The sequence below is a fragment of the Phaethon aethereus genome (genome assembly GCF_964289735.1).
Source record: "Phaethon aethereus genome assembly, chromosome: 13".
Taxonomy (NCBI): domain Eukaryota; kingdom Metazoa; phylum Chordata; class Aves; order Phaethontiformes; family Phaethontidae; genus Phaethon; species Phaethon aethereus.
This window is the reverse complement of record NC_138589.1, coordinates 6,989,963-7,134,141: the sequence shown is the minus strand read 5'-3', so window position 1 is coordinate 7,134,141 and position 144,179 is coordinate 6,989,963. Positions and strand designations below refer to the sequence as shown.

At 41.1% G+C, this 144,179-nt stretch overlaps 1 protein-coding gene across 1 annotated transcript; it reads left to right on the top strand.

Moving 5' to 3' along the window:
• The first annotated feature begins 33,327 nt into the window (after positions 1–33,327).
• NKD1 (NKD inhibitor of WNT signaling pathway 1) lies at positions 33,328–141,759 on the top strand. The gene is made up of 10 exons (XM_082005568.1): positions 33,328–34,309; positions 34,464–34,496; positions 34,716–34,873; positions 102,703–102,760; positions 121,548–121,654; positions 124,282–124,377; positions 132,996–133,143; positions 134,196–134,280; positions 138,924–139,054; positions 139,800–141,759. The coding sequence occupies exons 1-10, from the start codon at positions 34,285–34,287 to the stop codon at positions 140,372–140,374; spliced, it is 1,416 nt and encodes a 471-aa protein (XP_081861694.1). The 5' UTR covers positions 33,328–34,284; the 3' UTR covers positions 140,375–141,759.
• Positions 141,760–144,179: the final 2,420 nt, after the last annotated feature.

The window sequence follows — 144,179 nt, the reverse complement described above, 5'->3', positions numbered from 1 at the left end:
GCACCTGTGCAGATATTATAGAGGTTAAAAACATATCAAAGAGTTTCATCTGTGCAGGGCCTTCTGGGACGTGCGAAATGGATTCAGAAGTTGGAGGAGGAGCAGCACGCCTGGCATCATGTGCTGTGTTACTGTTGGTCCTTGTTTCCTGTTAATTGTGATACTGCCAGAGAAAGACTTTTTTCCCAGTCTCATATAAATTAAAAAAAAAAAAAAAGCCTCAGCCTGCAGGCATGGATCTGAATCTGGTGCCTTTTTCTGTAGAGATGCAGTCATCTGGTTTTAGTGCTCAACAACTAATAGCTGGCATATGGACAGGGCGCAGCGTTCTGTGCAGCTCCCCCGGCTTCTCATAATCAGCAGTTGAGATGCATTATTTCAGCAGGTGTGCTAATATCTGTGACCATGGCTGCTTCGCTCTGAGAAACAGAAGATGTGTGGCTGTGGCCTCTCACATAAAAATGTTAATAAAATTATTATTGCACAGAACAGGTTACATTCCCATTCTGCAAAATGGCCAGTGTCATTGGGGAAGAACATGGGGTAAGACCTGCTGTTTTATAGCGCTGTAAAGCTAACTGAAGAATGATAAAATGAATGAAAAAACCCCCGAATTATTTAAGTACTACACATGTATATACTCTTAAGGACATACTTGTCTTCAGGAATGCAGCTGTGTGCTGAATGCATGTGGATTTTTCCTAGGTTTGTACCTCCTATTGTTATCCTATGTGATAAACTTAACATAATTGGTAGAAACCAGACATTAGACATTTTAGTATTGGCCAGGCTTGGTTGGATTTCTCTCACAAAATACATACATAAAGGGAAGCTGATGTACAGCTCCCATCATGTTCCACCTCCACCATTAACAACAAAGTTTGAATAAGATGTGTCAATGTGTCAGTAACAAGCTGTTGGAAGTAAAAGACGGCGGCAGCAGCAGGAGGCTGGTAACGTCCCATAACGTAGCTATTCTGAAAGTGCATCTCTTTAAAGATGTATTTAAATCCCAGAGTAGTTCCTTCCCCTACAAACAAGAAGCTCCAGTAGCACATTTAGTAACATCGCCCTCACCAGCTGCCATATTGTTAATAAGAAAATCAGAAGCAGCAGCATTTATCTTTGTACATCTGTTTCCATGTTCCAAAATTATATATCACATGATATACAGGGAGGCTGAGTTAGTAATGCCTGTAGAAACTTCAATGTTTGTACTTGTATTTATTTAGACAGGCCTACACTTGTTTCACTCTTTGCAATTCACTTCATTCCAAGAGGCAGAGCCGTTCAGTTGTCTAGTTACAGAAGAGTTACAAGTCCATTTTATCACAACGTTGGCATATAACACCCCCAGCTAGGAGCATGGTCACGAGAGCGTTTATTCCCTGGAACGTGAGGACTTTGTATGCGAATACACCTCTGCAGGATGAGCCTATGTTCTTGCACGCTTAATGAGACTTGGGGGGGCTTGAAAGAAAGGAGAGCTATCGCCTAGCCAAGGCTCTCTTCGAATGGAGATACTTTTCTGCAGTGCTGCTTAAACCTGTGCTGTCTGAATTGCTATGGCTATAATGCATGGCTCAGAAAGCAAATAGCTAGGCCCCAGTGTAGCTAAGCCTGGAAAGTGCAACTGAAATCATGGAACACTAAACATTTCTTTCATTACAAATGAATAATCTTGCGCTCAAGGTCAACGTTTTCTGTATATAAATGAATACTGATTAGATGTAGCAACCCTAACAGTGCAGAAACCACAGTTATTGTCTTCATTTTTTTTTCCGCAAGATTAGTGCTGACACGCTATGGTGCACCTTAGAGCACATCCGTGACTTCTTCATGCAGCGCTGAGTGCCTGTGAGTAGCAGAGGCTACTGTGTATGCTTCCTTGCTGCCTGAGAGTAGGAGCTCTGAAAACAAGCTCCAGAAAAAGCATGGGGTGATTGTACAAATCGTCAGATTTGACTATTACTTTTCCTCTGCCTTCTGAGGTTTTTAACTATAAAGGAAATCACCATTGACTAAATATCCTCACCAGGATGCCTCTAGCTTGTGTGATTTCAGCTGGAAAGTTCACCATGGTTGCTGTGTACTCACAGAATTTGAGTCTCCAATGCAGTGTAGATGTTATTGTCTCTAACTCCTCTGTCTTATGAGGCCTTTCACTACCCTAGACATCTTTCCTCACGGTTTGCCTACTCCTCTTTCATGCCTATGTTCTTCTAGGTAATTCTGTTCCCTTTTGCTAAAAAGTTTCTGTGTGACAGGAGGCAGGGCAAACAGTGTTGTAGCTTACAAGGTGGAAGCATGGAGCCATATGGAGTGAAAGCTGAGCTTCAAGCTGCGAAAGATATGATGAAAATTGTGTCTTTATTAGAGGCAGAATATTTTTCATGTGCAAGTGAAGACTATTTATAGCTGAGGGATTTTTGTCCCAAATCTATAGAGGGAAAAATGAGAGGTGACCATATCCTTTGTAAGTGGAGAAGCAGTCATAATGCATTCAAATTAATATCTGTATAGATGAAGAAATTTTTAAGCATCACTGTAGGTCATGGAACTGGAATTGAAATGGTGAAAGATGTTTAAGCTTTTGCAGTTTCTTTAGACCTCAGTGGATATACACTGGTCGTGCTCACAAAGTATTTTCCTCTCTTTTATTATCTAATGAACTCTCCTCTCCCATAGACTGTTACCTAGTTACTGAAAAGGAAAGAAAATAAACTGTTGAATTATATGAATTATAAGACTCTGTGTTAAATCTAGACAATACGTGAGGAGTCTGTGTGCCGTTAGGACTCTGAATAAGCTAAACTGGCATGTGCACTTGGTTTGTCACTGAGTCAGCCCCCCACTTAGAGTATGATTCAAGATGCATCATAGTATACTGTGTTGGAGGCGTTTGTTCAGTCCACACACTGTGAAATTTATTACAGTGTCAACCTCCTTCTCAAAAAGAATTTGTATAAAGGATTTGTATATAATTTTAGTCTCTTGCTAAGGTCACCATTTAAGTCTTTGGAGTGAGGGGAGGTGTTTCAATTAAAAAGCAACTGCACAAAGGTCTTTTTTCTAAAAAAATCAGTATGCTTACTAAAAAAGTCAGTCAGATCAACCAGAAATAAAGTGGAAAAATCTTTCCTGTTCTGAGTGCAACTCAGATTTTGATGTTTGCCTAGTAACAACTCCAGACAACACCTGGTTTTCATTTGCCAGCACCTGGTCAGCAAGATGTAGAAAGCTGTTTCTACCTCTGCCTCTCTCTGTATTGCCCCAAATGTATTTCTTAGTATTCTGAATACAGGCCTATGTGTTAGCCCAACACTGCTTCGTATTAATGCACACAATTGTCATGCTTTAATGTTCTACCTATACTACATGAAGGTATACGGTGTAACACCTTTGTGAAATTCACCCTGAAAGGAAGACATTCCTTGTAGAAGAGATGGAATTTTCAAGACTCCAGGACAGTATATTTCAAAACAACTAAGCTTGCATGGCCTATAGTTTTCTCCTCCATTGGAGCAATACCCTATATGAAGGAATTTGAGAGGGGCCTGTAATATGTCTTCTGCAAAGGGATTTTTTGCAGTTTCTTAATCCGCTGCAGCTCAGAGGGACACCCAGTTAACTACCAGCCATCGGTCTAATCTGCAACATCAGGCACATTAAAAAAGTGCCACCGATGATGGAGCAGACAAGGTGATGGAGCTAGAAATCCCATTTTTGAACAGCTTACTCCATTTGTTAGATTTTTCTTTTTTTTAGTTTAAATATGTTGAAAAGTTTGCCTTCATAAAGCAAGCTGGTACAGTGTAAACACGATCTCCTGGACAAATTAACATTCAGTTATTTTTGTTAGCATTTAGAAAAGGCTGTATACTAGACCCCTTCATCTCTCTTCTTTGGCTTTTATCTTTGGTTGCGAGGATGTGAAATTTCAGGCTCCTCCACAAAGCCAGACAGAAGAGAGAAGAGACTGTCTTTTGGAGAAATTCAGCAAAAAAGAAGAGCTAAAAGAGCTGTATGAAATACTTTTGTCCTTATTTTAATAGTGTTTCTTAATTAATGTACATACATACAGTCATGTACTATCTAGTCATCAACAGCTTGTGAAAAAAATGTGCAGTGATGCATCCTCTAGGCATTTATGTATAAATGAGGTTCATTTCACATTAAGACCTGCCTACTCTTTATCCATTGTTCTTGCCTTTTACAGCAAGCGTGCCACTAGACGTGCTGAGATATGTGAAGAGTATTTGCACTATATTTGAACTCTGACTTGGGTGTTTAGAGACTAACTTAAGCTTTGTTCTTCTCACTTCTTACAGAGCTTAAACTACAGTATGTGATGTTTTAAATATGGTCCCTGAGCCAAGTTGTTTCCTCCCTAGAACATGCGTTAGGCATCAGCTCTCGCCCGTCATTCGCTGGGATTGATAATGTGCCAAGTCTTGAAGTCTTGACTCAGTTCTAACTCTGACAAGACTCCCATGGAAATCAATGGAAGTTTGACCTGATTAAATACTTCTGGATTCCTCTCCAAAACACTTGGCTTATTTATATCAGGCACATTTGGAATATCCAACATTTTAGCCTCTGTAAAGTAGGATTATCAAAATCTTAACTGATGGAGGACATTCTGAAGGCAAAATACTCAGGGGCCTGCTTGCTGGCAGTGGAACGCTGCCTGTGTTTGAAAACCAAACCAAAACAAACCCAAAGACTGCGGGACAGTACATCATCTAAAAAGCACTTAAACTTAGCTGGCAATATCCACATATGGACAACATGAGATGGCAGTGTCTTCTTCCACTGTAAGCTCATCGATCGATGACTTCTGTTATTCAGAATTGCTTTGAAACTAAACAAGAGGCTATGAGACATTATATACAAATTTTTCCTCCTGTTTGTAAAAATTAGAAAAACTAACGGTGCAATAGATTCATACAGAAAGATGTACTGTAGTTTAGTAAACATTTCATTACAATCAATTTCAATGAATACCACAAAATGCTTCAGTCTGAACATAATCATCAGAAATAAACAGAAATTAACTTTAATGATCAGGTTTTAATGTAGAGTATCATCCAACTCTTGTTTTATAAACGTGCTTAGGTTTTCATGAGACTTGGCATGCTTTATGTCATACAATACATGTTGCTCTGAAAACAATATGTGCTTTACATCTGGAAAAAGAAGCCATTTGGGGGGTATAGGAAAAAAGTAATGTCTATACATTCTCCATCATTCTTCCATGGAGTAAATCTAGTTATTTTGAGTCACATGCAGCTTCCATTTCTTGGTGAAAGCAAAGTGAGAGAAACACAGTTTTCAGACAGAGTAAGAAGTAACATCACATGAACGGAAATTAAATGTAATTTTTTAGTTATTCTGCTAAATCTGTGCCACACTGTGGAGCATGAGAATTCCAGTCTGTACTGCTCCGTCCTGGTGGTACAAGTGTCCCAGTCGGGCCCTGCGGTTCCCTAGGATGGTGCACGTCTTTGTGGTGTCTTCATTTGGAGCCAGAGTACATCCTTGTGAGGTATGTGTACTGGTCCCACTGTAGAGTGCACTGTAGAGTCCTGCAGTGTAGATGCAGCTTATTTACAATAGTTCTGACTATGTGAACCAAGATCAGATCGTGATTCTTTCCCTTGCCTGGAAAGATGTGTCAAAAGAGTAGGGCCTTAGCTTTTGGAAAGAAAGCATATCATATTTCTCTCCAAAGTCTTTCTCCAGCTGTCCAGGAACTGCACAGTGAGGTTGTGGGATTATGTCTACACTGTGAGATGAAGAGTTGTTAAAGCCTACTGAACCCTATGACTCATTCTTTCTTTCCCAATGACTATTAGCCCAGCTGCAGTTTTGACTTAGAGCATTCGCATATTCAGGAAGAGTTGGCTTGTGTTATCTCTTGGCAGACTGTTTTGTAGCATGCATGGTTTGCTTGTGCCTGGTCCATCCAGACTTATGAACAATAGCTTGGGCCCATGCTAAAATACCAGCCATTCTTCAGCAACCATAGGCACTGTTTCCTGCTCTGACACCTGCCTTTTATTTTCCTTTCTTTTACCATCAAAGCAAGCTTATGATCTTACAACTGATTCACTATTGCTATGTAACCTGCACAGACATTACTTTCTTCTGTGCCTCCCAAAAGTATAGCGTTTGGGTTGAGACAGGCTCTTAACGTGGGCATGAGGTTTTCACTATGAACTGGGGGCTGGCCAAGCCCTGAAAATGATATAAAAAAGTCAGCAAAGCCCACTTTGTCACACAACGTATGGCCATGGAGTATATGAAGGGTAAGGGCAAAAAAAAGTATTGGGGGGGAATTCTTTAGGATGGGAGCTGCTGAGTTCAAGATGCAACAGGACTAGGCAAGAGCCCGACTTGCTGTCTGCAAAACGTTGTTCCCCATTCCTACAAGAGCAAGTTGGGAGGGAAGCTGCCTCCAGTCACCTCGCAGCTGTGTTCAGAACCAGATTGCACTGCGAGTTTCGAATGCTTCTTGCTTTAGTTCCTGTACGGTCAATTAGCAAGGGGAAGATATATGTCAGAAGGACAGATGCAACAGTAATGACAACTAAATCTAGGGAGTCGTTACCTGGTCAACTGTTCTCCAGACTCTTAACTTTTATGTACAAAGAGAGTAGTCCTGAGGTCTCTCAAAACATGAGCATGATTGCACCATGAAATACAAAGCAAGCTACCTTCTTTGAAGCAGCGTGACATATTTTGAAGTTTTAATTTGAATTTTTTTTCACCAGTTCGTTCATCTTTCTACTTTCCTATGTAATACCCCTGGAAATCCCCCTGCTTCCACAGGACCTATGGATGCTCCTCACAGGCTAGCACCACTCCCTGCTAAAGTAGAAAAAGTTAAAAAGCTTTATGCTACTTCCATTCTCTGAATCTCTTGGAGTGAGTCTGTTTTATCTTCTCCGCCTTTCAGTTTGTATGCTCTTTTGGCAGGAACTGTTGGCCTGATTCTGATCTTATTTGAAGTGTGTAAATCAGAACAAAGCCTGTGCCTTTGAGCGAGATATGGGAGCAAATACCCAGGCACAGTGTATGGCATTATGTACTGCCAAGAATTCCATTCGGATTTGCAGCAAAAGGGAATTCTTAACCAGGTTCAGTTTATAGAAAGGGCAGTTTGCTACTACAAATGGAGTCAAATAACTAGAATGACTCAACACTGAAACAAAAGTCAAGGTAGGGATCACAGTAGTGAGTTTTAAAGGCATTTATTAGAAAGTCTATAGAAAAAGGAGAAAGCGAAAAAGAGTAAGTGTCAATTCAGCACACAGCCATGAATAGTCAATATAGACTGATTTTTTTGCAACTTACTATGCTGGTAAGACACCTGATATTTTGACTGAAATCCGATGATTATTCTTTCACTGGCTATTATGATTGCACTTAAACTCTCAGACAGGGATGGTGGGATGGTGGCATAAGACTGAATGGAGAGCAGCCACGGTAGTTAAAGTCAGCATAAGTAAAAGTATAATTTAAGAAAGAGTGAGTTTCTATTTTAAGGTTCAGTGATCCGGCCAGCAGTGATTTGGGCAGGAACATAGAAGAAAACATTCAGCATTTTAAACTGACTAGTGGTAATATCACAGTATTTAATTTTTAGTTTTGGACTGTTACAGCTATGTTTCTCTTGATAACATCTCTGCAATTTGCCTTTGATCTTAAGAGTGGGCAAGGACTTGTCTTTTAGGGGGAAAAAAATTATTTCTATTTCCAAATTTCTTTCTTTGCATTTTTGCTGTCAATGCTTATGTACATGTATAGATTTACCAGCCAACCTATAATATATTATGGCTGTAAATCCTGGGTGAACTGGCCTATTTTGGAGTGTCTTCACAAGAGAAATTACACCACTAGAATTCTAGTGGAAAAACTTCACTGGGATAGTTCTGATGGTAAACTTTATTACGCAGAGAACTTCTCAAAGGTTGCTAATATTTACCATCTCAACAGTTTCCTTGCACTGGAAAGTTTGAAAACGTCCTCGAGATCCATTGCCACTGAAGTTGCATAAATCAGCTAGCAAAGTCATGTATCTTAGTCTTGCCTGCTTCCAATACAATATTACTAAAACTGGGAGAGCTCAGTTCGTTTCACTTCAAGTGAAGTGAAGCACTTTGTCATAATTTATAATTCAACTACAGCACTTACCACCACAGAATTTTGTGGAAACAAAATAGATTCAAGAAAGGATTAAACCTCTGTCTAATTAAGCACCACTGCTGGGTTGGAGACTCTAACTCAAGGAGTTCCTAAATTTCCACTTGTTGGAACCAGGAAGGGAGATAGAGACACACCTGTGCATGCCTTGTTTCCCTTAACAGCTTTTAGTGCTTAGAAACATGACACTGAATCATTAGCTTGACAAAATGGTGCAGATCCTACAGTTTTAGTACTCATCAGACTCTTCCTGGAAATGCACAGTGAAAGGTTGAGAAGCAGTGGCCACAGGTTGCACCAAGGGAAATTCTGAACAGGTATAAGGGTAAAAAAAATTCACAGCGCTTTGGACTAGATAACCTCCAGAGTCCTTTCCAATGTAGATTATTAAATAATTATGTGATTATCGAATTGGAAGGAACCTGGCAGTATGTCCAAACCACTGCTATTGCAGGAAATATCCCCTTTCTGTGTCTTCAGTCTCTTTCACAAGTTGGTCAAATTCTCTCTTCAGAATAGTTCGTAAGGTCACTGGAAAAGATATATCTAGGGAGCTTTCCAGCTTCAGCTTCTGTGCACTTCTCCTTCCCTCTTCCTGGTTGGGCCCAGTCTTTGTAATTTAAATGGCATCTCATTGTTTTCCTCTTCATATAGGACTAAGGACCAGATACCATCAATCTAGAGCTAGTCCTTTGACCCACACAGCTGGGGATTCCCTGAGTGAGACCTCTCTCTTCCCTCCAGTAACTTAGGAGTAATAACAGATGATGACAATTGCATCAACTGAGAGGTTTCTAACTGCATATATTTGCCAAAATTAGACTTCCGTAAGCCTACCAGAAAGAGATTAGGACCTTTTCATTAGTTTCCTTGCTTTGTCTCTTCATAAGTATTGAAATGAAATTCTTTTTCGATTCATTATGCCTTCTGTTCCCAGAATAGCAAACTGAGGATCCTGTCCTGCCTGCAAATCCCTCCATGACAGCACTCACTCCTCCCTCATTAGACAGCTGGATGAACTGTGCTCTGCTTCGCTGATACAGAAGCCCTAAGCTACTCAAGGTTCTGCAAAATTGCAAACATCAAAACATGTGTTTCTCCACGGCGAAAAAAAAAAATCAAGAAAACAGTAATCTTTTTTCATTCTTCATCTTAAACCTGCACTATGGTTTGCAGAACACAAAATGTTATACAAATGTCATATATATTTCATGGAGTTTCCCATACTTTTCAAGAATAAATTATGTCCATTATTTACCTGAATATTGTTCACCCCTGAAATATTTTACTTTGGAAAAAAAATTTTTTTTAATTGTCATTATTCCAGCATGTGCAGTGTAGGTGTATTATAGAGGTGTTCACTTGAAAGGAATATTTAATTTAAATACAATCTAAATGTTAGAAACGTTTTTCTTTTACCTGGCTCAACACCTTATTGTATTTCACAAAATACAGAAATCCATTCATAGTAGTTTAGTCCATGAAGTTTTTATTTTGAAAGTCTTAGATCTTGCGATTTGTACTTTAAGTCACAAGAACAATACCATCAGTCCTAACTTTTTACATCTGCCCAGTCCTCTTTGTGTTGACTTCTGGCTGATTTAATACTCTTCCAGATGAGCAGTTGATCCCTTTGTCTCGTCTGTCATTTCCCGAGTGAAAAGAAGTGACCCTAATAACGTCCACCCTCCCTGCAGCCCAGCCGTGACCGAGCTCCCTGCCCATCGCATGCAGCACTCCTCTCAGCAATTTGCCTTCACAGGAATTTGTTTCATAACCAAGTTTGTCTGCAAGAGAACAGACTGTGGCTCTCCCCCGCGACTATGGAGCCACTATTTTTGTTTCGATTCGTTGTTTGGCGTTTTTTTTTTTGTCAGTGTTCTACATATTTGGCCTTGTCAACTATGTTTACACTAGAGTAGGAAAAGAGAAACTGGTCAGAAAATGACATGGAGTTGAGCAGTTGCTGAACTGCTGCTTGTATCATTCTTTAACTGGGTTATCAGTTCACATTCAGAGCTGAAACCTGATATTCCTGCATTAGAGGTGCAAGGAAACCTTTTGATTTGAAGTGTATGTTCTCCATATCTAACTATTTCTTTGTGATATTCATCCTGAGATTTCAAGAGGAAGGTTAAATTGCAGACTTATTTTATAGATGGCTTTATGCTTACTATGCTCACTTACCATGTGATGGACCTTTCCTGTAGCAGTGAAGTTCTGAGCTCTTCCACAGCCCAAGGTGTGTACTCCAGTTTTCACTGTTCTGACCTCATTGTCAGAGTGTACTAGCATTCCTGCTGCCTTTGCCTCTTTGAAGTGTAAAAATTGGTAACCCAGAGTGGGCTGCCCAGAGAGTGTGGGACATCAGAAAATGACAAAAATACTGGTCTGAAAATATCATCTTAATGTTGTGTCCTGGTGTTAAAACTCATGTAAGTAGCTGTCACTGTATGCAGACCAGGAGCTAAAGCTGTTTGTGTGCTGTGTAACATAGCAGGGGAGCCTTTTGATTTACTGAGCGGCTTTGTCTAGATCCATAGCTGCTTCTTTGCATGCTTAATATTATCTTTACAGTTCTAAGAACAGATAAGCTGTTCTGACCCTCAAGAGGATCATCAGATAGATCTTCTTAACAGCTATTATATAGATTATTTTTTTAATAGAAAATGCACTCACAATTCTGCATGAACATTGGGATTATTTTCAACATATAAACACCCTCAGAAGAGCCTTCAGAGTGAATAGAGCTATTTTCCCTTCTCATTATCTTTATATCATCAGATAAAATCTGGCAATGAGTTTATCTGCTCTGATCATCCTTTCAACATTGGTTGTTATCCCCCATAGTCACAGGCTGTGATTAGCTGGGTACACTAGAGACTCATCTAGAGTATTAATGCTTTGTGGGTATCTAGGTTTTGCATACTTGCTGGATTGTTTTCAAGCTTGGTAACTGTCCAGCAATGATAACTGGATAATTTGTGGTTTTATGAAAACATTTATATGGTTAATACTTCAGTTAAGTGTGACTAACTTATTTCCAAGCACCCACTTAGTGACCTAATTAAGGAATCAATCCTCTCATAAACTATAGATCTATTTCTGTTGTGAGAAGCATCTGCTATCTGATCATGAGCTGATATTTTCCATTTGTTCAATAGCCCTACTTCTACCTGTGACTCTACTGATAAATAACTGGATTCCAATCAGCATTACTGCTGTGACGCTGCTGACGTGTTTCATCCCATGCATGTTATACCTGAACCCCTTATGGTATCTTCACCCTAATGCATTTTAGGCTCTTAACTGGCTTGGGCAACTTTAACAATCTCTTCCACATAACTTCAGCATTTGTTTAGACTTCCTGAATAAGACTGTAACAGAGTCAATTGAGATTATTTTACAACACAGTTCCTTAGGACAGGCAACTGTTCCTTACCACTTAGTGGTAACTGTAACTTACTCTAACTGGCTTTCTTTTTCTTTCCATCATGCTCTGTGGCAAGATGAGCTCATGCTCTGTATTTCGTTAGCTGAGGCTGTTTGGAATAGTATCTAGGCTTTGTTAGGATTCATAGATGTTAATGCATTTGAGGAATATAGTAAATGTAGGCAGGGCAAGATGGCATTGCGGCAGGAAAATGAACTTTGCATGGAGCACTGTGAGCTGTGTTAAAAGTGTCAGGCTGTAATTATGCTTAGCATATGTGGTTTTTTTCCTGTGATGAACACAGGACCTACAGAATTGGATCTCTGTGAATCACATTGTCATTGCATATGGGTAAAACTTTTGTAAAGACTTTGAAAATAAGAAGGAAATGGAGATGACTTGACTGGAAAGCAGATATTGGGAGGTGTTAGCCCATATGTCACCTGATAAAGGCCCTGTTTTGTAACAACTTTTTGATGTCTGAGTGTGTGAATGCATGTCTCAAAGACGCAGAAGTGTTCAAGTGTCCTAGAAGTGTTTGTTCTATATCTGGGACTAGTGAATCAGGGGCGCTGCCACTCTGTTTTGGAAGTTGGAAGTTCAGAATTGAAATCTGTTTTTCCTTCTCCTTTGTGAAAGGAGACCGTACCTTATTTTTGCTGCAGGTCTATCTTTGTCTAGCAATCACATAACAGGATGAGCAAACAGCTTCAAAAGAGATATAATGAAATATTCATTGTTGGTCATTTAGAAAAATTCATGGTCAGGGTCCTTAGTAAGGCTAAAGACTTTGTCATCTAAACTAACACACAATATAGATGTTTGTCAGCTTGCCAGCTTCAGTGGACTCTAACAGCAACAGCTTTAACCAGAGTGTTTCAGTCTTTTAAAAGGCCCAGCAGTAACTCATGCATAGTTCTAAATTGTGCACCTTTATTCCAGTTTGAAATACCGGGATTTCCTTCTGTGATGGAAAAAGCATTAACCGTGATTATCTGAAGATGAACTGCGTATTGGAGTGGAGTGCTTCATTTACTGGACGATTTCACTGTGGCGTACTGTTCTGATATGGCATCTCTCTTAGGGAAGTATTTTAGCACTCTATAGGCTATTCTTGAATGAACAAATCCATTGTTCCAGTCAATGAAGTGGGAACATTTTCAGTTGTGTAAATTCTGGGTGTACTCATGCTTTTTGATGAGCCAATTCCTTCAGGTATATTTACCCTAGGTATTAACCGGAGTTAACAGAGGCACAAGGAGCCATCTGGTTTTTGTCTTATGTAGTTTTGTTTGGATGACTTTACCTGGTAATTGCTCTGGCTGGGATACATTTGCTGTTAATTTCTCAACCTTGTGATAAGGGACAAAGCATTATTACCATCCCTGTATGTGAGCCTGTTGGTGGTTTAAATCTTTAAAGCTATGGCAGCAATGCATGGTTTGTCTGGATCATAAATTTGATCTCCTGAAAATTCAAGTAGAAATGCCTTACTGATCTAAAAATCTGTTGCCAGGAGGTACAGAACTATGGAACATAAACATTACCTCTATTGAAAGACCACTCTTAGTTCTGTTGCAGGCTCACTCTCCATCAGACTCTGGGTTCAATCTGTAAAAACTTAGAATCACGGGTAGGCTAGAAAAGGAGCAGTCTTTGTGTGTGCATGCATGCATTTGTATGTATATGTGTATGGAAGGGATGAATGAACTCTTGAAACTGTCACATCACAATTTGCTGACCACTAAAAGGGTTTCACTCTCTCCTCCAACCTATGCCTAAGTTTTCACATACTGGTCAACTCACAAATAAGCCTCCTATGCTCTTTGAAGCTCTGTGTATCTGTGATCACCTTGGGGAGTTGGCTGGTTCTTTTTAAGGGCATTTTTTTCATGCTACAGGTTTAACAACTTCATTTTATGTTTCAATTGTTCTCATTTACTCTTTTTTCTACCAATTGAATTGATTCCTTTTGCTAATTGCACAAAAATATCTCAAAATATATCAGATGACTTCTTTCCCGAGATACAGATCAGGCTGTGAATTGTGCTGCCTCAGCTTACAGCCATCAGTTGGCATCTTTTTCAGCTCCAGTTGCCTTCCTGTTCAGTGGGCTGCTGAAAGGGAAAGATTCAAGTTCTATGGGAAAATCTACAGCCTCTTGGAAGGACTTTAGCTTCTTTTTTCTCCCCTGATCTTGATCTGCAAGTCCAGATGCATCTGAGTGTGTATAAACTGGTTCATTGCCTGTTTGTCCTGGAAGAACTTACAGGTACTTGAATGTGCCAAAAATACAAGTTTCCTCACGTCCTTTGCCAGTTCAAATGGGGTGTCTTCCTTCACTCCTGACTTCTACCTCTTAGTCGTGCTGTGGCCAGCTATGCCCTATGCTGGCTGGTTCAAGTGTATCAAGGGCTGGTCCTGGAATGGAATGATTCAGGTTTTTGGAGGGTAAAAAAATTTTGCAACATTGTTAGTGCTAGATCAGACTAACTGACTGCTAAAATAGCTCCTGCCCTTTCCGACCATCTTGTGAGCCATTCATTTGAATTTGACATTGAGCTGAAAAAATGCCAGAGCTTGCACTTTGGTTTAGCAGGAATAGCAACTTGAAATTTCTGTGCTTATACTTCAGATCTCATTTCTAACGCCACTAATCCCTTTTTGACCTAAGAGACTAGCCAATTTTAGCTTGTTTCTGTTGGGAGGAGAAGTTGACTATGGAGTGAAGTATTTCCCTGGGACAATTCTGTCTAGTTACAAAGAATATGCACTAGGGCCTGTTTGCCTGAGCACAGCTGGGATTAACAACAGGACTCAGAGATCCAGGCCTTCGTCCAGCCAGCCCTCTACTCTCAAACTCTTTTTCTTAACTCTTTTCAGATCATGTCATCTCTGTTTGTTTTGGGTTTCTTTTTGCTGCCTTCATTTGTTCCTTCACTGCTTCTTTTACATGCTCGAAGATGCAGCACAAAAATTCAGAACAAACCTCTCTGTCTTTGCTTTTTTTAATTTCAACCCAATTCAATTTCCACCTGCAAGGATCAGCACGTTCCCAAGTTTTTCCAGGGCTTCTTGCTTCCAGCTGTCACTTAATCAAAGGAAAACTAATGGAAATTATCTCACATTCAGTAGAATGACTTGTTTGTCTGGTGCCAACCAGAGTATTTTGAAACAAGATTTCTCCACTGATGTTCACTAGAGCAAACAACTAATCAGTGGAGTCCATATCGGTGGGCATATCCTGGAAGTTGGTGCATGTCTGCAGACACTTATTCATTTAGGAATTAACTGTGATTTTGGTCTTCTTGTGACAAAAGGTATAGATGAATTTATAGAGGTGGAAGTAGAATGAATCCATCACTTCAGTAGAATGGTGCATCGCTTTTGTTCATCTCCCCAAGAAAGGACTTACCTCAGAAATGCACGCCTATGAAACTGGACTGTGGGTGACTTACTCTTGACTGTAAGTTTCTTGGCTATCTTTTAGTGTTTGGGGAAGAAGGTGGAGAAGGATGTTCTTAAAAGAGGATGTTGTGTCAAAGATTATGTCCTACTTTTTTTCATCAGCTGAACTGCAAGTACAAAGTGAGGATGGGCATTGGATTTTCAGCTGTAGTGGATAACCTCTAAAAAGGATAGAAAAGGAAGTTCTGTGACTGTTCAGCCTGCAAGTTCTGGTCATCTCTAGAAAACTTACAAACTAATAAAGATACTTGGTCTGTACTCTATCTGTCTTTAATAATAATTTAAAATAATTTGTGAGTGTTTCATCCCAGAGAAAATAGCAGATTACATAGAAATAGTGGCATCAAGAGCACATGGTAGTATATTAAGAGGTATTTTTAAAGGTTTTGCTGAGAAGGAAAGAATCTGTAGAGGCACAATCAGGAAACTTTCTATAGCAGAATACAACTCCAATGTTTTAATGGTTATGATCATATTTCATTTGACTTCTCAGTGTGAACAGTGCTTGTCTTTTCTCTCAGTGTAGGGCACTTGCTTATTTCCTTGGTCTAGAGCTGGAGCTGGCAGCTATGAAATAACTTCCTTGTGACCGACCAAACATAGACTGTCTTACGTTCAAATATTAAAGTTTTATTTCATCAGTTATAACTGGGTCCATTATAAATGCTCTTCCTGGAAAGCTGATAGGAAGGCCAGAGCCCTCACAGCAATTTGGAAATGTTGAGGCTCTTAGTATACGTTAATTTAAAAAAAGAATACTCTAAAAAGGAGCGTGTTTAGTGAGCAAAAGAGACAATGAAAGGCTTAACTGTAGAGACGATCAGGAAATATATTTTTGATCCTCAAATAAAATCAATGGAAGCTGAAAAGAGAAAGAATTCTCAGGCAAAATTCCACCTTTTCCAGTTTTGTGCTGACATTATTTTATAAGTTCTTGATCTTTCTATACTATGAACAAAAATTTTCCATTAAAATATTTGGGGTTTTGCCCAAAAAAGGTTATTTTTTTCACTAAAAATGTCAAATAACAAATTTCAGCCAGCCTCATTTAGTATTTTACATATGTAGCTGTGGCCTAGGATGGTCACATGTTCAGAATACATGACATTTCTGATGCAACCCTAGCGTTCTCAAGGATGTTAAATTACTCATTAAAAAAAAAAAGGAAAATTAAATCTGTTTTCTCCCAGGTATTTTGTTGCTACTGAAAAATCAAACTGAGAAGGAGCACACACATTACTTGGAAAGGAGGGAATCTTTCAAACTATTTAGGGTTTTGAATAGGTTCGCCATGACATACTAAATAGGTGCTATCTGAACAGTGCTATGAGCAAAGGAACAGTTTTTGATGGTCCCTATGACTATTTATTTTTCTCCTGACTTGTTTGTCACTCACCGCTACTTCCCCTGGAATCGTATGTTCTCAGTAAACATAAAGCCAGTTCTGTTTTGGATAGCAGTATGCTTCTGCCAATCATTGTGTACCAAAAAATGTGTCAAATTGGTTGGAGAAAGCCCTTATTTAAATTTACAATTTGTGGGGCACCTATTAAAAACTCGGTCTGGCCAGTAAGACCAAGGCACACAACTTTAACCAAATGCTGCTTGGGAAGGCCTTTGAATGAGAATATTCAGATTCCAAATCATAATGGGGCTCATTGTCTTTCACCTTGTCAGTAAAGTGATCTGAATCTACATGAGTAAATAAAAAACTACAGGGCAAATATGTTCAAGACTACAATCCTGTCATCTAGAATTTGCATGACATCCAAACATCAGAAGCACCCCGCTCCTCCTGAGAGACAATTCAGACTTTATCACTATTTCAGACCTTTGTGAAAACGACCGTAAGTACATGCATTTGGGTGACAATCAGAAATATGTGAAATGTATTGCACACTTTGAAGTCTGTAGAGTTCAGCCCTGGAAAAAAAAAGTAACGTATAAAGAGTTTATAGAAATGCAGGAGCAAGGGAAGGAATTTGTGCGGAAAGCAAAATCCTCAACTCCATAAATGTCTGACCATTTAAAACTGGGGGAATCGCTGTAAGTGCTTCATACTCCCTAACGCTTCCATTCTCTTATTAGATTATCTCTGAGGCCTTTGTACCCATTGTGGCGAATTGCCAGAAAAAGGCATACTTTAGCTGCTCCTCATTAAGAAAAACATCTGAGGAAAATTTCTGAGAACCAGACTTTCAGCTGTATTTCTTCTACATTTTCATGTTCTTAAAAAAGAATTTTTATTGCCACCAAAAGATCTTCAGCACAAATATCTCCAGGCTTGAAATCAAGAACGGAAAGCATTGTTTACCGATAATTCGTAAAGTTTTGTGTGAATTTTAGAGCACATTTTATGTATAGAGAATGTGCACATCTGCCAGCAGAATAAGGGCTCGTGTCTGAACTGCCAACAGCAATAGACTGCGCATGTATCAGGAGGGGTTTGTCAACTGCTCCCTTCTTTTAATTTGCACGGTTAGTGCTGTGAGGTTTATGCAAGGCAGCTCTCAGGGGAGGGGACTGAAAGTTCTTTGAAGTCCTTTGTGGTGGCTGTCTAATCTGGAGAAGAGGATTACTTTCTTTCTGCCAGAAGCACATGACAGTTTGGTAATTAATGAGCATCATAAAGTTCTCTTTTTCTATTAGATACCCATTAGTAAACCTGGGATGGTTGTCATTTTGGACAAAACCATGCATATCCTCATTTTATCCCAACATCAAAGGGGATCTCCTACTGTCTGATGCTGAATGCTCTAATTGTGTTTGCGTTCGGTGGAGTTGGTGCAGAATGCATCTGAAACAAGTCTTGGCATAAACTGTAGGTCCTGTGATTGGACACACAGCCTGAGCCTTCCCAGGGCTAACAGCTTAAATGAGTGGTGGGTTTCTCTATTATTTTAAACATACTGCTCTCTTCCTGTCCTGTCTGTCTGTTTATGCTATTTGTTTTCCTTTGAGGATACAGGAATTAACATACTTTCCACATCCATATTGTGCTGAAAAAAGGAAAGCACTGTGTTGGGCTATTTCCCTTTCCCCTTTTGATACAGTATTACAAAAAGTCTTTCTTTAGGATTTAAGAGCATTTCAGGTATTAAAGCTCTCTTGGGTTGTCTTTTTCACATTATTCTGAAAGTACAGAATGGTTTCCTGCTTTTTATATTTGGCTCTTTTATACTGAAAGAGTTGAAAAGTCCTAGTATGTGGACCTTTTCTTTCTGAGAAAATGTCACCCTTTCTTCCAAAGGGTCCAGTTTCTGAATGCAGTGTAGTTTCTTCAACTGCATTTAATCTCCTTTAGAAATACGAAGAATGGCTAGGCAGCCTGTTTTATATATTCTGAATTTAAGATTTTTTTTGAAGGTCAGATGCTCATCCTATACTCAAAATCTATGCTGAATACAGCCAGGGAAAGATCTCAAGGATATGCAACGACCTTTTCTATAAGTGAAGTTGTACCAGAAAGCTCCGCTGTAATGAAATGCTATGACTTAGGTCAAGCAGAGACAAAATTAGAAAGGCAAAAGCCCAGCTAGAGCTCAATCTGGCCACAGTCATAAGGATAATAAAAAATGCTTCTACAAATATATTAACAACAAAAAGAGAGGCAAGGAGAATCTCCGTCTCTTACTGGATATGGCAGGAAACATTGTCACCAAGGATGAGGGCAAGGCTGAAGTACTTAATGCCTTCTTCGCCTCAGTCTTTAATAGCCAGTCCAGGTATCCGCAGGGTATTCAGCCCCCCGAACTGGAAGACAGGGATGGAGACCACAATAAACTCTTCATAATCCAGCAGGATACAGTTAAGGACCTGTTAAGCCACCTGGATACCCACAAGTCTATGGGCCCTGATGGGAACCACCCAAGAGTACTGAGAGAGCTGGTGGAGGAGCTTGCCAAGCCACTCTCCATCATTTATCAGCAGTCCTGGTTAACAGGGGAGGTCCCAGACGACTGGAGGCTTGCCAATGTGATGCTCATCTACAAGAAAGGCCGGAAGGAGGATCCCGGGAACTACAGGCCTGTCAGCCTGACCTCTGTGCCAGGGAAGATCATGGAGCGGTTGGTCTTGAGAGTGCTCACAGGGCATCTGCAGGACAACCAAGGGATCAGGCCCAGCCAGCATGGGTTCATGAAAGGCAGGTCCTGCTTGACCAACCTGATCTCCTTCTATGACCAGGTGACCCGCCTAGTGGATGAGGGAAAGACTGTGGACGTTGTCTACCTGGACTTTAGTAAAGCCTTTGACAGCGTCTCCCACAGCATTCTCCTGGAGAAACTGGCAGCTCGTGGCTTGGACGGGTTTACTTGTCGCTGGGTGAGGAACTGGCTGGATGGCCGAGCCCAGAGACTTGTGATGAATGGCGATAAATCTGGCTGGTGGCCGGTCACAAGCGGTGTTCCTCAGGGCTCGGTTCTGGGGCCAGTCTTGTTCAATACCTTTATCGATGACCTGGATGAGGGGATCGAGTGCTCTCTCGGTAAGTTTGCAGATGACACCAAGTTGGGTGAGAGTGTTGATCTGCTGGAGGGTAGGAGAGCTCTGCAGAGGGATCTGGACAGGCTGGATTGATGGGCCGAGGTCAACTGTATGAGTCTGAATAAGGCCAAGTGCCAGGTCCTGCCCTTTGGTCACAATAACCTCACACAACGCTACAGGCTTGGGGAGGAGTGGCTGGAGAGCTGCCTGGCGGAAAAGGACCTGGGAGTGCTGGCTGACAGCCGGCTGAACATGAGCCGGCAGTGTGCCCAGGTGGCCAAGAAGGCCAACAGCATCCTGGCCTGTATCAGAAATAGTGTGGCCAGCAGGAGTAGGGAAGTGATCATGCCCCTGTACTCGGCGCTGGTGAGGCCGCACCTTGAATCCTGTGTTCAGTTTTGGGCCCCTCACTACAAGAAGGATGCTGAGGTGCTGGAGCGTGTCCAGAGAAGGGCAACAAAGCTGGTGAGGGGTCTGGAGCACAAGTCTCATGAGGAGCGGCTGAGGAAACTGGGGTTGTTTAGTCTGGAGAAGAGGAGGCTGAGGGGAGACCTTATCGCTCTCTACAACTACCTGAAAGGGGGTTGTGGCGACGAGGGTGTTGGTTTCTTCTCCCAAGTAACTAGTGAGAGGACGAGAGGAAATGGCCTCAAGTTGCGCCAGGGGAGGTTTAGATTGTGTATTAGGAAAAATTTCTTCACCGAGAGGGTGGTCAAGCATTGGAACAGGCTGCCCAGGGAGGTGGTGGAGTCACCATCCCTGGAAGTATTCAAAAAACGTGTGGATGTGGCACTTCGGGACATGGTTTAGTGGGCATGGTGGTGTTGGGTTAACAATTGGACTTGATGATCTCGAAGGTCCTTTCCAACCTTAGTGATTCTGTGATTCTGTGACTTCAGTGGGACTGTACAGTTGTAAAGCCAAAAGAGGAATATATATACTTACGATTCCTTTTGTTTTGTTTTCCTTGATATTATTTCATCTTTTTAACAGGATTATGTCTGTATTATTTGTAGTATCTGATGGGAACAGAATTCTTGTTCAGGGTTAGTCTGGATGCTGTACATTGTGATTGTTAACTCAGTAGTAGCAAACAAAGTATTATTGACTTTTGCATCTTACGTGGGGAAAAAGTCCTGGTGTTCTAACAAAGCAACTGTAAACAATCTTCAGTATAAAAATACATAAAATAAAGCCAGTTGCCTTTAGCTAGCCAAGAGTTTAGCATAATCGGAGGCACCCTGGAGTATCGGTGGAAAGGAGACTGGCAAAAATAAGATGTTATTCCCTTATAGTAAAACTGGAATAGAGAGATTGAAATGCTTCTGAAGTGAAAGTGTACCTTCTTCACTGAATCACTGGAAAGATGAACTTGCGTAAATAAAGAGTTAGATGAAGCAGAACTGGAATTTTTTTTTTTCAGATGATCTTTTAAGTCTTTAAAATATGATAAAACAATAAATATAATTATGACGTTTGTTATATCTAGGCCCTGGACTTTCAGTCATGATTTTCTGAGTCATCTTTGCCCTTAGGAGATGAAAGGGATGAATAATACCATTGAAGATACAAACCCACTTGTAAATATAATCCCTGTATTCTCTCATGTTTCAAATTGGAACTGGTCAGAAAATTTATTGTGGAACAGCTTTTCATTGCAAAATGTCAATCCATATAAATGTTTCACTTTTCACAATTTTCTATGTATTAAAAATGTTGGAGCAGGGTATTTGAGTAAACTTGAAACAGAAGTTATTAGTATTTTTGGAATAGAACATTCTGACCTTGTGAAGTAGCTTTTCAGCCCATTGTTTAAGATTAAGAAGATAAAATGTGCTTTGTAATAGAAAAAGCCTAAAAATCAGAATTAGCAGTTTCAATCCAAAAAGAACTTTAAAAAAATACGAAAATTTCAAGGGTTTTTCCTCTTTCAGAATGATTAAAAAAGCATTTGTGGAATTTCCTACAAAGCAGAAAATCTACTTTCTACACAGCTCTGATCCTAGCTATAAGGTTGACAAAGGCTTGGACCATTGTAGCAGTTTTAAACTCTTGTATTTGCTTGTAATATTTACTTAAAATGAAAGCAAGGAATCACATCTGGATTCTTTTAATTACTAAAGTGAAAATTAGGATGGCTGGGATATTTTGTGGTCCTTGCAAAATCAGTCTCTCCTGCCAGTTTGTACGCAAAAGACGGTTCCCTGTTTACTTCTGAGATTGGTGTGTTACGTTTCTAACTGACTGTAGACACAAACTCGAGGCGTGTTCTACAGTGTAGCCTCTGGCAACCCGTATCAATGTGGGACTGGGGCTGGGAAAGCCAGAGCCCTCCTGGAGTTGAATCTGGCAAGGGATGTGAGGGCAACAAGAAGGGCTTCTGCAAATGTATCAGCAGGGAAAATGTGTCTGCTGGTGAATGGGGCGGTGGGCCTGGCGACAGGGGACACCGAGAAGGCCAAGGTACTCAGTGCCCTCTTCAGCTCGTCCCTACTGGTAAGACCAAACTTCAGCAATCCCAGGTTCCTGAGTCCAGTGAGAAAGTCTGAAGCAATGAAGACTCACCCTCGGCACATTTAAAGAAACTGGGTGTACACAAGTCCATGGGAGCTGATGGGATGCATTCACAAGACAGCTGGCTGAGAGTATAGTGAGGCCACTTGCCATTATCTTTGAAAGGTCATGACTATTGAGGGAGGTTCCTGAGGACTGGAATAAAGCAAATGTCACTCCTATCTTCAAGGATGGCAAAAAGGAGGATCTGAGAAATTACAGGCCACCTTGATCCCGGGGAAGGTGATGGAGCAAATAATTCTAGATACCATTTCCAAGCATGCTAAGGACAGAAGGTGACTGGGAGTAGTCAGCACTGATATCTGAAAGTGCGAAATCATCCCTGACAAACCTGGTAGCCTTCTACAATGAAAGGTGGGTGTTGCAGTGGCTATTGTTTATCTTGAGTTCAGTAAGAATTTTGATGCTGTCTCTCATAACATCCTTACTGACAAACTGATGAAGTATGAGCAAGATGAGTGAACTGTCAGGTGGACTGAAAACTGGCTGAACTGCTGGGCTCCAAGTCTTGTGATCAGCAGTATGAAATCCAGCTGGAGGCCAGTCACCAGTGGTGTATCCAAGGAGTGAATACAGGAGCCAAATACTGTTTCACATCTTCATTAATGACCAGGATGAGGCTATGTTATCTCTTAGGTTGTTAAACCTGTTTGACCTGATTTAAGACTGATGTATTTAAACTCCTTAACTATTTGCCAGGGTGCCATAATTTAGAGTCTGCATTTCAACTGTGTGAAAAATTAGCTAGTAAAATATGAGACTTTACTGTAAAGAGAATATAGAATTTATAAACAAAAATTACATTATCCATCTCATTGGTTTGTGCTACAGAAAAGAATTTGTGGGGAACCATAGGGTATTCAACAATAATCCAACAGCGGGGAAGAGCTGAAGTATATTCTTTTTCCATAGAGATTTATGCTGATTTGTAGAATTTTAAATCCAGTTTTATTAATGCCTTCCCACTCTCAGTAGGAAATACTCAGAACATATGAGGAAACTGTCTTACGAAACAAAATTTTATTTTAATAATGTGGATATTACTGTACAGCCACTCAGACATAAAGAGAATGAATTGTACCTCATGGGTCTCTTGAAATCAGTATGGAGTCTCCAGACCAGCTCAGTGGCTTAGTTGAACTTGGTGCAGGAATTTTCTTCCTCTCCTCCATGGGAACAATACTAATTAAACTTCTTCAGTTGGTCTCAAACACTCATGCTCCACTTCATTTTTTTTTTTGTGGTAGGTAATTTAAGAATTGCTGTACAGGATGCTGGCCTCTAATGGTGACCAAAAGCAGATGCCTGGGGAAGAATACAATAATAGGGTTAACATATCACGATACTTCCACTCAATCATCTCTTGGTCTCTAATAAGTTGTTACTCAGGGAATTCTTGAGTTTGAGATGGCTTCTATGTATTTAAAAACTGTCAGTGGATTTCCCTTATGTTGGCTTGCCCGATCTTTCCTTGAGCCTCTGTAAGCTAGGGTACTCCCACTGTTTCGTTGGTTAGGAATATCAGAGGACTAGAGATGACATAGCTGTTCTTTCATGTATTTTGTCTGCGGGAAGTTGATGAGAATTGTTGGTCTGGTCACTGGACAGTGCTGTTCCTGTCTGCACAAGAGGGCTGATTAGAGCAGACCCTAAGATCAGAGCAGACAGAAAAGCTTTTATTGATACAGTGGTGCTTACGCTATTGAAACTCTCTGCGGTGGCATTCTTACTCCCTGCAGAAACAGAAAATAAACCTTAAAATGTTCTACAGCAGCCACAAGTACACAGCCAATACAGGAATTGGCTTAACACATATGTAACTTACGCATTGACTATCTTCTGTATGATGACAAAGGTGTGATCTCTCAGGCTTTTATATATGCTTACTTGAGCCTTGTTCCCCTTAGCAGCAATTTGTTCCCTCTGATCTCCAAGATGTTTTGCACTGTGTAGCATGTAGGATTATTATTTCTGTGTTTAAAAAAAAATCATCTTTCCCTTCGAGACCAGAGGGAAAAAGAAGCTTAAGTCTTATGCCACATACAGGGAGTGGAACGCATCTGAACCCAATTTCAGCTGCCTACAATATCTTCACTTGATCTAGTCACCCAGTCTCCCCTTATAGCCAAGGGAGGGAAATGGCCATTTCATATGACCTATTTTAAGTGTCTATATTAAGAAGAAACAAATCATGTCCTAATAGGTACTTTTAGAAAATGATTCATCTCAACTTAATATAGACATATAAAATAGGTCACATGAACCACCTATTTCTCTCTGTTGACTGTAGAGGGAGATGAATTCTACCTAGTACATTTTCATGAATTTGTATTTTTTTAAAATCTAAATTTGATTGAATAAATAAGAGACTGGGCTGTTATTGCATGAAGGCAGTATTAGCCTCAGTGATCCAGCCCGCAGTCCTGTAACTGCCTCAAAATACTGAAGGAGTCCTATAGGGAAAGATCCCTTAAGACATTGCAAGAAACTCCCGCAAGTGAGGGCAGTAGGTAATGCTGTGAGGAAGTGCGGGGTGTGTGGTTAGTGTGCCAGAGGTCCTTCACCTGTCTGACCTTCTGCTGACAAAAGAGAGACAAAAGGGAAAGCCTGCTATCATGTGCCCTGCCTTTGCAGGGTGCTGGCAGAAGTGCTGCCTTGGTTAGGCATGGTCTGGCACTAGTTCAAAACCACCACGGCAAAATTAGTGAATGCCAGGAGAAGAATTGGGGGCTTGTTGGTTTTATGCAAATCCCAGAATTCCTGTAGCTTCCGTCATGTATTTGAAAATATACAATGCAAAAGGACACAGAGTGTGGAGTAGAGCTGCAAAGCGGATCTCCACGGTCTATCTTCACTTCATTCAAACTAGCACAGCCTATCTGAATGCAATAATTACATCGTTACTGCCGTAAGAAAATGTTGCAGAGGTACAGTGAAGAGGCCACATATAAGCACACAGATCAATGTGCAACGTGCTGGGTAGATGCAAGGTCTTGTAACACTGACAATTAAATTAATGGTAAAAGAAAATCAGAGAAGTATAAATTAAATGTTGGAACAGTTTACTCATCTTGTGTCTGTCCATCTGCCGGGACTTCAGCAGTTTCTTGTAGGAGTGAGGAAGATTTTGGTTTTAGGCTCATTTAAGATAGTGTCTTTTATACAGGACCCAGTCTTGTGGTTCCCTTGCATGCATTTTGTAAGAAAAAAACTACGTGAATTTTGAAAACAAAACTGCTTTACACAGCAAAGTTTAGAGAATGCAGGTAAGCAACAAGGGCCATAAATGGGCAAGCTGTTTGGATCAAGCTGTTTGTGCTTGTGCTGGTTGCACCAATATAGCTGCACTGCACCCGTGATTTCTGTTTTACCCACAAGGAATTCAGTGCACGCAGGGCTCAGTCTGTGTCTCATCACCTGGAGAGTGCGTGTGGTGCTGGGCAGTGCTAATGGGCCCTTACTTCTGCTGCGTGCCTCCACCTCCCTAGGTCCATGCCTGAAGTGAATCTTTGACTGATTCAGCAACTGTGGTAAGCTGCACAAATGCTGAGCATTGAGCCAGGATCATGCTTTCTGTGCCCCTTGGAGGAAGTTACAGAGAACCTAGTAGTTAACAGTCTGGATCTTTTCTGTTTAAGTCTTGTGTAATTCATCACCAAGACTGTCTGTAGGCTACAGGCAGCCAAGGCCTGCTCTGTGTCCAGCGGAGCAGAAACACATACTGAAATGGAGAATGGTTGTTGTCTTTGCCACTGCTCCTCACCTCTATCAGTCGCTGTATGCCTGCTGCATCACAAGCTCTGCATCACAAGCTTTGCATCACCATTCCTTAGTGTAAACGGAGTATCTGTGGGGAAAATCAGTAGTAACCAAAGATTCCATGTGTAAGCAACTTAAAAATAGACCTGAAGGTTTACTTTGCCGTATCTTAATGTTCAGAAGGTGGTATTCTTTTATAACCAAGTTTATTTTAGAATGACAAAATACTTGTGGCAAGTTACTGGTGCCAGATTCGTACAATAACGTGGTGGCCCAGGCATATTTTTTAGAGTAAAGTTTTCTTTCCCGGTATGATATGGTTATGAGAGGGGTTGCCCAAACACTTTGGAATTGTTATAATTGACCCAGAGCTTAAAAGATAGTTTTAGTAATATTTTTTATCCTTTTCAGATATCTATTAGTTAAACACTTCTCACGCTTCCTTATTTGTAAGCACAGCACCAACCTTGCTTACTATAGCAACAGAACTTTGACAAACTGTATGCTTATTTTAAAAAAACAAGCAAAACTAACATAGAAGTGTTGTGCTGAACCAACACACATTGAATTCAAGCCTTTAACATTTCATGAGAGTTTTGCAAAAGCTATCATACTGAAAATCAGGCTTGGGTGTCTGTCAGACTCTGTAGTTCAAATCTGCTGGTTCTAGAGATGGGACCTAAATAAGGAAATATAGGTGCAGATCCTGATTCTTACATTCTCTTTCCAAAGTTCACAGCTTTGTCAACATGTGACAGTATAACTAAGCGTATAAGACTTTACCAGGCCATAGTTGTAAATAATAGGATGGTGACCAAGCAACTTTCCTTCTCCTTCCTCCGCTCCTCACTGTGGGTTGCCACTTCGTCAGAAGTGGCTTTATGCTAGCAGTGTCCTTTGTGTGTAAGGTCTGACGGGTCTTATCCTGTTCTCATGCCAGTTATTTTTCCAGATCCTTTTCTTAGAAAGAAAAACAACAGCAAGTTACAAAATGAAAAATGAAAACAAAAATCTAGCTTTTTGTAGTTTAAGAAACTCCAACACCATTGAGCAAGCAGCAATAGAGTGGAGGAGCTCAGATGGCTTGTCTGACAGTAGCCATTTGCTTTAATACATGTTTATTTTGTCCCTGTGCAATGAGTAGCCTCTAGAATGGATATGAAAAGTAATAGGGAATTGTAGGATTTAAGGGTGACCCTCAGTGCCATGCTTTGAACAGACCTATGTTGTCTGTGTTGTCAGCTGTCAGGAATGGGGCTCTCTTCAATCATCACAGCATTTAGCAGAGTTTACAGTCTGCTGTTTACACTACTGGCCAGTACTCTACTCTCCTGAATACAGTTTAACTATTCCACCACCCCTGGGATGAGTATTCTTTTCATTTGGTGGCAGCAGCAGTCCTCACGAGAAAAGCCTTGGAACATTGTTTTTGGACACAAACATACACAAGTTATTAGAACACAAGATCAAAGGAGGTGTCCCACTGTCTTCCTTTCAATGCTCCCATTGTGTTTGTATGCTGAAGCCTGCTAGAGAGTTAGAACCAGAGAAGGGGGAGAAGGGGGGGAACCTTTGTACAAAGGTACTTGTCACTGAGAGAAGCCCATAAAAGATGATGTGAGAAAAGACACCAGGTGGAGTATAAACCACCCTTATTGTTAAGAAATGCAAATAAAAAACCTCTCCTATATTAAACTTTCTTACTTGTCATTTCTTAGATGCTAAAGGAAAGGTTCTGATTATTGAAGTCATGGCACTACTTTCTACTTTGCTTCTTTTCTTTTTATGTGTAGCACACTGTAAGTGATGTTGGCAAAAGTTATTTTTCCTCTTTTTCTTTATATTGTTATAGTTGTTAGCAAATTTCATCTCGGCAAAATATCCACTGGAAAAAAACTCCCTGAAAAATCACACTGTAAAATATCTCAAGAAGTGTCTTTTTTATGAAAGACATCCACAGTGTTTGTGATTTGTAAATAAACTGCAAGTTCATTTTCTTTGAGAAGGAACTGTATTTTCCTTGGGGGAACTTTGACAGAAAAAATCCTGGTAATTCTGTACGATCTTTGAATTCTTTCTGGTGGATCTGCAGTCAGGTTCCTGGCAAGTACATTCTAGATCCAACACCCATTAAAATCTACCGAAAGAGACAGTTGTTTCTAAATTGCTGGGAAAGCCCTGGTCTGGCTCCCTTGGCTATAGAGGAATACATGGTAGCAAGAGTCTCTCACTGTTTTTAGGCATAATCTATGGCTGTTTTCACCTTTTTTAACTTTTCTGATGAGCTGAAGTCTGCATTATTGAGTTGGTTCTGCAAAGTCCTTTGAGAGAAAAGGTGCAGGACAAAACAGGTGACAATTAGCCGTTGATAACAACAAAGGATTTCTAACAGGGAAGTCTTCCAGCTGCACCAAAACTCAGGCCTTCACTGAAGGCAGTGGCTGATGTGGACTCCCAGTGTTATAGATGGCGAGAACAAAGATTAACCTGGCATCAGTCTATATCATCGTCATTGTGGATTTTTCCATTGCAAGACTTTTTAGAATCATTTCCCTGAATACAATGCAAAGATGATGTGATACTACCTGAAAAGGAGTAGTTTAATGGAGGCAGTACAAAGGACACCTAGCTGTCTCCTGGTGGTAGTTTTGGGAAGCAGCTCATCTGCTGAATCAACACTCGTCACCCTGAACCATCACTGCTTAAACCCAACAGCTGTCTGCATGATGGGTTTTCTCAGCTCTGAAGAGAGGCAAAAGAGAAAATACTTCGGTGATGGAAACTATCCACAGAGTCTAGACTAGGACTATGAAGTTTGCCAGGGTTTTCTCCAGCCCACCATCACAGGTTCTCAGAAGTATAGGGATAACCTTGAAGATGGCCTGGGAAAATTTCTCATGGTACCTGAGCATGTGCAGTATCTGGCACGCTTACACAGAAGGGCAGGTGATGTAGCGTATGTGCTCATTTGTGATAGACATCTCTCTGCTGCACAGACACTGTTTGAACTTGCTGATCAGTCCTTCTTCCCCCCTAGGGTCAGGGCAGTTGCTGACATCCTGAAGAAAAAACAAAGAAAACCTGTGAAGCAAGTAGGTTTGGAGTTGAAAGGATGCCACAGTGCAGACTCATGCCAAACCTCTGAGGCAATAAGCCAAGGCTGCAAAGTTGCTAAAGCTAGTAGGTGCTGACATGCCAGATTGCAAAAAATGCCTGAGGGAAAAATGCTGAAAAAACTGCCAAGACCATAGGTACCAAAGACAAAGACTCAAAAGCTGAAACAGTGTCTTGTGACAAGGATCCCATTTGTGTGTCTTGGGAACGAGTGATCAAAGCACTCATATGGTCACCAAAACAAAATTTAAATGTTATTAAAAGGATCAGTCATACCTGCAAGACCAGGACTGTGACCCTAAATGCATCAGCAGGATAATAATTGAAGCAATTGTTGAAGAGGTATCGTTGCTGAAGGCGATTCTTTTTTTAGGGAATCGAAGGGGTTTGATCGGAAAGTAGGTGAAATGGAGGTTGAGTGTGGTTTGTGCCCCTCTGTGATTTTGGGAGGGACAGGGTTCAAAATTTTGTATCAGCTGGATCCCAGAAATCTTCAGAGCTTAGATATATTTCAGATGTCCCTGACAACAGTGCTGAGAGCACCAGAAGCATCTTTAGAAATGTGTAATTATGTGTATTTTTCCTTTCACAACTGAGCAGACTTTTCTTAAAAGTCTTCTGTAGAATATAGACAGATTATTAGAGGGATGGAGCACCTCTCCTATGATGGAAGGCTGAGAGAGTTGGGATTGTTCAGCCTGGAGAAGAGAAGGCTCTGGGGAGACCCTATTGCAGCCTTCCAGTACTTAAAGGGGGCCTGTAAGAAAGATGGGGAAAGACTTTTTCGCAGGACCTGTTATGATAGCACAACGGGTAATGGATTTAGACTAAAGGAGGGCAGATTTAGACTAGATCTAAGGATGAAATCTTTCACAATGAGGGTGGTAAAACCCTGGCACAGGTTGCCCAGAGAGGTGGTAGATGCCCCATCCCTGGAAACGTCCCAGGTCAGGTTGGATGGGGCTCTGAGCAACCTGATCTAGTTGAAGATGTCCCTGCTTATTGCAGGGGGGTTGGACTAGATGACCTTTAAAGGTCCCTTCCAACCCAAAGATTCTATGATTCTGTGATTATTTAATGCAGAGGAAGAGCAGCAAGGTTTGCACGTTACTGCCTCTGTGTGCACGATTTTTGGAGAATCACATGGTTTTTTCCACTTTAAAAAGTACAGTTCAACCCTCACTTCTGCTGGAGGTGGTCTAGCATGACCTGCATGCCACTTCCAGGTGGCATTCCATTGGGAGGCCAATGCCAGACTTCTTTCATCTTCAGCTGGATGGGAACATGGGAGAGGGGAAGAAAAGGAAGGAGATAAAGCTGAAGAACTGGAAAGCAGTGTCCTACCACTTACCCCATCACCCAGACAGGCTAATCAGTGTGATCCTTTCACCTATCGTGTGTATTTGCCCTCCTCCCTCTCTCCTCCCTATAGGAAGCAGCAGCCTGGCAAAGGGGGTGCATCGCTGCTCTCCTGCCTGGGGAAACAAGCAGAGCCTGGCTCTGCAGTGGGTGTCAGTGGATCTGGCATGTGGCTTGTGTGCTGTGCAGGGCTGGACCTTCTTCCCTGGCCGGATGGACTTTCTGAGTGTGTCGGCAAAGCCTGCGTAACAGGGAGGTGAATCCCATCAGCTGTTTATGTTTGCCATGATAGACTACATCTGTAGGGCCATGTCTTATATGATCTCTGACTAAATTTACCAGTCTAAAGCTGGGTACATATTAGTGTGTAGTGCAGTATGTCTACGCTGGCCTCTGAACAACTGTTTTTAGGACACTTGCTTTCATGCAGCCTTATGCCATGTTTAGTTATCTTCTGAGTCTGAACCTTTTCAATGCTGATTTACTTTGCCATCCAGGAGGCTAGCATTTATTTTTGCCTGCTGTTCTGTAGCTGATATGCAAATACAGAATCAAACTAGACATGTGTTGTTTTGGCTGATATCACTGCATAGAAGTCCTCCACCCATTGTCAGAACATCAGAACCACCTTCAGTGGTACACAGAGGGTTCTTCTCAATCTAACTGATGATATAACTCTTGCTATTGCAAGTATTATCATTAATTTTACTATTCTATTGAACACTAAAAATTAATTCCCAGAGTGGTCTTACTCACTTCTGCCTTAGCTAAGACATATTTATTTCCTATCATCAACTGGTTTATATTATATCAAGGTTCAAAAGGGTTTTCCGTCCTCTGAAAAAGTAGAGTGTAGTCAGCATTAATGAAAGGGCAATGAATAATACTCTACGTCATGGCTTTCAAACTTTAAGAATTCCACTGGGGTCACTGGGTTGAATTAGAGACCCTTTAATCATTAGTACAGTTTTATGAATGGTGTACTTTACTCTGATATTTTACTAGACGTCACTACTTAACACACTTCTAGCTCCATGGAAGGAAAAACAAAAGGCTTTGTGTGCCTCAAAGTCCCCCTCACTGCTGAGTCAAATCTTGAGGTCCCTGTTTGGTTGTTATACCATGCTAAATCCTCCTGAAATCAACTGGAATTTGTCTGAGCAAAAACACGCTAAGGATCTCAAGATTTGGCCCTTTAAGAGTACCTAAAACTTTCTCTCTCCCAGGTGGAGGAAGAAATAGCTGCAGCTGTGATTCCTATTCAATTTAATGTAACTAGCTTGTATTTGTGTTACTCCTGTGGCCAAGCATTGCAGTCCTGAATCCCACTGTATGCAGAGTCAGTTACCGACATTGCGGATTCTTTTGTCAGATTTGCTTGCTGTGAAAACCTTGGTTTTGCAGGGTATGTCACTGACTGCAATTAAAAAGGGCTTGCTTTAAACTCTAACAAATGTTGCATATGTGAAAGCAATCCTGCGCAACAGTGAGCATGTTACAAACGCAAGTCCCTTCACAGTCTCCGTAACTGTGACACAAGTGGACCTCTGTAATCCGCTGTGAAAGTGAGGGCTTCTTCCCCCTGTTGTTCGTTCAGACCATGCTGAACTCGTGACATTTCTATGGACTCGTTTTGTTCCCAAGAGCTGAATGATGGGGGCACCACTTCACAAAATAAATTAATAAATCCATACCATTTGGGGGGCACTTCCACTAAGGTGTTCTCTATTTCTCATAAGCAGTGAAGATAAGTGATACCCCAAAAAAGACATTTTCTGATGAAGTTAAAAGGGAGTACTTGAGTATATGCCAAGCTGAGGAGAAAATAAAATTGGTATTACCATCTCAAATTTCTTAACGTGCATCAGAGAGTTTTTACAAGTTTTCACAGTCTAGGTGAGGCTCATGCCCCAAGGAGTCTGCTTCATCTAAATCACTTTCTTCCCTTCTTTCTCCTACCCAAAAACGAGAGGCAATCTTCAAAGGAACAAATATGTCACTTTAAATACACAACATAAGAAATGGGCCAAATAAATTATTAAAATACATAAAAAAGAGATTCAAAAAAGATGCATGTTATTAGCTATTTGACAAGCAATTGATGCTGTTGCGATGGCTGCATTTCACAACGCAAGTGCTTTCTTTGCTAGACAGATAAAGAGTTGAAATAATGTGAGAAATGACTTTGCAGTCATCCGAAGGAAAATTTGGCTTTAAATGGTTCATTTAATGGCTTTCCACTGGCTGTGCTGTGCAGTCGTTTCATACCAGACCTTCACCACATCCATGTGCTTTGGAATTCCTTCTAAAAATGAGCTCCAAGCCTGACCCTCCTCTCCCCATCCCGATTCCCTGCAGAGGTGTTACTACATGTGCTTTGAATCTTTTTTTCAGATGAGCTCCCAAGTCTAACTCCTTCCTCCCTGGGCTTGAAACGTATGGATTTGAAAGCACAGATGTGGCCTTGAAGGTTTTGGACCAGGCCCATCTGGGTCAAGCCCTACGTAGTTTGGCTAGTAGTTTCTTGAGTAAAATTCTCAGAAGCCTTCATTTTCTTTTTGCTGTGCATCTACTACACACTCGCTTTTATCTCTCCTAGTTGAACTACAAGGATCTCGAACGAGATGTGATTTTCATAAGCAGGAAAGTAATGACCAGCCAGAGGAAGGAAAACAAATTTTTAATGGCTGTGAGTATTGTCGTTATGAAGCTAGCAAGTTTCCTTTTAGTTTATTCTATATGTGAAAAAAATACCATTCATAAACTGGAAAAGAAGGGAGACTTTTTTAATGCTCATCAACTCAGTTAATAATGATCATAGTTTGAAAAAGCTGATAGAGACTTTGTCCTCCTGCTGCCAACATTTTGAATCGCTCGGAAAGGGTTCCGGATCTGACCCTGAAAGCTGCATTTTGGCACTAGCGGCAGGACCGCTTGTGTGCGCAGAGATGCCCGTGAAGAACAGTCCGCGGGACCGAGCGTGTTGCACAGCCGCTGCTCCAAGCGGGCTGGCTTCCTCCCCGCGGGGAGCTGCGCACCGCGGCCGAGTGCGGGGCGATGGAAGGCAGCCGGCCCGCGCGCCCCGCCGCCGGCCGCCCCCTCAGCCGCCGGCCGCCCCCTCCTGCGCCCCTGGAGAGGCGGCCGGGCGGCAGGTACCGAGTCGCGCCTGGCCTCCGGGAGACCCGTCGGCCCGCGTGGAGAAGCCGCTTTTCCGCGAGTGAAGGGGGGCAGGCCCCCGCGGGCAGCGGCGCGGCGCCGCTCTCCGCGCCCGCGGGGATCCGCGCAGCCCGCGGAGGGCCGGGCCGGACCGGGGCCGCCGGCGGCAGCAGCCCGGGCCGGGGGCGAGGCGGACCGGCTGCGCGGGCAGCGCGGCGCATTGTCTGCACGGGGAGCGGAGCGGGGCCGGCCCCGCCGCCCGTGCCTGGCTGGAAGTGAAACGCGCCCCGGCTGCTCCTTTTTCCTTTTTCTTTCTTTCCTTTTTTTTTTTTTTTTTTCTTCTTTCTTTTGGAGCCTCCAAAAGCCTCCCTCGCCCCTTTCATCTGCCGCCGCGGCCCAATGGGAAGGCGGAGGCTGCCTGCAAGTGGTCTAATCTCAATGAGGTGTCAATCATGTTCCCCGGTGGGTGAAGTAAGGTCTTTTGTAACCGCCTCTGTCTTTGGGAAAGAGAGGAGAGAGGAGGAAGACCGGAGCGGAGAGGGGGACGCCGGACCGTGCTGCAGGAGGGGAACTGAGATTTCATCTCGCTTATGCGTTAGCAGAGAGAAGCGGAGCACATGGATTTCTAAACACGCTGGGATTTTATACATCTACAAAAATAACAACGAGCGAACCTGACCCTACTGAAAGCAGTCAAATGAATCGTAATTGCAGATCAATGCGGAGAGATGGGGAAACTTCACTCGAAACATGGTTAGTTCCTTTCACTTGCTACTTCCTTAGCCCCTTCCCCTTATTCGGATTTTACTCAGTTTGTTGCTGTGATTTTATGCTGCTGTCTAATGATCTTCCTTTATTATTCCCCCCAACCCCCACCCCCCCCGCACTTTCCTCCGGATCTGCCTAGCTGCCGTTTGTAAGCCCAGAGAAAGTCCAGAAGGTACGGATGGCTCCTTACGGCTAGCAACTTTGCTCGCCTTCCCCGCTGCCTGCGGCTGCCCCGGCCGCCCCCCTGCCCTCTCTCAACTTTCCGCCGCGGCTTGCGCGCTGCCTGCCCGGCCGGCCGTGGGGCGGCGGTGGGGCCGGCTTTGGGGCTGGCTGCGGGGGCCGGGCGGGCTCCGCGGGCGGCTCAGCGGCGGCATTGTCTCTTCTTTCCTAGGTGATAGTTTTGCGGTGAACGCCTCTCTGGCTCGCAGAGGGCTGGAGGACTGGATGGTGAAGCAGAAATACTCCGGGGGCAGCAGCAGCGGAGGCAGCAGCTCGGGACTCCAGCAGGGCTGCCAGCATCGGGCTGTTTGCAGGCTCTCCAGCGCCAGGGTATGTCAGCGTCCTCGCTGCCCCCGCCCCTTCTTTTTGAAACAGGGAAAACCAAAAGCTCTTTCTACATGCCCCTCTCCCTCCCATGGGCCGGTTGTGCAAAGGAAGGGTTTTCTTTGCCCTAATGCTGCTCCAAGGGGCTGCCCCTGGGTGGTTTCCTTCAGTCCTTTCATGAAGTTAGGAGCTGCAGAGCAAACTTGGTGCTAGTACAAAAGCCGGAGGAGTAAGGGAACCTGTCCGCTAGTGTCTGGGCAGTACCATTAGAACAAAACCCTTCACAAATAGGAACAAACGGAGAATCTCTGGAAAAAGCCCAGCAGCCTTCCAGTGTGTGCAAGATTGTCAGCCCTCACTGGTGCACAAGTTTGTCTGTGACATTTTGGCAGGGAAATTAAGGAAAGGAGAAGTCCCTGAAGAGTGTAGTGTTATTTATTTGCTCTTTGGTAGTAATGCGTGGCTGCCTTTCTCCCTAAGAGTTACTGCACCAGTCAGTTGTCCCAGCCGTTACCACACTGCTCAGTTTCCACCCCTTCTCTTTCCTCCAGTCCTCCCCTGTAAAGCTGGGCTGGGGTTAAGTTGCGGGGTTTTTTTTTTAATGTTGTCCCTTTAAACAAAAAGGCATGATAGGAGGTGAGCAAACTTAGTAATTCTTAGATATGGTCCTCAGGTTGTTTCAGGGTATGATCCAGAGCTTATTGATGTTTACTGAAAGTCTCCCATTGACTTCTGTGCGCTTCGGATCAAGCCCCGAAACCTTCATCAGTGGAAAAGTAACCTGAGAGATGGGGAGATTGGAATCTCTGCTTCCCAGCAAGGAATGTGGCCCTGAAAGCACAAGCAGAGCAGGGCTACCAAACCTCCTGCAGGCTTTGCTTTGTTAGCCACCAGTTTTATTGTCAGAAGCCTGGACTTCTCGTGTCACAGGAAAAACTAACTTGCAAGAGGAGAATACTTCATGTTAGATGGAGTGTTAAAGTGTGTAGAAGGTATGTAGAATGGGTAAAGCTAATGATGACTTCTTAGATTCCACCCGTATTGCATTTAGAGGAGGATTGTTTGGGAGTCACTAGAAGTAAGGCGAAGGGGGTAAGATTTTGATCTAAGTGTTTGTAATTGATGAGCATAATCAGTTCATGTTCAGCTTGCAGGTATGGTTGGTTGAAGTTGTTTTTATTGTGCTTTACTCGGAGATGGTGTGTCCAGAGAAAGAAGTTCTCATTAATAATGCTGCATACATGTATGATACAGATGCAAAGAGTAAAAACGTGCTTTTAATTGTTTTTCATTATCCCCATTTTTGTGAGTCAAACTTTTTAGATATGTTCTACCTTTCACATATATATTTTCTAGGAAAGAAGCTCAATTCACCAAACTAAACATGGGTTTAAAATACAAGAGTTAAAGGTCAAAAACTCTGACTAGCTTCGTGAAATGTATTTTCTTCCACAAAGCCAGCTTGCTTTCTGAAAAGAAAAAAAAATCTTCTGTCAAACATACCTTGCTATCCGCAAAACTTCGGTTTTCAGTTCCATGAGGTCTGCTCAGCTGGAATGACAGTAGAACAGTATTTCTCTTCTTACGCAAGGTGTCCTCATGATAACTCAGCAATTAGCAAGCTGTTAGCTAAAAATAAGCCTGTAGTTTTACTATGTTATAAAACTGTAAATAGGTTTAAGTATGTTTAAAAGCACTGTTCCCATGAGGCTTTTTTCTGTCATCCTAATAGAGCTGTTTCTGAATGTTTGAAAATATTTGCAATTTATTGCCTAATATATTTAGTAGTATCTGTATGTATATATAGCCTGCTAATTGATTTAGCTTAATTGTCATCCTATCGCTAGGCACACTGTGGCAGCTACATTAAAGTTCCTTTAAATATGAACTTTTGGTAATATGGAAGGATGCATTTCTTAATCCTACATTGGAACCAGATGTGCCATATGTACAATCTTTTTGACAAGGATTATGGAGTCATAGCTATTGACTCCATAACTGACATTGCATGACTTTTTTTTTCTTCTGAGATCTCTTTGATCTCTTGTATAATTTTACCAAGATACAAAGTGAATTGTAGGCTAACCTCTTGGCTCTTCATTCACCTCAAGATATAGAAATATTAGTCACTTCGACTAATGGTTAGTCACATAGGATTGTGTGAGACAGTTGCATATTTCCCAATAATGTACTACTGTTGCACTTCAATTGACCAAGTGCTCTTCTCCTTACTGCTTCAAAATTCCTCCCGAAAGGTTCAATTAGTTTACAAGGCTCTGTGGAATGGTGCAGTTTTATTGTGTCACAGCTGAAACTTTGGTGTCTCATTAAAGCATGTTTTGTTCCCCTCTGAAATAGGTCCTAATTGCTGCATTTGTGACTTATGGCAGAAGGAGTTAGATGAAACACCAATAAAAATATTTGCATTCAGAGAAACATCCAGCTGAGTTTAAAAAAAGTAATGGTCCTAGAAATAATTTTGCTCCTAGGAATCCTTAGCCAGAGATTTGTTGATGGTGGTTTCATTAGTATGTAGGGTCCTATTTGGTGAAATCCAGGGTACTTCTAAAGGCCTGTTGATGGGAGAGGAGTGCTCTCAGTTGCTTCCAAGTCTGAAACGTCAAAGATTTGGATCATTTTGTTTAGAACTCGAATGTGATAGTGAAATTTGACTTACATTGCACTCTATAAGCCAAAAATTCTGTCTTGGTTGTCGTTGGATGGCTGTTTTCCTCAGAGATACTGAATTGTTTCGCTGAAGTTACTCAAAAGGAGTATAAAAGTGGAGATGATGCTGAGGTTCAGGGGTGTTCATGTAATGTTTTACAAGAGAAACGAGTGACTAATACAGGAAAGCAATAAAATTTCATTTGTGCTCCTCTCTATGAATGATTGAATTTACAACAGTCGTGGAGAGGAGGTCTTTATGTCAGTTCACTTGGGGGGTGTTTGACACAAGGAAGGGTTCAAGAATACACCACCTTTTCTCTTCCTGAACAGAAGTTTTGGGAGTTTCTTGGTTAGAGCAGACTTCCCTCAGCTGATGTGTTGTCCATGTTGGCCATCTGTGTCTCCTGCCAACAATTCACTGGGAGAACAGTAATTAGTCTCGGGCTATTGCCAAATGCATCAGTCACCTAAGAAGGATCTCACAGTAAATTGCTGGGTGAAGGCATGAGGCAGGGGATGGGGAGTGGTGTATCTGAAATAGGCACTTCTGGTGTGTATACAACTTTCTGTTCTGGGCTAAGAGCTCTGATCTCATTAAACCATTGCCACCCGCCCAGCAGGGGCTGCTCTGCTCTAAATGTTTTAATTACTGTGGAGGCTGAGGGCTGGGTTTAGCCTTCCACATCATGTATTTTGAATTAAAGAAAAAAGGAATTTTGTTGCATCCATGAAAAATACGAGGTTCAGAGTCATCTTCTAGTTTCAAAGCTAATTGAAACCACAGGGGCTGTAAATCTGTTAGAGCAAGTGAGTACACTTCTTTTGCTGCTTTATGAATGAGTTAACTTGTGCCCAGAAAGGTTTTCTGACACTGTGGATTATCCTGTGTAATTCTTAAGTTTAAATTTATTCAGTGTGTTTACTTTTACAGACCAGTTTTGGAGATCAACATTGTTTGCAAGTATTCATGTATTTATTTATTTAACTGAGAAGTAGTTCTGTGCTAGAGGGGAAAATATTAAATATGACATTTGCTTAGTTCAATTTACTTCTATCTTCAAAGCCATAAGAAATTTTACTCGTTTCTTGTGCATCTCATTGAGATCTGATGTTGGGATTGGAAAAAATCTCATATTTTTAATTAAATTTCAAACCAGCTCACAGCGAGCCAAACTGTAAGTAATCATTTTAGGTAAAGCAGAAAAGACTTTAGCTTACTACTTCTGCTGGGCTCTTCGGTGCTAGTGATCCTCATGTTGAACCCTAATTGATATTAATTAGAGCTGAGTATCTGGGCTGGGAATAATACAGTATGAAATGCTGAGGCACATCACTGCTTCAGAGGTGGGGCTTGTTCTCCATTTGTTCTGTGCCTGTAACTGCCAGTGACATTAATGGGCATTCCTTGCATGGCTGAGAGGAGGCTATGCCAGTGTCAACTTCACTGCTCCTCTAGCATGATCTTTCTTAAATTAAAAAAAAAAAAGCCCTTCCCAATCTCCCACTGTTAAATAGCATGTGCGTGTGCATATAAAAATACATAGCCTTATGGAAGACGCAGATGGGTAGGTCATTCATACAAAATGAAAATAATAAACAGAAAAGAGACTTTTTTTAGTGATCTGTATATACTATGACATAAAGGCCGTTGAATTGGAAGATTTAATTGTAGCACTGTTTTGGGGTCATCCCATGGGTAGAATGACATTTGAAAGACTGCCTTCTTATGAATATGGTGACAAGAGCAATTAAAATTTCCTTGGGTGCTATCTTCGGTGACTGCTTGAAATGGTCTTTTAAAACTGAAATATTTTCAAGTACATTAATGTCAGTATTATATAGATAGTTATTTGTATTCATCCTGAGGATTAAAGGAAACAACAGACTCAGCAGTGCTAGATACTGGTATGACTATAATATTTTGATATACAAAATATTGTGTATGACATTTCAAATAAAATTGCCAAACTTTGTATTGAAAGAGAGAGAAGCAGAATCTTATTTAGTGTTGAAATTTGGTGCCAACAAACCAAGATAATTTAATTAGTGGTGCACACAGTATATCTTGACAGCTCTGGTTTGGGAAAATTATAATATGAATATTAACAATCAAAGAGTCTCTGAAAGTATTAGTGCCATGGTGATGAGATTAGTGAATTGGCCAATACTGTAGCAGAAAGCTGGATTCCAAGGGAATTATCCTTGAATGATACCAGTTGGTGCAATTAAAAGCCACAATTCAGTTGCCATATGGAAAGTGTTAGGCATCTTTACATGGTTTCAAAGCAATGTGCCGGAGGTTAAATTGACATATGAAGAAAAGCATAAATTAAATATTTTGTGTTATGAAATTAAAAGTTGGTTTTGCTTGAGCCATATGGAGGAGGTGGATGGAGGACAGCCTGTATTTCATCAGGGCTTGTTTTATAGGTGTTTCAGATTTAATGTGGTGCACTTTTAATTTGGCATATTGATTGGAAAGCTGAATGGCCCATGAAGTTTCTGCAAACAATCTCGTTAAAGTAACTTTTTTTTTTTTGATCTCTAACAACCCTCCTTCTCACACCCCCTCTAAAGTGGAGTTACTTAGGTTGATGTTTGTAAGAAGGAAGCATATTCTGTGTAGCAGCTGGAGGAAGTCCTCATCTAAGTGATACAAGCTATGTTTCTTGGGCTACTGATAGTCAGGCCCTCTTGGCTTAGTGAAACCGTAATTCTTCTGAATGAGAAGGCCTTGGTTGTGGAGTACATTTTCTTCTGTAAATTGGGATGAAAAGTAACAACAGTATGTTATATTCTTTAATGACTTAAATGTAAATAACGTAGTCCAGACTTTACACTAAAACTTTGGTTGTAACAAAAATGGGAAGTTTGTAGCCCATGACTGTCGACATATGGGAATGTTCTTTACAGCAGCATTCATTAACAGAAGGGTTTTCTGTAGGTTTTGTGAGATCTGTAGTAAGACCCAGGAGGAGCTCGGCAAGTGGCTATTTGTAGGCACCCTTCAGAAGAAGATCTTAGCTGACTTTTCTGGTTTCTTTTTGAACTGGATTATGAATAGAGAAAAGAGGAATCTCTGGAGTATTGAAACTTTTTGTAAGAGTTTTTCCAAAGTTGGGGAAATAATGGTTCGGTGATGATATTTAAATCACAACGGAACGTTGCTCCCAGTGCTACAGATGTTGGCCTTTATAGAAATCCTTGTGGATAGATGTTGCTTCGTGAATGTCAGCATCAAAACCTGGTTGGAAAGTAAATGGTAGATGTTGAAATGTACAAAATACTTGAAGTATTTTTTTCGTAACTAAACCACTTTTCTAGTTAATATACTAGTTACTCTGAATAGTCGGGAGTTTTCAGACTCGGTGATATTTATAGATATCTTTTAATGGAAAATGAGGTATAGTTTTAGTTCAAAAAAATTAATGTGAAGAAATGGTCAAGTAGACTTTCTCTGTGAATTTATTTAGTCATATTTGCCAACACTGGCAGCAAAACTAAGCTTGTATTTACTCCTACAGAGTAACTACAGCTATGGGAGCCCGAGTTGGACTGTATTTCATTCAGGAATTATTAACCGAGTTCCAAGTGCAGAATCTTCATTGTGTCTGATTTCTGAGCCAGCAAAGCATGTTTGTGTTGGAATATCTCATGACATTTGTCTTGCAGTGGTGGAACGCCAGTGGTGTTAGCTGTGGTGAAAGGGCTGTGCTGGCGCAGATACTTTTACTACTGCGTAATCTAAGAGGGAGGGGAAATGACTTGTGTAGGTTCAACTACTGCTGTCCTGGTCTCTCTGCAAGGGGTACAGCCGTACAGTGCATTTGCTTTTTGTAAACTTCTGGATTTATTGTCATCAGAGCAATATGGCATATATTTTGTTTTGTAATTTGCAGAATAGAGATGGCACTTCTGAACGTGTGAGACAACCTTTTTCGAGTTGGAAAGTCCTATATAGTTGGTGTCTTGCAAATAGACTGTTGTCATGTAACTGCATGTCCTCTGTTCAATAAGGACCGGTTCACTGGCTTGTCATGGGGGTTGGCATTCAAACAGGCTTATATCTGCAAGTAAGTATTTAGCCAGATTCTTTAATACCTATATGTGTGCATCTCGTATGACCTGATATGTGCCTATCATGTATGAGAAATACTTCTGCTTTAGCCGTACAGAATCTAATTGTCTGAGGAAGGGAACGATGCAGCCTCTTGTTGGGAGGTCCTATAACAGCCATGAAATTGAGTACCACTGGTTTTGTTTGTGTGGTGTGGCCTATTGTATGTTATAGAGCAATAAATGATCCTATTGTTTTAGTCTATAAAACTTTTGGTGGAGTAAATCCTTTTTTTCCTCGGAAGACCAGACTGTGGCCGCAGGAGACTGAAATGCCATCAGCGCCTCAGAAGCTCCTCAATGGCCAAGAAGAGCCCTGTAAAAATACACCAAAAAGATCCCACCACACTAACCCCTTGTCAGGGATAACAGAAAACCCTGTGGTTCCCTGGTTCAAACCAAGGTCCCTGCCAAACTTATGTGAGAAAGAGTTGTTCCTTAGATCTGAAGCTGTTGTTAATAAAACTTAATATTTGGTCACAAGGCTTATCAAGCAAACAATTTTTTTGTTGTTTTGTCAAAGCTCTGAGTTTGATAATTTTCTCTGATAACCCTTCTTGGTCTCGAATTTCAGAGTTCCACTGAATTTTGTCAAGCTGACTGTGAAAGGGTGTCTTACTTATACCTTGAAAAGTGCCATAGTACCCGTCTTGCTTTTGGTTGTAATGGGTTTGGATTTAAATTCAGTCTTAGTGGCACTGCTCCGTTCTTATTACTTGCAGAGAGAAGCCCTCGAGAATATGAGATCCTCCCTTGAAATGTGGGAGGAGATCGGTTATGTTTTGAGCAAAATTTGCAGCAGAGAACTTTTAAAGGGCCTGGAGTTTTCAGCCATGTATCCTTGGGCTTCAAACTAACAAATGCAGGCAGTGTATGTTGCTTTAGCTCAGAGATGGATTGGCATGTGGTCAGAACAGTCTATCCACTGTCCATCGAGAGCAATACTTTGTGTTTTGCAGTTAGGGTGGAATCTAATGTATTTTGGGGGCATTACTGTGGCAGCTTTAAAAGGATTGAGTATATTGAGGTTCCTATTAAAGTACAACCTTGTGATTCAAGATCTGTGAAGGAAAATCATGCATAGGTGTTTGATCTTGGGGTGCAGCCACACATGCTGTGAGGCATAAAATAAGGGGATAGACTCAGTAGGGAAGTGACAGAACAAAGTACTGTCTTGCAGGAGAAATGGGATTTGGGGGCAGCCTTGGATCTTTTGATCCATACTCTGAGAATGATAAGTGGTACGGAGGTGACGGATCTGCCCTGGGGGAGGAAGGAGAATGGTGGGTAGTGTGTCGCATTGCCCTCGGAGGTAGTTTGCCGTCTGATTCCCCGAAGATTTGATAGTGGTAGGTAAGGACGAAGGCACTTCTTGTTGTCCTATCTTAAAAACCTTTTATAATTCCAGGACGGTTAGTTTCAAGAGAATTAGGTAAAGAAGGTAGCAGCTGTAAAGCTAAGCCTTACGTGTTAAATGCATATAAAGAACAAATGCCTGTTTGGGGGAACAGGAGTTTTCTCTGAGCATAGAGTGCCCTAGTCCTGAGCTCACAGGATAACAAGCAGTCTCTGTATTGCATAAGGTGCTGCGGTTAAGCCTGTATCAGTGTTTCTGTAATAAACTACTCTTTTTGAAACAATAAATAATAATTTTGCTTGTGAACTTTCCAAGTCTCCCTCTGTTCACATAGCGTACGTGTGTATAAACTACAGACACTCATTCCCCTATAAAGAGAGAACATCACAGTCTAGCAAACAGAATATCTGTCATTCCAGCTGAGCAAAGGTCTAAGGCAATAACCCAAAATATCCTGGAAGAAATTCTAAAAAGCATTGAAGAAATGAATCGTCTGATCCTAGAGGAAGGTCTTTGATGTAATCCTGGTAAGTTTATACTGGGAGCCTGCCTGTTTCTTTATGGTCAGCCCTAGACTTTCTATATGAAAAGTGGATCAAATAATTTCATATGCTTCTGCTTTAAAAAAGATGGTTGATAGTTTTCTAAAGTGTAGACACTGTTTAAATGTAGATTGTGGCTTTTAGCCGAAGCCCAGGTGGGGAGGAAAGGCTTTTCAAAACAAGTACTTACAGAAAAATAAATAATACTTTGATATTTTCCCATGGAAATAGTGTGCCTCATTTAGCCATCCTGAATATTTAATTTTATTTTGAGGATAAACTTCATAGGTTATCTCAGTTAAAGCCATTTTTATTTATGCAAAGCTTATGTGCAAGGTCTTGTTTCTGATGTGGATATGTATGTAAAAGGAGTTTTTCAGAATACCATAAATAAATGACTTTTAAAGGTGTATTTTTAACTAACTCAGCGCAGTTAGGTAAGTCTGTTTTTATCATCTTGAAAAATTCTGCAATATTTCTCTGTTATGTTTTGATGCAAAAGCCCTGCTGTAATAGAGAGGAAACTTCTCATGGCTTTCAGTGGTTTTGTATCAGGTTCTCTGCCACATCAGTGGGAGATGGAGGAAGATTCAAGTGGTGAGACTAATAGTCTTTGTATCTAGCAACTACATTGCTGGTGGAATGGCAATGTATTTTCCCCTGCAGATGCAGTTTACCTGATCATTCTATGACAGGTTCACAAAAGTTTTTCCCAGTTGTACTGCCACTTAAATTCCCATTTGTAGTTAGCAACGTAATTTTGCAGATAGGTTTAAAAAGCAAGTTTTGAGAGAGGCTATTCCCACAGCACTGCTTAATACCCATTAAAATACCACATTTTTTTGCATGAAGGTGTTTTTTAATCTAAGTAGGTTGGTTTGTTGAAATGTTGCACCACAGTTTTATTCTGGTTTTTTTTTTTTCTTTAAGGCTGTTTTTAATTCTTTATTTATCACCAATAGCAGGCACACAAAATCTTTTAACTCTGGACTAATGCACAACATAAGTAAATGAGATCTCTTTCTGCCTAAGCTATTGTACAGGGCTTTTCTTTGAGAGGCAGTCACTCTTGGATTAAAACATGGTGACGTGTAACAGAAAAGAAAGAGCAAAACCCCAGCATTTGGAAAGTAAGTATTGTATTCATTGATGCTACATAGACTTCATTGGAATTTGGTCATCAACCTTACCATGGTACTCTTTTCCAGATGTGCTGGTTGGTTTCTTTTTTTTTTTTTTTTTTTTTTTTGGTAAATGCAATTTAGAAAAAAATGAATGAAATAAAGTTTTGTGAGAACTGTGTGATGAAAGTCAAGAGCAAGGCATGTTAAAGTAGCTCAGTGTCCTTGGACATTTGCCGTTATCCAAGGGGACTAGCTAGACTGCAGCATGCAGGTCTCGCCTGTGCTTGGTCAGTGAACGTACGTGTGCTGTTTAAACACAGAGCAAGCCTCTGCTAAAACAATTTTTCCTTAATCTATGGCCACCTCTGATTTTCCTCATTTTGGAAAGACAGAAATGGAAGATAGTGCAGTGGGAAGCCCCCTAGATTTGCCAGTAAGTGAGTAACAGACAATGGGTCGTGTCCTGTGGGAGTAAGCAAAACGACTGCGCGGTCCCTTACTAGCTCTGCAACGGCACTCTGACCCCCCTCTCATGGCAGCACCAACAGTCCTGGTCTCCTCAGAAAATGAGGAGAACTTCACCACCACTGGGGAAAATAGGAAAGCTTGTCAAATACAGAACAACAGAATGGTTAGACAAGAAAAATGCTAACGTCATGCCTTTAGGGGTATGTTTTAAGCAAGGAAAGAGTCCTGGCCTGCTGTACAGTCAGAGCGTCTCCTAATATCAGCAGGAGCCCTACCCGAAGACCGGGTGAGGCTTCCTCCTTCCACGCTCTCAACAGGCATGGGGTCTATTCAAGGTCTGCTGCTGTTGCATATCAGTTCCAATATCCAGTAGCATTAGGAATGGATAACCAGTTCTGCCTTCAGTTAGAAATACGTACAGAGACTCTTTTCTGAGGCGTGCCGGTCGGAGAGGCGTGCCAGATCGGGGTAGGATTTGGCTTTCAGTGGTGTTGGCACAGCTTACTGGTGCCAGCGGGCTGGGTGCTAACAGCTGACAGCAGGGCTGGGTGGAGGGAAGGAACTCGGCTGAAAAAGCAGCCTCCTGATGTTCAGTCTCATCTGTCTGTGAATGCCGGGGGGAAGTGTGCGTTACCTGGGCTTAGCCATCCACGGCCAAGAATCTTTCATCTCACGGTGATGGTGACGAGCAGTGAGTATTTTGTGTCATACCCGCTGCACGCCTGCTTATGCTGTAAGTTTTGTGCAGCTGGTTTGCAGCGGCCGTTCTTGCAGGGCGATGCCTGCCTTCTGTATCAGGGCTGCTGTGTCCGGGTAAAGCTCCCTTTCTTCCGCTGACCCAGTTCTGTGTACAGCAGGGTTTCCCCAAACTTCACGCGCCTGTTGGCACCGCCTGCCTGTGTTGCACAGAGGGTGAATTGGTGCGGGTTTTGCCGCGCGGGTTTTTTGGCTGTATGCTATTGATAGGACAGATCGTGGAGTGCGGGATCTTTGTGGACTATAAAGGGTTACGTTGTTGAAGTTACACAGGCGCCAATCCACCGGCACACCGCAGGTGATCTCGGGGTGAATGTTGTTTAAAGCGCCTGTCCCACGGTTTCACAAATGTGCTCTGACCAGAGGATGTTTTTCTAACTTCAAAGGGCTTCTCGGGCTGGCTCGGTGCCTCACAGACTGAGTCCACAATTCTCTCCGCTCCCAATGTCTTCTGACCATGTGTGATTTTTTTGGTATGTGATGTTTTCTTAAAGTGGCATTGACCTGTGTTCAAGTGAAACTTGCTCTTAAGCTTGTAAACACAAACTTGTCATGTGGGCAGTTTTCATCTTAACCTGATGTGTGTATTTTTTTAAGAGCAAGAATAGACATCAAAAGGAGGAGTAATTGGGGGGGGGAAGAATAAACTTGAAGAATAGTCGCACCATCCAGAGGCTTTTCCTTGAAGACCAAGGTGCGGGTCCTTTGCTGGCCGTAAGCAGAAGAGCGTATTTCCACCTCGGCAGTGCTGGTGTTACAGTAGGTTGCTGTGTCCGAAATGTGCCTCTGCGCAAGGGCTGTGCAAAGGCGCAAAGTAGAAAGTGGAAAGAACTGAGGACACTTATCAGTGACCTGATTTCCCCCCCCCCTCCTTCCCAGCTCTGTTTAGCAGTTTTATATTAAAATAAACTTTTAGGAACATGTTTGTATGTTTTTAAAGATTAAAGGTTTCTTTTTTTCTGTAGTACTTCATGTAGTATATACTTTTTTCAGACCTCCTTTCAGAGGAGACTCTGAAAACAGTATAGTTTTCTGAAGGGGAAATGCAAAATATACTTTCTTTTTAAGGCTGAGAATTAGAAATGACTGAGTCTTTGTGGGCCAAATTCTTTTACTGTTGAAGTCCATTAACTCTGCTGAGAGCAGGATTAGGCCCTGAAATATCTCTTGAGGTGCACTATGCTGTGTTAGCTATAGTTGTGAATCTGGGAAGATCTCATGTTCCACTGAGTTGCATTGGTGGGCATTGGTTTTCACAATGTTTGTGCATTCATTAAGGCTAGAAAAAGGGGGCTAGTTTGAGGTTTTAAAGTAATAATTTTGAGTTTACTGTTATTACTATTGTGGATGTTTTTGAGTATATTAACAAAAACAAATGAACAACAAAACAAACCCTTTCTTCTAAGAAAACAATACTTTACAAGTCAGACCATAATACTTTCTGTTTGCCGAGTGATTGAAAAAGATCATCTGCTGTGGCAATAAAACATCATGCTGTGAATGGCATGCTGTGAACAATATATCTCAGCTGTGCAATGAAGTTTTGCTCCTCATGAGTAACAGTACCGCAGTCTAGCACTTGATAATTAATCCAGCTTTCAGATGCAGCTTGATCCCAAGGTCCTTATCCAGATGAGATCCTGGAGAAGTTGGTGATCTCTAGAACTTAAACCCTTAACAGCAAACAACCTGTGCTACCCTGCCATCCCATGGTTATCGACAGGAACCATCCCACCACGTTTATTTTGGCTAGTTTTAAAGCAGGTGGCCAGGATGAATTCCTAGTTTCAAAGTCACAGCTGCTGCTTTGAAATTGTGTAAGAAGGGCTTTGGTTTCTTAACACAAAATAACTGAGCTGCTGTTTGGTATTAGAGCATCATTATTTTGGGAAATGCACTCTTCATTTTAAAAATATCTCCTGTATGGAAGTTGAAAGTTTATACCTCATGATTCTAAGGGCAAAGAGCCGAAAAGGTTCCTTGTTTGGCTGATGATTGTAAATTCATAAGAATTCCTCAGTGACTTGAGTGAATGGAATCTGAAGGTAGTATTAGAAATTAAGAGCAGTGTTAGAAACACAGAGTTACTACAGGTATCTTTTGTTTGTTGGTATTCAAAATTTTGGGGGGGTGTTGGGCAACTGTAATTTAAGATCTTTCTCTTTTAACTGCCTGTCTGTGGCAGTTAGCCCCAAAATGTTACATCTTTGTTATTAAATCAATTAAAAAGTCCAAGTGGACTTTATACCATCACAATAATGATGCTGTGATTAAGTAGAGGGAGATGTTCCGTTACAAATCCCCATTTCCTCTCCTTGTAAAAATTTTATTTTAAAAATGAGCCTTCTTGGGTGACTTTTTCAATAGCGTCAGCAGAATGGTGAATTCATGTCGCTGGAAGTATAAAGAGAATTCATGAAGGAGTTTGTGTTAAGCATAGTTTTCTTTTTTTATAAAAAAGGAGTCTATCCACTGTGGGTTTTTTCTTCTTTTGTATTCCTTGCCACCTTATGATATTATAATGTTTTTTGCCTACTTTCAAAATTCCATAGATATATATTTATTAAAAATATATGTCATGTAAGCCTTTTTCTAGTGTAAGAGAAAGTACATTTTATGCAAGGTACACAGCATGGGGTTTTCTCGGCCTTCCATCTCATACAATCCTGTCTCAATAAATGTATCACGCAGGAATGAGCAAAATGCTGTCCGCTCAGACTGGGTGAAAATGTGCTTTTAAGGAAGAAGGTGAGGGAGGGCTGGTTAGAGGAAAGGCTAGACTCCTCTGAAAGGAGGTCTAAAAAAAGTGAGTAGGCAGAGGATGGAGAGTTTCTTCAGCTTGTGCAGACAGCCTTGTTAAAGGATGCGAAGGGCAAAATGAGGGTTCATTTTGGTATCGGGGAAGTGGTCAAAGAAATGAATATAGGATTCGCATGGCTAGGATGTAACAGAATTGCTGACTAGGGGGAAGGGGTGAGAATGGGCACATCAGGTGTGCAGGCAGTACAGATGGGGTATCTGGGCTGGGCCCTTAATCCTTTTCGCTTCAATCATAAAATAATTTTTGTTGTATTTTTATCTTGTGATGCTACTAATTACTGAATTAGTAATAGCTGTCTTGTCTGTTGGAAGCTGCATGTTCTAGAGCAGCACTTAGATTCATCCATTGCCACGTAGTGTTGGACCACAGTTTTATATACAGGTACATACAGCAGGAAGATCCCTACTAAGTTAAAGTTCTCAGTGTTTGAACACAGGCTTACCGTGCAATCTGTGCATCTCTGGTAACAGGGTGTGCCTTTGCTAACTGGGCTGACCAGTGTAGCCTCTTGAGTCTCTACTTAGTGGTTGGGATTTTCATGGGTAGGATGTCGGTCCTGTTGTACTTAAGGGTAGTAGGTTAAATACAGCTTGGTTAAGCATTCTCAATCACAAGGTAGGTAGTCTTTGAAGTCATCTGAGATTAGAAGACTGGTCTATGGTCTTGGATGTGAAGTTGGGAGGTGTTTGTGATGTGAGTGATCAGTGATGGATAGCCATTGCTGTGGTGCCACCTGCTCTCTGAAACTCTGAATTTATGGCTTAAGAATGAGATACAGGAACCGTGTATTCTAGTCTAGACCCTAGCTTTCCCTGTATATCCTTTCTCAAATTGCTCAAAGTGAATCTTCACAGAGACCCAAGATAGGTAAGCACTTGCCACTTTTTTTTTTTGGTCTCATTTGTCTTCTCTTTGGAACTACCAGTTTTATCCACTTTTTCCTTGGTTTTATCCTTTTACCTACCTAGGCTGTTGAGGTAGACTGAGAAATATTTAAAGTTCATGAAGAACTTCAGTGCCAGCTGTACACTTAATTCATTGCTATGTTTTTATGAATAAGCCATGTATTTATTACCAACTTTCCCGAGCAAAGTAAGAAAATAAGAATAAAAAGAATGTTAGAATTCCCCCTGGAGTTTATATAATCCCCCTTGGCAAAAAAGCCTCTTGCATTGTTTCTTCTTTTGCTCTACAGTAATCTTCCTGAAATCCTTTTGGAAAGGGGCCTCTCTGAACTGTCCAGCTCTCGTCACAATCCAGTGGCCCACGACATCTAATTCTAAAAAGTTTGTATTAATCAAAGCAGTTTTAACATATGGAGAAAAAAGACATTTTACTTCCTACTCATCTGAACGAGAGTTTGGACAAGGTTAGAAGGTGGTGGAAGGTCGTGTGTCTAACGGGCGAGCTGAATCTCCACTCCTTCTGAAGGGCTGTCCCAAGGACACGTGCATTCAAGTGACGTAGACTTCCTGCTTATTGCTTTACCTTGCTGTTGGTAATGCATATAAATTCAATGCAAGATTAGTAGGAATGTAAGGATAGACCATATAGCTAGCATATGTATAAATCATAATATGTAAATAAGATAGGATGAAGAAAATGCCAGACTTTTACCACTGTGACTAGATGAAATGGACTACACAGACACAACTAAAGGGTAAAGGAAAATGTTTGTTAAAAATTTGACTGAAGATGAGCTCTGATGCACCAGCTAGACTTGAGGCTTTGCAGGGAGATGAGCATTTTTCTGGTGTTTGCTTGAATAATGAAATAACCCTCTCTTGAAGGTTATTCTTTGGATCAGCAGAGTTTGTACATGAGTGAAACGCCTGTCAAAATGTTTACAATGAACTGGAGTGGTGAGTCAAAGCAGTAGTCTTTGTTTGCACTGGCTTTGTAATGGAGTGCTTTATAATGAGGGTGAACTACGCCTCCTATTCTAGTGGGCCTTTGTACTATCTGGAGCACAAAGTGGAGCAGGTTTACAGGTTAATTAACACCTTTTCCCTCCTCCTTGTGGTGCTGGCAGTGATGTATCACCCACGCTCATATTTAGAAATGGTGACTGATGGATACTCGCAAGCTTTTTAGTTGTTGCCACTGCATTTTCTGCTGTGAATGTCGTTTTCTCTTTTCGACAGTAGAGAGCCCAGTTAAGCGCCCGGGGCTGCAGAGGCACTTACTGTCCTGTCGGCCTGGCAGGAGCGAGCACAACCCTACAGCTGTGTGTTGGCAGCCGGGCACACCCCAGCCTGTAGCTTCCCCGCTCCCCCCTCCTTACAAATATGAAGAGAATTCAGACAAATTCTGCTGGTCTAAAGAGGATTTAATGGCATGTCACAACCCGTTATTATGTATTTAAGGATGATTTCTCTGAATATTGAATTGTAAGGATGGTTTCAATCTAGCAGCTCTGTGGGTTTGGAGGGTTTGGTCAGTCTGGCTGCAATAGTTGTACTTTAGCCTGTGTGTTAGATATATGGGCATTTGTTGTGGTTTTTTTTCCTTTCCCTTTGGAATCTTAAAGTTTCTTTGCCACCCATTGCCAACAGATCACACTTTCTCAGCAGTTGCCTTGTGCTGCTTTCTGTCCCTCCCAGTTCCTCAGGTCTCAACACTGTATGTGTTAGATACTTCTGTTTTAACAGCTATTGCCTTTGCCTTAGGTTGATTTAAACGCTACATTGTTCAGAAACTCAAGTCTTGGTGGAGAAACAAAGCCATATGGTGGTCTAGCTAACAGGGTGCACATTTGGGTGGAATATCAAGAGTCCTTTTGCCATCTTGCATCGGCTAGCACACCATACTATTAGTAACAGTTGAGGCAAGTATGTATCATACATACTGCCTAACCATACCATACCCACTGTACAGATTGCTAACAAAAACCAGGTATAGCATATATGTATTTTTGGAGCTTAAAGAATTTCTCCTCACATCTACTTCCTTGCTTGCCTGTTTGTGAGCAGAAAAGACAGTGGAGCATAGCCCAGCTCAGGTGCAGAATCGTCTCGGGAAGAGGACGGTGCAGAGGCAGTGCTTGCTGCCGCCTTTGGGGCAGCGGGGAAATTGGAAAGGAACCTGCGATCCAGGGAATCTCAGTCATCTCCCAAACAGCTCCAGGGGCAGCGCAGCTCCCGGCCGCTGCCGTGCTCGCAGTGGATTATAGGGTCATAATACAGACCAGTATGCTGAAGCAGAAAAGCGGTAAATTCATCCTCAGGAGCTGCTTTATGTTCTCTAGAAATGAAGAATTCCTCTGTAAGAATGTAATGCTTTTTATCCAATTTCCCAATTCCCATGCTTCAGCAGTATATTTATCTTCACCATTTTCATGCTGTGAATAGAGGAAGGCCAAGAAACGTGTATGAAGGCCTTCCTTTACAGCCAGTGATAGCATCCTATAAAGTTAACGAGGGTTAAGGTGAATGACCATGTGAGCAAGGGAGGCAGCCCATCAGGAAATATGCCTGTTTCTGTGTAACAACTAAAGCAATACTATCTACAGACTTTGAATCAAAGGCCTGGACAGCTAAACAAGGCTAATCCCCAAAGATGTACTATTAAACTCATTTCCTGTGTATGGAACAAATATTGTAGGAGTTTTGAAAAGCGTTTTTCCAGCCATTGTTAAGAGAAGAGTTGGGGTGTGAGCTATAAAATGCTGATCTGGGTTCAGACTTTCTCCATACTTGTGGTTTTGGTTTGAGCCTGTCTCTAGTTAGCAGGAATATAAATGTTAAGATTTACCCATGTGGCTTGAGTGTGCTGTGCTAGTAGTGTAAGTCTGGCTTTTTCAGTGCATCTTTATTTTAGAAAATAGTTCTTTCTGTTGGAGTCAGATCCTTTCTTTTACTGGGCGAACTCTGAATATTCTGGCAAATCAGGACAACTTGACTAGGCCTAGTAGAGCTGCAAATGTAAACTGTTAATTGGCTATGAAAAATAATGTTTCTCTCATAAATTCTCTCCAAGTGAGAACTCAAGTTTGTATGCCCTTACAGAGAAGAAAGTAAATGTCCTATCGTGTTATCTTTTTAGGAAAGCTTTTATGTCTTTGTTTCTTTGTTTCAGCTTTGATAGCTTGTTATATTTCATTGCCCAAGCAATTGAAATTAATTGATAGATGGGAAAAGGTTTAAACTGAAGAATGAACATCCTTGGTTTAGGAGAACTTTAAGTGAGAAAGATGAACACTAAGAATTAGGTCCTGTAGTGAGCTGAATTGTAAATTTTTTTTTTTTTTTTTACTTTAAGTCTAAATGCGATTGCAAGGACAACTCTCATTTTGGGTAGAAGAGCCGTCTGCTCAGGTCTGTTAGACGTAGAGTGGGAGGTTAGGGCTCTAAATTTGAATTCTTCTCAGAAGATGTGATTTATGTATGGCGGTGAGAAATGATTGCCCAAATGTGACCGGAACAAGTAAGCTAGGTATTGAACGTGCTTTCTCCTGGGCTGTCACCCATTGTATCTGTAGCCTGGTGTGTGGCAAATGTAATTTCAGACTGGCTTCATTTTCAAGCAAAGGCTGATAACGTATGAGCATGTGTGATGGTCCTGAGATGATGGCAAGCAAGTCCATCAGTCACTGCATGGTGTCTGTTTTCAGAGGGGGTTTCAGTGCGACTTCTGTAGAGTTAGGCTCTGGCAGTCATGATTGTGTAGCAGAGAATATTGCAGAAATGGGTATACAGGCGTTCTCAAATGCTTGGCACTTTGTCATAAATTTTATCTATTTACATATTTCCTGTACCACTGTACAAACAAACCAGTGGGCAGAGTCCTGAAACCATTTTCTCAGGCAAAGTTCTAGTTGATACTGAAGAGGTTGGGATGGAAAATAATAACTTGTTTAGAAGCATTTGAATGTGACCTTTAGAGAAATCCTCTTTCCTTTTGCTGACTTTTTGAGCCCCTCATTAGGGAGTTATTGAAAATCAGTAGGAAATTTCAGTGAGTTCAGGCTACAATCCCAGCTGAGTTGTCATGTGCTGTTCCTTTTGGAGCATTGCAGGGGATACCACTTCTTCAGGAACTAGGATAGACCTACAGTATTGTTACTCTTCCCTGCTTCTCATTCCTCATTGAATTTGCAAGTACTCATCTGTTAGCCTTATTAGATCTGTGGGTAAAAGCATGTGTGGTGAATTTATGTGTGTTTAGCATAGATGCTGAGGCCAGTCCAAGTCTGGTAGTGTTTAGCATGCATGTAAAGATCCTATCACACAAGCGATATGCACTATATGGTTCTCTGCCACCATTACAATATCCTTTTGTTCCCAGAGAACCCCCCAAAAAGATATTGGGCAAGCTTGAAGAAATTCATAGAAGAGCTAAGGGTGGTTGTACTAAGACAACTGAAAGAGCAAGTTATTTGCTTTTTGTGTACATGGGGAAACTGATAAGAAGAGTTCTTGTTACGGACATAGAGTGAAAGAATAAAAGTACTTCTAGTTATCAGTAATTTATGTACTTACTTATACAGACTTCTATTGTGTTACAGAGTGTTTGCATAGCAGCTATTCCGGAATACCTATTGCAATCAGTTTCCATATGTAACCATACCAGCAAATACTACTGAAGTGATGACCAAATGAGAATTTACTTGATATTGTTTGAAGCTTAAAAAAGGTTATTTAGAACTGTGAAGTAGTATGCTTAGGAATGGCAACAGGGGAACTTAAGAAAGATTGTGTGTAAAGACGTGGTAATGGAGGTCTGTTTGAATGTGGAATAGTTCTTGGGAAAATTGTACAGGTTTTATTTTGTCTCAAGTTTGTTAAAACTGCACAGTTTGCATCGCTAACTTTCTCAAGTATGTAATAGAACAGGATCTTCGATGTTGAGTCCGTTGAACTCAGTCCCTTTCAGTTTCTTCTACTGAAAACATAGAGTAATTGTGTGCATCTATGTCAGCAAAATTGAGATTTATGGGATTTTTCTCCCTTTCAGGGAATGTTTTGTACATCATACCATTCAACATAAAGTGCTGTTACTTTAGGCATGGCTTTAGCAGATTATGCTGACAGCAGTTAGTTGTAACTCAGAGCTCTGTCCTTTATAAGGATTAATGATCCCTGAAATAATAAATAGATTGGAAATGCCAACCCTGCAAGTTGTTTTCAATTCATAAATAGAATAGTTTGTGTAACAGCAGACATCTCCCCCCACTATTTCCTATAATAGAGCAGAAGGAAAATACTAGAGCAGTAAGGTTTCAGTATCTCAAAGGTGCTGTTGGAGAGAAAAGGTCCCTTCATGACGAATATATGTGTTGGGAAGGACAGGAAGAGGGTGATGACAAGCCATTTTGCAATATCACATTTGCTTATGGCTTATGGGAAGTGCTGCAAAGAACTTGAAGCTTTTAACACATCTGAGCATTGTTGGCTTATTCTGGTTGCCATCATTCAGTAGGCAGAAAACCGCTCAGCAGGCAAAGGGGCCAAAAGCTTGCCTTCTATGGGTGGGCATTGTTTTGGGGGGAGAATCAGTAACTTATTTTTAAGTTTGTTACAGCAGTAAATTAATCATGACTTTAAGAGTGGATGTATATATAGACATTACTTCACAGAGTTGTCATAAATTCTGCTTTTGCAATATTTTAATTTCAAAGGCTTTTGAATCTCGGACAAGGTGCTATAGATGTAGTTATTAAATTCTGCAGAAATATTTTTATTGGGTAGGACATTGCTTGATGATGTAGCTGTGAAAGCCAAATTCAAAGACTAGCAAAAGGTTCTTTATCCATGCATTTAGGAGGAAAAATATTATTTTGTAACTCTCACTTATTATTGAAATACTTGCTTTAAATTTACCTTCTTTTTCCTGAATGTATGTATGTGTGTATATATATTGTGTCAGTGTCCTGGCAATGTAGGGTTTATTCTGTTTGCTATTGGGTCATCAATAACATTGTCATCAATAACGCGCAGCTTCAGAAATAGCAGAGTGATTCTAACTCTTGTGGCTCAGCAGACACTTGTTTCACTTGTTTGTTGTAGTGACCTGAGGACATACAGCCCTTTTTCAGTGGTTTTGAATACTCTTGAGAGAATACACTGGATAGGATATAAAGAAAATAACCTCTTAAAAAGTTTACACAGTGTACTTCTTTCAGTGCAAAAGTTAACTTATGTGGGGGCTGTTAGACTAAATAGTGCTGAAAAAACAGTGTCTAGTTCCCTGCATTTCCAAGATTTTTTCCTTCACGTGCACTGCAAGGGGAAGCCATGTTCTCTGCACCTTTCTGTACCAAAACACATGTTGCTAATTACAGGTTTCTCCTGCGGGCTGTTTTTTCGGGTGGTGGTTTGCCTTTCCCTTTAAGCATATAGGGACAGCCAGATGTCAGAGGAAGCTTAAAATAGGTTGCACTGAGGATGTGTTGGGAACCAGGCAAAGAATGGAATGGCTAAGTGCTGGAAGAGTTAAACACCTCACCCCACCTTACCTGTGCAGCAAATGTGTGCCTGGCTAGGGTGGAGATGCCTTACAGTCAAGTACCTTGAGGGCTGGTACGGGAGTTTGGTTGCAGTTTTGGAGCAGATGGTCTTTGGGTAAGCAAGGCTGTGGACACACCAATAACTGGCTGCTCCGTGGAGTCCTGACTGCATTCCCTTATACCCCATGGTAAAATACAAGGTAATTTGAGGCAGCTTACGCCTTTATTTACCCCAGTAGAAGTGCTGACATGAGCTATTACTGTGGAATGCCTGCCATGTAGCCATACTCTCAGATGTCCTAATGTTGAGAAACTAGCCCAGAGCGCTTTGCTGAGTATCATTCAGTAAAATTTTCTAGCTCTTAGTCATTTGCTCCATAAACCATGATAGCAGAGCTGTATCAGATGGCAAAGTCCTACAGCTCCTCGCTTATAGTTTGGAACAAAATTTGAGAGTTATGTATAGAGTTTAATTTGATGTAATAATAATTTATATAGTGTAAGCATGCTAGATATATTCTGTTGCTGGAATTAATCGGGGAAAAGTCATGTATGTAGAATTCTTCTCTTTGTCTTTCTTTTAAACACACACGCATGCTCCCGGTAAAATGAAGTTCTTTGCCACAAAACAGGTGTAAGCTACTGTCCTGCCCCGCCAGCATGCCTCGGTCATGGCTTAGGGAGCCAGAGCCTGGCCTGTCTGGTGAAACTGCCAGTTGCGTTGCAGACACCTACTTAAAAGAAACTGGAAGTGAAATCACTATTTCATTTAGCATTGACCACCTATTGGATAATAACTTTCAGTCACCCTAAGACTGGGCTGGATTTGAAACAGCAGCCCGTTACTGAAAGACTCTGTTTCCCTTTCTGATCTGCTGAGCCAGCTTGTCCTCCACTCACATTTTTTCAAATGTGAGTGGAGGTTAACGACACGAAATGTCCTTGCCTCTTCAGATGAGTTTGCCTATGTCTCATTTGTTCTCGGATGCCTTTTGGCTTCAATTTCCATGCAGAGTTCTTGGAAACCAGAGATGATTCGGAAGGGGATGAAACCCTTGTCCTACAAGACTCTTCCTGAAGTAGGCAAATGGTTTCCTTTCTTGTAAGGAGAACGCGAGTGCTCTGAGCCCTTGAGAGCCAACTTGGTTCCTTTCTTGACACACACGAGTCAGGACACTTCTGCCAAGAGTTTTACTTGCACTTATGTTAGCAGAAATGTCCTTGATAAGAAGTAGCCATTTGAAGTCACATGGCTTCGGCTGTGAAGGTTTTTAATTTTTTTGCATGAAGACTGTTGATCCATTTATATTTGTTGTTATTGTTATACAAAAATGTGAGTGAGGGTTTATCTTTTCCTTTGAGATGTATGGCACTAGCTCTGGAATTGCTTCCAAGTTTACAAAATGAGTCTGTGGTTTAGACTTCTCTGATAAACATTTTTTGTTGTTGTTGCAAAGTTGGATCAGATTTTTGTTGTCATAACGGTTGGTGCGCTTGGCAGCTTGCATTTTAAATAATTAGGAGATAAAATTGGACAGTGTTTGAAATCCAGTGTGTCTGGTATTTTCTTGCTTTACTTAGTGATGTTTTTAATCCCCCTTTTAACTTTGAAGACTAATGTAAGGCAGTTAAGAACTGAGAGTTGATAACTTTTTTTTTTTATCATTTTTTGAAACCTAGATCCAAGCCAGCTTCTCTCGGAATATCTCAGCCTTACCCTCCCAGGACGCTTTGAGATAAATCAGTGTCTTTATCAAAAGAAGTAGGCCTTTTGCGGTGATAGCAGTGTAACATTAAGTATTCATTCTAATTTGCAGAGTTGACAATTATATTGAAGTTCCCCATAAAGTTTACTTTGGATTTTGAAACTTTAAAAATATGCCACTTACTTAATTTCATTCTACAGTAGCCAGTAAAGGAGTTCAGATGCTTAGATGCATCGGAAGTGAGGTGTTTTGGAAAACTTGTGGAAACTCCTCAGCACCCTTCATGGCACATGAAACACTGTGACAAACTGAAAGGCAGGCATTGGGATTTTGAGGGTTTTCTCTCTTCCCCCCCCACTTTTTAAATTCCTGTCGTCTTTTTGCTAGACACGGCGCCATGGGAGTGGTGAGGGAGGAAGCAAAACAGCAGGCTAAACTGGGAAACATTCTTCCCACTTAAGGAATCTTTGCTGCATGAAATGTATAGGTTGAAAATATTATTTTATATAATTTGGAGTCCAGTCACATTGAGGAAAAGGAGCCTCATTCGCACTGTTGTTCCACACCTCTTAGGAACTATTGGTTCTAGTTCTGGTCTAGAAGTGGATGCATTTTTAACAACCGGAGAAGTAATTTTCTGTATCATTAGAATCAGATTCTAAAAAAAAAAACAAACCCCAAACCCCCACAAAACAAAACTGAACTAAAAAACACCCCCAAAAAACCAAACTTGGCTTAAATGACCATAATTTGGCAATCTCCTCTGAATATACTCATACTAATACTCTGCATTCAGCAGAGGATTAACAGTACAAAATTTGTGACTGTGGCTCAGGCTGTGTCTTCTGTATCCAGGCTTGGGAAAGGAGGTATATTTTGGAGTTAAGTACCATAGACTTTGATGCTTGCAGTCTGATTCATACACAGATTTTTTTGTTTTGTTTTGTTATTATTTTTAAATTATTGTCTTGATTTTAATTAGTTAACCTCTTTAGGCCAGAATGAATCATGTGAGGAAGGAGTTCTAGAAGTCTCTGGTTCATAGCCAGCTATATAGCTACAAATGCCACTTCCAAGGAAACATTTTTTGTTAACAGTCTACCAAATATGCCACAGAAGGATAGTTGTGGCACCTGCTCTCACTTCACATACTCATAGGGATCTTCAAACAGAAAGCATAGAAATTCAGGGACTTTGAATTCACCTTGTTGCCTTTGTTCTGATGGTCCCTCAAGTACAGAACTGAACATGGCAGCATGGAAGAACATAACCTTGCTGTCATCTGAGCTGAGTTTGTTCTGAGGATAGACAGACTACTCAATCTGCTTCCTTTCAAAGGGTCTAAATTCACTTTACTCTCTTTACAGTTGATTTTCTGTAGAGATTGGGCCTCCCAGTTTTCTCCTCTGGGCAGCTTGTGGGAGGAGATCCAGATGTATAGGCAACGGCAAAGTAATTTTGTTGTGCTGCTGGTGGCCTTAATTAATCATGTCTAGATTAATTAGCTGATCTATTTGTGGATGCAGTGTTGGGGGAAGAAAGTAACTGGGAGTGTTGAGCCAACAGTTTGGGCTCTTGCCCAAATATGAAGAAGAAAACATACGCTAGCTGATATTCTCAGAGCAAGTGTGCTCCCTCTTTATGCTTATTGTGCATACATATACACAATTTTAAACAGTGAAAATAGAAGTCTAAAAAAAACCACTGAAGTTTGAATGGTAAAAGTACATGCATAAAATCAAGCTGTTTTCTTGTGGAATGTGACTTACGGAGAGGAACACCCAAGTTTTAAACTTCCTCCCTTCAAAATTTATGGAAGCCTCAGAAACTTTCCTTTTTTTTAATATGTCAGGATCCATTTCAGGATTTAACTTTTTTTTTTAAAAACATGTATAACCCCAGTACATTTCACAACTTGATTTAATGCAGCTTCCATGTGTCTTGAATACAATAGTAACTTCTGAAACCAATATTTCTTTAGAGAGCAGTAAAGTTGTTTCTTCATGACACCAGTAAGTAGTTTTCTTGCCAAGAAGTATATTGTAAGATTTATTAGACTCTCCATTGCCCTCTCCCAAGTAACCCAGATTTTAGCTTCAAGTAAAGCAAACATGTTCAAAAAGTACTCTTTAACTTCAGGCTAGGCGGATACAAAATAAAATCCTCCAGGGGTACATTACAACTAAAAGATTCACAAGCCCTCCAGGGGGTTTAACTTTTTAAGTAGGCATTTCACAAGTATTTGTTGCATAAACCATTATATGCTCCAGGCTGGGGTTCTTGGAGATTTTTTTAATATAAGACATGCAGCAATAAATGTATTTTTGTGAAAAATAATACCTCATCTTTGCTTAGAAGTGATGCTCTGTGCTTTAGAGCATGTGTTTTCTTCGTTTAATATTTAATATCAAATTTCTTGGACTGTCATTTTAGTCCACTCAGTTATCTTGGGGTGCTGCTGTATTGGAAATGGGGATCATACATTCCAATTAACTCCATTCACTCGTTTTTCTAGATTGCGTGCTTTTGGTCTACTGTAACTCCATCTTTGGCAGTTGGAAAAACCAGGTTTTGGAGACTGCAAAGACAAATGACAGCCATTTGTATGTTGTCCTTGCATAATTGAATAAACCAGATGGGCACAACTGCCCTGGAAAATAGCATATCAGAAAGAGGAGATAGGTAGCCTTCCGGTTTTAGGAGATCTGGCCCCACTTTCCATATCTTTCAGAGACTTCCTTGTAAGCTTGGACCAGTCTTGTTTCTGTATTTTACATGTTCATCCTTCCCACAAAGATAATTATCCTTTATTTGTTTCTTTCAATTTTTAATTCCTGGGGCAGACTCCCTCTATTCCAGCGTTGTAATGTGCAAACTGTTGTCTACAGTTTCATTGGGACCTCCAAGCGCTACTGAAATGCAAATGACAAATAACAATACGAAGAACGGAAAACAAGTAATGCAAGACAAAAAGGGTCCTTTTAAGATTGTAACCGGAAGGAATATAAGAAGTTTAATCCAACACTGAGCCTTCCAGAAGTGAATGAGGAGCTGTAACTCGAAGAGACTTTGGAAGAGAAGCCCTTGAATATTACAGGCTATCAAGTGACAAGAAAATGTAGGAAAAGGAGTCTTGATTGTCTTTTTAGACAACTTGTTAGTTGAAATGTTGTATTTAGAACTGATCATCATTCTTATTTAAGTAGAAAGAGTAATAGAAACCCTTGCAGGACGGGAAATGATGCGTCTGTCAGAACAGTGATATTCCAATCACCAGACGTTAAGGGTAAAGACAAAATACCAAAAGCTTCAGAAAAACGGGAAGGGAATATAAATCCCAGCAAATTTTTTTCTTTCCAGATCTGAGTCCCTTACACAAGAAAGAGGAGAGCCCTGATACCTGTAAGGATACCCTTTTGAAAGAGGGGTGGAAGTCAAAATATTATGTGAATCGGAGCTGAGAGTCTTAGGTATTTGACAGACTGACAGAGTTCTTGGTGGACAGACAGCCATCCTGTATCCGGAGATATTTTGAGATCTGAAGGTAGAAGGATAAGTATTAGACATTACTAAAGTGACATAGTGTTTGTCTTGAGACTTCAGTGTTGGAAAGGCAGTTGGGAGTGACTACTTCTAGAGCTTGTGTTGCCTATGCCTCCATTTCCCAGAAGAGTCTGGTTCTGCCTCTTTTTTGCAGGAGCATCCTTATCTCCAACAGGAGCTCATCAAGCTCCGACAGCAAGACAGCTGTAAGTTTGTTTCTACCAACCATTGCTTTCAAAAGTGTAATCCAGGAACAAGCCTTGCTTTAAAGCCCCGATTGGAAGGAGAGAGATGAAGGTCTGCCTGCACTATAGTTTAAATATTTCTGCCCTGGCTGTGTACAGTTCAGTGGTCTGTTGTCTGACTGCCAAAGGACTATGCTTATACTTTGCCTCACACAGAAATTTGGAAACTATTAATGAGAGCGCAAACTTGCTCAATTATTGATTCATTCCACACGCTGCATGCTTTGTAAGTCACATTTTGCATAAAAGCACATGGCTGGTACAATCAAGGGGACATCACTAGTTAGTCTGGCTGGCATGGTAACCTGCTGGATTTGTGCACATCATAAATGTGATTGGCTTTAGTGCCTGGAGAAGTATGAAACTGTTCCTGGTGTGGACATGTGCTGGTTGGGGAGGTGGCAGCAGAAGGTTAGCATTAATTAGAATATGGTTTGATTTTTTTTTTTTTTTTTTTTTTTTTAACAGCAGAAGTATGCTACTTGTGATAAATTTCTTTTCACGTGCCAACTTCTGTACTCTGTATTACCTTTCCTGCACTGGAGGAGTTAATTGTATTAACAGGCTTATACTCATTTATTTATCTTCGAGGATGTTTCTCTGCAATTTCTGTAAATGTTTTGATGTCTATTGCAGATCCTCTTTGAGGTTTTAGTGTTCTGGCTCTGTCATTTCCATTTGCGCTCTTGCATTTGGACCTGACAAATATCCATTTCTGTTGTGGTTATAGCTGATGCTGGTTTTCCATTTTATGGGCCAAATAAAGTCCTTGGACGCATATGTGTAGTTCCCATTGACTTCAATCATCTATATATTTGTAGTCTTTTTTTTCCTCCAGACGCTTATCATTTCAACGTGACAGTAGTATCCAAATGTGTCAACCTTCTGGTCTCCTATGGCCTAAATAAAGTGAAAATGAGTCAAATTCTTTTTACACACACACAGTGCCTCACTTTGGGAGTGAATGTGTGAAAAGGAGAGATTTGTTTGAACATGCCTGAGGCTTTTAGGTCTCATCCCTGTTCCTACAACTTGTGCAATTTTTTGGAAGTTTAACTACATTAATGACAAAGCAAATTTGATCATTAGGAAGCAGCACTGTTGGTCACATAATATGCAGGAACGAGATAGTTGGCAATAATAACTGGTATTGTTCCAACTCTGTCTCATTGAAAATTACTGAAGTGAAATGTAAATTACATAAATAAAATTACTAGAGGGCCTTCGAGGGCATCGTTGTTATAAAACAGTTCCTTCATTGTTTACCTGGGATGGAAAGAAATACTTGAACTTGAGAGGACGCATGTACTCTTTAATTCAAGCTGTCCTGCTTCATGGGTAGAAATACAGCATAGCCAACTGAGGACTGTTCTACTTGTTTAGATATGCATTTCCAGTGTCTTAATGATCCTCTAAGAGTGTTTTAATGTTTTTTAACCAGATGCTTACTAGAAATAAAAGCCACTAATAAATTTACTTTGCATTTAGCTTGGTATGTTGTTCATGACATAGTCTACCAAACAAACAGTTCTACAAACAAACTGGAGATTCAGGGCACAAGATCAGATTTTCTCCATCTGTGTGAAATTCATTGGAAACTTAACATGGAAAGAGGAAAAAATCTTAGATATCTTTCTGGTGAATTTCTTGGTTTAGGTGAATTATTTTCTGAAGCAGAACAAAGCCAGGATATATTGGTTGCCGTAGAGGTGCCAGGGTGCTGCCCCAACTTTGGGTCCTGATAGCTCGCTAGGTCCTCTGTAGAGTACCCTCTTGGTTGGGACAGTCCTAGAGAGTTGATGGAAAATCTAAACCAACTTTAGATTGCATTCTCTCTTCTTTGGGGCTAAAGAAGATTTGGAAGGGAGCTGGGGTGATGAAAACCGCATGGGTTTACTTTGATCTCTTCCTGCCAGGGTGATATGAAGCATTTCCTTAGGACTACAGAGCAGCAGTCCCTCCTGTGGATACAATTGCAACTCATTTTTGTGTTGCAGATCCAGCTCGTCTCCTTTCTACATTTACTTACAGGAGAAAGGGGGAAGATTAACCTCACTTTGCTGCCTGTGCTACCTTGAACAGGATTGACTGAAATCTGAATAGTGTGCTGTTGAATTCTTGCTGCTTGATTTCTATGGAGAGCCTACATGCCTCATTTTAATTTGTCTTCATTTTTTTGGATTTTTTTTTTCTTTTCCCTTGATTCTTCCTTTTTTCAGTCACTTGAAATAGGGAATGTAACTTGAAACTGGAGGCAAAAAATTGGCTTTGAGAGATCAAGAGTCTTTTAAGCAGCTTACTGGATCAGCAGTTGCAAAGTTATCATGAGTCCTGAACTCTTTCTATGGGTTTAATGGAAGCAGCACGGTGCAGGAGCAAACATCACAACTCTGTATCCTCAAGGGAAGACTTAGTGCTTTACACATACAAGCAGAACTAAATACTGGACTTTGATGTACTCCCTTTTTTGTTGTTATTAGTTTCAACCTGTTGGGAGTAAGTTTTTCTGCACTCCCCGTTAAGATTTCCCTTGATGATCTGTGGATCTCATGTACTTTATATAAAACTGGAAAGAAGGACACTTCTTGTAGGTTGTCACCATCCTAATAGCTATACGCTATGGATTTGTGTCAGTGTGAGTTTTATACAGTTGCACGTGTGTAAAACTGTGGCCATCATGTGACGGAATTATTGCGGTGTATAATGCTCGATGTTTGCCTGGTACTCTTTGCTGTGTTTGATGAAAGCGGAATGGATGCCCAGTGTCGCTCTCTACAACTACCTGGAAGGGGGTTGTGGCGACGAGGGTATTGGCCTCTTCTGCCAAGTAACTAGTGATAGGACAAGAGGAAATGGCCTCAAGTTGTGCCAGGGGAGGTTTAGATTGGATATTAGGAAAAATTTCTTCACCGAGAGAGTGGTCAAGCATTGGAACAGGCTGCCCAGGGAGGTGGTGGAGTCGCCATCTCTGGAAGTGTTCAAAAAACGTGTGGATGTGGCACTTCAGTACATGGTTTAGGGGACATGGTGGCGCTGGATTAATGGTTGGACTTGATGATCTTGAAGGTCCTTTCCAACCTAGTGATTCTGTGATTCTGTGTCCATTTCACAGGGACAGTCTGGGCTGTTGCTCCATGCATTGAATTAAACTCAGTGGGTCTCTGATCAGATACAGTTACCAGGACTCCAATTTTCACACTGTGCATACGTGGTGGGTAGTTACTACAGCACACTGTACTCTGTTACTAGTCATTGTATTATCTGGGCGTAAATCTGGGTGTTGACAGGATACAGTGGACTTCAGTCCTGCAGAAGTGTGTTTTTAACATTCAGGGTACTAAGTTATATGAGCTATCTCAAGGTAAGAGCACAGTGAAGACAAGGTGCTTCAGCTTAACTAGAGGGCTGGCTACGCCAGGTCATCAGCAGCCCGGGGGTGACTCTGTCTCGCTTGCCACATGTTTCAAAACCTTGTATCTCTATCTAGGATGTCTCATATGCATTAGAAAAAATGAGGCAAAGGTCTGGAATAATCCTCAGCGTTGTCAGAGTTATCCCCTGTGGTTACAGCCAGCCATGCCATATAAGCACATTTATAAACTGACCGAGGTCCATTAAAATAAAATAACCCAGCGGCGCTCCAGGGTTTTTGACTGTTTGTTTTGGGGTGCAGGGGGAGAGGAGATTGCCCCATTTTTCCAGTCCTTTGGGTAGGAATCTGTGCCTAATTTCAACCTAAGTTAGTTATCCTGGACTATAGAAACACACCTTTTAGAGCAGTAAAAACAAGGCCTCAGAGAAGGAAAACGAATGGCTGGTTGATAGAAGCATCAGGTTTCAACTACTGAAATGCCCTGGCATGACAGATCCAAATCCTGGCAAAGTCTGTGTTTGCCCTTCAAAGGTAAATAAATTAAGCACCAAGGATTTCACTGGCTGGAAATCTGTCATGGGAGGGTAAAACTTCCTTTTGTTCATCTTCTTTAAGACCGTAGGATAGTGTCCTTAATAAATACAAATTGTCCTGATGTCCCTGATGTAAATTTTTTCTTTCTCGGTCTCCACTGTGTAATGCTCTAAAGTGATTTCATCAGGTCACTAAATGCTGTACGTCAGGTACAGGCATGTTGAAAACTTCCATGATATGTGAAAACTTCCACAGCTGGTATGCTGTGGAAATTCAAGTGCAAAATAATAATAATAATAATAATAATAAAAAAAATAATAAATAATATCTTTTTTGAAAGTTTTGTCCATTATTGTCCAGCTGTCCAAGTTTTTTGGCTCACATTACTATATGGACGTCCATGTTTAAAGTCTGCTTTGATCTTATGTATACAACTCTATGCTATGAATGTTTTATGGTTTGTTTGTTACCCCAAATAACTGGGACCTACAATAATTGTATATGCAACAGCATCGTAGTGAAATAATGCTGAACTTCCCATGTGCAACACAAATGTTGCATCAGATCCAAGGACTCACGTGACAGCTCTTCAAGAAGGTTTAGCTATACTTGGCTTGAAAGGGTGTCTTAGCTAATTAGTGTATTAGAGCTCATGGGCCACGGCTTGTGAGTTCAGAGCTTCTGCTAATTAAGTTTTGAATGTAATTTTAGTTAAACTATTAAAGCTTTGTCCCAGGGCTGTTCTCATTAAGCAGAACTCCAGCTCTCCTGGATTTTCTTTGTTCAGAGCTCTCTTGCAAGTGCGTGGAGGCACATCTGGTATTGGCTATGGCATTCACATGGGTCTAAAACTGCTGCAAAAGAAACAATGCAACGAAATTTAGCTGGAAAAACAGTGAGATCACAGCATAACATTTCCCTGGAGAAAAGCCTGGACCTGTTTTATGATCTGGCTTAGTACCCTTAACCATCAAACTGCAGGGTGTATGAAATCCCGAAGGATGGAAATAGAAATATTTTTTTGTTTAGTGAAGGCTAGGATACACCAAGATAATGATTTAATCTCCACTTCCAGGATTCATTTAGGGGCCTAAGCCCCACTGAGTAATACGTACCAAAAAAGTACAGTAGGTAGTTACCGCCCATGGCTGCGGGATCACATACTGTGAACCACCTGTGACTTGAGTTACACTGAAACCTTGCAAATCTCTGTTCTATTTCTGCTGTCATAACATCACTTTGTTTACCAGCTTTGGGCTTTTAATTAAATTTTACAGGATGCTTGCCCACAATATGGATTAGGCCCATTATATTACTTGGGGGAAAAAAATAATTATTATCAAACACGAGGCTTTAAAATTGGCAGTTGCTCAAATTTATTTTTTCTTAAGACTTAATAGGCGTGTCCAAACGAACGTGGCAATTTCTTTAGAATAGAAATGAATACACTGTTTTGTTGTATCCGAGATCTGTGTAATAGGCTGTGACATCCCCTGCTGTGATAGCAGGTGAAAGATCCCTTTCAAGAGGGCCAAGACCCAACCGTTGCCATTGGCCTATAATGCATCATTTTCTCGCTGGCGGCCGTGGCGCGCTCCCGGCAGCAGCGCTGCGCGCAGGATGCGGAACTTGTAAGTTGGTTGGCCTTCCATGCTAGTAGTGCTGCGTAGCACACGGATCTGAAGAGCTAAGTGGAAAGATGAAACTAAGAAAGAAACTTGGGAGCTGATGTTCCATGGAGGTGGACGGAAGGAGTTCATTCTACTTACAGGCAAATTTTTTCCCTTTGCATCTCTATGGAGAGCCCTGTGTAGCAAGAGATACCTGTTGTTATTGTTTATTTTTGTCTTCAGTTCTTGCATACTCGCTCTGATGCCTTCCCCCTCCTCACCCCTTCTGAACTAGCTGTTTTCTTTCCTTGTGGTTGTGTAGTATGTCTTCTTCCTAACTTTTTGTTTTGTTTTCATCTGTACCTGCCTTTCCCCCGATCTTTCTTTTTTCCTCTCTACTTTTCATTTTTCCTCTCTGTCATCTTTTCTTTTTGCTGATGGAGCAAGAAGCTGCTGGAGTGACAGCATAAAGTTTGGACTGCCGTGCTAGGGCTGAGCTGCCGGTCGCCGTGGTGGTTCACCGCTCTGAGGGAGCTGGAGGCAGGCTCCCCGCCGGGAACGCCTGTTTGGTTTGCCACACACGCTTTGCAGCAAACAGCCCTGGCGCCTCTGCGCAGAGGTCCTGCCCTGTAGAGATGCTGACAGATCATTACCTGTTCCTGGGTATAGCTTTACTAGGGTGTTTGGCTGTGTTTGTGTGTTTATGGTGAAAGTGAGTTTTTTCTCAAGTGTTGAGTTTGGTTTGGAGTTCCTGGACTGGGCCAATCTGAAACTCCAAACGAACTTCAGAAGCTGTTCCCTCAGGAAGCCGTAGCCATGGTCTTGATTTATCTAAGCAGTGGGAACTAGAAGTACTCGGCTTTCGGAGGAGCTTTCAGTTATGTTCAAGGACAGTACTTGCCCTTACCCCTGGCTCGCAGACCTGTCCTCTTAACTTCTCTTCCATGTCAGTCATAGTCCTCCTGGTTCTTCCTGGGGCAAGAACTCGGTGCAAGCACCAGCATCATTTCCGATTCCAGCTCTTTCTTCATGTTGTTTCTCTGGCAGCACTTGTCGAGACTGTGGCATGTTTTACTCAAATTCTGGTTTTCTTTTTTACCAAGGAGAAACCACACCATTCCCTCCGCTGGCTTGGCAGGCTACCACAGTGAGTTAGCAGTCTGAAGCTCTGCGAGGCTCCTGTTGCTGCTTCAATTTTTAACACTTTCATTATGTGTCGGGAGAGTTGCTGCTTTTGAGACTGTAGCAAGATAGCTCAACTCTCATCCTGCCAGGCTGATGAGCTGGTTTTGCATGTCTTTGCTTCCTCTAAATTGACAGCATTGAGAAACAATTTTGCAGATAAGGTTTATCTATTTCACCGTGTATTAATTTTTCTTTTCACATACCTTTAATTTCTTTTGGATCTTTCCCCCCCTCCACTACTGTGTTTACTTATGTCTCTCACCTGCTTGGACTGTGTAGGGCAGGATACATCTTCCACTTGTATTTAGAGTCTGAGTATTATTTGGGTTTTTAGACGCTTCCAAAATGCAACGGTATTTTCAAAGTTTGCTTGATTGTGTAATCAACTGCATCTCTATGATCATAAATTTCTCTGTCTTAGCCATGAAAGATAGTCTTGAATCTCTCCTGTGTTCTGTTCATTTTAGAGGAAACAGACTCCCTTTTGTATATATCATATTTGTTTAAAGGAATTAACCGTCCTCCTTACCAGAATTATTTTGATGATTTAATCCCTATGGAATTTGATAGGAAATGTAATCTTGTTCTTGTATGTAGCACTTTAGTTATGATCTTCACAGCTGTGGAGTGGTTTTCCCTTATGCCTGTCTTACTTCCCCTGTCTCTGTTAATATGAATTTGGCCAAGTGTGGTTTATAGTTGGATTTCACGCTCATTACAGTGTGACATGAACTGGTAGCCTGCTGAAATGGGCATTCAGCGGCTTAAGAGATGGGAAGGCTTGCTAGCGCGTTCAAAAAATAAACACTGCAGGGAAGTTTCTTCATTAGATGGAGCTGGGAACTGTAAATCCTGGGAATTTGAGAATTATCTATGTACATATCTAAGCACTTAGAGCTAAACCAGGGAAGGTGTGAGATTTCAGCTTTAAGTCATACCTGTCAAGGGTTAATGGGAGTTGAAGCTGGGTTACTTCCTTTGCAGTGGTATCCTTTTACATACATGCTTTTAAAAACCTGCTAACCAAATACAATCTGGCCCTCGCTTCAAAACCCGTTCTCACTTTCCTAAGGTTTAGCTAGGGCTGTCTGTCCAAATCTGCTCACATGCCATTCGATATCACATGGGAGAATCGTAACTACCAGTGGAAAAGGCCACAGATTTATCCTAAGAGCAATGTCTACCAAGAGTCCATATCCTACATGACACCTGAGCTGAGAGCTCAGGATTATACCCACTTGGAGATGTTCCTTTGCAGCTTTAGTTTCCTTTAAATTTGGTATTTGTATACAAATGTGCCCAACATTTTATAAATACATCTTAAAAAAAAAAAAAGAAATCTTTTCTTGCGTATTTTTCAGAATTTGCCTTTATAATATATGTTGCTCTGCTTATTAATTTTTAATGAGGCCATCTGATTGCTTGCATGATCGACACAATGAAAGGAAGACTCAAAACAGAAATGCAAAAGCACACACAAGTTGATTTAAAAAAAAAAAGTAGATTATAAAATGAATTAAGAATTGCATTTTTAAATGAATTTTCATTTAGGAAGATACTTTGCTGAATGGGGGCATAGATTTGTCTGTTACAGCTTTTTCCTATGACTAAATTTGCTAGAGGCAACTGTTCTCTTTTAAATCAGATCCATGAATGAGTATCGTGAGTGTTGAGAAGAGCTTGTTGGCCGGAAGAAAACTGGATTGTAAAGTAAGAGTCCTACAGTTTACCAGATATGTGTGAATTTAACCTCATTTTAAAGTTGGAGGTCTGATAATCCTTTCTCTGTGGACGTATAAATGACTGCTCAAATCAGTTTGAGGGATGAATGTAAAAATCAGGCTGACTGTTTGTTTTTAGTTTTTATGGTGTGTGGTGGATGGTGGGCTAGCCTCTGAACTCTCTTATCTCACTGCAAGTCCAGGGTGTGCCAGAAAACATGCAGTGCCGGAGTGTACATCTAGCCAAACAGAGGTGAGACTTGTTTTTCCTTTTTTGCTTTAATTAAAGATTTTTTTTCCTAAATTATATAACATTTTTTCAGGCATCTTGTTAGTTCAAAAAAGTTGCTCAATGTTTGTAAAACAGCAAGAGATAATTTGACTCCTGCCTTTGATTTAACCACAGCAGATGCTGCTAACTATACCCTGCTTCCCAATGAAGTAATTTACCTTAAAGATGAGGAGTGGAAACATATTGTTTAAATAGCTGACTTGATTGCTCAGAAATGAGGCTGACCAAAACGAGGTGATGACTTGTACCTTAGGACTAGGCTATTAAACGAAGCTAAACATAAATATCAGCAAAAGCTGTCTGGGACAATCAAACCATCGCACTGGAGATGCTAGGAGTATTTTTTTAAGCAAATAAGCATGCTGAGTCAAGCAATAATGAAAGTAATGCTGCGATTTGCCTGCAAAATTACCGTTAGAGGTCAGGAATAAAAATAAGTGGGAACAAAAACAACGCCAAAAAAGAGGGTACTGGAGGCATGAATGTTGTCTGTAACAATGAATAATAAAGACAAATGTTCTGCGTATGGCACAATAACAAAAATTACTCTGGATTTGTTAATGACTTGAGCTATCACGAATTTTGTAAATTATAACTAAGCTGGAAAAGTTTCAAATGCTTAACTCAGTAAAGCTGAGGTCAAAACCTGCAGTGCCTACTCAGATAAATTGCCAGATGTCTCTATTCTAAGACTTCCAGCTTCTACAAATAGTAAGTTCATTACTAATTTGGTAATAGTTTTTATTATCTTATTTAAATAAAATGGGCTTAGGAAAGCTCCAAGATTTTACACTTTATACTATTTGCATGCAGAATCTGCATTTAATTTATGGTTACCCTTTGTCTTGCTAGCACCCCTCGTCGCTGAAGCACTGTGCGAGTACTCTGTACTTCTTGTCATGTCTTGAGCTCAGTTCGTCTCAGCTAACTTTAGATGTGTACAAAGTAAATGTTGACATCTGAGCTAGTCATGCTGTCCCCTTTCATCAGTGGAAAGAAACAGAAACTTAAGTGAGGTCAGTTTTAACACTTGTGACTGTTTCTGGTAAGCCACGTGAGCAGGAACGTCTGTTTTGCTGTTTGCGTTACGCAGACCAGAGTGAGACCTCATCTCTGGCTGGCTCCTCTGGGTGGTACTGTTATACATAGACCATTGGCGAGCATTTTCTTACAGCATTGAGAAGGTTGTTATTTTTGAATATATAGCAGGACCTAAGTAAGGTAGGATTAGCTGCTCAGTGTCTAGCCGCTTTGAAATTTTACAGTTAGTTGTGCTATTTTAACCAGTAGAGATATATCAGGTTTCCGTGGATAGACTGATGTCCGCTATGTGTGCTGGAAGTCACTGCTGTGTCCAGAACTGTCGCACTCTCTCAGGGAAAACAAAAAACCCAACCATGTTCTGTGGCTGAGAAAGAAAGGAAAAAAAAAAAAAACCACAAACCTTACCAAAAGAAAAAAAAACCTTACCAAAAGAAACACTGCAGTAAAAATCTGGGAGAGGATATGGATATGTATAAAAGGAGAAGAGCAGTTGACAGAGAAAGGAGAAAGGAAAGCCGCCAGCTGTCCTTTCTTTATTCCTTGCTGCTTTAAGGAAGGCCATTAAGCTGGAGAGCAAATTGGAATGTCAGCAGCGACACACAAGCAGTAATCTCATGTATCTGAAAAGGGGTAGATTTAGGAACCTCTGACTGCAAAGCTTGGCCTCTGTTGCACTTTGTTAAGTGTGGGTGTTTGAGGGAGAGTGTGTTTGTGCGTGCATGTGTCAGAGAGAGGAAAAACAGAGGCCCAAGGACTTATCTTTGCAGACCCAGAACATGACACCCACTATCAACAGTGGGTGCATCTCCTCTACAGATAGAGGGTTTTGTCCATTGATCATCTTGTTCTCTGTGTCTTCAGTGTTTGCCTGTGTGTCACAGAGCTGGATAAGCACTCGCAGTGCTTCTCAGCCTTGTGCTAGGACTATGACTTACCCCGTATCTCTTTGTATCTGCTTTTTACATTGAACCGACTGAGAAAATCCTTGCTTTTTCCTCAGCAGCACAGGTCAAAGTAACAGCTCCATTATGTTAGAGGTGAGATGTGCACTGTAGGAAGAAGTGTGTATGTGTAAATAAACAACTTTAAACTGTACATTTTTCTTTAGAATGGTTCAAAATATTGAATGTCTTTTTCCCCATATGTATAACTAGCACGAGGAACAAGTCATAACCCTACCACTCTGCTTTGGAAGGATTATTGGCCAATAGTTACAAAGTAGGTGAGGTTATAAGATGTCCTGGCTTCTTTGATCGGTCTTCTCGAGCTCTTTAACTTCTGCATGCCATGCTTTATCTGTCTTGAAAATGCCTTTAAACTTTTTCAACCCCTGTTGCATCCAGTACCACCCTATCACCTGCCATCGCGACTCACTACCCCATCGTGTTGTCACACTTATTTTACAAGGTCCTGTTGATCTCTGTAAAGCAGTTTGTACTTATTTTCAGTCGTGGATTTCAATATTTTCTTAATATCTTCCCAATGGCATGGTATTTAGGGACAAGATCTTGTCTGCTGAATAACCTTTCACTTGAGAGAGAGTAATACCAGTGCTTGAGACTTTCTTGAACAAAAGATGATGTCAGCCTCTCGCAGGAAGAAGCCTTGCCTGTATTTTAGTGGCATAGATAAGGGGAGGGGAAAAAAAACTCCTTCCCTGAGTACTTGTGCTTGAAGTAGGAGGAGCTCCTATCACTCAGATCTTGAGCTGCTTTATTGTAGCCTGGTCATCCTCTTTGATGCTTTTTTTCCTTTAGAGCCCTGTAGTTAATTAACTCACTTGATTAAAAGCAGAATGTCCAAACTCACGGGTCACCACACTTGGGAAGTTTAGACGTCCTGTTTAAAAATAGGCAGCAGCACCTGATATGCCTTTTGAAGACAGCGGGAGCCAGTCCTGCATGAGCTGGCTAAATATAGTGGCAGCCCCACCACTTGCCAGAGAGATTAATAAAGGGATGAAATTCCAGTGGGGCAGGTAGGGTGCAGCAGATCCAGGAGATCTCCCAGCTGTGCTGTCTGGTGCCATGGGCTCGTAGTAAGAGGAGAATTACTTTGGTTTTTATTTTTTCAATATAGCAGTATAGAGAAACTTGCTCTGTCAGATGTTGTCAAGTTGTGAACAAGAAGGATTTTACATACCTGTTACTCAGTTGTTACTTGGACAGAGCACAAATACTTGAAAATTGTTTTTTTACTTCACAGCTAGTTACAGAGATCAGCCCTGCGTGCTACCCTCACTTACTGAAATAATGAGAAAATGAAATGATCCTAATTGCACAGTGCACATTGACGCTATGTTTCAGCTGTCCTTATTTTAGTTTTATATTTATTCTCATTCCACACAGACGTATTTTTTTATCTTATTTGTATTATTGTAAATTATTAGCATCAGCTGAAAGGGACAATGAAGGTGAAGTCAAAGGAGCTGGATGGGTGAATTACTTAAAATTGCAGAATTAAACTTTAGTTTATTTCTTGTATTGCTCAGTTTAGGCATATGTTTTAAGTCTGTGAGATTTGGCAGGTTGGAAGGTTTTGATATATGTTGACTTCTGTACATAAACACAAGCCACCAACTGTCCAAAAAAGGAGAAGCTAATCCAGTGAAAAGGCAAAGATCTGCAATGAGAGATAGAAACAGCGGGTGAGAGCAGAAAGCGGTGAGACTGGCTGAATTAAAGATGCAGGAACAAATTCTGAAGGCTGACAACTAGCTTTTGGAGTACTTCTACTCCACACACTCACACCAAGTAATCCATCCTCTGAAATGAAGCCTGAAAAGTTTTGCTCGCATCAGCCAAAAAAAAAAGCTTTAACTGAAAGGGAGGAAGAGTACTATTGTAGAATTTTTGATCTGTATGATCAATATGAGCTTCCTTTGTAAAGTTAATCCAACCTTCTGATTTTGGACACAGTCCTGCTGAGTGTAATGTCTTAATATGTGCCTTAGTCCGCAGGCAACACCAGAGCTTCTTGTTGCGGCCACAGTACCCTTACATTTCAGGAGTGTGAGCTGTAAGTGTCCAGGACAGTTTGGAACAGCATCAAACAGTCTGCTGCTGCTTAGGAGAAATTTGTAAATGCTTCAGATGTCACTAAAGGTGTAAAGTAAACTTAGTACTGACCAGATTTTGACACACAATGAAATACAATAGTCCACTGTCATAATTCAGATTCATCAAAGATCAATCGAACGAAGCAAATAAATCCAACAGAGGAGGCCCTGAAAAACTGCCGGAGACAACGCACCTCTGGGAGTGTGGCACCTCCAGCAAGTGGAAAAAGTTGATTATTTATCATGATATTCTCTCAGTACAGGTATAAAAATACGTTAATATACTGTCATTTGACCCTATCATTGTATTTGGTGTATAGTGAACAGCTTGGGAAAGAGCTATAGCTGAAAAGGAACTTTTTAACCTTGATTGGTAGGGTTAGTATTTGAATTATGTGGTATGAATAAGTCTTTCACCTTTGTCTTTATAGATTATTTCATCTCTTTTCTCCAAAAATCTGATATTTAGAAACACACCTACTTACTGCATACAGATATTCTGATATGGAGACACTCTTCAGGTAATAATTTGGCCTCTTTGAACGCAAGAGCTTTTTTTCCCCACAGACCACTTGAAGCTGAAACAGATGCCTGTCTGACCAGGAGGGCATGCTGATGAACACCAGACTGTTGAAATACTAGCAAAAGAGGTAAAGAACAGTGATGTGAAAGGGTGGGGGAAAACATACTCTAAAAAACCTTCCATGGCCTCTGCATACTTAATCAAAACCTGCTGAGAATTGCTCACTCATAACGCAAAGGTGGCACTCCTCTTGGTGAGCTCTGTCCTGTAGTTCCTCCCAGTAGATGTGTGGTGCAGGCAGGCAGATCCAACATTTCAGGTGGGGCTGAGAGCCAACATTTCTTTGCTTTAATTTCTGAGCTCAGATTAATGAGCCTCAGTATCAGTTGCTGATGGAAAGTGTCTACCAGTGTCACCTGCTCCCTCCCCACTGAAATACTGCCGTTGAAATAATGCCTCTCTAGGAATTAAAAAAAAAAAGAGGTATGGAGCTCATTTTGTTTTGTCAATATTGTTGCTAAAGATGGGTGGTTTCAGCAGTTGCAGGAGAGGGTTAGGATCCAGATGAGTACTGCAACGGAATGGAGATGAGGCTGAAAGAAGTACGTATTCTGTGGGGACCCATCAAATAATGTTCCCCTCTTTCTTAAGAAGGAAAACAAAAGACTATTCCCCAGGCTCTGCTGCCTTTCTGTACAGTCTCTATTTATTCCTTTAGCATGGAAAAGATAAACTCTTCCCAGCAACCTGTTTGCATTAGGCAAAATATACATGTCTTTTTAGTACTTACGCTGCCCTGGCAGTGGCTTGTCTCTAGAGAACCTCCTGTAGAGCTGTGCTCTCCTCTGAGAGAGCCGGTGCAGTTAAGGCGGGGTGGTGCCGATTCCTGGGGGAATGCTTTTTGGGTGGGATGACAAGGAGTCATTTGCACACAGGACAGCCCGGAGCCTGGTCAGCACTCACAGGCTCATTTAAGTGGTAGTCCAGCGCTTAGTGCGAGAGGGTTCCAGCTCACCTCCGGGGCAGGTAGGCATGGCTGCAATGCAAATAATTGTTGCTACTGGCCTGTCACATTTCAAGAGTAAAGAGACATGGAAGCTAAAATGCCATATTAAGTGAAGTTTGAAATAGAGGCAGCGAGGAAGAGCTCTACAGCCAGTACTGCATAGGGGAGCACATAAAGGCTGTCAATCTCTTCTACTTTCAGGGGTTTCTTCCTTTGTGCAGTGTGCTTATATAGAAGTTAATACTCTCTTTATAAAAATCTACTTGTGTTTGAACCTTCTGGACTCTTTTGTTAAAAGTTTTACTGTTGGGAATCTTGAAGGGAGGAAAACTCTTTTCAGAGTATATGCCGGTAGCATGTTAAGGATACATAATCTCCTCATTTTTCCTTTGTAGTTACATCCTTTCCCCTTTTGTGGAAGTGCGTTGAATATTTTAAGTGTTATATTAATGGTTTTTAATAAAAGAACATGTGGTTGGTAGGATGGAAATTTCAGGTTGGCCTGGGTGGTTGTTACTACTCTCCCAAGACGTTGATAATATTTCTAACTATGGCTTCATTTTTACACAGATATTATTTAAAACAACAAAAAACCTCAACCTTTTGAGTTTTTTCAAAACCATATTGTCCTTCTGCCTATATTTCCCTTAAAAGTAGCTACCCAACTCTAAAGTCTCATGAAATTCCAGCAAGTACTTTTTTCAAATGACACCTGGTCTTAAGAAGAGATTTTCTATTGTCTGTGCTCCTAAAAACAGTATTTCCTATTCTGTACTTTTGAGCTGCTTTTGTTTCTGCTGAAAAACTTGGCCGAATCAGATTTAAGAGAGAGATTAACAGAAATAAGAAGACAGAAGGTCAAGAGAGAAGGAAAGTATTTAGTGGCATCACTAGTTTAAGAGCCTTGTGCAAAGGTACCGTCGTATCAATCTGTGCCGTCCATGCTCCTATGTAGTTTCTAGATTTGTATATCTCAGGAGTTTATGGTAAGGATTCTATTAATAACTTTGTTTAACAGGAGTTCTTTCTTTGGAACCTTTCCCAACTTTTCTTTGGATCCCAAAGAAGGTGGATAGAAGCTTTTGGAAATTCACAGCATTCCCCTATGCTGACTGTGGAACTGATAGGTAAATCCTGATAGACCAAGACAAATTACATGCACTTGCCTGTCTGTAAGAGACAGTAATATACTGGAAAAATATTTCTTTGCCAGCACCTTTCCCACATTGATTCATCTCGTTCCAGCAGCTTAATCACGGCCATTTGAATGTGCCATTGCAGATATTAATTCAGTTTGACACATCCATTTTCCATACACTTGGGAAGGAAATCTCTTTCTACTGATTCCCTACTTTAAGACACAAAGCAAAACAAAAAACAAAGGAACGCTACGTGATTGGTACCAGCACTAGTTGCTCTATTTGTTTGTTAAGTTCTTGTTCTTTTTGAAATAAGCTTTAGTGGCAAGAGAGGCCTTCAGACAATCTGGAGGGGATATAAAGAATGTGCTTTGTTTATACTGAGCAAAAATAACTGAGCTTTTCTGTTGCTGCCTGAAAGCCATGTCTCCTGTTTGTAGGACCTGTTTACTGTGTACTGTACAGAGCTCGCAGCCTTTCTGCAGCAGATCGGGACTCCCCTAGCCTTTCTGCTCTTTCCTTTTTTATGGTCGGGCTTTTGAGCAGCGCTGGTATGCCCCAAACACCTGCCAGATTTGCATATCATTCTTGCTTGGCTTGAGCATCCACTGCGAAGTTGGCACATGAACTGTGGAGAAGCAGGGCTAGTGTTTTGATTGCACGCCAGAGCCTGATACCGAAATAGGCAGCGGGAAGGAATCCAGTAATTGTTGGCCTCTGATCAATGAAAACTGTCGTTAGGCCAGTAAATCGTCGGTATGTGGGCTTAGTTCTATATATCATCTTTGGGCTGGTGTCACCCTGACTCCAGGACGAGAACATTATCAACATGTCATCAAGTCTGCCGGGAGCTTTTTATTACTTTTTCTCCCTTTGATTTATACCCATTCTCAAGTTTCACACAGGTCGGGTTTGACAACACACTGGAGGGACGTTGCAGGGATTGTTTCGTTGGTGCAGAAATAGACTTGCCAGCCTGTCTAGCGGGGAGCCCCTCTCCCTCTCCCACCCCACACTGCTGCCGGGGTTGCTCTGGCCTGGCAGACCCTCCCTCACTCGTCGCTAATGGCTGCGGCAGGAAGCAGAGCTTCCGTTATCTCCGCTCAGATGGTTCGCTGCGGTTGTGGTGAGACAACACCTGATTAGCTCTGGCCTTGTCCACACACACAAGTGGCACAACTTCAGTTTAAATCAACTGCTGCTTTAATTTGGATTGAATGGTGAAGACTCTATTGCGGGCATTAAAGAGTCTGTCTGTCTTTTTTGTTTGGCTTAAAATGATTCTGAATCAGTTAGGCCAAATAAAAATAAACTGCAAAATAAATGTCCACACAGCTTTCTGCACTTTAACTCAGTTTAAAGCTAAGCCTCCGGTTTAAATCCAGCAGAGCGTTCTCCTGCAGCCGAGGCCATGCCACCTGCGGGAGTAATGCCGGAGCAGCCCCTCGGAGCCAGCTCAGGCAAAAACTCTCCCCTGTTGCTGCTGGGAAGTTTAAATCTGTACTGGCTTCAAAAGCTGCAGCTTCTGTGGCTTTGCGTGTATTTTTCTAAACAGGTAAATGGATGGTCATTGCTATGTGTGGATGTGGGATAATGCAACTTCTTCTTTAGGGTAATTTATCGTGAAATAAAGACGTTTTCTGCAGCAGCACCTGCCAAGAGAGAGATACATTGCGAAAGCGGTAGCAGAACGATCGTAATTGTGACAAACATCTAAACCTGCTCTGAAGGAAATCATGAATGTTCTCAGTGTAAAATACTGACCTTCTCTTTCAGCTGGAGATGGGGAACTAGGTGGTATTTCTTAAGTAACTTTTTCCTTTATTCCTAACTGTATCCTGTGTTTTCAAGGCGAAGTAAGGTTATTTCTCAGTTACTACTTATGCAAATGATTAGAGTTTAAAAGTATATGGTCTATGCAATTAAAGCTTATGGCAGTGTAAAGGTTTGAATTCAACTCCTTTTGCATGCAAGTAATGACTGAAATCTGGAAAAGATCATAGCTGAAAAGAATTTAGCCAGAAAATACGGATGTTGCCTGTTGGATTACAAAAGCAAGACAGCACGTTCGGAGTTAAGGCTGAATGCACGAGTGGCTGTGGTATACCAAGGGATTATATGCTGCTGCCTTCTACATATAGGCACGGCGAGTCCGGATACGGTTAAGAGTCCAGGCCCTGATTTTTCCCGCATTTAGCTGAACTTGAAATGTTCTGTTTAAAATAACTCTTTGTGGATTCCTTCCTTGTATGTAAGATAGCTTTACTTAAAGGCAAAGTTAGAGAAGGAGTTGCTGGTTGAGGTGAATGGCTAGATTTTTACAGGCTGAGCAGCTTTTCTGAAGGCCTTTTATTCTAATGTGTAAATCCTCATTAAGGGACACCGTCTAAATCTGATCATGGTCCCATTTCAAAAAGCACTTAGAGTGTGCTGAAGTATGTGGGAAATCAGTGAGATTACTTGGATGCTTGAAGTTAAGCAAGTGCCCTACCAAATCGGGATGTGCATGAGCACAAGATTAGTTGCTGTACAAGTACAGACCTTATTACTCAAATATTTTGAATTTTTTTTAATCTTCTTAATGGGAGAGTGAGTAGGTTGCCTTGAAACTCCTTTCTTGCCAAATTCCGTTTCTTAAATCAAAGCTCACTTTTGAGTTACATGACCACAAAAAGCATTAAACTAATAAACTTCTGCGTTTGTTTACTGTTGTGTAAACTGAAAAACAGACAAACCACTTTAAGATTTCTTTGTTCTTATTTTTCCGTTTCTTTTTCTTTTAGTATTTACTGTCAGGCTTGGGCCTTTGAACTGTATTCTTTCCTTGGCTGTATGTTGCTCTTGCCTAGCTGGAGCAGTCAAGGCAGGGTTGTGACAGCTGCCTGCACCGAACCACACAGCTAGCCTTGTTACCTCTGCGCACACGAAGTCTCCTCAAAGGAGCTACTGTTTTCTGTCAGTCCGGTTTAATATGTCCAGAGTGATGTGCGTACCTGACCCACTCTGTTGTCAGAAGGCTTAACTGCAGCCCTGATCGTAGAGGGCTGCACGACTCCTTCTCGATGTCACGGTGTGGTGACTTTCGCTGTGTATAATTAGGAAAGTTGTGCTCTCCCCGATTCCCCTCCTGCTTCGGTGAGAAGAGCAGAAGGCATGTTGCAAGCGGAGAGCTAAGGCTCTATGTGCAAGGGCAGAAGAAAACTAAATACGGTGATAACACATTTGAGGGGAAAAAAAAAGCAGAGGTCTCTAAGCGAGCTTTTCCGTGTTATCTCCAGCAAGCTTGTAAGAGAATTCACAGCATGAATTTGTGTTTGTGTGTGATCATTGGCTTGAGCATGTAGGCTTTAAAGGCTGGGACAAATTGTATTTGTTAGTATTGCCTCTTGTCCTAAATTCTATCCAGAAAGTGAGATCTTGAAGCTGTGATAGTTTCCTGTTCCATTTATTTATTTATTTTAAAATCTTTTAAGTTTATTACTCTTAAATGGAAAAGGCACCAAAGCAGAGAAAAAGGAGCTCTGCCCATCAAAACAGGCCTATGGAAACATCCCTAGCTAAAATAAACAGAGCTTTATTGGGCACATTTGGGATTCAATCAGGATGCAAAGGAGTACCCAACCCGTAACAAGCTCAGCAGCTGCAAAGTTTGCTTTGCAGGCATTGTGTAAGGGATTCACAAAATTAAGCTGTTAACAGGGATTCTGCTGCCATGTTACAATTGGTAAATATTGGGTGTGCCTAGTTATTTGCCATAAAAGCAGAGAAACTTGAAATAAAATGGTCATTGTGAGCGAATGGAGAATGCTCAGACTCCAGTGCAAAATCCATATTATACTGCCAGCCTACGTGAAACACCTCAGTCTGTCCTAGGGCAGAGACTACCAGTTTTTGAATTGGTGTGCTAAAACTATCCCAGCCACTGTGTTTTATGACCTAAGCCTGGTTGTGTTCATGTTTCCTGGAGTCAAAAGCTTGTCACATGTTAACAGACACTCTTCCCCTAGGCTTCCTTCCGATATTTGCGTCTACAATAGTCATGAATTCAAATGGACCAGAAGGTTGTGTGAGGTTCTGTTCCTGTGCGCTGGGCACCCCTCTGTGCCTCGTTTGCGGAGCTTGTGAGCCTGCAGCAGGTGGCTTTTTGGGGACACTCACCTCTAGCGCAAGCTGCTGGGGCTTCTGCTTTGGCCCTGGAGACCCTGCAAAAACTGTACATACAACGCTTACAGTGAACATCTGGACATTGCATTTTTCCAAAAACTTGGTGTAACTTTACTTCCGTCACAGTATGTGTCTTCCTAGCCTACCTCTGTGCGCTTTTTCAACTCCTTAGGTTTTTGTTGTATTGTTTTTTAGCACCCCTGCTACAGATTATTGCCTTTGAGCGGTGTCATTAGAGACAGTTACTCCTTTCTGCCCCATTCAACACGTCTGAGGGGGATGTCTATTATCCTATAAACACTGATGTAAGAGCAGCTCATGTAGCGACTTTGAGGATTGCTTTAAATTGGTTGCTGAGGTAGCACAGATAGTGGGTGGCAGCACGGGAGCTTGGTGGTGGGTGGGGTACTGCACTGTCGGCCAGCCACACTGCTTCAGCAGGGTGACACTTTGCAGAAATTTGTTAGGATGGGCAGAGAATTAATCTGCCTCTTTTTTCAATAATATAGTGTTGTAGAAGAACTTCACTGAAGGACATCTTACACAGAATTATCTTCTTTGTACCCCGTTTTCTTTTAAATTCTTGATTTTTTTTTTTTCCCCCCAAAGGCAGCTCTATGTATATGTTAGGTGTTGATATCTAACTTTATTTTACATATGCATGATATGAGGAAAGTTCATTTACATGTTACAGAAAATTTTCTCACTGGGGCAGTGTTCTCAATGTGTTCTGAAGTGTCAGCTAGCAGCCCATCTCATTTCTGTCAGGTAAGCAGTAGAATTTGTCAGTAATTTCTCAGAAATCCCAGTCTCCACTGGATATGAGACTCTGCATTGCACCCCATTTTGTCACACTCCCAGCAATCCATTCTCACTTGGACAAGGCTGTGGCTGTTGGAGCCATATTGTAAGAAAAATGCAACCCTGAGAGAGCTGTGGGCTAATGACCAAATCCTGCAGCTGCATGTGTGTATATGCACGTGCGTGTGCTTATTCACAAGAGAAGCCCCTGCAACTCCAAACTTCGGAGCGTCGTTAAGAGTGAGACCCAGGACATGGAAGCAATGGCCATGGCTTTACTCTTTTGGTCAGATGTTAACTGTGTGCGGGCTGTGGCCCTGAATAGATAAGGGATAAAGAGGTGTGGGCATGTTCTTTCTCTACACCCATCCCATTTTCTTTCCTGCTGTAGCCCTTGCTTCTTTGCCTTGGCTTTGTTTCAGTCTTTCTGATTACTCCCTTTTCACTGCATATTCTAGTATTTACCTTAGCCTAGTTTCTATCATCACTTTTAAATCTTGCCTATATTAACATTCAGGTTCCTTGTCCCACTTCAAAGTTTGCTTTTCATGAGGGATAATTAACGTTAGTGTTAGTGTGATATGGTATTTCATGTGCTGTTGTTTGGTTACAGATAGCTTTTATCTTTTTAAAATTGTTTTTAAGCATTCATTTTACATGCTTGATTCTGCAGGCTGTAAAATTTACTCATTTAAGTAGTCACATTGGTTTCAAAGGAACTGTTTGTTTGAGTAAGCTTTAGTGTTTGTGCAAAGGTTTCCATGACTTTAATTTCTTCTGTACATCTGTTTTCCAGTCGTCTTGTGTCGCTAAGCCTTGTCTCTAACTTCTCCCAACATCAATGTCTTTTGTGTTTGGGGTTTTTTTTTTCGTTATTTTTAAGTAATATCTATATAAAAGTTCCCCTACATTTTTTACTTTATCTTCTTCTGTTGTTGTCACCATCCTGGTTCTGTGTGAAATTGCTTTGTTCCTTCAAAATAAGTCTGTTGGTAGTGTCCGATAATAATTGTAAGGTAATTGTTAAAGCAAATAAAGGCAGATTGACAGCAGTTTGTTTGGGATGAAAGAAAATCGTAGTCTAAAGTGAGACCTGCAAGGCATGACATGTGGTCTAAGATGTTAATGTGCAGACAGCCTGCGCTATGCAATGGAAATAAGATCTCCTTCCATTAAAATCAATGGCAAAACTTCTGTCTCCTTAAATGGCAGAAGTAGCAGATACACAGCGTCTATTTTCTATAACTACATGCGTCAGAGTGACTCAGGCATTCAAACTTGTGTTTTAACCTTTTGAGGAGGGTACGTATTTTCCAGTGCAGTGTATAGGTGAGTGTCGTGGTTTAACCCCAGCTGGCAGCTAAGCCCCACAGAGCTGCTCGCTCACTCTGCCCTGGTGGGACTGAGGAGAGAATCGGAGGAGTAAGAGTGAGGAAACTCGTGGGTTGAGGTACAATTTAATAAGTAAAGCAAAAGCCGCGCACGCAAGCAAAGCAAAACAAGGGATTCATTCTCCGCTTCCCATCGGGCGGGTGTTCAGCCATCTCCAGGAGAGCAGGGCTCCATCACGCATAACGGGTGCTTGGGAAGACAAATGCCATCACTCCGAACGTCCCCCCTTTCCTCCTTCTTCCCCCAGCTTTATATGCCCAGCATGACGCCATGCGATACGGGATATCCCTTTGGGCAGCCGGGGTCCCCGCTGTGTCCCCTCCCAGCTTCTGGTGCACCCCCGGCCTGCTCGCTGGTGGGGTGGGGCGAGAAGCAGGAAGGGCCTTGACTCTGTGTCAGCACTGCTCAGCAGTGCCGAAAACATCCCTGTGTCATCAATGCTGTTTCCAGCATAAATCCCAAACAGAGCCCCATACTAGCTACTGTGAAGAAAATTATCCCAGCCAAAACCAGCACAGTGAGAGTGCTATGAGATTATTGGGGGCTCAGCTGGGAGAGAGTGGAGGCAAGCAGCGAGGTTCCAAGCTGTGCTGCTCCTTTTCCAAAATACCCGAATGTCATTCCTCTTTTCCTCTTGTTCCGCTCAGTCATTCCTCTTTTCCTCTTTCTCCCACAAGTAAATTTCTCTTGTAAAAGAGGAAGGCAGGCTTTTATCCAAAGCAAGTAAATAGAGCAAAGTCTGCAAAACTCCTAAGGCTGGTCATGGTGAAGAACACTAACTTTGACAGACAGTTCAGGTATTGTTGTCCTCTGTTTTTTAGGACCTGAAAGTGGAATACATGTAAGAAGTTCAGCAGTTGGTTAGGGGTAAGTGTTGGTGAGAAGCTGTGTTGGAGCTGTGTCTACCTTGCTTCAGTTACATCCGTCCGCTTTAGAATAATTCTTCGCACTTTGTATAACCCTGTGCTCACAAGCCAAATTGCGCAATAGAAGACTTGATTGAAATCAATAATGAGATAAGAAATCTGTCAGGCAGTGTAAGCTTCATCAGTCCGTGTGGGGAGAACTGACCAATCTTTGTTCTGCCTTTCCCATAGAACACTGAAGGTTATGCATTTGCAGTATTGAATCTTGTAGTCTGTGTTGCTCTAAATAAAATCTGTATTTAGTTCAAAACGTCAGTGTAGTTTTAATTGGAGAGCAATAACCTTCATTGGGATTTATGAATGAATTTCTATCTCAAGGCAATACTTAATTTAGCTATTGGACATGGGGCACTGTTAGCACTGGTGGCTGGGACAGCTGGAGTAAATCTTGATAAAATCAGTAGGCAAGAGTGATCAAAGTTTCAGGTCATTTGCAGCCTTGTGCTTCCTTCCTGTGTATCAGGAATTTCTTACTCTCTGCCGTCTTTCTTTTTTGTTTGCCATGTTTTTCTTTATGGTCAAAGAGGAACTGTAGCCTCCCTAGAGGTAAAGAAAAAATGAAGAAACTCTTCAGTGACTAGCATCAGCAGACGACTCTTTAGATAATGAGGTTCATTAAATATGGTGCAAATAGTGGTGCAAATGCCTTTGTCAGTCAAGTGGCCCTTTAGAAGACTGGAGCCAGGATATTTCCTTTCATCATCGGGTCTTTGTCGAGGTGCGCTGTTGATTAGGAACACGAATGTCAGGCTGTCAGCGCGCTGAGTTGGGAAAGCGTGTCTGAACAGACTCCCAGCAGGAGAATCATTGAGCTACACTTAACAGGTGAAATAAGGTGGGAACCGGGAGAGAAAACCACTGTTAATAGAAGGCAGCTGACTGGGGAAGAATAGTGGCAAAAATCCTCATTATTATTATTTGTTTCATGATAGATGTCATCTTTTCTAACTGTATGGTAAGTACCTTCTGAGGAAAGACAGCGCACAGTAAACTTAAAGTTCACTTTTTGCACCTTCGCTGAGACTCTGCACCAGTCCCTACTGCAGACACTTGGGTGCTCTAAGCAAGCCTTTTTGCAGGTGCTTTTCTCCATTATACATTCAGCAGGTAGAGTGACTATTTTTGCAGACAGTGAGTACTACGGATACTGCTGCACTGTCTGGCTACTCACTTAACTTACACATGAGGTTGAGTGCTGAACACTACAAGGTAGTAGGACTTCAGAGACTTTTACGGTCAAGTCTGGTAATGTAAAAACAAAAACCTTGTTGTATGGCTTTGTGATTTTTCACTGCATGTCAAAAAAGAAAGACCTGCTAGCTGTAATTATTTCTTAAAAGGAAAACCAAGTGGCACAACTTCTGTAACAGAGGATCATCAAAATGCACTCCTCGGTACTGAGGCAAGACGGTGTGCCTGGTGTCGGTGTGATTGCTCCCGGTCATATTACAGCATACTTCTCTACCCATGGCTGGCAGGGCAGAGACTCCCAGTCTAATGCTCACCTGTGCTGTCGCATTCACGGGTTACTCTGTCATTTGGAAGCATTGGCTTATGCCTAAAAGCATTTCTGTTCCCTGCAGTGCAGTTAGAACCAAAATGTGTCCTTGCAATTGAGTTAGAAATACGAGCTATCGCAGACCAGGCTATGGTCAAGTGTTGCTTATACTAAGATCCTTTTATGGGATCTTTAATACAGATATCTTCATCTCTGCTTGCTGCTTCTGATTTCTTTGGTTGTGTTGGCCCTGATGTGCACTTCTGGCCTTATTATTTATTAGATTTCTAAATAACAAAGCCTCAAGTGCAGACAGCAGTTTGAACCATTGACAACATAATGGCTATGGTGCACTTGCAGTGGAGGTGACCCTATAGTCTTTGTAAGGTATTGGGAACACAATGGCTGAAAAACCTTTCTTGTTAAATCACCCTCCACCGCCTGTGACAAGCGTGGCTGCTGAGGTGCTTTGCAGTGGGTTCCTACGTCTTCCCGGCGTGTGTTCCTCATTACATGCAACCAGGCAGAAGCACATGTAGCCAGGCCTTTTACACCGTCTACTGCAGTGCTCGCCGTGGCAGGGATGCTGCGCTGGGACGCGGCGTCACCGTGGTGCTGACAGCTGCGGCAGTACCGGTCGGGTGGGCTGCTCCCAAGGATGGGGGTTTATACAGCAGCTTGGTTTTGGAGCAACATAATGGTGTTGGTTTTGTGTGTGTTTAATGGAGCAGCTTCCTCAAACAGCTCCTAGCCCTTATTTTAGTGATTTTTTTAAAGAAAAGTTTTCCTCTTAAGAAAGGATGTTACTGGTTCTTTTGAATGCATCTATTTGCAGAAATGGTTTTCATTCTCATCTGCTTCCCTCTGCCCTTTTTTGTTGTGTGGTTTGTTTCTGTGGGGGTTTTTTTTTATTTGTTTGTGCTGAGATCTTTTTTTCCTGTGCAATTTGATTGATCCTCCTTCTTTCAATTCTGCATTGGCTGGCTGCATATGGAACCCCACTTGGCTTTAGCTGAGACAAAATCGACTGCGCACAATTTCCCTCTGACAGCTTGTACGAGAGCAAACATTTCCGAAGAGCTGAAAGTCTAGAAATTCAATCAGCGGAAAACCTACTGTGTGGAACAGCTTTGCTAGTGCTACAGCTCCCTGCTGGGTAAAAAAGCAATCCAGTTACAATAAATCCTTAAGAGTGGAGTCATTTGGGTAAAAGGAAAAACAAAAGCTGGTTTATACAAACTGATTGAAGTCAGACGTTTTGACTTCCCATTGAAAAAGGAGTCAAGGCCCAGGCTTGCTTGGTAATTTAAAGGGGAGATTGGCTCCTTTCATCTTTCTCTAGGGCAGGGTTCTTAATATTTTGCCTGTGAAAGAAATATAGAGATTTTTCAACTTAAGTTAAAATATCTACTTTGATATTGATATTGATGCTATAGCTGACTATAAAACGAGTTGGTCCTGAATGGTCCGGCAAGAGGTGAAGGCACAACTCTGCTTCCAGCCACTCTGATTTTGTTCCACTGCAGTTACAGAAATGTGGAACTAGGGTAAAACTGGGATCAAAATCAAGGCTTGCATGTCTTGCCAGGACAGCTTGGGCAACAGTTTGTACTATGTTGCTGGTGTGTCATGAGCTTATGAAGCTGTTGATGCAATCTGGGCTGCCTGACAGACTCTTCTGACTGTAGTTAAGAGTTGTGCTTAGCGAGAGAGATCTGTTCTGTTTGTGTTAATTCTCTTACATTCTTTAAATACAAGCAATTAAAAATTAGCAGCATTAAAAAACATTTGGCGCTAAAATAACAATGTTAAGTGAGATGCCAGTAATGACCGTGGTGAAATATTTATCCTAGTTTATATTTTAAAATTTAAATGAAGGTAGCTTGGGGTAATAAAGTCTCCTTGTCATTTTTCTTTATTTTAATTTGCACCACTCCTTTGTGTGCCTTTCGTACTGGAGCATATTAAATGGACCAACAGACATGAATTGAAAAATTCAGGAAACAATCTTCTGTAAAGTCAAGTGAGCAAGGTAAACTGACTGGAAATGCTGAGGTTTCCTTCCTCCTTTAATGCCTTTCAGGTGTTTGCATAAGATGAGGTAAAACTTTTCTGGGTAAATGTGAATTTTAAGGTGTTGCTGTCCCTTTAATAGCTGCGTGGGGTCAGTCAAGCCTGCTGCTCTGCATATAATCTGCATTCGGCTGTCATCCCTGCTCTGTCATGTCCCCTCCCAAATGTGTCTGGTCCTTACAGAAAATATTTAAGATTATATAACTGTTGTAAAGGATTTCCACTGGCCTTTCTGTTTAAGTAAGGTGTCATAAATCACAGCAAATGAGTGCAAACCCTTTCCACAAAGGTGGAGTTCAGTTGCTTTAAAAAAGAAAGCAAGGCGGGATGGTAACCTGATAAGACTCTTTAAAACTCCGGTTTGTGTCACTTGCTAGCCACAAACACGAGGCAGACTTTGTGGACCTGTGATGAAACTGAAGTACCCTAAGTTTCTCTTCCAGCTTTCTCCCACCCTCTATGGGAAGAGAAAGTGACTGTTGATCCCAGGTGATGCCACTCCTGTCAAAGTGTTTCATGCTAGTCGTGGAGTCATCGTTTCCCCTGCTACCTGTTTAAAAGGGGGGCTGTGCCCTTCCAAGGGAGCACACTGAGGACTTGCTAGCCCTAGTGATGTGCTCAGAACATGGAAATGGTGCTCTTAGACCTTTTGACAACATCCAATATCCTTGGTTTGGTTGGCTTCTCACAGTGCTGGTTTTGGCCTCTCCTGTTTTGTGTGGTCTGATGGCCGAGGCTAGCTTTTGTCAGATACATGCACCACTGTATCTGAAATCATACATAACATCGTGCCTGGAGATGGATCCCAGGTATTCGGGGTTGATCTTGGAGTGTCTGTGCACCTGTGAAACCTGTACCGAAAGATCCAGTTTGGTTGCCCAAGACCTGTGCGCTCCTCTTTCTATGGGTTTGGTCACCGCAAGAAGCAAACAAGAGAGCTGCTCCAGATAGCAATGCTTGGTGGGGTCTTCTCTACTGCAGGTGCCTGCAGGTGTCAAGAAATAAATCCCTGCATACCTTTTGGAGTGCATGCTCCTGGGCCAGGGGAGGGTTTGTGGGTCTTCACAGCACTGGGAGGCACAGGCAGTGGTCTCTGCTAGAGTATACTGGAGAAGAGTAATAGATAACAGTACTACTTGTTAATGGAAATAGTGGAAGAAGGGGAAAAAAGGCATTGAAAGAGGTTGTACAAATATTAGCTCCCACAGTGCTTCAGAAACCCAGTCTTGGCTTTGTCACTGCAAGATAAATTCCTTTGTTTCAGGCTAAGGAACTGCATATGTATTCTGTGAGACTGGATTATGTTTTTCTATTAGTGTTTCCTGAGAGGAAACTTAACGTTTGGCAAAATTAATCTTTTTTTTTTCTTTAAAGTTTCTGTTCTCCTTGCAATGTAACAAACATACACACTCCAACATGCACACAAACAATCAGAAAACCAAACATTTTCCGTGAAGTGGTGAAAACTAGACATAAAAGCGCTTCCAAGGTCTTTGGACATCTGTGGGCATCATTTTGCCCAGTTCAGGAGATAAAACCGTACCAATGGCCCAATAATCAGAGTTTTGGATGTCTAGAATGTCAGAGTTGCATAAAAATGAGGATCTGCTCCATCATGCCAAACTGAAGTCTTTTTTTCTTTTCCCCTCCTATCTGTAGCACAGTTCCTCTGTATATTGGCAGAAGTCCTGTTCGAGGAAGATAAACACATGTGAAAGATTGCTGTCTAGACCTTTAGTGTTCGGGGGGACACAGTTGAAAATACATTGATGTCAAAATACTTTGATAGTTGGAAAAAAAAAAAGTTTGGGAAAAATTTAAAGAATTTTCATTGCTTTTAACTTGTCTGCTTGAGATTAGAAAGGAATTAGGAGTTTGAGAGCACTCAATACTGCTGGGCTCCTACTGCCGAGACCATTTGAAGGAGATACACTTGGAAGGTTTTGTGCTCTGGCTTGTCTGTGGGTTTGTTTTTTTCTTTGACAGATTACAGCAAAAGTAACTATTGAATGTAAATTTTCAATGTATAGAAACAGCTGAGAGAGTTCAGCAAGATTACTAAAAAGCTGCATGTATCAGTGCCTCTGTAGTTAATGTTTTGAGTATAGAAAGCAAAAACATGGTGTGAAGTCAAGAGTATTGTTATAGGTGCAAATTTCTAAGTCTTTATTCAGGCAAAGCATCACCAGCTTTAGGAGGAACCTGAGCTTGTAGTCCTATTATTTTTTTCATGTAAAGCATCAGTCATGGTGCTGCTGCTGTTGTGCTTCATCTTATGCTGGGGAAACTTCAGCTCTTGCTGCCAATAGCCACTTTAAGTAATAGTTACTAAGTTTTAATTGTGGGGTTTTTCCCGTTTTTTTCCTCCTAATTTTATATTTTTCCATACTAAAGGACTTTGCTGTCACAAAATAGTCACAATATGGCTCAGCTGAAGCCAGAACCAGACTATCACCTTTATATTATGTATTATAATATTGTATATTTGGGGATTTTCCACCCCCCCCGTTCTGGTATACATGAGACGGAAGGAGCATGTAACTAGCACACACTGGAATATGATATTTGACAGTTGTAAAAACCATGGGCAAAATACCCAGTCTACTCTGAAGGTGGTTCCTGGCCTGAGTACTGCATCCCGCTAGCTCCGAACCTGCCTTTTGATGGAGACTGGAGTGTTGTCGCGGTGAGGCCACCACCGACACGTGGCACAGGTGGTTCTGGTAGCCTTTCCGCACACTGAGTAGTCTTCTTAGTCCAGATGTGTTGGGGTGTTTTGAGGAAACTTAGAACCCAGATCTTAGAGGCACGCTCTTTGAAGACTTTTTTAAATCTTCTGATGCCATGCATTTAGCCCTAAGGACTCATTAATCTTTTCTACTTCTGTGTTGTCCCCTGTCTTCTCCTGACGTTTTTCTGTCTTTGTCCTTCTCTACCACTGTGGAAATCTAAGTCCACAGGCTAGATTTGAGTTACCTGAGCGGTTCTGCTGTCTGTTCTCCTGAAGTTTCCTGCCACCCTGAAATGTGGTGGGTGACCTCAGGAATACGGTATTTTACTTAGAAAGCCACAAGGCTTGAGGACGCCGTCCGTGTTATTCCCTAGAGGATATGATCCATCCCCAAAGAGTGAAGCAGGAGGGATAATAAGGAATCTGAGCAGCCACATTTTATCCTGAACAAATCTGATAGAAGATCTTAGTTCTGGTTTTCCTAAGCTGTTTACCAGTGTGTTTGGGGGATAAGCATTCTGGAAAGAAGGTAAGGTGTGCATGGGAGTAGCAGCAGCTGAAGTGGGGAGACTACAGGGAAAATTTGTATGCAGATGGAAGTGGATGTAAAGCGTGGTGCTTGGAAATGAGCAGCAGTGAAAAAAGCATAATTTTGCACATTGTACTGCGGTATTATGGCTTGTATTTGAACTGTTCTGAAAAAGAGACCATGTGTTGTTGCTCTTGCAGAAGTAGGGCTGACTTTTTTTTTCCCTCCTCTTCCATGTAAACCCCTGGAAAAAAAAACCCAAACCAAAAAAACCCACCCAAAACAAACAACAAGCAGGGGAACACACCCGTTTGTCTAAAATCCTTAAATCTCTTTACATTTTAGTTGTTAGATGTGAGATGCCTACAATTGTATAGTGGGATAGATTCCCCCTGCCCCCTTCCAATAACATTTTCTTTCACATTGTTACTTGTTTTGTGCAAAATCTACAGTTTGCTGGTAGGAACTTTAGACAGACTTCTGTACAGTAACTGTGGTGGTGGATTTTTTGGAGGTGGGGGGGAGGAATTTAACATCGTCGTTATATTTTCATTTGTTTTGATTTGATATCCATCCCGACGGAGGGCAGAGCACCACCGAGAGAGGTGCTGCCAGGTGTGGCTTCCTGCTGCTTTCTAGTTCTGCGATCACAGAACACCCGATTCTGCAGTCCTCGCACAGACGAGTCCCCCACTGACTTCAATGGGAAGCTTGCCTGCATCAGGGATAAAAGAGCGGGCCCCAAGTTGTGTACAATGATGCAATCTGATCCTCCTGCTGTGGAAATTGATGTAATCGCATTCTCGCCCTCCCCTCTTTTCTCAAGGCTTCCCCCTCCAACCCTTGGTGACTCCCGGGGGGCTTCTCACCAAACGGGAAGGAGGATGCAGCTGTGTGCTGAAGCAGCAGGGGAGGGGAGGAGACCTGCTAGAAAAATTTATGGGGGGTTGCATCCCAGATGTAAACCTAGAAAACGGCTAAGACGACGGGCCTGCCTGCCCTGAAAAATGCAGTCACCTGCTTGTGCTAAAGAGCAAACGCTGCTTCTCTAGAACTGCGACGTTCGGGACCTGTCCCCCTGCACGTCTTGTCAGGCTGAATTCACGCGCTCCGTGAATTGGGCGATCTCATCGCTGCCCGCATTCGTTCGTGCGCAGGGACAGGGTGGGCTTTTTTTAGGGCTCCCTGTGTTGTTACTGTTGACAGTCCCTGCTTTTCGGCCGTGCTTTTGTGCCCCGGCACAGTGCACAGGCCCCTATTCCACAGGGAATACTGAACCTCGAGAACGCGGCGCTTTGTTGCCGGCCGAGCCGGGCGACCCTCTGATGCTTCCCCCTGCTTTGCCATTTACATGGGGTTTGGTTTTGTTTTTTTTCCTTTGGGAATTCTGGGCTCAGCTGAATTTGTTCTGTGTTTTGCGGAAGAAAGAGCTTGTTAAAGAATTCCCTGATGACTTTGAAGTGAACTATTTATTTTCTCTCAAGGGTTATTCAGTGTAGCCATTTGCCCCCTCTCCTCTGTTTTTTCACCCCAGTGTTTCCTGAGCTACAAGCATTCTTGGAATATATTAGTTGTAATGAGTTATGCGGGCATCAAAAGTTTTCTTTGAAACTCTGTGGCATCAACATCTGTTAGCTCTTAGAGAACAGAGACGCAGACAAAGGGGCTGGGGGGGAGGGAGGAAAAAGATATTAAATTCTGGAGTATGAAGTCTCGGTCTCAAAGGCTCAGGGGGAGGGGAAGGGGAAATCTGCTGAACTCCACGGCTTTGATGTGGTCCTCTGGCCCTGCGAGTCCTTCTATGGGAATGTGCGTGGCAGACGGTCCCGCACAGCCGCCTGCCTGCCTGCCCGCCCTGCCTGCCTGCCTGCCCGCCCAAGCGCTCCCTGCCAGCAGCCTGCCCAGCCTGCAGCAGAAACCCTGCCACAGCCCTTGTTCCTACAGTAACATTTTCAAGGAAAGTGCCGTGTGCTCAGTTTTCAGCTACTGAGATGAGGAATTAAAACTCCTAATCAGAGGGAACTTTTCTAAACTTTTTTCTTCTTTTTTTTTAAACTTAAGTGAACTTTTTATTTGCTTGTAATCCTCCTGACCCTATGGGTCAACATGCAACTGTTCATCTAAGTCAGGTTTTTAAATGGTGTGTGTCTGTGGTTTTTTATTGCCTGTAATTAAGCAACATGTGTCTGTTTCTATGTACGCAGCATCAATCAGCATTCAGACATGATCACTGGTGCTGTACTACTTACAGGAATGTGCGGGGACGGGTTCTGCTTTTTCTTTTATCTTTTCCTGCAGAGCCTCACAGTGTCCTACGTGCCAGGGAGCAGAGGAGAAGGGTAAAAGAAACCTCTATGTCTTCCTTTTCCTCTTGTTGGCTCTGGTTTTAGCCATAATGCTGGTGGCATTGTGCTTCACTGTGACTTCCTGGCCCATTAAAACCCTGACCAGTTATAAAATGATTAGTTGACATACCTGGGCTTTGGGGACAAAGAGGTGGTTTAAAAAGGAATGTGAACCATCTGTTTTGCCAGCACCTCCTGTTGACAGATTTATGGATCAACATTAGCATATGTGTCCAGGGTCACACACCTGTGCTTCCTAACAAGGTAATATTATTTAGCAGGGTATGTTTTCGTCCTGAGGATTCGGAGCACTTTGCAAAGGTGGGCATCAAAAATTCCATTTGCAGTTGAAAAACGAAGGCAGAGAGAGATTTAAGTGTCTTGCCCTACACCACACAGTGAGTCTGTGGTGGAGCAGTTATTGAATCCAGGTTTCCTCCAGCTGCATAAATACACGTCATCCATTAGCAGGAAAAGACTTAGAGCTATAAACATAATAGAGGAGCATTGATTATCATTGTAGGGGAGCTTTAAGCCCTTGTGCTGGATGAAAACATGAGCCATGTAGGAAGGCACAGGCTATTATCACAAGAAAGGTTCAGAATGCAGGATGTTAAAGCTATAATGATCACTGAAGTCTGTGGAAAGAGTACCCTTGATTTCAGTGACCACATCTTAAATGAGCAAGTTATTCTGTAGTCAAGCTCTGTAGCCGTTTTCTGCATGCTTGTTTCCCAGCCTATGCCTGGGTAAAATCACCTCAAGTGCACTTAAGTGTGTTTATTAAAGAGTTTCTTGGTAACCAAATCTATCATGAAAGGAAGTTGAACAGAAGATCAAATTTATTACATAGCTACACCCATCTGTCTGCTGGGGTGAAGAAGCCCAGAATAAGCAATTTGGAGGAGTTACTGAGCTTCTCCAGGCTGGAAGGTAGGTGAAGATTTGTCCTCTCTCATTCATGTCCTTAGACTTGTTCATCAGTATAGTCTATGCTGAAAATAAGGTCGTGGGGGATGTGGGGCAATTGATTTTGCAATCAGCAAAGAGACTAAAGGATGGCTAGAAGACCAAAGTACGGCAAATAGCTGAATCTGTAGAGTGAGTTCATTTATTCTTCTGAAGTAGCTCCAAAGTGAATTTAAATATAGCAAAAAGCAATCATTTCTTGTTTCAGTCCTATTTAATCTGAAAGACCGATGATTGTTTTCAGTTGGAGATGGTTGGACCTTTCAGCTGGAAAGTGACTGCTGAATCCATGCGTCTATTCATACAGTTGCTTTCAATTATATCATCTCTTACCTGGCAGAAGTCCTTGAAAAACTGTCTCACCCTATCACCTTAAAAAGTAGAAGCCATAATAGTTCCAGAATTCCAATAATAGTTTTAATGGAAGATTTCGCTTTGCAACACCTAGCAAGAGTTTCTAAAGATCCATGAAATCCAGGGTAAAAACATCATAGAAACAGTAATGTTCTGTCTTGAAACTGGAATGATCTAAATAAATTTGTCCCCTAAACGGATCTTCTGACTATCTACAGGTCTTAATGTACATTGGATAATTTTATCTGTTGATGCTTTTTTGCTAGCTACAAGTAAGTCTATAGTATTTTAAGATATTGTTGCTTTTTTTTTCTTTTATAGATTTTTTTTTTTTTTTTAATACAGGATATAAACAGATACATACTTACTAGCATGCTTATCTTCCACAACACATAGGAATCTTATGATTCAAGTTGGTAGCTTTTGTTGAATGCACGTTGCAGTGACTGACCACTAAAAGAGGATGCTCATTTACCCACTGCAGAGAGATGAAAAAGCTACCTGCAAAGAGCATGTTTCAGTATTGCCACTACCCAGTTTTCATAGGCTGGAGAAAAGAAATAAATCAGAAGAATGAAGAAAGGATTTGTGTTTTATCCTGTTGGAAAGCCTGGTCCAGGTGTTGGATTGGGACAAAAGAGATTCAGCTGCATGTTGTAAGCAACCTGGAGCAAAAAGCACCACACTTCCTTTCTAACTTTTTCAGATGTCTATCATGAAGGCTTTTGTGTAAGTGTCCATCTGCTTTGCACTTTCACTTCCTCAACAGCCTCGTGTTTGTGTTCCTATGGATGGGATATCCTTAAAAGCATATCATACAACTGCTCCTTGTACCCATTTGAGGGTCTGTAACAGGGATATAAAGATATTGGGGATATTTTTTGCCTCATAAGCCTCCAATAGTCCACAATCATTTGTGACTGGACATTAAGGTTGTTGGCTTTTGTTTTGGTTATCCCATCTTTATCTTCATAGTATTTTACCAGCAGCTGGAATTGCTTTACAGTCACCTTCTGTGAGATGAGACTGCAAGGGCTCTGATGCTGTCAAATTGGTGGATACAGATGCAGGGATTTCAAACACTATTGCCATCTTACTATGGCTGGGAGTTACTGCTCCTGGGGCAGAGGCAGCCGAACTGAGTGCATTTGTGTGCTTCACCATCATAGTTTCTGAGCTTGTATATTAGTGTGAACTTTGCGCTAAGGTACCAAAGGATGAAGTTCAGTATCTGTTGTGCTACACCCATCTAAAGGCAGTAAAATCGTAAACCGCAGCAGCTAAACGCACCCAAGATCATCTATCAGAGATCTTAGAGGAGAAATCTGTTTTCTTAACAACTCTACCTGCTGTGATTATATTATAAAGAAATTTTATCTGAGAGAAGCTTCCATGCATGGCAGAGGAAGAAAAACCTGTCTGTAATGGCTCACAGAGCACCAGGTTCTTATTTCAGGGAGAGAAAACATTACAGAAGCTGAGCTTTGCTGCTTTTGCTTAACAATCTGCATTATTGCAGTTGCAATGTGTATTTTACTGTTGGTCTAAAAGTTAAAGTCACCCTGACTTCTCCAGGCATGAGCTGCTTTACATATTCTTTACAGAAAGTTGAATCCTGGAGAGTTATCTTTATTGTTAAATTGTCTGGGATGGCAAGCTCAAGAAGAAAAAGTAAAAACTCAGGGTTGCAGAAGTAAAGGTAAAATATGCTGTAGGAGAAATGATACTGGGTTTAAACCAAGGCATAAATGTGTATTGCTCTATAGTGTTTTTCTATATGGTATATGCTTTAATTCTTAATTGTATTTGCCTGGTTTCAATTTTCATTATAGTGAGGCTTGGAAGATATACTTCATCTGTGTAAGGCTCTAGTTGTATAGATTACAAACAGGAAAGAAAGGAAGCTTTTGTCCTAAATTCGACACTCTAATACAGAAGCATATGATTTATCTGAAAAGGCTTATGAGGGAGATCTGCAAGCATTTTTGAAAGAGAATATTAATACGAAGGCTTCACTTCCCAGTGCAGAGTGCCAAATGCGTGCCCAAATCTTTTGTCTGTAAGCAGTGATCACACAAAACTGTGTGCACAGGTGTTGGGTTTTAGGTATACTTGACTGCATGGGTTTGCATGGAAGCTGCTAACCTAGCAAAATGTCATCTCCATGTATGTTGTGACTACAAGCAGTTTGTTTGTTTACTTAATTTTCGAGTTTTAAATCCTGGCTGTGATGCTGTATTTGTAAGGAATGATGATCACCTCAGCTACCTGAATATATCTACTTTCACCTGCATTATCCTAAAATGAATGATACCATTTTCTGAGGTGTGAAGAGGTTTCCTAGTAGTGACACGACAAGGCTTGAGTTGATTGTAGTTACACGTGGCTATGTTTCTATGTTTCTAGACCATAGGAAATTTCAGATACCCACAGGGATACTAGGTTCCGCCCATCAATTGTTTTTCTAAAATGTCTTTTACCCCTTTCTCTTCAAGTCTGGACAAGATTAAAAATAAAGTAAAACAATGATAATGACTGATGTGGGGTTTGGATGGGTTTCCTGAAATGTCTTCAAGAGACTCCCGATTTCAAAATCTGCTAAGGACTCGCTATATGAAAATCAGACTTATTTTGGAAACTTGTTTCCTGCAAGTGAGACTGGAGCATTCAGAATAGCCACTCAGCAGTTGACAGAGCCCTCAGTCGTTTGGGTGAAAGGCCAAAGGGCATCCTCATTCTCTTGAACCTCCATTTCATGGGATTGCTTTTTGTCTACATCGAGAATGGAAGTTTGTGCATAGGTGACACGGCATTCTTGTTGGCAGCTACTTTAAAAGCATTATAAAATCTACTCTGCAAGATGTTAGTTACCACATATCTTATCCCTTGCAGTCCTGTTGTGAAACGAGGTTCTTCAACTTTGCTCTTTCCAAAAGTACTGGAACTTTATTGCATCAATATGAGAATAAAGAGAAAAAAAATACATGTTTCAGCCAGATGGTTAAAAATAGGGAGGAATGTTTTCTTGGTTGACAATTTGTCGTTTTACGTGGGGAATGTGGTGGATATGGTACCCTGATAAGAACTTACTAAAACAGGAAATGTATGCCTATTTTGTGCCAACAATGTGGATAATGGAGTATCTCAAGGCCAAATCAAAGGATTTTAATGAGGTGTTTGAAGGAGGAGAGGTAAACCGACTTGTTTCTACTTGAGAAGAGCAACACCTTTTTTTAGGAAAATGTTAATTAACACAATACCGTCTGTGATGTAATACAGGGAGTAGGGGGGTCCAAGCTTTAAAAATGTGCTTGTTACTATGATAACCTATGTAACTCAAAGGTTATCCTTTGATGTACCTAATACATTCGTGGATGTAGCTGCCACTACTTGCGCCAAAAGCAAAACTGTATTTAACACCACGTTAGTCCAAATGTGGCTTGCTAAAATACCCACCCTGTTTGCATCCTGTAGCTTTGGCTCGTATGTGCTGGATGTCATGGAGAGCGGCATGAAAAGGCAGAGCCAGGACAGGTAGAAAAGGGTCATAGAGGTGACCAAGATTAACGGAATCAGTTGACGTGGGGGCTAGGATGTAGGACTGGGAGATGTGAGTGCAAATACAACTGTGCAGAGCCTGGAAGGTGAAGATGAGGAGCTTCATGTAGAAGCAGAAAGGGAACCAGCAAAGGCATCGGAAGAAAAAAGCGATGCGGGCAGAATGATGGGTGAGGATTTGGATGGCAGCATTTTCAGACAGCTGGTAAAAAGGAAGTCAATAGCTGGAAGCCCCAGAGTGAGTGCCTGGCCTTTGGTCTCCAGAGACTTGTATCAGTAAGAAAACTGCACAGGGTGGTTAGGGCTGAGGTTGGGGTTACAAAAATAAAATTCTGGGCGAGTTATAATTCATCGTGAGTCTGATTGCATGGCAAAGGTGGGAAGTGAGTGATGATTGCCTGATTTGTAACCAGCTGAATAGAAGTGCTGGGGTGTGGGAGCTTTTAAAGGTTGTTTTTCTTCCTTGTGTATGTATATGCTCAGCAGCATTTCTGAGGGAGTTGCACTAATTAACTCTTCTCTCCACCGCCACCCTCTTAAATCTGAGCCGAGTACAGCAGCACCTATCAGAATGGGATATATGGGACACAAGGTGCTTTCTACCCGGGCCAGGCAGCCAGCTGTTCAGAGTTTTGAGCAGATGTTTGAGTCTGAATCTTAGTCATTCCATGTGATTTGTGTTGGTAGCTAACGGAGGCCAACTTATTTATCTGGGAAACTCCCGGTGAGGTAGAGACGCTTACTCTAGATGGATTCCTGTTTAGCAACCTATAGAAATGTCATGCTGGAATAATCCTTCTTTTCTTCGTTCTTTCAAGTGCTCGCTGACCTCATTTATATAGTATTTCACGGGGTGCATCTGGTTTTGGTTGTTTCCTGACGCAGTGTTCCAGTCTGAAAATACAGTGCTGCGATTTAAGGCGTCGTGTCAGGACAGTGATACACAACTACCTGTGACCTAAGTGTTGCTGCTTTTGCTCGCTCCGGCACCGCTCCTGCCGCGGGCCGGGCTCCTGCGGCCGTGCGGGGCTCCGAGCCCGGCCAAACGGCACCGCTGCTGCTGGGGTTTTCATCCCCTCGCGCCCGCGTTTGCTTTGTGCTCGAACACGGTGTCGGGTATTCCCGCCTGGCCGTAGCATTCGCTCCCCGCTAGAATTTCTTGAGCTGCCAGTTGTGTCTTACACACCTGCCGTTTGCTTTTGCTCTAGTCCGTCTTCTGAATTCGGGTGGCTGGGGGTAGATGCGCTATTGCATCCGCGTTAAGGCAATTTGTACGAGTTACCGGGGTAATACTGCATTATGTGGTACGAGCTGCAGTCAGAATTGTTTTCTCTGATGCTTGCTCAGCTTTTTTTCTGTTGAGTGTGAGTTTACATACACTGTCCAGAATCCTTTTCTCGAGCAGGTGCATTTTGGTATTTATCCAGGTTGTGACGTCCGTCTCAGTGGTGCTAAAAATATTCAGGCAACTCTCTTGCAGGTTTTTTGCTAGCAGAGTTAATGATAATAAGCTGAGTGATACAGTTTCTTTTTTTTCCCCCTGCATTTTTTTTCCTGTAAAATCTTAGTTGCCCACACCTTTTGCAGATACGCATCTGTCTGTCAAAGATAATGCGTGTCATAACTGTACACGCAAAGAAACGCGCCTGAATGGGAGCTGAGGAATTCTGCTTAAATATGTAACTAATGTGTTCAAACGATACTCTCATCAGTTTCAGGGTGGATTGACAATTTATATGGCATTTAACAGTTACATTATGGTTCAACATCATAAAAACACTTTTCTAGACTTTGGTAATTTATAATAATTTGGTTTAAGGCAGAAACACTTACTGGAAATTTGCTTGCATTAAGTTACTACTTAAATAACTAGGAGCTAGAGAAGGAGTGAGACTAGACTAGAATATAAAACATATTTACTTAAGACCCATGTAATGATTAAAAGTGAGAAAATAAGGAAGCTCTCTTAATGAATATTAATGCTTCGCTGCTGTTTTACACTTCTGTCTTCTACTCTTTTCCATTGAGTTACTTGATGGTGCATTTTTCATCAACAAATGTGTGCTCATTTTTAAATGACGTCTTTTGAAAGAAATCATAAAAATTAATGAGTTGTGGGTTTTGTAGAGGATTGGATTAATGGCATCATTATAACAGGCAACAACTTGATACCCAGATGCACTGCTTGCTTTGCTAAAATTTTAAGAGACGAAGGCTACCAGCTAGATAGTATTCTCCTTAGAGGTACATCACAAGTAAGATCATACCTACTCTGATCATACCTACCTGCTGATCAGGCTAACAGAATTTTTTTTTTCCCCAAGAGAGCAGGAGGGAGCAGGAGTTCTGAGTTTAGTGAAAAAAAAACCCAACAAACAAACAAGTTATTAAATATTTAACATCGTGGGAGAGAACAGAGGTGCCATATGTGCCTATATAGTCACCTCTATGTATCTCATTATCTATGAGAGCAGTCAGAGGTATGCTCTCAGAGCTTCATGGAAAATGATGACATGGGAGAATTTGATCAAACAAAAGTGTACTAACTTGTACAAGGCTGTGGAAAGACCATATTCTTGCAGAAATATGGTAAGTTACGCCAACGTTTAATGGTTGCTTTTCATTCACTGTCCATTTCTTCCATCATTTTTAAGGTAATGATTGATGTCAGTCAGCACATGCTTGAAAAAAGAGACCTTTTTTTACTGGAATGGAAACTCAAGGAAACAAAACAGGTTTTGTAATTTGCTTCTTGGAAAGCTAAATCCAGAATGACAGCTTTTATAGCAACGTTGTGCTGTGCAGAATCCTAGCGTTCTGGGCCAGGTTGCCAGCATTTCTCAGAGCTATTTTGCCCATGAGTTCTAACGTTATTTCAGGGTAACTGCTCATGAACAGAAGAATATTTTCGGGGTCTCTGGGCTAGCTATCCAGTACTGTTTGTGAAGTCTAATTTTTAAAATGCTGTTGCAGAAATTGATACTACAGAATTCCTAAGGTACGCTTTTGTGTCTTAGTTACTTTCTGATAACTAATCTCAGAGAATAACAGTTGGACATGTAGAAGGCAGAAAAGAGCCTCTGTTACTTTTTTCAAGAAAAAGAGGTGAACAGCTCTTATCATGATAAAATTGCCTAACAATAAAGCTAATGAATACAACCAGACATTAATTTTCACAGCTTATTCCCCTCCTCTTATCTTGTGCAAAAAGCTCCATACTGTCAACTTCCCGTTGACGGGTTGATGCTGAGAATGCTGGCTCTGTGTGTCTGGTACGTTTTTGCAGGTGAAGTTGAAATGGCCATGAGTGCAGCACACCAGCTTTTTAGGACCGTATCCTTCTTTATCACCGTAACTATTTATCAGTGGCAGAGAGTGTTTCTGGAGAATCTAGGGAGCCTTATAATGTAAGGTCAGTGACATTATGGTGATGCTAGAGCCTTCGGAATACGGGGAGAAAGCAAAACACGAGGATAGTTGTCATTGCATATGGTTTAGCTGGGGTGGGGGGATGGAGCTGGAAGGGGCTGCTAATAAGAGAGTAAGAATGCTCTTCAGGGTCCTTGTAAATGGGATTAGCTCCAAATCCCACTGATGCCCTTTATTACTACTTCAGCACCATTAGAGAAATGTTTTTTGGGTCTGAGATAAGATCATCTGCGTATCTATGGCATCTGCTTTGGTGTTACTCTAGACGTACCAGGACTGACAAAATTTCATTAATTTTGGGAATGAAGGATGAGGCAGCTCTTCAGAGTCTGGTATCTGCTTTTCTTGGGTGACCTCTGGCATATGAAAGTTTTCTCTTTGTTGGTGGAACGAAGTGATAACATTCCTCTGTGGGTAGTGAAGGGCTTATTTCTCCTTTATCGTTTTGGATATTTTTTTATCTTGCTTGATTGACAGAAGGTTGAAATTACTAAATATTGATCTACTTTGAAAGGGATTTGAATATGAGCACTTTTTTTTTCTTTCCCCTGTACAATCTATTAATCTCCATTAAATTTTTGTCCTAAAGTATGTCCAAAGCATTGTAAAATAGCACCAAATGCATTGACTACCACTAATAAAGTGATTGACTTCTTTCCTGGAAAACAACTTCTGTGCTCTCGTTAGTGTTTTAAATTAATCCTGGTGATGGTAATACATATTCTTAACACCTCAACACTCTGTATACGGTATATTTGTCATTAATTTTTTTTTTCTTTTAAACAGGATTTATCTGGGGAAGGCTTCAGAGACACTATTGGTGATGAACACTTTCATCTAGAAGGTATTTAAAGAACAAAATTTCCTGGCTAATATTAAGGGATACTGGAGTGCATCAGTGAATAAGTCAGTGTGAGAATGCAGTTCTTGATATACTGATGTGTTTTTTGCCTGGCAAAACTGTCAAAATGGGAGTAGTGTATTATTTCTATATCTCCTACCACTGTCCTGCTAGTATCAAAAAAAAGTCACAAGGTTATATCATAGGGACCAAGTGTTTTAATTCAAGGTATCTCAATTTTTTTTCTAGGTATGTGTTTTAGCATTGGTAGCAGTAGTGAATGTCACTATACCCAGCAGAGGTGGTAAATGTGATCACTGAGAATGTTAGCATTGGGTTTTGTGATACACTGCACACCTTTCTGTGTTACACAAACCAGCGTTAAAACTCCTGCATTAATTTCTAATAAAGACCAGAGACTCTTACTCAATACATTTCTCTTGAATACGAATGGAACCATGACTGCCTCAGATAACAACTTCTTTCCAAGGCTCCTTTCATCTCCTCCTCTGTGATCAGGCCTCTACTTGCAGTGGAGATGGAATCGTTGTTGTGGTGGGAAGGGCCTGTGGGGACCTTGAGTATGGACATGGTATTCTATGTGCCAGAGAACACATCGGAGGTGCCTTGAGCTTCAGTTGGGCAGGTGGGGTTGATGAATGGAAGAGATTAATTTGAGGACATTGTTGCTCATTCTTTTAAAAAAACAAGGAAATAAGATTTCAGAAACTCTCTGGGAAACTCTGGTATAACAAGTGGTTGCATGGGCTGTGTGCTAGATTTGTATTATAGGCTAGTGGAAACAATGTGCCCAATTTATTTAGAGCAATGAACCATGTGAAGCTTAACTTAGAAATTTCTGTCCTTTTATAATCCGTGCATTTATTTCTGGTGGTAGAGACTTCTGTCTAAGCAGAACTTGAAAGATTCTCTATGTTAAGAATGTCTGTCTTCCAGTTCCTTACCAGTGAAAGGTGTTAATGTACTGTGTTTCCTGGATACCACGTTTCTATCATGTCTGTTGTTTACAAAGAACGTTCCCTCCCATGTGCCTGTCACGTAGGAGCTCAGTTTCAGTCGGTGCTTGTAGGCTACTGTTGAACACAAAAGCAAGATACACTTGCCGTCATGGAGTCCGTGTTTGTTAAAAGTGTTTCAGTATTTTGCTTCACCACAGTTTTCCTTTCTGCTCATAGTAGGACATAACTAATAAAGGGTGGCTTTTTAATTTTCAGAATTACAGGAGAATCTACTTAACACAGGATATTAAATGTCAGCGAGGTGAATAATTCCATTATTCTGTGTCTCATTCTACCTTTCCTTGCCTCTAATTTTTTCTTACTTTGTTGTGTAGAATTGTCTTGCATAGCAAACATAATATCCAATATATAATATTTCCAAACTAGTCAGCAGCAGGATTGTTTTTATTAGAGTGTAAAACCTTTTAGGCTACTGTAATTTCAGTCTTTCAGCAGCTTTACATTATTACTTCTGATGCGTCTCATTTCTTATGAAGTAGCTGAGTAGTGAAGACAAGATTTGGATACCAGCAGGTGGTCCTTCCTTTGTGTGCTGCCACGGGGGCAGAGCTGGTCTGTGGCATCTTTCCGGCTGGGAGGCAGGTAACTGTTCCCAGCCGGTGCTCAGGCAAACGTGTGCAGGTTGCCAAGGCTTGGTCCTCATCCCTTCTGCTCTCGGATCTCCAGGCTATGCTTTCCATGCTGGGAACAGTGTTAGCCACTTCCCTCTTGAATGGGGTATTGAAAATCTTCTTATAATTAACAGATGATACTAGAAGCATTATGTTAAAGCAGGATGCTTTCACCCGTTTTGTGTAACTTTGTACTTTCTACTGGCGGAATGTTTTTGGATGATTCTGATAATACTAGCATAAAATTGTGATACTAGGATGAAGTGAAGCTGAAATATGATTTTACACCTTTGTTAGGGCACAGCTTGAATTCTATGTGTTCAGTACAAGATGACCACTGTTGTAGCTCTTCTCTGTATAGAAATGTTTTGTGTGAAAACGTAATTAATATTCTAGAAAGTATATTAATCTTTCCATCTAAAATAGCTATCTGCTTTCATTTTGCTACCTCACAATCTTTACATATGTACTGGTGTAACACATATATGTTGCATGATTATACATTCATGTGTCATAACATCAACATGACTGATAACTAGTTTCAAAGATTGTGAGTTGTAACACCCTGAAACATGGTTGGTTGGGCTAAGTTCACAAAGGGCATGAATGGCAAAACAAAGACTTGAACCCAGCTCTGCCAAGCACCAGGCAAGTGTCTAATCAATGAACTATATTCTGTTTTCATAAAAACACAGCAGGGATGAAAAAAATTAAAAAAGAAACATATCTTAGATTTGCAGAAAAGCACAGCAGGTGCCACAGTTGTTCTGGGTTCGGGGCAAGATACAGCCTTCACACTCAGAGACTTTATTGGAGAATAAATCTGAGTTCTTTAGAAGACCGTCACTGAAAAGGCAAAATGGCAATAAGAGGAATAATTGAATTCCTTATTTTGTTTTACATAGCCAAGTTCATTACCTTTTTTTTTTTTCTTCCTCTCTTTTTTCACCCCTCTTGGCTGTCTGAGCAGCACAGATAAAAAGAACTCTCTCTGCTGGATTTAACTTCTGTGTTGTTATGTAAAGCTTGATCAAATCCTTTCGTCTTAACAGACTTAACTGGCCAACAGCAAAAGGCTCGGGATTCTGGGATTAAGATTGTATTTGGTAAGAGGACTGGTGCATTAGTGCTTTCTTTTGAACTATAGAAAGAACAAAGTAAACATCAAAAGCATTAAGCCATGAGAGCAGATTGTTGACTCAATGTTGCTGCATGACAAGAGGTTAGAACTCAATACTGGCGACTCTGTTTACCGAGTGCTGTGCAGAAGGAAACAGTTTGCCCGGTATTGTCTATTATATCCAGCACCTGCCTTTGATTTTGCTGCTGGGCAAATCACTAAATTGGGATTTTTGGATTTTCTCACACGTGGTCAGTGATTTCCTTAGATAAGAGACACCAGTGGAAACCTGTCTCTTCTTGTATTACTATTGCTGTTTCCCTTCTTCCTCTTTCATTAATAACTCCACAATTGGGCATGCTGGATATAGGTTCTGTAGTGGATTAATTTTCAACTTTCATTCAAGATTTAGCAGTGCTTTCCCACTGCATTTCAGAGACTTCCACTTGCCAGACTTAGGGTACTTGTGCGATCTGCTGTAGCTGTGTGCAAACTTCTCATGCTTGAACTTTTTTGTCCAGCAGTTTCTGCGCAGGAGCCATGTGCTTCATCAATCTTTACGTCTAGGATAAAAGAGCTTGCATTTTCTCTTCCTTGGCCTTAGATAGAATAGGAGGTTGCCAGAATGATTGGAGGTGGCTCTGGAAGAAGTCACAGAAACTAGCACAGATATTGGGAGATACTTTTTATTTAATTTCAGTGGGGAAGGTAAAATGGCAGGTAGGAATTGAATGTAGCATCAAATAGCAAGTCATCTTCCATCACGGAGACATGCAGGTGGCTCAGAAAGATATCTGCCATTAGTGTGTTCAGTAATGACATCCAAGTTCTCTCTCTGCTCTTCAAGACATAAGAAAGCTTTTTAATGAATTGTTCAAGAGTCCTGCTCTTGTTTTCCAGAACTTTTTAAACCTCCTTTCCCCAGAATTTTTGGAAAATTTTCACAGCTAAAGCCCGTAGACCAGGAGAGCTTTCTTATCTTGACCATTCCATGTCTTAATGAAGTGAATCGGGGTTCCTCCATCACTTTGAACATTTAGAACCTTTTCAGAGCAGCCTGTTTTCTCCCTGCTTGTGACATCTGAACCAGAAGCAGGAAAATCTCCCTCTGACACAGACTGGTTGTGGAAAAGAGGTAATTTCCTATTTGTCTCAATACAAGCTCTTTAGAGCCCAGTGGGATATAGCTATTGGTCTACTTCAGCTGCCTTTTGAAGTTCAAGGTGAAGAAGTTCTTAAGCTCAGGAGATACCTAACCTGTCACCCCATTATGTGATAATGTGATTTCTCATGTCACTGTTCACCTGAAAAGTATGACTTAAGTGTTTCTACTAACCAGAAATCTCGCATCTCTCTGAGATCAGTATAGTCCTGTTCCTGTTAGAGGAGCTGCCTCTTATGCTGATAACAATCTGTTCCCTGTTTCATTTGTCAGCTGAGGGTGTTGTCTTTATTATTCTCTCAACAGAAGACTGGAGAAGATCCAAGCCTTCCTGGTGCCTTATCTGAACATGATATTCAAAGTCCTGCTGAAAGTAGTGACAGAGCTTGACCTGAATCAAAAAACCCATTTTTTGATATGTTTCCCAAACCAGATGTATCCACATCCCTAGATGTAAGATGGTTCCTTGTCTGGTACCAGAAAGGACAAAATTATTCAGGTCATCTTCTTGCCCATAAATATTAGAGAGCCCTCCAGCAGAGTTCAAAGCACATGTTGCTGCTGGAAAAAATCTATCATATCTAGCTGTAGCACTTCTCACACATTTACAAGACATTTTGGAATTTCTGAACCTGCAAGTAAGGCATGTTGTATTTAGCAGAGCAGAAAAATAATTAATTATATTCTTAGTATTACATGTTTTTCAAGCTGTTACTAGTATGTCCAGTGAGTGCTTCATCTCCTCCTCCTCCACCCAGCATCCAGGCAATCTGTGGTCAAGTGGGAGCTTGAGGCATGGTTAACAGCTCCACCATGAAGAGCTGTATTGTTATTTTTGACGTTAATAAGAGCTGATAAGCAAACAAGGAACCAATAGTAAAGAATGAACTGCTGATCTTATGCTGCCAACCATCCTGGACCCCCCCCACAGATGCACATGCTTCCCCTGCCATACATGTCCCAGGCAGCCCGGTGAAGAGAGCACATTGGCTTCCATGCGAGTGCTGAGGTGCCCATGCTTCCCCCTTGCTGGGACTGCAGCTGCAGGGGAGGGTATGGGGTGGAGTATGGCCCCCCCAGCACCCCCGGGGTGCTCTCGTGCATTGCGAGCTAATTCCCATTTTTTTTTTTTTCCCCTGTGTCTCCATTCAGGAAGAATTCGATGAACACTTTAGTTCCTGGAGTTGTTTCTAAAATTGGTAATTGGAAGAGTATCTGTTGGGTTGTCAACTCAGAGGAAAGGTGGCATCGTATGTGGGCCCAAATTGTTTATAAACTTGTCAGCAAAGGAAAACTTGAACAAGCATTTTAACTAGTTTTAGCTAACCTGCTATTTGCCTGTGAGACACTTTTTCACCATACTTGTTGATCTCTTAGTTGTAATAAATTCATGTATTGTGCTAGGCTAAGCAATGCATGGGTAATAAAAAGCAGTTATTTCAAACTGCATGCGCCTTTCTAGTTAATGCCTTCAGTTATGATGGTTATTTCATTTATTTTCTAAAGCTTAAATAATTTTCTATATATTATGTATATGAAATCCAGTGTATTTATAGAAAATACATAGATTGCATCTTGCACACAGGCAAAGTTGCTTTATCTCAGCACCGTTGTTCTTACCTACCTAGTACTATTGATGCAGGCTTGGTGCTTTGCAGAAAATGAAGGTCCGTTCTTTCTGTCATGTTCTTAAACCAAATACCTGTTCATTACTGACACTGCAAACAGCGCTAATAATTCTACCACTACTTAAAAGTGCTCTGGTGGTCAGCCTTCTGGGGTGTTGTATGGGAACTCTGTGTTTTAATGACTTGTTGCTAATCCTATGCACTCTAGCGTAGATTCGCTATGCATGAGTATGTGTTATGTGATCACCTCGGACTGGTGATCGCTTGCTCACTGGATGTATTTTTTTGGCTGTCAAGAGGTTTCTGCTGTAGTCTTTTCAACTACTCAGTATGACATGAAACAACTGAAAAATATCTTAAGCTTCAGGGTGACCCACCAGCACCAGCCAGCATCTGACAAACAGCTAGTCCCCGACTAGGCTGGAAGCTGATAAGCTGGTTACTGTGAATTGGAAGGAGTACCAGAGAACACGAAGTGGGGAGGAAAAGGAGCAGTGGAGAGTGCCAAGAGAAAACTGCTTAGTTTGGCAGTTAGAATAAAAGTCACCAAAGAACATGAGACTGGTAGGATTAGCAGAAGTTTTCCTGTGGTCACGCACAGATCCAGGAAATTATAAGAAGCAGGTAGGCTGTTTGCCATGAGTGGGAGGAAAATCTTATGGCATAAGGCACTTTAAAAAAAAAAAAAATTAAAAAAAAATAGAAAATTGTACAAGTGTTTCTTAACATTAGCTGTTCCAGTTGAGGGGTCAGAAGCTTTTACTTCTAGAGCTGCTGTTTCAAGTGCAGCCAGGTCAGTAGTGAAGAAAGACTGTTGCCATCCAGTGGTTGTCCATGGCCTGTGTGTAATGAGTTAGTCGTCTCCAGGTGTTTCCAAATGGACCTTTACAGTGTCTAACAGCTCCCACCCAAGTTGGCAAGCAGAGCACAGAAAGGCAGTGAAAAGTAGGCTGTTATGTCACCTCGGAGGGTGAGCTTTCCTCTTCTGGGCCGCTGCTGTGCGGAGGGTATGCGCTACCCATGCCGTGCTTGTTCCCTGCGTGTAGGGCGTCGCGCTCGTTCGCTGACAAGCTCCAGCTCCTACCTGCGCTGCCTGACGGTTTTTGGTAGATGTGTTTTGTCTACAGTTCGTGAGTTTTGTTTTGGGTTATTAATCCTCTGCATTAGACTGGGAAGGTCATACCTGCTGTATGTAATAGTTGCACATTGATCTCTGTATTCAGATCATTCTACACTGCTGGAAAGTTGTTACTCCGCAACAGAAGTGAGCTGCATGTTTGGTTCAGCGACACAATAGCAAAGCTGAGAACAGAGCCTGGGATTTCCCGCATCCATGTCTGTCCCTTACAATATGACAGAGAGAGGGTTTCAAAGTGTAGTACACGAGAAAACTTTCCAAACTTACAAGTGGTCTCTATTCTTTATGGCAGCTGAAGAAAGCCAAATGCTAATTTAATTGTGTGTAACATATAAAAAATACTTCAGTAGAAAACCAAGCTAACGAAAAGGGAAGTGAACAAGCACCTCAAAAAAGTAGAGTTGATCCTTGGTGAATACCTGAAACATGGAAAGCTTCAAAATAATATTATATGCATGCTTGGTATGTATAACAATGTTGCTTTTTCCATACTCTTTCCTTCTACCTAAGACTGGCAACTTTTCCTTCTTTCACAGAGAAGCTGATGCTCTTTCTTAGCGGTCGTTAAAAAAAAAATCAATTAACAATAAGAACACTCATTTACTCTCAGCTCTGGGGTAGTCGTGAACTAGTTTGCTAGGAGGCAAAAAGTCACCTGTGGGTATAGCTGTTGAAAAATCTACGTCTACAAGCTGCTTCTCTTGTAGCATGTGAGAGCGAGACCATCAGGATGCATGGAGGAAGCAGGAGAATCAAAGGGCAAAAGGACGTCGCTGAGGGAGATCTCACCAAAGGCAGGAGGGCTCTTGCATTTGCCTTCGCATCCCGCGAGTGCGTGAAGCATCACGGCAGGGCGTAGGCAGCAGACTGTGGCACCCAGCTGGTTGCTTACACCGGTGAGGGAAGCTACCATGTAGCGGGACTGAGAGAGGGGCAAGAAATGGGTGCCAGTGATACGAGGCTCGTGCTCTGTGCGTGAGGTTTGAAAGAGCTGGGCCTCAGTGATCTGGACTCACCGAGTCAGTCTTGGTCAGTAGTGTTTCGCTTGGGCTGTCAACATTGTGATTCAGAGGAAGGAACTGTCGCATGTGTAGGCGTATCGGGGTGAGCTGTTCATTTAGCTTAGGCTGGGTAACAGTCCCGCTGACGGCGCGGGAGTGCAGGCTGGTGCACAGCTCTGCACTAGCTGCCCGCTGCGCGGGTACGCTGTCAAACCCCCATGGCCGCCTGAGATGGCTGGGTCACAGCTCCTGCCTCTGCGGTCGTGACTAGCCTGGGAGGCAGCGTCTACCATCAGATACACCTTGGCAAACTGTCAGACTTGGGCATATCTGTGAGACGTGGCTGATCTAGCGTGCGTGGTGCAGAGATAAAGCTGCATTGCTGTACATGTGCAACAGTATAAAAATGTACTTGAACTTTGCCCCAGGACATCCACCACCAAGAACAAAGAATGAAATATGGGAACAAGTCAGGAGTTTGAAAACAATCTCTTTGGAAACATGATGAATACCAGTGGTTTCATTTATTCTACTTGAAGAACAAAGGTCCTTTTCTACTTTTAATTTCCCAGCAACGATTATTACCAGTTATTTTTCTTGTAGCTTTGACCACAGTTCGTGGAGGTTTTATTAAACATGTTTTTGAAAAGTGAGTCAAAATGCCATTCTTCTCTGACTCTCTTGTGACTCTCTCTTTTCTTTTTTCTTCCTTTTTTTTTTGTTTTGTTTTGTTTAACCCATGTGAAACTAGAGCATATTTCCAGGCAAAGATTTGGGGCCAGATAATGCTCTCATGCTGGTGTTCATGGAAGTATTCCAGTTTTGTGCTCTTGTAATTGCAAGAAGTTTTGGCCCTTGCTATTTCAGAAGGCAATGCATTTGTTTCAAATCCCTTGCCTTTATGTGAAACACTACATTCATTTTCAGAAATCTTGAATACCGCATTTACTAGGCGGTATGTCCTGCTGCAACTCCCCTGTATTCCTAAAGTTGCCAGTTCTCTTGTGTTTGACTTGACCTTGACACAGCCAGGCAACCGAGTAGCGGAGTGCTCCCTTTGCTGGGCTTTGGTAGCTTTCTGCTACCGTGGCTCTTGTTTAGATTCCATGTGCATGCTCTTGTAAGGCCCTTCTCTCCTGCCCGTAGGGATTTCATATCCTAGAGTGTCTCAGGTGAGGATGCAGTTTATGACAGAATTAAATAGTTCTTGCATTTCTGGGATCGAATTTAGGAGCCATCATTTTACATAGACGGTGCTAGATCCATGCCTGAGCCTTCGGGCTGGATGGTTTAGACACAACCTGTCATCCCGCTGAACCTTACACGTGCACAAGCGTGTACGCGCAGACTTGCAGAGGCAATTTCAGCGAGAAGCATATTGCTTTTGCCAGTTGCTGTTCCAAATTCAAAGTGTGTATCAGTCAGGGTGCTTTTGTGTGCTTCAACTCCACTTCTGCTGCAGTAGCTACAGAAACCCAAAGTTTTACCTCACCAGGCAGAACAAGTGCCCTTTGTTACCTAGACAGATTACAGCTTTTTCTAAAGTCTGCTCTTCATAAAAGCCCAGCTTGAACAGTGGAAATTCTGACTTGCCTCAGATACTGAGGAGACTTTTATAGTTTCAAGTAGCTCCAGGGTTGTATTTTAAAAGTTGAATTTCATCACATGTTTCAAGTTTGGTGGGGGGGGGGGGAAAAAAAGGCATGATATTTTTAGCAGAAAAAAGTCCCCCCCACACCTTTTTTTCTTAACAGATGTTTCATCTCAATCATATCCAAACCTGAAAGCACAAGTAGCAGTCAACCTTATTCTCCTGTGGAGAAAAAGATAAAATGTCATTTGTTTGGAAGAGGGTTTGTGTTTTTTTTTTTTTTTGTAACCACAACTAGTTTGTGAGTAAAAGCAAATAATAAATGCAGCGCTATGGGGTTGTGGAAATGAACCTGAAGCAACATTTCAGCTCTTGAAAGAGCTTGGAGTCCAGCTGCTCTTGTTAGATGGAAAGTCCCAACCCCCAGCCTACCAAAAAAATAAAAATACCACTAATCAAGTTTTTCTTGCTTTATAAATCTGATCCAGCAATCCAGATCTTTTCGCCAATAAAATATGTCATACAAGGTGCCCAACTTTTTACTGAAAAGGATTTAAAACTGTAAAGGTAACAAAAAGAGAGGGAAGGAATAGCAGTTGTAAAAGAACATATCCAGAAGTAAGGGGGCTGTAACCCGAGGAATTTTCGCAGGGCTCTGGAGGAGCGGAGAGCTTTGCTGTGCCGTGCAGCCGCGGCTGCGCACAGGGCTCGGCGCCGGCGGGGAGTGGCCGAGGGGAGCCCAGGCAGCCCTGAGCTCCCTGCACAGAAGGTTTATTTAGGAGGGAGTTACAGTCCCTCTTAAGGATTTGGAGGCATAAAGCTAAAGTGTGGTGCTGCAGACCCTTGTTTTGTTATTTTAATGAGCCTTTACAGAGAGTGGAGCCATCCAGGTGTGGAAGGATATTCCTGCCGAGTGGGTGTTCAGGTGGAGGCTGCTCTCCGTGCCTGCGGCAGGACCCTCTGGGAGCTCCGCTGACCACCCACCCGCCTGCCCTGGCCCAGGCCGCCTGTGCCCCTGCAGGGGTGGTTGCCCAGGCCCCGCTAACAAGCAGGGATTGCTGCCCAGATTTCAAGATGCTACGTTTGAACAAAAATTCACAGTGACACTGTCGAGGAGGATATTGCAGGTCTTTCCACCAAAGGGGTAGCTCAAAGTGGGAAGCTGGGTCTTGGGTTGCAAAACGCATCGGCTCTCTAGAGCAATAGGAAGGGCTGGCTCCTCCTGCAAGCATGCTCCAAACCATCTCCTTCTGCATTTTGAGCAGTAGGTAGCACAGCAGACTTCCATCTCTGGTTGTGGACTTTAGGCTGTACTATAATTATTAATAGTGGTGAGCAGTTGCCTGCATTTGCTCTGTGGGAATAATTTCTTGTGATGAGATCCTGTGTGCACTCTAGACTTTAAATAAGGTGGTTGGGTCAAGCCTTGATGAATTTTATTTCTCTGCATGTTTTGCAGTATGTCACGTATCACCTCAGTACCATTCCTCACCCATGTATAAATATGAAAAAGGGAAGAGACATATGCTTGTATGTTCTGGACTTTTAGTCACTATATTGCTTTTCAGTTGTGTTGTGGATCAATTTCCATTCTCCCCCGTCTCTCAGAGTAAGATGTAGGGCTCTGAGAGATGGGAACACCGAACCTGCTACTGAATATTGACTATGAGGGAGTTGTCAGATGTGCAGCTGATTCATCACAGCCAAAATAATGTTACCGTACAGGTCCACAACATTGCTCTCTGTGAAAGGCTAGCTTTGTGAGGGTCAGAGTAACATTCTTCCTTATGGGAAGCGATTCTGATTAAATGAATCTTACAGTTCAAATACCTTTGGAGGCCCTTTTATCATAGCAAAGGTGGTGGAAACACGATTTTCCCATTGAACATCTGAGTTAGATGGGAACGAGTTGATATCAAAGCATACATTATTAATAACATTACCTACCCAGCCTTCGTTAGAATAAAGGGTTATGTGGTGGCTAGGTTTTTTCTTCTTTTTCTTCCCTTGTGAATCTCAGGGGGAAGAAGTCCAGAGAGACAAAGAAAATTTAAGACAGAAAATCCTATGGGAACACGCGTACCTGCAACTTACACAGAGAAGGGATTTTTAAAAAGCACAATTCTTACCAGGTACTAACCAAAACTAGTGTATGGCTATCCTTAGAGAGGAGTGGTTTTGAGTCACAAATGATCAGTGGGTGTCCCCATCTGTCACTGTTTAGCAACAGAATTCAACACTTCGCAGGCCCATTCAGAGCTTTAGGGATACATAATGCTGTTAGAAAAGTGGTCCATATGACAGTGACAGTTTTTGCTTAAGAAGTACTTACCGATGTTAAATGATACAGATAGTTATAGCAGATTGCATTCTGGTAATGTGGCTTTTGATACACCCACTGATCAAACACAAATCTTGCTGCTACAGGTATCATCCTGAACTATTCTGACCAAAGCTTATGGAGATTCTCCCCCCCATGCCCCTCCCCTCTTTTCCTTTTTTTCTTTTTTTCAATTTTTTTTTTATTTTTTTTTTATTTTTATTTATTAAGATAGGGGATGGGAGGGAGAAATTATCTTCTTTGATCTCTGATGAGGAAGGGAAAAAAAAGACTGTTCTGTTCAGGCTTTTGGCTAACACAACAAACAGTGTTTAAAATTTAACTTTGCTTAATTAATTAGTAATTCTGTTTAGTGCTGTCTGATCTTCATCCAAAAGGTATTTTGAAGCTTGAGAACTGAACATCAAAGTGTATTGGGTGAAGATGGTCAAGTAAGGCATTTAATCTGGCAGTTGCTGTTGATGAAATACAGCCAGTTGGGGAACTAATTGGAAAAGGGAATCACAGTCTGGCAAAATTCAGCAAACTCCCTCCCTTCAGCAAACTCACTCCAGAGAGAGTGTGAGAAATCTAGGTTTAGTGTTTAAGCATGTATGAGTTACACCCTAGCTAGCAGAGAGAGACCATATTGTCCTTTGTATCTGCATCTTTAGTACAAATCTTTTTTTGGTAAGGAGATAGTAAAAAATCCTCCCCCACCCCAACCCAACAGCCAAAAAAAAGATGTCAGACCTAGACAGAAAGCTGTGACACTATATGGAGGCTTGGAAGTACTTCTACTTATATGTGTCAAATTATTGGGGTTGGCAAAAGGAATTGAAGCTTTAAAGGGAGGTAGTGTTGCACAGGCATGTGAGTTTGGCTACTTTTTATTCAAGAGAGAAAACGTTGTCTGAACATTTGACTGAATTTCAGTTTAGCAATTCCCCAATGTCCTAGCAGTGACTTGTCAGTTAACATCATTATCTGATGCCTGAATGATTAGAACATATTTTGGTTGTCTGTTTTTGTTGGGGTGTTTTTGCAAGCCATCACATGGTCTGAGTCACTACCCCTCTGTTCTGCGCTTAACAGTCTCCCCTTGGTCGGGTGCTGGCAGTAGGTCTTGTGACATCGTGAATATTTTTTTTTTCCACTCCGTAGTGTGCAATTGAACCTTTAATTTGTGTTGTGACCATCAACAGGAAAGAGTGAAATAGAAGAAAATTGCTTCTCTCCGTATTTTCAAGTTGAAATACCCATCCCAGACTAGTACAAAGTACAACTAGTACAGCTCTTGCTAAATTGGTTTTGACTTGTCCCACTGGACTTAAAATGGACAGTTAATTTCGCTGCAGTAAGTTTCAGAGAAGGCAGCTTGATCTTTGTTGTTTTGAAGGGTGTGTCTAATTCATCAGCTTCAGCTTTCAGCCAGAGAAAGTTGAATACACGCTTTTGGCACTGACCCAGGACAAGCCTGTTTTTCTCTGTGCTTATTCTGGTGGCTGTGGAACAGGAGTGTTACTCCCTTCCTGGCCCTATTCTGCCTACATTCATTTGCTGCTGGAGAAGAGGACCTTTGCTCAAGCAAAGTTATCTCCATCGGGGATGTCTTTCAACCAACTATGTGGGATAAAACCAAAATGTGTGCTTAATGGGGGTGACATTTCTTAATCCATGGACTCCAGGAGAACTTAAGAGTGAAATCTGAATGTGAACATAATTGTTAAAGGACGACTTCGCATTTTGGACTTTCAAACATAGTTGTTACTGCTTTGGTCGTTGTGCAGTCAGCAAAGAATGTCAGTTATGTTTGTCAAACCAGATTTGCAATGAAGAAAATGTTGACAGAACCAGATAATTTAGACATCAGAGGCTTCAGGAAAAACAACACGATTAATTCTTTCTCTATCCTTTCGGTCCTCATAGTCTCTGACTTTAAGGTCTGCTGCATCTGCTAGATCTGTAAACCTTACCCTGTTGACGTCAGTGGGAATTTGACTACTGAGCTCGGTTGGACCAGCTCTTTGACGCTCAATTCCACTAGTCCAGTGTTGCTACTGAAGTTTAATTTGAGCTGTTACAGTATGACTTCATCTCCTTGTCTTGATACGTCTATGCATTTTTTAATTTTCCTTTTATCCTACTCCCCCCAAGTTTCAGGCTCCAGTGTGTGTTTTGTTGTTTTTCCCCACATACAGATAATTCTGTCCCTTTGTTCCTGGTAGTAGTTTCAAAGAATTGCCATGGAATCCAGCCTATCCGACTTGAGGGGAAGGCTAATAATATTTCACTTCAAAGGGTTTGGGTTTATGTACGCCAGATGCTGACTTTCATAGGTGGCACTTTTGACAATTCTCCAATTTTACCTTACTGCTTTCTCTCAAGAATTACACAGTAATGACCCTGATGTGAAGATAATAGTCCCTGGTAATGTCCAGTCATAATTTATCACTGAGGAACTGCGTAGCTTCTCCCATAGTTCTGCTGTCTGAGTTAGGGCCCTGTAATCTATCACGTACCGTTCTGAATGGCTGTCATCCCAAAGAGGCTCTGAAGTAGTTCATCTTTAGCCCAAGTTCTCCTAACTGCTGTGCAAATTTGGACTCGGTAGCTGTAACCTAGACCTGAACATTCATCAGAGTTGCATCCTTCTTTGTTTCTGGCCACAAGATCCTCTTAATCCATCTGACTAAAATGCTAAGTACAATTGAAAAACAGGGTGAAACTGTCCTTAATTTGAGAAGGAGGATCGTTTGTTGAAGAGCATGGTGCTTTGCTTCAATGAGGCTTTGAGAAATCTGAAATGACAAGCCACCTGAGTGAAGTTTAAACAGTCACTTTTCAGCCTGACTGCAGCTTTGTTTTAGCGCTCTGTTTTTTCCCCCTTATTCTCCGATGCAGGATGGAGGTGACTGAAGAATGGTTTCGCTGTCTGAAGCTCAGCATTCTGTGCTTATTCAATATATGCAGCACAACAATCAGTTTTCCCTCATTTCGGGGATTTTTTGGGTCATTCCTAAGGAGCAGTTGGAATTATTACCCCCTTCTTTTTCAGAATAAACTTCTGAAAATAAGACTTAATACTTCAGGGATGAGTCTTAATACCTTTAAAATGGTGTTCATTCTCTCCCTGTCTTCCTCCCCCACCTCAATTACGAGCAATTGGGTGGTAGTAATTAACAATCTTAGAGAGAAACATCTGCTAGTACACTTAAGCCAGTCAGTTTGTTTTTCATGAAAGAATGGTATTTCACAATTTTTCCAAGTTAATATTTTTCCTTTATTGTCTTTCCAATTTCAAATATTGTCCAGACACATTTTTATAGTGTCTTAAGGTTATAGAAGTGAATACAAGACCATTAATAATGAACAAGAAAAAGAGAACACCATAAAGAAAACATATGCAGTATTTCAGTTCATGAAACGTTCTGTTAGGGAACATTGTTTTTGAGAGCATATGGTTATTCCCATGAGAAGCAATAAATACATTTTTTTCTTTTTCCTCCAGTTGTGGATTCCCACAACAAGGGTAGGTTTCTCTCTGTATTCATCCATATAGAGCATTCTCTTTGTCAGGACTTGTTATCTGAGCGGGGAGGCACGTAAGTATTTTTGCACAGATGACATATTGTATGTAGACCTACTTCTGATGGCCCAGACTTTGGAAACACAAGTCTATTAATTCTCCACACTCCTTTGAGATAGCTATCTTGTCTGGTCTAGTTTAATGTCATTGGCAGAGCTGAAAGGAAGTTCACATTGTGAATATATCTGAACCTTGGCACGCGGCTCGCTGGTGGATCTCTGTTCACAGGCTGCCAGTTTTAAGTGTCCCAAGCAGACATTCTCGTTTTATTTATAAGTAGGTTCAGCATGTGTTTGTATCCCTCGTGAAATTGAGCGCATGTCAATAGTCAAAACTAAGTATAGAAACAAGATACCAAGCACTTAGCCTCTTCTCAGACAAAACAGTCATACTCCAGTATGTCCAGTATGTATTTTTAAATGTCCGTTGGGTTTGGATAAGGCACACGAGGATATATGCACAGACACGTTATTTGATCACTCGTAAATATTATTTTAATACCTCCATATTCCCCTTTAAAGTTTGCTCATTTAGGTTTCATTTTTCTTTGCTGAATGAAACTTGACATCGGGATGAGATCACCAGATTTTCCCATTTCATCTGAGCTCCAAAATGAGTAACTGATTTCAAAGGATAATTCCCTGGAGCAGCAAGGCCAATGAGTTCTTCGGATCAGAGGTCAGCGAAGCTCAAAGCGGATAATTTCTGGCATATAGTATTTAAACTCGCTCAAGGAGTGTACTGCAAGATGTATCCCCTCCTTCCCCAATAGTTGAACTCTTGTTTTTTGAGAAGACTAATTTGTCAGAGCACGTTTTTTCCTCTGTAACATAAATTATACATTAAAGTGAAAGCTTCCTATCTGAACACACAAACTGTACATCCAGAAAGGTTATTAAACGTGCCAGTGGAAGGGCTATTCCTGAAACCAGAAGGCAACTCTGTGCCGTTCCTCTCCGGCACCCTGTGGCCTGGGCAGCTCTGGTGCTCTTTGCACATGCCCGCAGCTTTCGGCACGGTGCAGGAGCGCGGTGGTGGAAGGGAGAGAACGCTCTGTAAGACGTTTTGCTTTGACAGAAAAACCCAGCAACTGAGAAGTTGGACTTCTTTGGACCCTGGGGCAGAGAACAGTCACCTTGCACAGGATCTGCTCCTCAGTGCTCTCAGCCTAATGTTGATTGCCATGCGGATGTCATCTGGGATGCCGTCCCGTAACGGATAAAAGACCACTGTAGAAGACTTTTGGCCATTAAGTACCTTTATACGTTTAAATCTATGTGGATTGATTTTTTTTTTTGAGTTGGTTGTCCACTGTTCCAACAAAGGTAGGGGTCATACCCATCCAGCTTCCATTTATTTCACATTCCCTACAGCGAGATTGTTAGAGATTGCAGAAGCCCCTCATAGAAATGTTTCTATCAGCGTGGTTACAACTGTTCACGTGAGAAACTGATTGCTGGTACACATGAGCCACTGAAAATCTAGGGGCGTATTTAATAGTTACGAAGAACCACTGTCAATATAACAGTCCGTGTTATGAAGGCCCGTGTTACCTTTTCATTTCTTGTTGATTTTAGAAAGAAACAGCAAGGCTGGACTAAGGTAGAAGACGAAATGTTGTCTTTTGTTTTATGGGGGTCTTTTTGTGGCCTTAGCTTTGAACTTCCAGGAATGTGGAGTTGTATTTTATGGACAAAATGAGTATAAAGCCAAACGACGCTTCTTCAGCTATACTTCAAAGTTCTGTATTACTTTATCTTAGTATGTGCCTTCGTTATGATAAACACTATACAAAAACTCCTAATAAACGGTCCCTGTTCGTCTGATGACACCAGGTTAAAAGGACAAGGGAAAAAACTGCTGTGAAGTGAACTTTCTCTTCTTTCAGCTGGCCTTCCTGCTTAGCTTATGTTTGGTGTAGGGAATCAGTATGTGAAAATCAAAGTGTATTGGTGTGTGAGTAAGTGTATAATAACCTGCATGTCTACTTGCATTTGTGTAATGCAAATTACATGTGCACGTTGGGAAGCTGGTGATAGTATAACATCAAAACTGCAAATAAGTATCAAAGTCGGGAAATTCCAAAGGTCTGGGTTCCTACCTCATTCCCCCTTTCTTTACTGCACATCCAGAATCTTTTACAGTATACCACAGTTGGGGGGGCAGGGGAAGTAAGGCAACAGTGTTAAATTTAAACAAAGAAATAAGGCTAGGAGATGTGTTATATATTGCAGTGCGGTAATGCGAATGCTGTGGCAGAAATCTTAGCTTTTGGAATTTATGAGAGTATAAAGTAAGGATAGATTTTTTTAAGCTAATTGTTCTATTTGAAATGTAAAAGAAAAAAAGATGAAAAATGGCTAATACAGTACCTTAATTTCTAGCACGCTAGTGACTTGCTTTCCTGGGAGAATGCTTGGGAGGCACCTCAGTAGTGCCAAACACCAAGAGAGCCACAGAGTAAACCCAGTTTGAAATGGGTTATCCTGAACCGGAGGGGATCATGTCCCCTTTTTGTAAGGAATCTGACTTTACTGAACTGGCACTTACATGAGATCGTACTTACAAAGGTATCCCCAAGAAACGGTTCCTACATTAGGATAAAGGCTTTGGTTAAATGCAAATGCTGCAGTGCAAGAGAAAAAATGCTGGCTTTAGGACCCACATTCTTGCAGTATCTTGTATTTTTGGGGGGAATACTGCAGGATTACTGCTATGCCTAATGAAGTATGGGCATAACATTGTTGGCAGAGGTATGCGGATGTATAAAAAAAATTCTATCTAAAAAGTTTGAGGGTAGGATTAAAAAAATCTGTGTATATTTTCATAATACAAATATAGAATTAATTTTCTTCAGATAGAAGGTTTCATCATGTACAAGGCTGAGTGCCTCTGCAGAAGCCAAAGGCACAGCTATTAGGTTCCTGGGCATTTGTCTTTTAATCCACATGAGAAGTATGTATATATTTCTGTTATTATTTGATATATGTTATGATACGTTGTGATATCTGTCTGATAGATGTTAATATTGATGCTCTTTATGAGTGCTGTTGAATTATGCAAGTGCATAATGATTTAAATTGAAACTTGGGTGGAATATACATCCTTGAAAAAATGCAGCTTAAGCTTTTTGGCAGGTAGTGTTAACTTTTTGGAAGGTAGTAAGGTTTGTGTGTATTTGAAGAAGGGAAATTGGAACAGAACGAGGACTTCATTTCAGCTTCGTTACTTCATTCACGACTGGTGAATGCTATGTGTTTTTGTAATATGTCACAAACTTTCAGTATTTTGCAAATTATTCAACTTCTTTACAGTAACAGTTTGCTGATTTATATTCTCATAATACTGTGTTAGAACTTCCTGTGACTCTAGTGATGTTTGTAGGAGAGGCTGTGTACCAAAAGCTGTTGGTAGATTGTCTGCTGGAATTATCCCAGATGGGTAGTGAACACAAAAGCAAATCAAGTATAATGATCCTCTCATACAAGTTTGCTGAAATCAATTTCACCCTAAATATAAAGACAGATTTGCAAATATGACTGCTTTGACATTTCCTTCTAAGTGTTTTTGCTTAAATATATTTTTCACAGTGGCTTTGCCTCCAGAGAAGACAGATGGAATTTGCAGTGGAGATGAAAAGAAAGCAGAGAAAGAAAGTGACACACGCACAGGTTCCAAGAAGCAACTGAAATTTGAAGTAAGTCCTCTATATTTTAAAGTTTCACTGTACTGACATAATTATGGTGGAAAAATAACCTGTGGACCAAACAGTGTTCTCTGATGCATGTATATAGCCCCCAGGGATTGTAGTGGGTACAGGAGGAAGCAGAATGGGCACAAGTCAGCATCTTACTGTTGGGGCTCCTTATGAGGTGACTAGTGAGATGTACTTCCAGGTTTGGAGAGCATCGAATGATGATTATTTCTCTGTGGGATCTGAAATGTGTAGTAAGAAGAGGCATTTGGTTTAACCCTTTAGCTATGATTCTTTCGTTAGTAGTTTATTATGCCAGCTACCATGTTATCAAATCTTTAGATTGACTTTCATGGACCGTTGCACTTGATTAAATCTGCGTAGTGTAAAAGTTGATTGTGAAAGCTTCCTTAACCATTGGTCTTCTGTGCCTGGGCCTCCAAAGTGAAATACCCCTGACCTGCTACGTGGGAAATCCATCTGATCACCATCACCTCCATCATGGCAGGAGGAAAAGGATCCTGGAGGGCAATGAGTCTGATGGCCTGTTTCCTTATAGGCTTACAAACATTGCAAAACTGCCAGACATTGTGTGTAGTTGGCAAGTTTTCTTTATATAAGGAGTGATTTAATAAATACGAGTATTGAAGCATGCTGTCATCCAGCTAGAGGGTTGTCTGTCGTGGTGAGGAGGAAGATACTCTGGTACCGGCAAGAAGCAGCATGAATTTTCATCTGTCTGCACTCCGGCAGACGTGGCAAACTTCTACCTTGCAGTGCTGTCAGCCTGTCACAGTAATGAGCTTTGCGTTCCTCAATTCTTGTTTAAAAGACCATGCAGCCACCTTGCAGCATGGCTCGAGTGTTCGAGTGTTCGTTTCCTTCTCTAGAGCAGATTCAGTAGTCTGGTATGATTTATTTTTTACTGGTTTAGGCTGATTAAAAGGAGGTAGCTTTCCCATAGGCAGTTCAGTGCTTGTGTGCCTTCTGGGGGGAGGTGACTTTTCCTCCTTTTTTTTTTGTTTTTTTTTGGTTGGTTGGTTGGTTTGTTTTGGGTTTTTTTCACAGCAATAACTCTTTTTCTGGGCATATTTTATATTCTACCTTGAGTAGCAGACATTTGCAGACAGGAGAGGCACGATAAATTGCAATTAGCAGTGCCTTGATATTTGAACGTTGGAGGACACCTGTCAACATGGTTGGTGCCAGAGTAGCTGGAACTCCACCGTACCAGTGAAGTCTGTGTTTGTTCCCAAGTAATTCTTGGCATGCCATAAAGGTTAGCGCTTGGTACTGGGCTCCATGACTAATGCAGGGAAGGTTGCCATGGCTCTTAACTAAGCAGAGCACATCCTCACATAAAGATGTTATGTTAGGCAATGTGGGACAGGGAAGCATTAATATGTGGCAAGAAACCAAGTATTGATATTTTTTCCCTTGTTTTACAAATGGAAGTTTTCCAGCTATGTAAGCTAGGACCTAAGAGATTGGTAAATGCTTCAAAGGTATAAAAGACTCAGAAACGCAAGTGTCTGAATCTGAGGTGGATGCGCTTTGGCTTTTAAAGGTGCCGGGAATGTTTATGTAATATGAAACTGTGTTTCCACAGTAGAGTGTGGGGCACTTGGCAGCTTTCGGCCGGGCTTGTTAGAACTGAGCGAAGTCTGCCTTTGAACTCCGCAGGGGACGGGTACCGGTAACTGCTGCAGGGACTTGGTTTCAAGTCAGAAGATCAACCAGGTATTTTGAGCTCTATCATGCTGAAGCTATTTGGAGCCGTTTATTTTACTTGCATACAGTGGCTTTCATTTTAATTGCACTGTAACTTTTCTGTTTTGCCTTGTTGTGGCTCTGGATAATTTTGATTGCACAGGTCTTGAGAGAAAGCGAACGATTTGCACCCAGGTGACTGGAGTCAGTCAAAGTGCATCCTTTGTTCTTGACTGAAGTCTTGGGTTTGGTTTGGGGATTTTTTTTCCCTTTAACAAATTGATTCTTTCAGGCTTTCCGCAGATCACGCTCTCACTAACAGAAGCACACTTAAATAAGGACCAGCTGCTACTCCCAGGTCGTTCTACCTTCCAGTTCCTAGGCAGGCTCCACTTCAGGAGCTGCAGTGGCATGATGCTGTACTGCACCAACTTGGACAACCTTCTGGTATCAAATACCTGCGTCAAGGACAGGTCTCACTGGTGGGGATTTGTCCGCTTTGTATTAATGACTACTCCTGGCACTGCGGTGTGCTGCCCCATTCTGTGACTTTCTCGGTGTTATCTTTCTCTTCCTGAGTTAAGCAGAGTTTTCTTTCTCACTTTTTAGTGGGAAATCTTATTATATTTAAAGAGCTTCAGGGAGTAGCTTTCTTGTACCTTTTTGTGTTTTTTACAATGAAGTAGAAAGCATCTTGCAGATTGCCCGAGGTCTAGCCCAAGGGAGTTAGGATTATCATGTGACTGTGATGAGACTCCTTCGCTGCGGTGGACGGAGGCCTCCCTGGGACATAGCCTGAAAGCTTCCTCCTGCGAGGGAGGGAGGAAGGAAGCAAGCAAGCAGCCTCCTTCTACGGAGAATCCCCTCTGCAAACAGGCCTTTTGCTTTAGGTAATCAGCTGCTCTTTGCATGTTTCTTAGGAATTGCAATGTGATGTGTCAGTAGAGGAAGATAACAGGCAAGAATGGACCTTCACACTGTATGACTTTGATAACAACGGAAGAGTCACACGCGAGGTAAGCAAAGTACAGCTGCCCCTTTGTGTGCAGCGTTTGCTAACAAGAGAAGTGTTTTATAACAGGAACATTTTTTTCTTCTATGAAATAGAGGTGTCCTGCCAATTTAAACAGCAGTTTCGATGGACCTTTCCCTCCTAGAAACAATCCCACCAGTAGTGTACTGTTTTCAGATACGCTGTACCACTTTTTAAGCTGGTTGTTGTTTAATATCTGGGATTAGACTTTAAAAAATAGTACTGGCATTTGAGGAGGAAAAATATCTGAAACAACTGAACAACTAAACACATTGTCAAAATAAACCCCTGCACATGTATATTGTTCTGGCTTCTATCCTGCTTTTCAGAGTTAAGCTAACCAAATAGCAAGGTTGCTTTCTGACATTCTTTCCAGTAGGACTAACTATACTGTTCTGTTGTTTTCATGAATATTAGACTGATCTCTGCCTTCTCCCTCCACGTATAAAAACCATCGATGATACTTGCTGGAGGACCATAGTGAATGGCTGTCAGAGCATACCCGTGTGTATTTTTTTATCATCAGGATGTCTTCAAGTTGTATTTCCTGTGCAAATAAGACGCCAAATAAGAGGATGTATAGATTAGAATACAGTCCATTTTCAGAACTATTTCTATCCAAATTGAATGATACTACTTCTAGAAGAATGTTTTTTACTGAGAATTACTGCAGTGTGCTATCATTGATTTTTTGGTGAGGTGTGTTTACTCGCTCCCATGCCTTCAGATAATCAGCTGAAAATGGACAGGTTTTGTCTCTTTTGGCTCTTAAGGTGGTATCTGTGAAAATTACTAAGAACTGTTTGGAAGGAATAGGGTCAATACTGAAAGTGTAGTGGCCTTAGACACCAAATGAGGGCAGAAATTTTTCCTAGAAGACTGAAGAAAATCTCTTTTGACATTTATGAACAAATTGCCAAATGTGGTAGTTGTTCAGGATTTTAAACATATATATGAACAGCATTACTAGGCTTTTTAAATTGTCTTTACTCTGATAGCGCCTTGAATAGTCAAATGAAATCTGTGCCTCTCACGCAAGAGAATAAGCAGATGAAATGTTACAGGCCAAGTCCAGAGTTTCAAATGGGAAGACGAGATATAGAGAGAGGGCAAGGAGAAGAAGGGGTGGGGAAGTAGTATTGTATTTGTTAATGTATGGGGAACAGAGACCAGAAAATTGAAATAACTTGTCTGCAGTCTTACAAGAGCCTAGTGGCAGATTGAACCCAGATCTTTTGAGACCCAAGGCTAAGTCGTCATTACAAGATTATCGTGACTCTCAAAGAATAGGGGAAAAACACACAAAACCCAAACCCACACACATGGGTGTCCTTTACATTCAGGCATGGAATTCCCATTAATGTCAGTGGGAGTTCCATGTGCTGAACATAACGAGAATATGCTTTTAAGTATGTATACAATAATTATTTGTGATTATGTGGTACACCAAAGAGCTTAATTTGACTGTACTTAGAAAATATGTTACAGCCAAAGTCTACCTCTCCCTGCTACAAGAGCAGACTGCAGCTTAACTGAAACCAAATCTGTGCAGGGATTGAAAATTATACTACTCTGAGGTCTGGAGGTTGCTATATTCAGGCTTGAACCTGTGCCAAAAAAAATTCTTTTAACCAAGGGACCAAATAGGTTGGTAATTTTCAGCTCTTTACATGTGACCAAAGATAGAAACAAATAGTATGCACCACTGCAGAGTTTCCCCGTTGTTACACATTTCTTTTGCAAGCTGTTCCAGTGCCGTTTGTATAATTCATCTTTTTTGGTTGTCTTTTGTTGAATCCAGATGCAGTTTAAGAGTTGCTTGTGCAAAAATGAGTAACGATAGCAGCTCATAGATAAACTTGGCCACAAAAGAGGAATTTCAGTCTCTTCATATGACATAGGATTTCTTTCCTGTTAGCCCCTGAGAGACTGGCAATCAACATAGTGGGCTTGATACTGTCGTTTGTTAAGCAGCTCTGCTCCTGATCCAGGAAAGGACTTAACAATGGCGAGCATTAAATGTGTGAATACTTTCAATTAAAATGAATGGAACACATGCTTTGAGTTAAAAGTATGTGAAGCACATCGCTGGATCAGGGACAGAACGGACAATCTGAGGAAGAGGGCAGATCTGCACCAGTGCCATTTAGTGACCTGATGAAAGTGCTTTCAGAACCGGTCCGTTTTTCTAAACAAAGGTCCAGTGTTCTGGTGAGAAGGAGCTTAATGTGAACCTTTTCTACTTCTTTGAAAATTTCACATTAATGTCTCCTGGATTTAAGAAAAATGAAATTTCTCAAGTCAGATTTCTATTTGTAGACCTTGAGGTGCTTTAGAAAAAGAAGTCAGCCTTATCATTCTTGTTTTTCATGTTGGAAAAGTGAGACGCTGGAAAAGGAAGTGACTTGCCCACACACATCCATTTCATTGGATTCAAAGTCATTGTGTTTAAAACATTGGACTTCATGTCCAGAGAGTTTGCAAAGGAATACACAGTGTTAAATTAAGTTTATAAGAGAGATGTAGGTGGGGTGCAATTTTACAAGTGGACTAAATGTTTTTCTCATTAAAATGTTTGAAAATTATAAATAAGATGTGGATTTGGTTACTGGATAGCATTTCCCTTGGGCTTTACACAATGACAGATCACCGCAAGAGCGTTCAAATTCCATCTTAGTGAAATTTCTTCTGGATCTTAACAACATCTTCAGAACTTAATACTGCTTTGATTTTCTCCTAGAGTCTGTATGATTTATTCTCTAGTCCTTATAATTAGAAATTCAGATCTAGTCATGCTTCTTGAAGAGATACACCCATTATGAAAGCATAATCATTGGGATGGCAAATTATAAAATTAGCATTACTCTATGTTATTAAACTACTGTTTTTTCTGTCATAGATGACCATGTTTCAGTCCTCTTGGTGTAGCGGGAGATGACTTTTCCTGCTCTAATATGTGTATTACAAAACTTGACTAATAATGTTTCCCTTCATTCCATAAGCTATAAGAGGACAATTCATTAAGTACTGCAGGCCTTTTAGAACTGACAGCTGCACTGTAATTATCTTCACACGGATATTTGTAATCGGACTTGAAACTTGGATAATTGAACTAATGTGTTTTGATCCATGAGGTTTTGTATTGAGCTCTCTGATTGTAATTATACTTCATAAACACTAGCTTTTTTTTCTCTCCCCCCGCCCCCCGCTTCTGTCTTGCAAAATTGAGTTTCTTTGGTGAGTGGCAGCACAGGAATAAGCACACAAGAAAGTTGCTTATCAGGAGTAAAAAAAAAGGAATTTCTTCTAGGCTAGTTGTTGAGTAGATAGCAAGTGAAGCTCCTTTCAGGTTCCAAATAAGAATGGTTCAAAAATATATGTGATCAAACAAAGCTGATGTTGCAATAGAAACATCCTGCTGTATGTAAAAATCAGACTACAAACAAAGTACAAATGAGACATTTGTACTTTTTCTGAAGGAAAAGTAATGAACTGATACTGATGTTTCTCTTTGTGCATTTTTAATGCTAAAAATGTTCTTTGTGTCTTACATTAAATACCCAATTTTTCCTCTTATGTTCCCTTTCTTTTTTTTCCCCGTTCCCTTTTTAGTTATTTTTGCTCATATCCTCTGTAATGAGTGAAAAGGTTTGAGGTTATTTCTGCATGCAGAACTCTGTGCCAGATCTTTGACTTGGGGAAGGATACTGGCTTTTCTGGGGCTACCGTTTATCAGCCTGACCTGTATATTGAAATTTGCCGGTTTTCACTGTTCTTGTCAACACTGTATTAACTCATGATATAGAAGCAGTAATGGAAGCAACAGATAGAGGAGCAGTGCCTGTCTGTATCAGAGAGGCCATCATTTCAGCCATTAGATTTAGTGGATTTGTGCCAGAGAGGAATATTGAGAGAAAATAGGACTTTCTCTTCTGGTTTTGAGGGGAGCCAAACACATCTCTTCCAGACAAGTTACAAAGAATCCAACTGAATGTTGTCTTTCAGCGTTACTAAACTCAGTGGGGTTTTTTTGTGGTGGTGGTGGTGGTTTTGGGGGGTTTTTGGGCTTTTTGTGTGCAAATGTCTCGTTCTTAAATTAATTCTGCTGGAAAAGCCTCTTAGTTTCCTTTACAGAATCTCTAGTTTGCTAACTAGTCCTCTGACGATAAGCTATGCTAATACGGGAGAACGTAGGGTCATCCCTCCACCACTTATGTTCCTTAGAGGTAAAAAATTAATACCTGGAATAGGGACTTTCTCCGTAACATGAATTCTGTAAGGAATGGAGAATAATTCAGTGTAACTTGCTCTTGTTCATGCTTGCAGACCCATTGGTTTCTCTGAATGTTCTAAATTCCTGCTAATCTCCTACCGGAGATCTGTAAAATACTCTGCAGATACATGTGTGAGCGCAGCAGACGTGTAGCCTTAACTGTTTGCTTTTTAGTATTTCTGATGCCAGTGCTTCTGGCAACCTATTAAAGTTGCTCTTTTTAATATACTTCATTGTATTAGTTGCTTGATAAAATAGGATGTGAAAAACATACATACTAACACTGTTAAATCCTTTGGCCCCGGAGAACCCACTGTAGTGTTCAATAAGCAAGACAGAAATAAATCTGGGTGTGGCATGTACTGGCTGCTTGGGTACTACCCAGCAAGCATTTGTTTCCTCTGCGATGAAAAATATCATAGTTTCAGTTTTATCACTTGATTTAAACTAGCTATCCCAGCAGAAATTCCCCCCACTAGAAGCCCTTAAGGAGTTAGAGTTGTGCAGCCTACCTCCCCCTCTTCCCCTTCCCGTTTGCTATAAAGGAGAGATTTATTTTTTTAAATTCTTATTTCTCTTTAATATACTTACTTAAAAATGCACAATGATTTTTAACTAGAAATGGCTTAAAAATGCATTTCAGTAAAAAAACCCCAAGCAAATGATATCTTTTGAAAAATAGGAAACACCAAAAAATCTGTTCTTGTTTATTTTTCATGTAAAAAGGGAGGAAGTTTGGGAAATGTGGGATGAAACTTTTTGTGTGGGAAGTGCTGAGCAGTCTTAAGCAAAGCAGTTGCAAAATCATATGACTAGTAAAAACCCTAATCCACTGTGCCGAACAGGTTCTGAGACATGCTGGTTGGTGTACCAGAAGAGAGGAAAATTTAACTAGCTTCTATTCTTGATCTTTGATGCTAAATTTCTTGAGGACAGTGAAATGCACAAGCTGTAGAAGGTAAAGCTGTGTCAATGGTTTTAGGCAGTTCTTTAAGGAATTTAAATGCAGATAATATTCAGTGAGAAAGCTTTCAAGGAGAACATAAATTCCCTCAGTTTCCTGGCAGGCTACTGGAATATGAAAATTCTTTGGGGGGTGAATATAGATACAACTATAAAATACAAATTTTGTAACATATATTTTAATGGTCCAGTGCTCCTAGTTTGGCAAGACGCCATTACCGTATTAGCTGACAAAAAAGGGCTGTGTGAAGGTAGTTTTAGTCACCATTCAAAACTCGTTGACGAAGACCGTTCCTACCAGAGCAGTACCTCAGGAACTTGTATGTTATAATTGTGAAGCAATAACTGGAAAGCAGCAGGAGGTTCAGGCCTCCTTGTAGCTGGTACCTACTTGGCCAGGACCTTGGTAGATGACAGAGTAGTGAATGACCCGAGCAGACTTGTTTGACCAAATCAGAACTGTCAGTTTGCTAGAATTTCCAACCCCAAATTAGGACCACAAGTAAATGAATCCTATAATAAAAATGTTGTTGTCGGTATTTAAAAGATCAGCATAAGCATTAAGTGGTTACTTATGGATATCCCTAACCTCTGTCTTGGTATATATCCAGTCTGACGACCACATTCATTCAGTGCCAGAATGAAAAGCAGTTCAGATTGTCGTGGGGGAAGCTGGATATTAAATACGTAACGAAATGCACAGGCAGTAGAGCATTAATGCTACAAGGTGTGCTGATACCCCTGTGCAGCCTCTTAAACTGCTGGGTGCCTGGGCATTAAATTGGGTTAATATGGGCCTGTTTGGCTGAAAGATGTAAATAGTCCTGATGTGATATCTTCGTGTGTGTATTTCTGACTTGCCAAGTATGTGTCACACAAGTGCCGCATCTGGCCTTCCTTGACAGCATTTGGGAGTACTTTTTAAGCCGCTAAGTCAAGCGACTTGTTGAGAAAGACCCTCACAGAACACAAGGGGCAGATTGTATGCCAGCAAGTTAGACCTCATTGCTGGACAAAAAAATCATGTAAAAGAACCGTGGGAGTGAAGACTTTTTGTCTTTGCGTATTGAAGTTAAGAGACTAGATGACCAGCTTGTACAAACATCTGGCATAGTGGAAAAAAGGAAGGAGGACAGATTATTGTGAATGAGAGAGTTGATGATAACGTCTTGACAGTAGCCTTGTGTGGAAAGATGCCATGTTGGCTAACCAACACTTGCTAAGGAATGTATGGGAAAGGCTCCATTCACCAAAGCGCTGAGTGTATGAAGTCCCGTTAAGAATAAATATGGTGCTTAAGCATTCTGCTGAAGGGGAAGGTTTTGCTTATTGAGGTATAGGATTATAGCACAAGGCTCCTAGAGCATAATTTATGGACAGTGTATAAAACAACAGGTATCTTTTGTTTGTCTATGTTCTTGTTTGGTTGGATTTTTCTCATAGATGAAATAAAATTCCAGCCCTTCAAGCTGGCTCTCTATTTAGAGGTCTGGCTAGGTTTCAGTTTAGGTTGGAAGTGAGATGTGTTAAAGAGCTGTGAGTTGTCCACCCGATTGTCACTGAGGAGTCTCTCCCTCATTCAAGCTTTAGATGCTGGATCTTGTCAAGAGGATGGAAAGTGGCTACTGACATGGTAGTAACAGCCCGTATATAGAGACTCTTGATGCAATGGTAGAAAAAATATGTCAGTGGGGAAATAAGAGAGACTGCAAATTCTGCTCTCTTTTTATGAATATGTTGTCTTGAACTCACAAGTCTGGAGAAATTCCACCAACTGCAGAAAAGTTAGAGAGGGTACATGTTAAGACAAAGTCTGGACCCTCTAGGATTTAGATACTCATTCTGCCTATTGATCTGGAAAATCACCTACTGTAAAATCATTTTTCCTGGCCATAAGGTCAGTATTTCCCTAAATTCTGTGTGAGTAGAAATTAGTATTTCTGTGTGTCACCTTTAAAGCTGGTAGATAATGAGGACTGTGTGGTATATTGACTAATAAAGTGCTGGGCCCCATTAGAGCATATGAAATAGAGCTGTTATTGTTATGGGCATGACCCCTGGGCAAAGGAAAAATTGTGGAGGTTTTGAATTTTTATAGACCTGACTCTTAATCCTCAGAACCAGTTATGCTTAAGGAAGGATGATATAGATATTTCCTTGGTGCTCGCAGGCATCTGGAAAGAGCTTAGGTACTAGGATAGATCAAGAAATGGGAAGACCAGTATGGATAAATTTTCAGATACACATTGAATGGGATCTTTATAGCCTGCAAGGATCAGTACGCTTTGGCCGTAGGTTGGTGCCCAAGATCAATTTTGGTGAAATCCCTTTGGGGAAAAGCAGTGAGCCAAGAGATCTCCTTTTCATCCCAGCAATTTAAGGTAGTACCCTATTTGAGCCTGGCTGGATTAGATCAACCTGACAGACCTTTGAGCATCACCAGCTATAAACAAGTGTTTCTCCTGTTTAAAACAATTGGCTTATTAAAATGTGTTAGTGTTCTTTCTGATATAGCCAGACATGTGAGCGTTTGTTCACGTCCCATTGCCTTCAGAGAGATGTGTGAAGAATGTTCTGTAATAGATACAGAATAGATACAGATAATGGATAATCCCCGCTGTTCAAAAATGTAAGTTTAGAACTGGGTTGAATTTTGCAGAATAAGCTAGACACCAATACACATATGGTAGAGTGACTTTCAAACATCATTTATTTCCAAACCTGATGTTTACAGTTCTGCCACTTCGCTTACTGGTTTTCATCTATATAATGAGCTATTTAACTACCCAAGAAACAAACCCAAGACATAGTAGGATTGTAATGTCCAAGATTTTCTTCAGTTGCTGTATTTGCTTTGGTCATGTGAACTCAATTTTTGGTGCAGTATGAATGGTTACCGTAGAATCTTTGGGTTGAAGGGGACCTTTTAAGGTCATCTAGTCCAACCCCCCTGCATGGGTTCTGTTGAAACCAAAGAAAAGAAAAGGCAGAACACAATTTTGCTGATTCACAGTTTGGGAAACCTGAATGCCTTGTGCTTTTATTATTGTTTTGATCTGATTTGCCCCATTTCATAGATCTTCTTGCCATTTGATGAAGAAGAATAGGGATCTACTTGAATAATTCTCTTCTGTGTCTGTGAGCTATATTACAGTCTATATTAGAAAAAATGGGGGTTAACAGAAGAGAGAAAGGTAACCTTTCTTGTAAGGTTCTGTGCAAGTTCAGCTCCTTTAAATTCAGTGACTTCTGAGGATGTTTTAGCATTAATAGTCACAAGTCCAAAATAGTTGGAAGTATCAAAGCTGTAGGTTTCATACCATTTTCACAATAGTGTGTCTTTTTGTGTTTCAACCCAACTGTAGGATATTACCAGCTTGCTTCATACCATCTATGAGGTAGTTGATGCATCAGTAAACCATTCTCCTAGTTCCAGCAAAACTCTGCGAGTGAAACTTACTGTGGCACCAGATGGCAGCCAGAAGAAAAAGAGTATCTTGTTAAATCATACTGGTAAGGATATGCAATCAGCCATTCGAAAAAATATAGAAAGCTTCAAGAATCCCTTAAAAATCCATCTTTGTATTTTATTAATACATATAAAAAGATACTTAAAGGCAAATAATTATGTGGGTATTTTATGCCTCATGAATCTCTTTTAAGATCCTGGGTGCAAAATTGTCTACTCTCCTTCCAGTGCCTCGTAAGCAAATTAGGGTTCCCTGTCTTCATTGATTTTTTCCTCTTGGCAGCAGCAATAACCCGTATGTTGTGTAATTGTCTTTGTGTACTGCAAGGCAGATTTAAGGCCTTTTCAACTTGCACCATTTTAACTCTGCTGATACTACAGCACTGCAGTTGTGTGGAAACAGGTGTAGTGATATAAAATGTCTTCTGCAAGTGCGTAGCTGTCACTGCTGCTGGATAAGAATAATAAGCATAAGTAACCTTCATGAATTTATGCATAAAAATTGCGCATTTTTCTATACTGGCAGAATCTGCCATTATAAGGTTGCTTATACTCTGATGGCTTACGCATCTTATATTCACTCTAATAAGAGTTGCATCAGCATAATTACTTCAGTAAATAAAGTGGTACTAAATTAGAATACTTAAAACTTTAAAGTAATACTGCAGTAGAAAATGTGAGCACCTTATCCAAAAGGAGAAGCTTGTTACCTCAGTTTTAATACGTACATCCACTCAGTTAAGTGCAGACATGAGCAAATTTGCACTGCTGGGGAGCTATGTGGTGCGTTAGTACACCATCAAGCTCAAACTACTGAGCCCTCCTGAGGAACAAGTATATCACCGTAAACGTGGCTTCGTTTAACCCGCCACGTGGCTTGCCGCCTAACCCTGACTAATGTCCTACCGTCAAGGTTAAGGTTATGTCTGCCTAAAACCTGTCTTGTGGACAAAAGCACTTCTGAGAAGGTTACACAAAATGATACATTACATCTTGGTCTACTGACAAGAAGAAAAATATTTGCAATGCAGCACGTTAGTTCTGCTGATCAGCAAGGACAGTAATGTGAGAATAATGTACTTTCTCTTGTTGGCAGATCTGCAGAGTGCCAGGCATAGAGCTGAAAGCAAAGCTAATGAAGAAGTAAGAAGTTCTGAGAAGAAGCAGCGGGCTTCTCTCAGGTAAGGGGAAAGACATGCACTGTCTTTTTAGATGCCATCTGCAAATATTGTACCTACCAGTGGAGTTTATAGCACAGCCTTTTGGCTAAAAGTGCCCTCAAATCTTTTCATCTTCACAGTGGTCAGCTACTGCCTTTCTCTGTCCTCCTTCCAGCCCATCTTTTTCACTGGTCAGCTCAGCTCCAAGCTTTGTTAAGTCAGTCTTGTTACCAGGTCATAAGCGGACCTGCTTCTCCTAAAGGACGCAGCTGTGAGCTGGCGCTGGGTGTGCGGTACCTGGCCGAAGGAGGAGGGAAGGGAGCTTGCAGCAGAGCAGCAGACAGCCAGCTTTGCAGCGAGCGGTCTGCGTGGGCTATGTCCCGCAGAGTAGGCGACAAGCAAGAGCTTCCAGCACGCTGCCTGCTCCATGCTCCGTTCTGCCGAGGTGATTCTGGCTTATACCAACCGTGGGGTGGCTCAACTCCACTTACAAAGTGTGTTTGTACATTTAGTAGGAGAAGTAAATTAATCTCTTTTTTAGCTCACAGTGACTTATCAGAGTGGCTGTCTCTGCTGACTCCCACCTGCCAGAAGCCATGCTTCCCCGCTGCCGCATCAGCTTTAGGTCAGCTTCTCCCTTACAGAATTAGTTATTAGGTAGTACCCATGTAGGAATTAGCCTGCTTCCGTAGAATAGATATATTTAATGTAATCTTGCAGGAAAATTGGGATAATTTATCTGTTTCTTCCCCCACAAGTTGCAGAATACATTTCACCACTTGAAAACAATACCTGCCTGTTGTCTTTCAGTGGAATCCAGCCTGTGTGACTCGGAGTGCATCCATTTCCAATAAAGCACAAGCACAGTGGTTTCTTTTATGAAGAGCTGCAGGTACGCTGGCAGCCATCTACAGATTAGATGAAAAAACGTTTTTTCGTTTTTCCCTAACAGAATATACAATATTATTTTGGATGCCAGTCCAGAACAGGCCTTTTTCCTCTGAAAATGTGTAATCATGTGTATCTGTCCTGTTACTGTGAGTTCTACCTCCCTGATAGATATTACCTGCACTGAACTTCAGAGTATCTGATAATAATTTACAATGCATTTTTCAAGTATTAAAATTTTTTAGAGATAAGAAAAATGTTAATCGCTTGGTCACATATACGTGTGGTATTCCGTTTCTGATTTTGGTATTTTAATTGATAAAAAACCAAATCAAAAGCAGGTAATTTTGATGAATTTTAGTGTAGATTAGTTGTTCCAAACAGGACATCTTGGTGTATAGGCTTGATTTGTTTTAGGATTTTATGTTTCATGCTAAGGCAGAGGGAAATGTTTGCTGAAATGCTGCAGTAATGACATTGAATCATTCATTGCGTTTGTTTCTTCAGCTGCAAATTTAAAAAAAAAAAATCCAGCTTTGGCTTTCCTTGTATTTAGGAATATTTGTCCAAAACCACGTATTTAGTTTAATAAATTTATCAGGAGAAGGAGCATTCAGTTTTATTAAAAATGACAAACTGTGCCTCCCTTCTTTGGATGGAGTAAAAATACTAATGAGTTATCCCAATGAGTGAATGCCAGTACAATCAGATTATAGATTAAAAAAAGACTTAAATGACTTCTAGTCTTCTGTTAGCAACTCTGTACAAAGTCCGTGGTGAACTAAAGAACACTGCACATGAACTAAAGAATACTCTGAGGTTTTGCTTGCTGGCCTAGATATGGTGTTCAGGTTCCCTCTGCCCATTAGCAAAGGTTTGCCCTTTGTGAATTTAATGGACTGCTTTTGTTTGATCATCTATTGCAAAAATCCCCTTTCAGTTTGAAGTCCCCCTCCCATCTACCTTAAAGTCCTGGTTTTGCAAATGTGGTGGTTTTACGAACAGAACAAATCTTTTATCTTGTGCTGAGCAGATTAGCATCAGACAAGTGTCAGCATCTGACAGTTTTTCTTGCCTCTCATTAAATGTGGACTGGACAAAGAATGTCCTGTTCACGCTGTGTATGTTGCAGGGATGTTTGTGCACTCTGGCCAGATTGGTAACCCTCAAGGAAGGCGCCCTGAGGCTCGTCAGTACCTCGCCATATTAATGCAGAGGCTTCCCCTTTGAAAGCAGCAATGAGGACTTGTGAGAAGTGTACGCATTTCACAACTTCAGTCATTTAGATGTGATTAATATTTGAGATAAAATGGATAGAGATATTTTTATCCTGAAGGTGGGGGAGATAGATGGGTTAGGTTTTTCATCTGCTGGAAGCTACAGGCAGGAGTTTTCACCTGCAGGGCTAATGCAAGTATCAAGATGAAGTAACTGGATTCGTAGCTAGCTTGCCTGGTGTGTGTGATATAAAACTGATGGTGGAAGACCACTGGCAGGCAACTTTGTGGGTTGAGTATCTTCATGCCATTCTAGCTTATATTTTGTTTAGTGCTACAGGGTTGCACACCAGCCTCTACAACATCTTCCTTTTACCCACAGATACACATTCTCACTTTCTGCTTCTTTCCTGCTTAAGTAATTTCTCCCTGACTGGCTTAAACTCTATGTTATCAGTGAGCGTAGCTTTCAGGAAATGTCCTTGCATTTTTCTGCCCTGTGCTCTGTCACTGCTCTGTTCCCTTTACCTACTATATTGCTGTGTGCTTATTACCAGCAGGATGACAGTCCAGTGTAGGAATTCTAGAAAGGGCTTTCATACACTCCACAAACACTTAAGGAGATGCCTTTTTTATTAAAAACAAAACCAAACCAAAAAACAGTAACAACACTGTATATTTTTACACACTACGCTTGATGCGTGGTTGATGCATGCCTGTGTCTTCTCATGCGCGTGCAGGAGAGCGTTGTGGGGCTGGATGCCAGATGCTTCAGTTCTCTGTACTTAAAGTTCTCTTTGACAGTGGAGCACATCTCTCATCAGTATATAATTGCTTCACTGTGTATATTTGCATGAATATTGTTGAACGTCATCTTGCATGTAAGAAAGCTATTAGAGTGCAGGGCTGTGGCGGTACTGGTGTAGTTTTTCTTTACTGTCTTGATGAGAGATGGAATTTGTCACCGTAACAAAAAAACAGGTTCCCTATTAACTTAGTTTTCAACAGACAGTGCTGTATACTGTGTTGCTTAATTGTGATGGATCAAACCCAACGATGTTTTTTCTGGGTTAACTGTGCATTATCTTCAGCACAAGTGTTCGAGTCTCAAAGGTTTCCGTAGGCAATTTGTGCCTGGCAATTTCAGTTAGGCAGGTTCTAGCCCCAGAGATCTTTTATGTTGACCTGCTAAAGTGTAATCCGTAAAGGTGTGTCTGAGGCAGAAAACATACAAATTGGCTATGTATCCAAAAAAATAAAGAATATCTGGACATTCCCTCTTTTTTGACAGTACCCCATGTCACTTCTGGAGTTCAAAGCTGACTCAGAGTCTTTAAAGCTTACCTGCTTTCCAGGCAGACTCTCCTCCATTTAGGAGACTCTATCTCTATCAAAGTAGAGCAAAAATGATCTTCCAGGTAGGTCAAGTCTTGCGACTTTTATCAAAGAGACTGTAGACCTGTGTCTGACAGAGATATGGGGGGCTCGGTTCTGTAATGTCCCTGAACAGTACTACGCTGGACCAGGAAAGCAGTTTGTACCAAAACTCAATGGGATCAGCAGCCTCTGGAAACCTGGAGATGTGTTAATAGACTAGAAGTGGAGTACTGGGCTCCATACAGTACAGAGCACGTATTTAGCAGCTGGTGTAGGATACAAGGCCAAATTCTGGTCTTAGATTGACATTAGTGCAATCGCCTAGAGAAAGACTAAAGCCTATCTTGTGGTCTTGGAGACTGAGTTATCTAAATGACAGGCAGTGACTTAATCAAGAGTTTTCTGCTTATCCTGTTTGTTATATTGAAAATATTGTTCATATCTGCAGACATCCATTTAAATTGCGGAATTAAATTGTTCGGCATTATAGGCTACAATACTGTAAACCTCTGCCTGATTTTTTTCTGCCTCATGAATGAATGGTATTTCAGATATTCATTCTCAGGAAATAGTTCTGCTATAAATAAAATCGTAAAGCTGAGCAGGAAAAGGAGTTGAGATTCTGAAGCCAGCAGCTGATCTAACCTTATTAATTGTATTTTCGAAAGCACGGTTATCTCTTGGTGTCCTACCAACACCTTCTCTTCTCAGACTCTCTCTAGTTACCACACCTGTGCTGTTGCCTGTCTTTCTGAAGCAGGTACACATGAATGTTCATCTGACACTAGGCTTACCCCAGTGCTTTCCAACAGCGGTGGGAAGAGCCATGAATCAAACAGCAGGATGTTTTTGTCATGTCCAAATTAGAGAATCAGTTGAATGGTTTGGCCCTAAGACAGAATGTAATAAACTCTAGCAGCATTTTTATTTGTTTTTGCATGTGTGATGCAATTTGAAAGCCTCCTTTGCTTTGCAACATCGGGGTCGATTTATATGGGGGGAAAGAACAGTCAGTTCAGGCCTATCGACTTAGCAAATCGGTCATCCAGAATTTCAAGTGTTTGTTGTTTCTTTGTAAGCAAATCCTGTCACTTCAAAGGGGCCATTAGTTGTTGGTTTGCAGATGGTGATAACAACTTTAAAGAAGTTCTGCTGAATTGTAATTTTGCTTCCTGCTGACAGATATCACCAGAGTGAGAACAATCCAGAGCAAAGTGGATGCTATCGTCATTGTGTTGATGAGAACATTGAAAGGAGAAACCACTATTTGGATCTTGCAGGAATAGAAAATTACACATCAAAGTTTGGGCCAGGTAATTTATTTTGCAACCTTTTTGTCTTTTCTTTCTTCAGTTGCATGTTCCACATCAGGGACAGTGAATTGTGAAGCTGTGTGATTTGTCTGTAGTGACTGACTGGAAGGAATAGGGCTGTGTGAGTACTGCAAGATAATTACTGGTGAAGGTGTTATCACAATGGAGTGGCTAATGTGCTGCAAGCCTGCTTTGAAGTACTTGTTTGTGTAGCAAAACTTGGAGGTGAGCCTAGGAGAACTATCTTTACATCCAAAGTATTAAGTTTAGTGTATGGGTGAGGTGAGGACTGAGTTTTGGATGTTGGAGCTTGTTCCCAAGATGATACCCACATATTTTCTACTCACTACTGACCCAAAAATTGGAGAATGTGTATTCATACCTGGAATTTTGGCTTCTTTCCCCGAATTAAAGGGATTTGGATTTCTTCCCTTTCCCATGCCAAGATTTTACTATTCCACTCACAGTTATTTTGGTGAATTTCAGATAGATGATGATGAAGAAAAGATAATGTGAAGACTTTTATACACACGGACACACACACTCTCTTATATAGATATGTATGTATATTTGTGTGTGTATTGTTTGCTAGTCAGAATTATTAAATGTAATTAAACTAGACAGCTATAATTGCATTCACTTCCTTAGGAAAAATTCACTCTGCCAATAATGCTATCCCTGCCAACTGCGTGCTACTAATTAACTTTGAAATACTAGATGACTAACTCAGCTTGTTATTTCCTAGGATCTCCTCCAGCAGCTCAAAAACATGATCCACCAAGCAGAGTTGTGAATCAGACTAGATCCCGTTCTCATGAACCTGAAACCTTCCATGCTCACCATAGGAAATCTCAAGTGGTGGATCCAAGCCACATCAATCTGGCTGAAAGTTCATATGCCAAGATTGCAGAAATCCAACAGAGGCTGCGGAACCAGGACTCAAATAAGCACTTTGTGAGGTCTCCCAAGGCCCAGGGCAAAAATGTTGCCCCTGTGCATCCTGGAAGGGCAGTTAGAAATAAACCTTTCCAAGGGGCGCCCATGCCAATGGCTTCCCCAAGTGCACGAGTGGGCCACAATCTTCCTTACCTCCCCTTGCAATCTCAACAGGTTCACAAGAAGCATAAGCAGAGGGCAAAGGAGAATCATCAAATGTGTAAAACCTTCCAGTCTCCAGGGACAGTTGTGGAAAAGGAACATGTGAGAGACCTGCCCACAGTCATTTTATATGAAGGCCAAGTTGGACAAATGATACAAAGACATGAACACCACCATCACCATGAGCACCACCACCACTACCATCACTTCTACCAGACATAGAAGAGATCCCACCAACATCCTCCAAGAATCATCCCATATGAAGGAAATGCGTTCTTGTGATACCGGAACTAAGGCATTACTATGTTTAATATTATTGTTACTCCATTAATATTCAGCTAGCATATATTTTAGAGGTTATATGGAACTCTTGAAACATACCCTATTTATATGTTGTGGAACTGCATAGCTTACTTAAACACCTTGTGGATTTTTTTTTTTTAAGTGGCTTGTAAAACAGCAAACAGCCATAGGTTTTTGAGCTGTGATTTAATACAGGTCATCAACGCACTTCTTTACAAGTACTACTTCCACTGTAGTAGGAAAGATACTTCAAACACTATTGCAGACATCTAGCTTACCAGTCTGCTGTATGTCGGCTGATCGCACACAAGCCTTTTATCAGGGGAGCAATGTTCGAAGGGTTGGACTCCAGAGATACTCAGAATAATGGAAAATACAAACAGCTGCTACCTCTAGTATTATTCAGATTTTATTTTCTTTTTATTGATTGTAATGTGCTACAGGGGAGATTTTAATATACTGCATTCATGTAGCCTGTTTGTGTTCACATCCTTTCAAATTATCTTAATAATTACAAGGAAATACTAGCTATACTTGTCAACAGAGCTACATTTGTATGACTTACACTTTATTTTCTTGAAGATTCTTCACTGACACAAGTACAGTTTGTTATATACTGGGTAATATTTAAATACACTTCTTCTATTTTTTATTTTTCTTTTGCTTACTCTCCCTTCTGTTTGGGGTAACCATTTGAAAAGAGGAGGATGTGAAATGGGGTTTTCAAAATCATCACTAGACTTTAGTGCTTGGGCCATAAGTATCATTCATGGGGGTTTGAGAAGGAGAGGGGTTGTTTGGTTTTGTTTTGTGGGGTTTTTTTGTGTGGTGTTTTTTTTGTTGTTTGTTTAAATCCACAGTTCTTTGTTTTGAGAAAGAATTGAGGAAAATATACTTTCTCACTTTAAATGTTGGCAAATATATATAAAATATAAATATAAATATATATATATAAATATGCACACTCTCAGGTACATTTTGTTGTGTTTTAGAAATCTGTGGTTTGAATATTAACATTATAATTTTTTTTCCACAACAGTGACTTTTTAGAAACATATGCCATGGCATTTTCTTAGGTGCCTCCAGTTGAAATTTCTCCAGCAATTTGTGCTTCTCCTATTTTAGACACAATTTAACATGTAAAAAGATACCATTCACAATAATTCTGGCCACTTCTACTTTTTCCATATCAAAGGGCTTCCGTTCCATGAAGGAGAATGAGACCATACTCACAAGACCTTACTGGCTGCTGAGAAATTTGAAGGTCAAACGCAAATTGGAAAAGTGGGCGGGGGGGTGGAAAGGGGTCAGTACATTCAAGTTTTACTTTCTGTGGGGCCCAGGTTTATAAGACATTCAGTTGGGTTTTGTACAGATGACCATTCTGCAGGTAGAAAGTGATTGAAAAACACCTACGTTGCTTTTGGAACTTTTAAAGTAGAGAACTCCTCACATAAAAACGTAATTGTTCTATAAACATATTTGCTTTTGGTTTTTATTATTTTAAATGTTGTGGTATTTTGTCTATAGTATATATTGTAAAATGTAACTATCCCACATTGTTATAAGCCCTTTATGATTACGGTATTTTTCTTCTGACTAGAGTTTTGATCAGTCCAAAATGGGGTATTATCTCACTGCTGACCAGTTTTAGAGGGATATTGTCTTTTCTAAGAACATGGAGACATCAACTTTTAAAGACAAGTGGAAAGCCTTGCCTTCTTGTGGGATTGGAGTAGAATCACTGCTTTGTGGTAATTGGGTCCATCTCTTGTCTCTCTGGATCAGCAGTTGTTTAGACTTATTGTCCTCTTTAAAAAATCTGGTTTATTTTATTTTTTTAGCTGTCAGCAGCGTGTTCTGTTAAATCTAACAAAATGTTTTCAAAATGTGTTTGATCTGTGTGACAAGTATACTGTTCTGTTTATTTTTAAAATTCCTAAAGTCCAAAAATATTTATATGCAGAATTTTCTGTCTTGAAAATACGAAAAGGCCACAAATTTGGTTAGTTACCACTGAGTTGTTCTAGTCTAAGCCTTTTTTGCTGCTTGTGTATCATTCTTTTTCAATGTATATATAATTATGGACTGCAAAAAAAAAAAAAGGCATTTATATGTCTAGTAGAAGGAATAAGCTTATTTATATTATAGTGTTAACAAAGTCTGATGTATTCAAGTGACTTACGTTATACCGCATGCAAACACACAAGTGTACATTCCATCTAAGAAGGGATGCCATGCTATTTGTTTGGAAGTGTCGTTAAAGCTGCTCTCTTTTCAGTAGAGCATGTGCCAGAAAGACTGGGAGGTGGGAATTGTTTCTTAGTCAATTTTTTTAAACGCAGATTGTTGCTGAAAAACAGAAAATGTTCTGGAAAACTAGAGTGCTTTCAGAACTGTGGGTTTTTCTAAAAAAGGGCAGCAAAGGGGCATAAATGCTCTTTCACCCAAAGGTAGTTTGCTGGAAAAGGTGACAGCACCAATAACAGAATCCCACGTGATTGAAAAGGGTGCAGTCCTAGCTGGACTCTGAAATGTAACACAGCTCACCATTGGTTACAACCTTGCGTTGATTTGTTTTGGTTTATTATATTTGGAGATTCGAAACACAAATTCTACCTTGCTCAGATTCCGTGAAATACAAATACATTTTAATAACGTGGCATCCCCATACTAAAACTACACCAGCCATGTATGAACATACAGTACCTAAATACTGTGTTGCAGTTGTGTTATGTGCATTAAGTGTGAATAACATTGTAGCACAGTTTCTTTTCACAGAACCTTAAATTTCCGTATCTTTTAAAAATGTTTGCTTTTCAGTATTTTGTATAGTAAATATAGATGGTTTTGACTAAATGCTTTATTTATTTAACAGCAAAAACTGTGCCAAGAGAACCCCCTGTTAATTAAAGTTTTACTAGTTCAGAAAGTATATTTCCTTCTTCTTGTTCTGGATTTCAGGGGCTAATTGCAATTGCTGTCAGTGCTTGCAGAACCCACTGATGAAAGAGCTTGCATTAAGATTTTTGGGAACAGGATCAGGCCGTAAGGTATGGACTGGGTATGCTTTGGTTTTAGCTTTAAACTATCAAGTTTCAAAGTTGTATTTCTTGTCCCCCCTATTCTGAAAACCTTTTTAAAAAGACAGATATATATTATTTTAAGGTGTTCAAAACTGTGGATGAATCACAATTTACAATAGATTAGTTTCTGGTTAAACAAAACATCTCACTTCCAAGAAAAAAAAATTCAGAGTTGAGTATATTATTACTATTTAAAAGTGAAATGGAGTGGCATGAAGTAATTTCAAATGAAAACTCCAGCCTTTTAACTTACTTTTTCTGTTTTTACATAAAGCTTTTCAGCAAAACTAAGATGATCCCAAAATTTGCACTATTATCTGAAAAAATTTAAACTGAAAAATTTTGTTCAGCTCTACCAGCTGCAATTTTTGGGAAGACAGGTTTTTGAAAAGAAGTATTGCTAACCTCTTCTCACAACTTCATGACCACCTAATACAAAGTAAACGAAGCTAAGGATGGCAAAGTAAAATCTCTCTCCTAGTGAAACCTCTGGCAAGACTGCCAGATTCCCACTGGCTTCAGGGTGCCTATAATTTCGTTCCAGGAATGTCGGCTTGAAGTCTACATAATGTGCAGACGGTGATTTCGGTATTTATTTTTTATGCATCTTACTGCTGATGGTTTTGTAGTAACTAATA

Excerpts from the sequence above, each read along its gene's own strand:
- NKD1 (XM_082005568.1), top strand. The coding sequence starts at position 34,285 with ATGGGGAAACTTCACTCGAAACATG. Across the intron at positions 34,497-34,715 it reads GCCCAGAGAAAGTCCAGAAG|GTGATAGTTTTGCGGTGAAC; the intron begins GTACGGATGGCT and ends CTTCTTTCCTAG. Across the intron at positions 102,761-121,547 it reads TGAACACTTTCATCTAGAAG|TGGCTTTGCCTCCAGAGAAG; the intron begins GTATTTAAAGAA and ends TATTTTTCACAG.